This window comes from Hemisphaericaspora subhashii, assembly GCF_019202705.1.
Source record: "Hemisphaericaspora subhashii strain CBS 10753 chromosome Unknown scaffold39, whole genome shotgun sequence".
Taxonomy (NCBI): Eukaryota; Fungi; Ascomycota; class Pichiomycetes; order Serinales; family Debaryomycetaceae; genus Hemisphaericaspora; species Hemisphaericaspora subhashii.
In genome coordinates, this window is record NW_026057385.1 from 1 (window position 1) to 113,423 (window position 113,423).

At 34.1% G+C, this 113,423-nt stretch overlaps 52 protein-coding genes across 52 annotated transcripts; 25 read left to right on the top strand and 27 right to left on the bottom strand. All coding sequences in view use genetic code 12, as the record gives it.

Annotated features, from left to right (window-relative positions):
* Positions 1-791: 791 nt before the first annotated feature.
* SSA2 (Hsp70 family chaperone) lies at positions 792-2,726 on the bottom strand (the record flags this gene model as incomplete). Its single annotated transcript, XM_049409200.1, has 1 exon — positions 792-2,726. The coding sequence occupies one exon, from the start codon at positions 2,724-2,726 to the stop codon at positions 792-794; it is 1,935 nt and encodes a 644-aa protein (XP_049261505.1).
* Positions 2,727-3,243: 517 nt separating this feature from the next.
* J8A68_005165 (nucleoporin) lies at positions 3,244-4,919 on the bottom strand (the record flags this gene model as incomplete). Its single annotated transcript, XM_049409201.1, has 3 exons — positions 3,244-4,040; positions 4,212-4,773; positions 4,854-4,919. 3 exons carry the CDS (start codon positions 4,917-4,919, stop codon positions 3,244-3,246), a joined length of 1,425 nt encoding a protein of 474 aa, XP_049261506.1.
* A 722-nt stretch (positions 4,920-5,641) lies between these two features.
* Positions 5,642-6,955, bottom strand: CDC3 (septin; the record flags this gene model as incomplete). Its single annotated transcript, XM_049409202.1, has 1 exon — positions 5,642-6,955. One exon carries the CDS (start codon positions 6,953-6,955, stop codon positions 5,642-5,644), a length of 1,314 nt encoding a protein of 437 aa, XP_049261507.1.
* Positions 6,956-7,830: 875 nt separating this feature from the next.
* On the bottom strand, positions 7,831-8,409 carry J8A68_005167 (uncharacterized protein; the record flags this gene model as incomplete). The annotated part of the gene is made up of 1 exon (XM_049409203.1): positions 7,831-8,409. The coding sequence occupies one exon, from the start codon at positions 8,407-8,409 to the stop codon at positions 7,831-7,833; it is 579 nt and encodes a 192-aa protein (XP_049261508.1).
* Positions 8,410-8,741: 332 nt separating this feature from the next.
* Positions 8,742-9,787, top strand: J8A68_005168 (proteasome regulatory particle lid subunit; the record flags this gene model as incomplete). Its single annotated transcript, XM_049409204.1, has 2 exons — positions 8,742-9,220; positions 9,376-9,787. 2 exons carry the CDS (start codon positions 8,742-8,744, stop codon positions 9,785-9,787), a joined length of 891 nt encoding a protein of 296 aa, XP_049261509.1.
* Positions 9,788-9,947: 160 nt separating this feature from the next.
* On the top strand, positions 9,948-10,412 carry J8A68_005169 (uncharacterized protein; the record flags this gene model as incomplete). Its single annotated transcript, XM_049409205.1, has 1 exon — positions 9,948-10,412. The coding sequence occupies one exon, from the start codon at positions 9,948-9,950 to the stop codon at positions 10,410-10,412; it is 465 nt and encodes a 154-aa protein (XP_049261510.1).
* A 905-nt stretch (positions 10,413-11,317) lies between these two features.
* On the top strand, positions 11,318-14,422 carry J8A68_005170 (uncharacterized protein; the record flags this gene model as incomplete). Its single annotated transcript, XM_049409206.1, has 1 exon — positions 11,318-14,422. One exon carries the CDS (start codon positions 11,318-11,320, stop codon positions 14,420-14,422), a length of 3,105 nt encoding a protein of 1,034 aa, XP_049261511.1.
* A 264-nt stretch (positions 14,423-14,686) lies between these two features.
* On the bottom strand, positions 14,687-15,082 carry J8A68_005171 (uncharacterized protein; the record flags this gene model as incomplete). Its single annotated transcript, XM_049409207.1, has 1 exon — positions 14,687-15,082. One exon carries the CDS (start codon positions 15,080-15,082, stop codon positions 14,687-14,689), a length of 396 nt encoding a protein of 131 aa, XP_049261512.1.
* Positions 15,083-16,062: 980 nt separating this feature from the next.
* HTA2 (histone H2A) lies at positions 16,063-16,458 on the top strand (the record flags this gene model as incomplete). The annotated part of the gene is made up of 1 exon (XM_049409209.1): positions 16,063-16,458. One exon carries the CDS (start codon positions 16,063-16,065, stop codon positions 16,456-16,458), a length of 396 nt encoding a protein of 131 aa, XP_049261513.1.
* A 365-nt stretch (positions 16,459-16,823) lies between these two features.
* Positions 16,824-17,720, top strand: J8A68_005173 (lysophosphatidic acid acyltransferase; the record flags this gene model as incomplete). The annotated part of the gene is made up of 1 exon (XM_049409210.1): positions 16,824-17,720. The coding sequence occupies one exon, from the start codon at positions 16,824-16,826 to the stop codon at positions 17,718-17,720; it is 897 nt and encodes a 298-aa protein (XP_049261514.1).
* Positions 17,721-18,194: 474 nt separating this feature from the next.
* On the bottom strand, positions 18,195-19,013 carry J8A68_005174 (U2 snRNP complex subunit; the record flags this gene model as incomplete). Its single annotated transcript, XM_049409211.1, has 1 exon — positions 18,195-19,013. The coding sequence occupies one exon, from the start codon at positions 19,011-19,013 to the stop codon at positions 18,195-18,197; it is 819 nt and encodes a 272-aa protein (XP_049261515.1).
* A 201-nt stretch (positions 19,014-19,214) lies between these two features.
* On the top strand, positions 19,215-21,647 carry ERB1 (Erb1p; the record flags this gene model as incomplete). Its single annotated transcript, XM_049409212.1, has 1 exon — positions 19,215-21,647. The coding sequence occupies one exon, from the start codon at positions 19,215-19,217 to the stop codon at positions 21,645-21,647; it is 2,433 nt and encodes an 810-aa protein (XP_049261516.1).
* Positions 21,648-21,789: 142 nt separating this feature from the next.
* Positions 21,790-23,219, bottom strand: J8A68_005176 (uncharacterized protein; the record flags this gene model as incomplete). The annotated part of the gene is made up of 2 exons (XM_049409213.1): positions 21,790-22,331; positions 22,436-23,219. 2 exons carry the CDS (start codon positions 23,217-23,219, stop codon positions 21,790-21,792), a joined length of 1,326 nt encoding a protein of 441 aa, XP_049261517.1.
* A 1,697-nt stretch (positions 23,220-24,916) lies between these two features.
* POR1 (porin) lies at positions 24,917-25,765 on the top strand (the record flags this gene model as incomplete). The annotated part of the gene is made up of 1 exon (XM_049409214.1): positions 24,917-25,765. One exon carries the CDS (start codon positions 24,917-24,919, stop codon positions 25,763-25,765), a length of 849 nt encoding a protein of 282 aa, XP_049261518.1.
* Positions 25,766-26,320: 555 nt separating this feature from the next.
* Positions 26,321-27,544, top strand: J8A68_005178 (uncharacterized protein; the record flags this gene model as incomplete). The annotated part of the gene is made up of 1 exon (XM_049409215.1): positions 26,321-27,544. One exon carries the CDS (start codon positions 26,321-26,323, stop codon positions 27,542-27,544), a length of 1,224 nt encoding a protein of 407 aa, XP_049261519.1.
* A 37-nt stretch (positions 27,545-27,581) lies between these two features.
* MAD2 (spindle checkpoint protein) lies at positions 27,582-28,214 on the bottom strand (the record flags this gene model as incomplete). Its single annotated transcript, XM_049409216.1, has 1 exon — positions 27,582-28,214. One exon carries the CDS (start codon positions 28,212-28,214, stop codon positions 27,582-27,584), a length of 633 nt encoding a protein of 210 aa, XP_049261520.1.
* A 171-nt stretch (positions 28,215-28,385) lies between these two features.
* BET4 (Rab geranylgeranyltransferase) lies at positions 28,386-29,564 on the top strand (the record flags this gene model as incomplete). The annotated part of the gene is made up of 2 exons (XM_049409217.1): positions 28,386-28,388; positions 28,449-29,564. 2 exons carry the CDS (start codon positions 28,386-28,388, stop codon positions 29,562-29,564), a joined length of 1,119 nt encoding a protein of 372 aa, XP_049261521.1.
* A 1,854-nt stretch (positions 29,565-31,418) lies between these two features.
* On the top strand, positions 31,419-32,063 carry MFALPHA (mating pheromone alpha; the record flags this gene model as incomplete). The annotated part of the gene is made up of 1 exon (XM_049409218.1): positions 31,419-32,063. The coding sequence occupies one exon, from the start codon at positions 31,419-31,421 to the stop codon at positions 32,061-32,063; it is 645 nt and encodes a 214-aa protein (XP_049261522.1).
* A 332-nt stretch (positions 32,064-32,395) lies between these two features.
* J8A68_005182 (RNA-binding RNA processing protein) lies at positions 32,396-34,525 on the top strand (the record flags this gene model as incomplete). The annotated part of the gene is made up of 1 exon (XM_049409220.1): positions 32,396-34,525. One exon carries the CDS (start codon positions 32,396-32,398, stop codon positions 34,523-34,525), a length of 2,130 nt encoding a protein of 709 aa, XP_049261523.1.
* An 81-nt stretch (positions 34,526-34,606) lies between these two features.
* Positions 34,607-36,652, bottom strand: J8A68_005183 (aspartate--tRNA ligase; the record flags this gene model as incomplete). The annotated part of the gene is made up of 1 exon (XM_049409221.1): positions 34,607-36,652. One exon carries the CDS (start codon positions 36,650-36,652, stop codon positions 34,607-34,609), a length of 2,046 nt encoding a protein of 681 aa, XP_049261524.1.
* Positions 36,653-37,575: 923 nt separating this feature from the next.
* Positions 37,576-38,709, top strand: J8A68_005184 (uncharacterized protein; the record flags this gene model as incomplete). Its single annotated transcript, XM_049409222.1, has 1 exon — positions 37,576-38,709. The coding sequence occupies one exon, from the start codon at positions 37,576-37,578 to the stop codon at positions 38,707-38,709; it is 1,134 nt and encodes a 377-aa protein (XP_049261525.1).
* Positions 38,710-39,825: 1,116 nt separating this feature from the next.
* On the top strand, positions 39,826-41,172 carry KTR4 (putative mannosyltransferase; the record flags this gene model as incomplete). The annotated part of the gene is made up of 1 exon (XM_049409223.1): positions 39,826-41,172. One exon carries the CDS (start codon positions 39,826-39,828, stop codon positions 41,170-41,172), a length of 1,347 nt encoding a protein of 448 aa, XP_049261526.1.
* A 15-nt stretch (positions 41,173-41,187) lies between these two features.
* Positions 41,188-42,060, bottom strand: J8A68_005186 (uncharacterized protein; the record flags this gene model as incomplete). Its single annotated transcript, XM_049409224.1, has 1 exon — positions 41,188-42,060. The coding sequence occupies one exon, from the start codon at positions 42,058-42,060 to the stop codon at positions 41,188-41,190; it is 873 nt and encodes a 290-aa protein (XP_049261527.1).
* Positions 42,061-42,403: 343 nt separating this feature from the next.
* On the top strand, positions 42,404-43,339 carry RPP1 (RNA-binding RNA processing protein; the record flags this gene model as incomplete). Its single annotated transcript, XM_049409225.1, has 1 exon — positions 42,404-43,339. The coding sequence occupies one exon, from the start codon at positions 42,404-42,406 to the stop codon at positions 43,337-43,339; it is 936 nt and encodes a 311-aa protein (XP_049261528.1).
* Positions 43,340-43,407: 68 nt separating this feature from the next.
* ELA1 (elongin A) lies at positions 43,408-44,388 on the bottom strand (the record flags this gene model as incomplete). The annotated part of the gene is made up of 1 exon (XM_049409226.1): positions 43,408-44,388. The coding sequence occupies one exon, from the start codon at positions 44,386-44,388 to the stop codon at positions 43,408-43,410; it is 981 nt and encodes a 326-aa protein (XP_049261529.1).
* Positions 44,389-44,578: 190 nt separating this feature from the next.
* On the top strand, positions 44,579-46,759 carry J8A68_005189 (uncharacterized protein; the record flags this gene model as incomplete). Its single annotated transcript, XM_049409227.1, has 1 exon — positions 44,579-46,759. One exon carries the CDS (start codon positions 44,579-44,581, stop codon positions 46,757-46,759), a length of 2,181 nt encoding a protein of 726 aa, XP_049261530.1.
* Positions 46,760-47,029: 270 nt separating this feature from the next.
* On the top strand, positions 47,030-49,288 carry J8A68_005190 (uncharacterized protein; the record flags this gene model as incomplete). The annotated part of the gene is made up of 4 exons (XM_049409228.1): positions 47,030-47,385; positions 47,455-48,404; positions 48,498-48,662; positions 48,777-49,288. 4 exons carry the CDS (start codon positions 47,030-47,032, stop codon positions 49,286-49,288), a joined length of 1,983 nt encoding a protein of 660 aa, XP_049261531.1.
* Positions 49,289-50,359: 1,071 nt separating this feature from the next.
* On the top strand, positions 50,360-52,567 carry J8A68_005191 (uncharacterized protein; the record flags this gene model as incomplete). Its single annotated transcript, XM_049409229.1, has 1 exon — positions 50,360-52,567. The coding sequence occupies one exon, from the start codon at positions 50,360-50,362 to the stop codon at positions 52,565-52,567; it is 2,208 nt and encodes a 735-aa protein (XP_049261532.1).
* A 1,683-nt stretch (positions 52,568-54,250) lies between these two features.
* PDR16 (phosphatidylinositol transporter) lies at positions 54,251-55,378 on the top strand (the record flags this gene model as incomplete). Its single annotated transcript, XM_049409232.1, has 1 exon — positions 54,251-55,378. The coding sequence occupies one exon, from the start codon at positions 54,251-54,253 to the stop codon at positions 55,376-55,378; it is 1,128 nt and encodes a 375-aa protein (XP_049261533.1).
* A 124-nt stretch (positions 55,379-55,502) lies between these two features.
* Positions 55,503-56,372, bottom strand: J8A68_005193 (exosome non-catalytic core subunit; the record flags this gene model as incomplete). Its single annotated transcript, XM_049409233.1, has 1 exon — positions 55,503-56,372. One exon carries the CDS (start codon positions 56,370-56,372, stop codon positions 55,503-55,505), a length of 870 nt encoding a protein of 289 aa, XP_049261534.1.
* Positions 56,373-56,859: 487 nt separating this feature from the next.
* On the bottom strand, positions 56,860-60,900 carry BNI4 (Bni4p; the record flags this gene model as incomplete). Its single annotated transcript, XM_049409234.1, has 1 exon — positions 56,860-60,900. The coding sequence occupies one exon, from the start codon at positions 60,898-60,900 to the stop codon at positions 56,860-56,862; it is 4,041 nt and encodes a 1,346-aa protein (XP_049261535.1).
* Positions 60,901-63,117: 2,217 nt separating this feature from the next.
* Positions 63,118-64,299, bottom strand: J8A68_005195 (uncharacterized protein; the record flags this gene model as incomplete). The annotated part of the gene is made up of 1 exon (XM_049409235.1): positions 63,118-64,299. The coding sequence occupies one exon, from the start codon at positions 64,297-64,299 to the stop codon at positions 63,118-63,120; it is 1,182 nt and encodes a 393-aa protein (XP_049261536.1).
* A 2,639-nt stretch (positions 64,300-66,938) lies between these two features.
* Positions 66,939-68,537, bottom strand: J8A68_005196 (uncharacterized protein; the record flags this gene model as incomplete). The annotated part of the gene is made up of 1 exon (XM_049409236.1): positions 66,939-68,537. The coding sequence occupies one exon, from the start codon at positions 68,535-68,537 to the stop codon at positions 66,939-66,941; it is 1,599 nt and encodes a 532-aa protein (XP_049261537.1).
* Positions 68,538-68,876: 339 nt separating this feature from the next.
* On the bottom strand, positions 68,877-70,103 carry J8A68_005197 (palmitoyltransferase; the record flags this gene model as incomplete). The annotated part of the gene is made up of 1 exon (XM_049409237.1): positions 68,877-70,103. One exon carries the CDS (start codon positions 70,101-70,103, stop codon positions 68,877-68,879), a length of 1,227 nt encoding a protein of 408 aa, XP_049261538.1.
* Positions 70,104-70,257: 154 nt separating this feature from the next.
* On the top strand, positions 70,258-71,661 carry J8A68_005198 (uncharacterized protein; the record flags this gene model as incomplete). Its single annotated transcript, XM_049409238.1, has 1 exon — positions 70,258-71,661. The coding sequence occupies one exon, from the start codon at positions 70,258-70,260 to the stop codon at positions 71,659-71,661; it is 1,404 nt and encodes a 467-aa protein (XP_049261539.1).
* Positions 71,662-72,393: 732 nt separating this feature from the next.
* On the top strand, positions 72,394-72,867 carry J8A68_005199 (succinate dehydrogenase membrane anchor subunit; the record flags this gene model as incomplete). Its single annotated transcript, XM_049409239.1, has 1 exon — positions 72,394-72,867. One exon carries the CDS (start codon positions 72,394-72,396, stop codon positions 72,865-72,867), a length of 474 nt encoding a protein of 157 aa, XP_049261540.1.
* Positions 72,868-73,085: 218 nt separating this feature from the next.
* Positions 73,086-73,799, bottom strand: J8A68_005200 (uncharacterized protein; the record flags this gene model as incomplete). The annotated part of the gene is made up of 1 exon (XM_049409240.1): positions 73,086-73,799. The coding sequence occupies one exon, from the start codon at positions 73,797-73,799 to the stop codon at positions 73,086-73,088; it is 714 nt and encodes a 237-aa protein (XP_049261541.1).
* A 290-nt stretch (positions 73,800-74,089) lies between these two features.
* On the bottom strand, positions 74,090-76,303 carry J8A68_005201 (uncharacterized protein; the record flags this gene model as incomplete). Its single annotated transcript, XM_049409241.1, has 1 exon — positions 74,090-76,303. One exon carries the CDS (start codon positions 76,301-76,303, stop codon positions 74,090-74,092), a length of 2,214 nt encoding a protein of 737 aa, XP_049261542.1.
* Positions 76,304-76,856: 553 nt separating this feature from the next.
* Positions 76,857-77,306, top strand: SPC19 (Spc19p; the record flags this gene model as incomplete). Its single annotated transcript, XM_049409243.1, has 1 exon — positions 76,857-77,306. One exon carries the CDS (start codon positions 76,857-76,859, stop codon positions 77,304-77,306), a length of 450 nt encoding a protein of 149 aa, XP_049261543.1.
* Positions 77,307-78,096: 790 nt separating this feature from the next.
* Positions 78,097-79,152, top strand: J8A68_005203 (uncharacterized protein; the record flags this gene model as incomplete). The annotated part of the gene is made up of 1 exon (XM_049409244.1): positions 78,097-79,152. One exon carries the CDS (start codon positions 78,097-78,099, stop codon positions 79,150-79,152), a length of 1,056 nt encoding a protein of 351 aa, XP_049261544.1.
* A 501-nt stretch (positions 79,153-79,653) lies between these two features.
* On the bottom strand, positions 79,654-81,408 carry GGA2 (phosphatidylinositol 4-phosphate-binding protein; the record flags this gene model as incomplete). The annotated part of the gene is made up of 1 exon (XM_049409245.1): positions 79,654-81,408. One exon carries the CDS (start codon positions 81,406-81,408, stop codon positions 79,654-79,656), a length of 1,755 nt encoding a protein of 584 aa, XP_049261545.1.
* Positions 81,409-81,785: 377 nt separating this feature from the next.
* J8A68_005205 (uncharacterized protein) lies at positions 81,786-82,259 on the top strand (the record flags this gene model as incomplete). The annotated part of the gene is made up of 1 exon (XM_049409246.1): positions 81,786-82,259. The coding sequence occupies one exon, from the start codon at positions 81,786-81,788 to the stop codon at positions 82,257-82,259; it is 474 nt and encodes a 157-aa protein (XP_049261546.1).
* A 79-nt stretch (positions 82,260-82,338) lies between these two features.
* J8A68_005206 (uncharacterized protein) lies at positions 82,339-83,164 on the bottom strand (the record flags this gene model as incomplete). The annotated part of the gene is made up of 2 exons (XM_049409247.1): positions 82,339-83,061; positions 83,129-83,164. 2 exons carry the CDS (start codon positions 83,162-83,164, stop codon positions 82,339-82,341), a joined length of 759 nt encoding a protein of 252 aa, XP_049261547.1.
* Positions 83,165-83,467: 303 nt separating this feature from the next.
* Positions 83,468-86,501, bottom strand: J8A68_005207 (COQ4; the record flags this gene model as incomplete). Its single annotated transcript, XM_049409248.1, has 2 exons — positions 83,468-84,472; positions 84,606-86,501. 2 exons carry the CDS (start codon positions 86,499-86,501, stop codon positions 83,468-83,470), a joined length of 2,901 nt encoding a protein of 966 aa, XP_049261548.1.
* A 330-nt stretch (positions 86,502-86,831) lies between these two features.
* J8A68_005208 (lipoyl(octanoyl) transferase) lies at positions 86,832-87,545 on the top strand (the record flags this gene model as incomplete). Its single annotated transcript, XM_049409249.1, has 1 exon — positions 86,832-87,545. The coding sequence occupies one exon, from the start codon at positions 86,832-86,834 to the stop codon at positions 87,543-87,545; it is 714 nt and encodes a 237-aa protein (XP_049261549.1).
* A 302-nt stretch (positions 87,546-87,847) lies between these two features.
* On the bottom strand, positions 87,848-89,804 carry ECM33 (Ecm33p; the record flags this gene model as incomplete). The annotated part of the gene is made up of 2 exons (XM_049409250.1): positions 87,848-89,037; positions 89,735-89,804. The coding sequence occupies 2 exons, from the start codon at positions 89,802-89,804 to the stop codon at positions 87,848-87,850; spliced, it is 1,260 nt and encodes a 419-aa protein (XP_049261550.1).
* Positions 89,805-96,512: 6,708 nt separating this feature from the next.
* On the top strand, positions 96,513-98,576 carry J8A68_005210 (Zn(II)2Cys6 transcription factor; the record flags this gene model as incomplete). Its single annotated transcript, XM_049409251.1, has 1 exon — positions 96,513-98,576. One exon carries the CDS (start codon positions 96,513-96,515, stop codon positions 98,574-98,576), a length of 2,064 nt encoding a protein of 687 aa, XP_049261551.1.
* Positions 98,577-98,662: 86 nt separating this feature from the next.
* On the bottom strand, positions 98,663-102,058 carry ARO80 (Aro80p; the record flags this gene model as incomplete). Its single annotated transcript, XM_049409252.1, has 1 exon — positions 98,663-102,058. The coding sequence occupies one exon, from the start codon at positions 102,056-102,058 to the stop codon at positions 98,663-98,665; it is 3,396 nt and encodes a 1,131-aa protein (XP_049261552.1).
* Positions 102,059-102,776: 718 nt separating this feature from the next.
* Positions 102,777-104,155, bottom strand: CDC12 (septin; the record flags this gene model as incomplete). The annotated part of the gene is made up of 2 exons (XM_049409254.1): positions 102,777-103,929; positions 104,115-104,155. 2 exons carry the CDS (start codon positions 104,153-104,155, stop codon positions 102,777-102,779), a joined length of 1,194 nt encoding a protein of 397 aa, XP_049261553.1.
* Positions 104,156-104,951: 796 nt separating this feature from the next.
* BMH1 (14-3-3 family protein) lies at positions 104,952-105,725 on the bottom strand (the record flags this gene model as incomplete). The annotated part of the gene is made up of 1 exon (XM_049409255.1): positions 104,952-105,725. The coding sequence occupies one exon, from the start codon at positions 105,723-105,725 to the stop codon at positions 104,952-104,954; it is 774 nt and encodes a 257-aa protein (XP_049261554.1).
* A 2,227-nt stretch (positions 105,726-107,952) lies between these two features.
* ARX1 (putative hydrolase) lies at positions 107,953-109,644 on the bottom strand (the record flags this gene model as incomplete). The annotated part of the gene is made up of 1 exon (XM_049409256.1): positions 107,953-109,644. One exon carries the CDS (start codon positions 109,642-109,644, stop codon positions 107,953-107,955), a length of 1,692 nt encoding a protein of 563 aa, XP_049261555.1.
* A 1,452-nt stretch (positions 109,645-111,096) lies between these two features.
* Positions 111,097-112,083, bottom strand: J8A68_005215 (uncharacterized protein; the record flags this gene model as incomplete). Its single annotated transcript, XM_049409257.1, has 1 exon — positions 111,097-112,083. One exon carries the CDS (start codon positions 112,081-112,083, stop codon positions 111,097-111,099), a length of 987 nt encoding a protein of 328 aa, XP_049261556.1.
* Between the last annotated feature and the right edge of the window lie 1,340 nt (positions 112,084-113,423).

Here is a 113,423-nt window from a genome sequence, read left to right on the forward strand (position 1 = left end):
AAACAATATCGTCGTATAGCCCTAATCTACCCTTTTGAAGTTTACAGCTTTAGCTAATGTGTTATCGGAAGGTTAGATGTAAAGTTGCTATCTTCTTAGTTAAGTGGGTTTGTCCCGGAATGTTTAGAAAGTGTCTTTACCCTGTTCCAGGTATCCATGTCTTTGATTCAATTGCATTTTTAAACTATATTGTTCCCTGTCGATTGGCGTTTCTAAATTCGGCTATGCACTAAGATTAGTAAAAAGAGTCATTCAAATCGATACTTTAGCCAAGAACTTATGTGATGACTTTTGTGAAACTCTGAAACGAACTTTTAGTAGTTAAAGTTTTAGAATATTTAGAAGAAATCCTAGCTCGTGCCTTCCTGTAGTAGAAACCAAATTTTTTCTTGCAGAGGCTTTTGGTTTTACCATAATCGAGACCTTATCCATTAGATTCGAAATCATGCAGTACATACCTAAGCTTGTGCTCAATTAGGCGAAAGAAATCTCTTTCTGTCCTATGTATTATAATGTAGGGGAAAAAACAGTATTCTTTGGCTCATAACGATCTGCTCACCTGAAATGTACCGCTACGAGATCCCTATGAGAATTGTTAAATATGAAAACGAACTCTTCCGTATTCAACTACAAATGAATAATTTTTTCGATAATAATAATTGTTTCTATTTCTAAAGTCTATACAATATACAATCGAATTCTAATAAACATAAAAAAGCCCAAAAAATTAACAAACATTAAATTTCATTAATACAAAATAATATAACCCTTATAACAAAGAAAATCTAGATTTAATCAACTTCTTCAACAGTTGGACCATCGTTAGATGGTTCTGGAGCACCACCAGCAGCACCTGGGAAACCACCTGGGGCAGCACCACCTGGAGCAGCACCAGCTTGGTAAGCCTTAGCCATGATTGGGTTAGCCTTACCTTCTAATTCCTTTTGCTTGTCAGCAAATTCTTCTTGGGTGGCAGTTTGGTTGGCATCTAACCATTCAATAGTTTCATCAGCAGCCTTGGTAACTTCTTCAACTTCAGAAGCTTCCAATTTAGACTTGAATTCTTCATCACCTAAAGAGGTCTTTAAGGAGTAAGCATAAGATTCTAAACCGTTCTTGGCTTGGATTCTAGCAGCTTCCTTTTCATCTTCTTCCTTATACTTTTCAGCTTCAGAAACCATCTTTTCGATTTCTTCCTTAGATAATCTACCCTTATCGTTGGTAATAGTAATCTTTTGAGACTTACCAGTACCCTTTTCTAAAGCAGAAACGTTTAAGATACCATTAGCATCAATATCGAAGGTAACTTCAATTTGAGGAACACCTCTTGGAGCTGGTGGAATACCAGATAATTCGAACTTACCTAATAAGTTGTTATCCTTAGTCTTGGCACGTTCACCTTCGTAAACTTGAATCAAGACACCTGGTTGGTTATCAGCATAAGTGGAGAAGGTTTCGGACTTCTTGGTTGGGATAGTAGAGTTTCTTGGAATTAACTTGGTCATGATACCACCAGCAGTTTCAATACCTAAAGATAATGGAGCAACATCTAATAATAATAAATCTTGGGTCTTAGAAGAAGTGTCACCAGATAAGATAGCAGCTTGGACAGCAGCACCGTAAGCAACAGCTTCATCTGGGTTAATAGATCTGTTTGGTTCCTTACCGTTGAAGAAGTCAGAGACTAATTTTTGAACCTTTGGAATTCTGGTAGAACCACCAACTAAGACGATTTCATCAACTTGAGACTTGTCAACCTTAGCATCTCTTAAGACCTTTTCAACTGGGTCTAAAGTGGATCTGAATAAATCTTGACATAATTCTTCGAATCTAGCTCTGGTGATAGAAGTGTAGAAGTCAATACCTTCGAATAAGGAATCAATTTCAATAGAAGTTTGAGCAGAAGATGATAAAGTTCTCTTGGCACGTTCACAAGCAGTTCTTAATCTTCTTAAAGCTCTTTGGTTGGTGGATAAGTCCTTCTTGTGCTTTCTCTTGAATTCAGCAACAAAGTGGTTGACTAATCTGTGATCGAAATCTTCACCACCCAAGTGAGTGTCACCAGCAGTAGACTTGACTTCGAAAATACCATCTTCAATAGATAATAAGGAAACATCGAAAGTACCACCACCTAAATCGAAGATCAAGACATTCTTTTCTTCTTCAGACTTCTTGTCTAAACCGTAAGCAATGGCAGCAGCAGTTGGTTCGTTAATAATTCTCATAACGTTTAAACCAGCAATTAAACCAGCATCCTTGGTAGCTTGTCTTTGGGAATCGTTGAAGTAAGCTGGGACAGTAACAACAGCATCAGTGACCTTGGAACCTAAGTAACCTTCAGCAGTTTCCTTCATCTTGGTTAAGATCATAGAAGAGATTTCTTCTGGAGTGAAGACTTTGGTTTCACCCTTGAATTCAACTTGAATTTGTGGCTTGCTAGCCTTGTCAACAACCTTGAATGGGAAGTGCTTGATATCACCTTGAACTTCAGCATCTTCGAACTTTCTACCGATTAAACGCTTAGCATCGAAAACGGTGTTAATTGGGTTCATAGCGGCTTGGTTCTTAGCAGCATCACCAATTAATCTTTCAGTGTCAGTGAAGGCAACGAAAGATGGAGTGGTTCTGTTACCTTGATCGTTAGCAATAATTTCAACACGATCGTTAGCGAAGTGGGCAACACAGGAGTAGGTAGTACCTAAATCAATACCAACGGCTTTAGACATTTTTCTATAGTAATAATATAAGGATTATTAAAGACAAGAGAAAGAGAAAGAGAAAGAAAAGAAGAAGAAGAATAAGTTTTCAAATTTTTCAACAAAGTGGAATTTTATATTCAATTTAAATCGTTTGAAAATTTTCCAATGAGAAGATTCGTTGACTTATTTTTTTTTTCTTTCTTTTTTGGGTGCGAAATTTGATTAGAAGCTGATGGAAGTTTTTAGAATCTTTAGAATCAAACAGAAAAAGAAATCGTGAAATTTTTTGATCCAGAAATGTCGCCATAGAAATTAAAATTTTTTGATCGTAAAAATGTCGTGATTTGGTTGCAAAAAAAAAGGGGACCATTTAATAATTTGAGCCCACTTATCCCAAATGGGAAGTGTAATTAAAATTATTTCATTCCATGCATTAATACAATACTCTAGCAATATACTATCTAAAAATAAGCATTAAAAAAATTACACGAACATGTACATTTATACACAACAAAAGAGATATAAAGAGAAGGAGCTTGTCGGATTAGTCGAATTCATTTAGGCCCTCGATAACTGCTTCTTTTAACAGTCGATATTGATTCTTAATTACAGGTGGGAGACTAAACTTTTTCTTCTTAGGAGGTGGTGGCTGCTTCTTTTTCTTTTCCTTCGTTTCCTCTTTTGATTCATTCGATTTCTCTGACTTCTTTTCTTTCTTTGGTTCGCTCTTAGTTTTTTCATTCAGCTTAGTTTCCAGCCCGTCCTCCTTTTTCTCTTTCTTCTTTTCTTCCTTCTTTTCTTCGGGGTTGGCTTCTTTCTTTTCTTCCTTTTTCTCTTCTGACCTTTCTTCTTTCTTTTCTTCTTTTTTCTCTTCTGACCTTTCTTCTTTGTTTTCTTCCTTTTTCTCTGCGGGTTTGTCTGCTTTCTTCTCTTCGGGTTTCGCCTCTTTCTTTTCTTCTTTCTTCTCTTCAGGTTTATCTTGTTTGGGATTTGCTTCTTTCTTATTCTCCTTATCGTCAGCTTTATTATCTTCCTTCTTGTCTCCTTTTTCTTCCATTTTATCGTGAGACTTTTCTCCTTTCTTCAGTTTTTTCTTTTCTAGATGATTCTCTGCAATAATAAGGGCTTCTATAAACTCTATACTCTTCCTTACATCCTTTAACAACTTGGTTTGCTTCTTCTTTTTCTTCTTACCTTTCCCTTCTGGTTTTTCCTCCTTTTTTTCTGCTTTCTTTTCATCCTTCTTTTCTTCTTTCTTTTCCTCTTTCTTTTCTTCCTTTTTCTCTTCTTTTGGGCCCTCTTTGTTGTCTTCCTTCTTCTCCTTCACCTCCTCTTTACTTTCTTTTGTTGTGTCTCCTTGTTATTCGGTCTTGATAGCCTCCTTTGTATAGTCATTAACTAGTTTCACCATGCCAATTACTTTAAACGCATGTTTGGTGTGACTCCACACTTTGTTGAGTATTGGATTTTCGATTAGCTTAACCAAAGATTCGACTGAGTTAGCCACTTGACTAACATATCCTCTTGTGAATGGAGAAACCTCATATCTTATCTTTAAGAATATGGTGTATACAATCACGGGGAAAATTGATCTTGGTCTAGCAGTAATCAATCTTAGAATCATCCAGAAATATGTTATCAATTCAATTCCACTGGCTAATTGAATTGATTTTGTATTGTTTTGATTTATGAATGCATTTATAAGTTTAGATACTACTGATTTATTGAACCCAAATAATGGCAACAAATATCCATTTATGTATGCTAATACATGAAAACTTGAAAATAAAATATATGGAATAATTGTTAGTAAAACATTTGGTCTAATTGACAACAATGATGCACCTAATACTAGATAATGAATATTATCATCTTTAATGAATGCTTTGAAATTAAAGCCATTTCTTTGTATTGTTTGAAACATCAAAATACCAAATGATTCAAGTACACTTATAAATAGAACCATATACCATATGAAATTCGTATATTCCATGACATTGAAATAAGTAAGGGTGAACAATAGTCCACTTAATAAAACTAGTAGGTTTCCTACAAACCAGGCAAATTGCAAACTCTATTCATCTTACAAGTTAGTAACTATCTTTGTGTTATCTTCCAACAATGAAAAAAAAAATTAGACGAGAGGTTGCATACCTTTAGAGTCTTGATCAACTCCTGTTGTAAATGCTTCTTGGGTGGATCTTTAGTATTGGAAGTCATTGTCTCAAGAAAGAGATCAAACTTACTTAGAGAATAAATGAAATTTATAAATCCCAAACTTAAGAAATTTAGGTTGCTTTAAATAACTTCGTAAATGGACTACTTTTTTCGATCTTTATTACACGAACTGGTGAAATGGGATGAGATAATAATAAATAATAATAAGCAACCAAGAAAATAATACTAATTGGACATGTGACTTTCGCTTGGCAAGTTGAACTAGGAGATTTGTTGAAATAAGCTTTCTGAGCGAACCCCCTACTTGTTGCCATCGCAATGTATACTTGATGAGGCTTTGACTAGAGAACTCTTAGAGTAGATATGATTATATTAGACATACGCAATCTTAAAGAAAACCCAGTAGTGGGCTATCTTTGACAAGCATAGACCATGTAAACTGTAGAAATAGACATGTTTGGCCCCATCAGATTAGGTTTCGTCAGTTTTAGAAGAGAATTTGCAACAAACATGCAACTAGCCGCAGGTTCTTTTTTTTTTGCAGCACTGCCTGATTTGTAAGGAACTTGGCAAAAGACTTTGTTTCAAAGAATGCTGTAACAGAAGAAATCTATAAAGCAATAAGGAGTTCAAGATAACTTACTTTCGATTTGTATCTAATTAATTATAATTAAAAAACTATTTGAAAAAGCTAACAATTTTGGGAATATATAAAAAACGAACTAAATATTAAACTAAAAAGAAGCATAGAATATTACTTACTCTTAACGTAAGAAACCTTTACGAGTCTTAGCTGGAACTGGAGTAGCTGCAGCAGGAGGATCTTGAGGTAAAGACTTTTGTTTTTCTAATTGAGCCTTTTTCTCTTCTAATAATTTAATTTGTTTAGTTAATTTATCTTTCATTTCTTTATGTCTGGCAAATAAATCAGCTTCAGATCTTTGCAATTTCTTCTCCTTTTCACTAACTTTTTGTTGGAAAACCATCTTCATTTCAGCTTCCATCTTGGCTAATTTAGCTTCATGTAAAGCTCTTTCTTCTTCTTGTCTAGCTGCTGGATCAAACTCTCTAAATACAGAATTATCTTGTTCAATTCCCATTCTTGATAATTTTTCAGTTCTATAATTTTCATAAAGTATATTTGCTGTAGTTTCTTTTAATTCTTCTAAAAAGTTTCTAATTAATAATTCACGTAATTTGACAAAATCATTATGATCTTCATTATCAACTTCAATAACACCCCATGGATATTGTCTACCTCTTACAGTTCTACCATCAATAGTTTGAACTTCCTTAGTGGATCCAACAACAGCAAATGGGAAACTATCTATGATTCTCCTGGTATTTTCAACTGATTCTTCATCTTCATCATCATATTCTCTTGGTTTGAAAATTTTAATCCCTTGATGTTCAATATCGGCTAATATTCTTTGTTTAAATTCATTAATTTCTTCATCGGTTAAAGTATCAGCTTTAGCAATCACAGGAATCAAATTAACTTTTTCATGAATCAATTTCATAAGAGCAATATCTAAAGCTCTTAATGAATGACCAGTTGGTTCGATGAAATAAAGGAAAGCATGAATTCTTTCATCAACAATTTGTAATCTATTGATTTTACATTCAGCTTCCAAATATGAATCAAATCTATTATTAATTTCATCCACAATTGGTTTCCAATAATCAGTATTATTAATAGACTCACCAAATCCAGGAGCAGTAATGACACTAACTTTCAATCTAACTCCATCTTCTTCAATATCAGCTTGAGTTGATTTGATTTTAACTGGAACTGCACCTTTTTCTAAATCTTGTTCTGATTCTTCAAGGTCAAGTTCATCATTCTTATGATTAAGTATTTCACGACTGAAAAGAGTGTTGATTAAGGTTGTTTTACCTAATCCACTTTCTCCAATGGCCATTATATTAAAAGTGAAACCTCTTCTAACTGATTTTCTATGCCATTGTTTTGGTAAATTGGCAAATCCAACAAATCCATTCAATGCTTTCTTGACAATCTTGATTTCTGGATTTGCGAGTGAGATTGGAGATTGTGCTGGTTGTTCAAAGGAAGTCATCGTTTGCTATTTTCTCTTTCTTCTTGTTAATTTATAAGCGGCTGGCGATAATTTGAAACGTTAAACTTTTAAGGCAATTTCAGTTTTTTTGAAAATGGTATAATAAAATGAATCAATTAATTATTAAGACAAACTGTAAAAATTGGATTGATTCTATTTCCGTTATTTTTGAATAATTGTCAATTAAAAATTAACTTAACTTAATACTTCTGACTGACAAAAAAAGGTCTGATGATTCTTTTATTAAAAAAATTGATTTGTTGTTTTTTGTTGTTGAATTTTAATCTCTCTACTTTTTTTTTTTTGGTCCTTACTTTCTGTCTGTCTGTGCTGTCTGACTTTATTATTGAAAAATTCAAATTGATTTCGTCTCGGAATGTTTGAATGAAGAAAAAATAAATTTATTTTTAATGTTTTACAAGCCATTATAAAATTAAAACAAAGGAAATTTAAATCAATTGTACCGCGACACGAATTTTTATCACGTGAATGTCACATTCAAATCATGTGATTGGTAAGTACACGCAACTTGGAAATACTCTAGAATATGCTATGAAGTGGTAATATGAGAAATGAAATATCAAATGAAAGTATTTAACTAGTTAATTTTGTATCACTCTATGGTCTATAGTGCATTTTACACTTTTTAAAAGGTACAACCTTTGTAATTATTGTATTTTTCATTTTTAAGAAAATCCCATTAAATTTTGGTATTTTTTTTGGCAAAATAATTGCAGCCAAGGGGGTTGATGCAAATGGACAGAGAGAAATAACTGATGCTGAGTTTGTTACTATTATATCTACATTATATACATATATGGGGTGATCGCATTAAGTAAAGAAACTTGTTTATTAAAATTACATAAAAAGTACTGTTATTTTACTTCCTTGTCTTCAACTTTTCTTAATTGTTCCAATAAAAACTCTAAACCCAACTTTGCAAATTCAGTCATATTCTTAGATCTATCAACAGATCCAGTATTCTTCCAAGTTGAGACTTCTCCATCTGGACCTGATAATCCAATATATACAGTTCCTACTGACTGACTCTTATCATCAGATTCTGTCTTTCCCTTAGTATCTTCCTTATCATCATCACCATTCAGTATATGTAAATCATTGGAAGGTCCAGCATATCCAGTTTCTGATAACACATACGTAGAACCCAATTCATATTTCGCCGTTCTTGCCAATTTTAATGCGACCTGTTGTGAAGGTCCCATATAATTTGAAATTTCTTCTTCTGACCATCCTGATAATTTCAATCGTTGCTTCAAGGAATAGACCAATTTCCCACCAATATAGAAATTACTTGCACCTGGAACTGACACTATATATGCTGAGATTAAACCTCCACATGCTGCTTCTGATATTGCTAATGTTTGATTTCTTGATCTTAATATTTCTGCAATTTCTTGTACTATTTTTGAAACATCTTCAGGTGGAAATGACATCGTTTAAGTTTATTTATTACTTTCTATTAGTCTTACAGTCTAAGATATTCAACGTAGTCTTCAATTGAAGAAAAAGGTGATGTCTAGGTTTTCTCTCATACCCGTTTTTTCGGTTTTAATAAATTTGACAATGGAGAAAAAGAGTGGTCGTGTACTACTACAAAAAAAAGAGATTTCCAGATTGTCAATTTTTTTTCAAGCTCTTTGGTGGAGGTGGTGGCAATCTTCTTCAGAACAGTGTCAATCAACAAATCTAACACATCAACCTTCCCTATCTAATATCCATCCCAATTGACATCTGACAAACATTATATAAAACATAAATATTTACAATGGCTGCATCCAAATCAATAAAATTTCATGCTGGAAAAGTCCAATATGATGAAGAAACTAATCGTTGTTTGCCATTAGCACATAGAGGAGTAATTTCAATTAAACCAAGTGCAGATGAACCAGATTTCTTAGACTTCACGTGGACTGCTAAACAAGATTCAACTCAAGCTACTCCTGGAAATATAGAAAGAGACGAATTGTTATTTATACCTGGTGATGTAACTGTAAAACATATAGAATCATGTAAAACTGGTAGAGTCATTGCATTTACATTTTCAAGTTCTGGTGCTAAATATTTATATTGGATTCAAGATGTAGGTGATATTGATCAATTGGATAAATTAACTGAAAAAGATAAAAAGATAATTCAGGATATTAAAGAAATCATAACTCCAAATGAAGAGGAAGAAGATGAGGAAGAAGAAGAAGAAACTCCAACTGATGATACAGATGTTAGAATTGAAGATGCTTCTCAAGCGTAAGTAATTATATAATAGAAAGAGAACGCTTTTTTTGTACTTTTAATTCTTAAAAAAATTTAATGCATCGGCTTTGCAATGGAATATAGACATATCAGAATAATTGTAGAAGAAAAGCGATCAGGGTATACGGGATAATACTAACTTTGTTAAGTGTAGCTCCCACTAATGTACCAAAACCCGAAATAAAATTACCAATTAGTACAATTTCTTCAGTTTTAGATTTACTGCTTATTGATTCTCATCTTGATAAATTGTCTCTTGATGAATTGAAGAGTTTATATAGTGAATATCTTCCTTCATCTATATCATCAAATCCAACCAAGGCTCAAATCATGGATATTATTCGTAGTGGATTCTATGCTCAATCAGAACAAAAATTAAGTGAACTGTTATCTGAGGGAAGTGGAGCTGGTTATTTGCTTGCACAAAGTTTGAAGTACGAATATAAAGGAGAAGGAATTGATGGATTTTTGAATGGTATTAGAGAATTGGCCAAAAAGGAAAAGAAAGAGGAAGAAGAACAACAACAAAAAGAAGATCATGATGAGGTAATGAAAGATTAAGCGCAATTATTGCGCAACATGCAAGCGAATAGCAACCAAAGAAAATTTCAACCTTTTTCAATTCTATATATATATTTCATCTATGTATAAATTCGAATTTTACAGAACTGCATGTTTATATCTTTCTAATAGTTATTCTTATTTGTTAAACTACACAACCATGGATGAAAATAAAGTAGAAATAATGACGCAACCAAGGACCGATGTCCTAGAACCAAATGTTACCGGAGCTGCAAAACAAAAATTGCGAAATTTAGTAGAGCACGACTTGAACGAAAATGAACCAACTCCCACACCTCCAACTAACAAACAGAAAGATATCTTAGCAAGGTATGAAAATGCCAAAAAAGCAGACTCATCTGAGAATGCAACATCACCAAGGGAGAGTCAGACCGAAGTTGAAGAAGTAACGCATGGTAAAATCCCATTAGATAGTCAATTCTCCACCAAGGAGATAAAGAAACTTATTGATGTAGCCAAAAACTCAGGAATGTTGGAAGAGGAACTAGAAGTAAAAATAGTTGATAGTACTCCAATTGCAGAAAGAGTTGTCATTGAAAGTAAACCGAAAAGTGATGATGATGACTCTTCCGAGGACCACGAAGAAAAAGAAGAACGCAAGTAAATAGATTTCTGAATAATGGGTCACCAAGGGCTAGAGACCCCTCTACCTACATTTATGTAAATAGGGAACCTTTAATCACAGCCATTATTTTCATTTTAGGTTTTTTTTTCCCTTTTAAACGGTATCGATTTATAGACTAAAATATATAAATTGATACTGACCCTCTGATACATATAGGGCATAACGTTATCTAGAAATGGCAATAACTTTTAATAGGCAGTTTAGTGCATGACAGAAACATCGTAAGTAGTGTGAGAGTCCAGACCAGCAGAGCTGGGTTGTAAATTCACTAAAAACCATTGGTACGAGGTGGCTGCTTTGGGGGTGGGGGATGAGGCATTTTTTTTACTCATATCAATTAGGAAAGCTATACAATTATAAAAACTATACAGAAAAACCTGCTCCCATTGAGTAAACTCAAAGGAGGTTGTTATTGGTTGATTATTTAGTGTGTTAGGGTGAGTTTACGCCTTGGATAGAGCTGGCTGGAGATGAATTTGGAAGCTTGTTGTTGTTTAACGGTGTGTGGGGGTCGGTTGAAAAATTTCACCCTTATAATTGCAAATTTTAGTGTTAAGCCATGCGCAGATAAAATGAGACAATTGGTAGACAACGTTTTTTTTTCCCTCATAAAAACAAGGCTGCCTTTAAATTTACAGAACAATAGCTAAAGATTCCCATAATAATTATTTATTCAAAAGGTATAAAAAATAAGAGATTTATCACGTTGAATGACCACTGCCACCCCCTTAACCTTTACTTAACTTTAGTACCCTAATAGATAGACAAGCAATAATCAACAGTACATCCCGCTTTCTTCAAACTTTCTTTTAAGAAACTTATATAGAGAGTTTTTTTTTTACAACCAACTTGTCAATTGAATAGAAAGAGAGAATAACAAAAAAATGGATCTACCTCAACGTAATAATATACGACCAAATAAATATACTGGTCTTACATTGTATATTCTATTAGTACTAGGATTCTTAATATTTAGTCTAACAGGTTACTTATACACGCTTCCACCAACAGGTCCAGATGCACCTGGATGTAGGCAAGCATGGATGTCTCCATCATATGCACGAATAAAAGGATTTGATGAATCACATACTAAATTTGCATCGAAATATTCCTTATATTTATATCGTGAACAATGGAAAGATAAAATCCCAGATGAAAAGAATGGATTTGATTTATTGGATGGAATTCCGGTATTATTTATCCCTGGGAATGCTGGTAGTTATAGACAAGTTAGATCAATTGCTTCAGAATGTACAAATTTATATCATGGAGAATTTGAAAAATATCATGATATAAATCCAAAATTTAGAAATTTGGATGTTTTCACCGCTGATTTTAATGAAGATTTCACGGCTTTTCATGGTAGAACCATATTGGATCAAGCTGAATATCTTAATGAAGCTGTTAGGTTTATAATTGATTTATATTCCCAGAATGAACATCCAGCAAAATCAGTCATAATTATTGGTCATTCTATGGGTGGAATTGTATCTAGAGTAATGGTTACCTTACCCAATTATCTTGAAGGTTCTATAAATACCATTCTTACATTATCATCACCTCATGCCGCTGCGCCATTGACTTTTGATGGTGATATACTAAAGATTTATTCAGCAATTGATAGATTCTGGTTTGATGGATTTGACCCTCATTCAACTAGTGATTATGCTAAATTAGCTCATGACAGATTGAAAAATATTTCTTTGATTTCGATAACTGGTGGTGAATTGGATTCAACATTGCCTGCAGATTATACTACGCTTAGTTTTTTGGTTCCACCTACTAATGGATTTACGACATTTACAACTGGGATTCCATTAGTTTGGTCTCCAATTGATCATTTGGCTATTGTATGGTGTGCTCAATTAAGAAGAAGAATTGCTGAAAGTTTACTTGAAGTTGTGGATTATGACCTGCCATATAAGACAATTCCATTGCAGCAGAGAATGAAAGTATTTCGGAAACAATTCTTAACTGGGTTTGAAGATTATTCAAGTCAAGATTTTGTGGGATTAACTGGTGGAGATAATAATGTTATTAATCTTAAAATTGATTCACAGCAGTTGAATTATATCGGAAAAGAAAATTCAATTGTCATTGGTAAAGAAAATCAGTCTATACGGAAATTCAATTTATTCTCCTTAGAAAAAGAAGAAAATCAAACATTTTCCCTTATTTCATCACAAAAATTATCAAAAAAAGTTGACTTCAATTCCGAGAAAGGTCCATTAGTATTACTTTGTTCCAAATTTGGTGGCGAGGAATACGTGGATGCAATTGCAATGGATGATTTGACCGACCAACAAACAACTGAATTCAATGCTATGAAATGTGTCGATATATCAGTCGACTCCACGGTAGTTCCTTGCTCAACTAGAGATACTGATTCACTTGCAGATTCCTCATTAGGTGGAAATAAATCTCCGTTTTATAGTCTAGAATTGAATTCGACAATTTTGAACAAGTATGACCACTTGTTAATTGTCCAAAAACCAATCTCCACCGACAGAGATTTCTTAATGGCACAATTAAATGAAGAATCAACCACAAAGTTCAACATTAAAGGTAATCTATTCACCCTATTTACTTCCAGTGGTTCAGAATCTTTACCTTCCGATAGACCATTATCAGTGACAATAGATATTCCAGGAGCTTGGAATAGTATCTTTGTATATAAACTAAAACTCAACGGACTCAGTATTGAAGGAGATCATTTCACTAGTTTTATCCGTCAATATAGTGATGAACCATATGAAACCAAATGGTATATAAATTTAGATAAATCCCAAGAATTATCACTTAGCATGCATGGAATTGCACCATTTATTCCATATAGATTGAAAACAAATTATGGAATGAAGATTCAATTATGGACAGATATAAGTAGTCTTACTCATGAGACTACTACCGATATTGAAATTTCTATTGATTGGATAAGAAGTTTGAGATTATTGGTTTTGAGATATAGAATATCGATCATTTCGATGATTGTCCTGATTGTGGCACTTGTTTTATTGATACAATTTAGACTTTATGTGAATGGGAAATTTCCATCGTTTATTAATATATTATGTTTGGTTAATCAGAAGGCATGGTGGTTGATTGGGTTGGCTTTGATTATACTTAATCCGGTGGTTAAGATACACGGAGTACAAATGATTTTGAATTTACTTGATCCGGTTGTGGTTCAAGATTCTAATGAGATAAATTTGAGTATACATTCGAATTATAAATTGAACGGGTTTTACTTGGGATTAGATGAAGAATTTTCAATCGTGGGGATAGTCTTGTATTTAGTTGCTAATTTCATTATCATTATGACTTATTTTATGATATTGACGATATGCACTATTGTTAGATCAGTTACTGATAGGTTTTTCATACGACATGCAAGTAAAGCTAGAAAATCATCAGTTGATAATAATAGTACTGATTCATTGTCAGAGAAATCAAAAGCGGAACCAATTGCCACCCCCAATTATCGTAGAATAATTGCTACAATTCTTTTAATTGGGGCAATACCAATCTACATTCCATATCAGTTTGTATTTACAGTTTGTTGTTTTGTACAAATCATAAATGTGATTAAATGTTGGCATTTGCAACAAGTTTTCAATTTACAAGTATCATTGTTAATATTAATGTTATGGATTCTTCCTATAAATGTCCCTATAATCATTGTATTTATCCATAATCAGGCAGTTAATTGGAAGACTCCATTTAGTTCTCATCATAATTTACTATCAATTATTCCAATTTTTGTATTTGTCTTGAGAAATAATTTTAAGAAAATACCAAAAATCAAACTAAAATATATCAATGTTTTACAATGGTATTTAATATATGTTATTGGTTATTCATTGATATATGGTGGTCGTCATACTTATTGGTTACATCATTTGTTTAATTTGCTTTGTTGTATTTTGATAATCATGTTTTATGATACTAAAGAAGAAGAAGAATCCGGGGAGAAAAGTAGCCGTTCATGATTGCAAAAAAAAATGCGTTTCCCCATAAGCTGTATTTAGCATGTAATTTTATAGAATGTAATTGTTAGCAAGAGATATATAGAGAGATAGCCAATATTCTACAAAGTAAACCTTCATCAAATTAATAATTTTTTTTAATTTATTAATGAAAACTAATGTACACACTTTTCAACCAACATTATATAATATAAAACAAATGAAGAAAATAATAATAATAATAATAATATTTAAGAAATGAATTATTTAAGGTTTGCCTTATCCCATTTAGTTTGAAGCAGAAGAGTATTTGGTAACAGCTCTAGTACCTTCAGAAACAGCATGTTTAGCTAATTCACCTGGTAAGATTAATCTAACAGCAGTTTGGATTTCTCTAGCAGAAATAGTAGATTTCTTATTATAAGCAGCTAATTTAGAAGCTTCAGAAGCAATTCTTTCAAAGATATCATTAACAAAGGAGTTCATAATGGACATAGCCTTTTGTGAAATACCAGTATCTGGATGGGTTTGTTTTAAAACCTTGTAGATGTATGAAGAATAAGTTTCCTTTCTAGCTTTAGTTCTCTTTTTAGCACCTTCAGTAGAAGCAGTCTTTTTAGCAGCTGGTTTCTTTTCAGCAGGAGCTTTGGAAGCAGGTTTCTTTTCAGCTTTAGGTGGGGCCATTGTTAATTATTAAAATAGTAAAATATATATAGATATTTGTATAAGGAAAGTAAAAAGAAGAAAGAAAGAAGAACAGAAAAAATTTGTTTGACTTAATCGTAAGTGGATTCTTTGATTTATTTATATTTCTCTCAAATGCGAAAAAAGGGGGAAGCATACTTTTCTGTTGTGGTTTGGTAAGAGAGAGAGATTCGCGCTCACCGTTTTGATATGATCTAATTTTTTCTTTCTCCCTCTCTCCAGTTCTAGTTCTCGCAGTACGTTTGTTTTGTTTTTTTCTCTTCCCTCTCTTGCAGGAGAGTGGCGATTTTTTTTTGTTATGATTTTTCTTCTCTCTGTCTCTCTCCCGTTCCACTCGCCGAGCACTTCTCTCTCTAACCTCAGGCTCATCTTCATTCAAAACTTAAATATTCAAATAGCAATCTTAATCTGAATCAGATTACGATACTCAATTGAATTCCTACACTAGGCTACATCTCTCTCCTGTTACTTTGAAAGGCACCCAATTGATGATAGAAGTCTTTTATTAACCCAGCTTCACATAGATTAGAGATTCTAGTTGCCAGTATGGTTGCAAATATCTCTATTGTTTTGATCAAGGAACACGTCAGACTATAAATTACACCCGGAAGTGAGTAAAACTTGGAATGATCTCCTCTCGAAGTTAATTTGAGAATGACGCAGTAAATTTCAGTACAGAAGATCTTCGCACAAAATCAAGGGATATTATTTTTTTTTCGCGCGTGACTGCGAAATCAAAACAAATCCTCGCTTTTGCCTCTCTCTCTGTGAATTCTTTCCTTACAGATTATTGTGTGGAGTGAGGGAGAGAGATTGTATTTTTTACCCGCAATCAATTTTATAAATACATCAAGGAATTCCATAAAAACATAAACTTAAAAAATTTCTTTCTTTCTTTCTTTCTTCTTCTTCTTGCTTATCAATAAATCTATATTTTATAAAATTATATTAAATTAACAATGTCTGGTGGTAAAGGTAAAGCCGGTTCTTCCGAAAAAGCTTCAACTTCAAGATCTGCTAAAGCAGGTTTAACTTTCCCAGTTGGTAGAGTTCATAGATTATTAAGAAAAGGTAACTACGCTCAAAGAATTGGTTCTGGTGCTCCAGTCTACTTAACTTCTGTTTTAGAATATTTAGCTGCTGAAATCTTAGAATTAGCCGGTAATGCTGCTAGAGATAACAAGAAATCCAGAATTATTCCAAGACATTTACAATTAGCCATTAGAAATGATGAAGAATTAAACAAATTATTAGGTCATGTTACCATTGCTCAAGGTGGTGTCTTACCAAACATTCACCAATCCTTATTACCAGCTAAGAAACCAAAGGCAGGTAAGGCTTCTCAAGAATTATAAATTCAATAATTTTGCTTTATTTGTATTTTTAAAACATTTTGGGAGGATCAAAAACTGTATTTTATTTGAATGTCTTTTATTTCTTTAATTATTAAATGATTCTACTTTTAGGGTCAGAGTGTATATTATATTATTATTATAGTTCTTTTTTTGTTATATATAAATGGTAGTTTAATGGAATTAACATTTTCTATTGGAAAAATATTGTGTAGACTGGGTGCGGTTCCGTAGTAAAATATATTCCCAAATGGAATTTTCTCCCACCGTCGTGCGAGTGCCTGGTACGGACGAGATACTGAAAAAAAATCCAACCATAAACTCAACTCACCTCATCAATACCATTAGCAAGATCAATACAAATAAACATGGAAAAGTTCTCATCTTGGAGAGATAAAGCAACTGGGATATCCCCATTCATGCCAAATCAATTCCCATTAGTACAAGAAAAATCTCCAATCAAAAAATGGACAAAAATAATTCTTAAATCACCAATATTTGTCCTCAAATTCCCATTCTTTTTACTTATATCCTTATTATATTCAATCTTAGGACTTCCAATATTATTGAAATTCATCATTAGATTCTTATTTGGATTTAATCGAATTGATTTTTCCGTGGATGGAGTTAAGAAATCTCAAACGGATAAATTGAACAGTTTTAAACCTCATCCAAATGATATAATTGTTGCTAATTATATAAGTCCACTTGATGGTTATTTCTTTGCTATGTTGAGCAATTACTCTAAGATTGTTATATTGGTGCCGGATAAGAAGGGGGACTTGTATCAACATACTCCAAGATCATTATTTAATCATTGTTTTACTTATGACATTGGGAAACAACCATTAGTTGAAGATTTATCAACCCTAAAGGATAAAATTGTGTTTTTATTATTAGAAGGTACTCCATCTAATAATAAATCAGTATTACCATTTATAAAATTGAATTCAAGATATAAATTTGATGAAAATTTTAAAATTAAATCATTAATTTTGAAAATTATACCAAATTATTTTACATTACCAATTGGCTATATTGGAAAATTTCAATATTTATTTCAATTATTAACAAATTTATCAAAAAATAGCTTAATTAGATTCAAAATTTATAAATATTATAATTTTGATTTAACTGAAATTAGATGTTCTTATGAATTGAATTCACTTAGTTTAATTAATCAAGATTTGAATTTAGATTCCAAAGAAAAGTTTATAAATTACTATTTTGATCATTCTGTTAATAAGACGAAGAAGAATGTTTAAAAGGATTATTAATTATGACATTTTAATGCATTAATATATACGGTATAAGTATGGTTAGGAATATATGACCTTGGGAGAGTATGTGTATATCGACGAAGTATGTATATCTAAACAATAAATATAAGTTAATGACGGAAAGCTATTTGACGGGGTTGATATGACAAGAGTTCGTAGTACAAGGCAGTGCACACTGAGATTACTATCCATCTTTGCAACACACCTAGGTTAGTGTAATTTAACCCAAAAATGGTTAATTTTTTGCAACCAGTGTTTTCACTTGTTTCAGTTCTGAGTCTATTAGACAGGGAGACTAGTCAAGATAGTCTATAGTTCTCAATTACCTGATGCGAAGGGTGAAGTCTCTGAATGTGCCTGTAGATAGATAAGGATTCCCGAATGTTATCATACGTGGTTGTTGTATACTGACAGGCTCTATTAGTTGCTGAACCAGACCTGTGATATACTTGTAACATTCTATCTACGAGGACTTCTTTCTCTGTCTTCCCTACCTGATTTATGCCTATCAGAAGATCCTTCCTTATCGTACCTGTGCGATCGGGACGACCTTTCTTTATCTGATCCATGCCTGTGTGAAGAGGAGCGATGTTCTTTATCTGACCTATGCCTATGTGAAGAAGATCGGTGTCTCTCCGATCTATGACTTCTATGTGTATGTTCATCCTTACGACTATCTTTTGACCTTTCCTTGGATAGGAAATCTTCCATTGGATCCCTAAACTCATCATCATCATCTTTTGGCTTATCTTTCTTACTCAAGAATTCTTCCATTGGATCTTTAAATTCATCATCGTCATTCACACTACCACCTGCCTCAATCAATTTTATTTCCCCTTCCTTTTCGTTGTCCTCATTTTCAATTCTCTTATCTTCTCCAATTTGTTTCTTTATTTCTTCATAATCAATCAAATAATCATCTTCATTCTCCCCTTGATGTAATTTATAATAATTATGATCAACTCTTAAAAATCTATCACCTAATTTAATACCATTAAAATTATCAATTGCCAAAATACAACTTTTAAAATTTGAATATTTTAAAAATCCAAATCCTCGATGATTACCAGTTTCTTTATCTTTAATTAAATTAATATGTGTTGGTATTCCATACTGACTAAATATGATAATTAAATCTTTTGATGTTAAATTAAATGGTATATTTCCTATGTATAAATAATTTGTATCTCGATAATCATAATGCCAAGATGATTTGTATGAAGTGTTTGAATTTAATTCTTTTTGGTTGATTTGATTAATCTTTTGTATTGAATTCATTTGCTTCTGTCTTTCTTTCTTACTTCCTGTTTTGACTTGATACTGATAAAGTGAGTGAGTGAGTGAGTAAAAAAATAATTGTGCGCAAGAAGGTTCCAGAGAAGAGATGAGATGGAGATTTTTTTTTCCTCTCTATAATTTTTTTTTTCAATATTATGCTTGATTTCTTTCTCTTAGCAAGGAATACAACTATACACAACGATGGCTAAGACAAATAAGAAAGCTCCTGTTGTTGTAGAGAAGAACAACAAGGTAGATAAAACTGCTGGTTCCAAAAAGAGAAAACCAGTTGAAGAAGAGGTAGACGAAGATGACGAATCAGATGAAGAATTCCAAGTCGATGGATTATTAGATGCCAGTGAAGAAGACGAGGAAGAAGAAGTAGAAGGCGATTCTGAAGATAACGAAGATGAGGAAGCCGACTCTGAAGACGAATTAAACAAACTTTTAGGAGAAGAAGAAGATCCAAGCGATTACGATTCCGATGACTTTTCCGATGAACCAAAAGATGATGAAGTATCAGGAATAAATATCAAATCATTATCTGTCCAAGATCCAGAAAAACAAGATATTCATACTCTTTATTCAGATGGGAAACCAAGAATTATAAAACCGGAAATTAATCCTGTTTATGATAGTGATGATAGTGATGCTGAAAATTTCAATACCATTGGAAATGTTCCACTTTCAGCCTATGATGAAATGCCTCATATCGGTTATGACATCAATGGTAAAAGAATCATGAGACCTGCTAAGGGATCAGCATTAGATCAATTGTTAGAATCTATTGATTTGCCTGAAGGTTGGACTGGTTTATTGGATCAAAATACTGGTACTTCTTTGAAATTAACTGATGAAGAATTAGAATTAATTAGAAAGATTCAACAACAAGAAAATACTGATGAGAATATTAATCCATATGAACCACTATTGGAATGGTTTACTAAGGATGTTGAAGTTATGCCATTAACTGCCGTACCTGAACCAAAGAGAAGATTCGTACCTTCTAAACATGAAGCTAAGAGAGTTATGAAGATTGTTAGGGCAATTAGAGAAGGTAGAATTATTCCACCTGATCAAGTTAAACAAAAAATTGAAGAAGATCAAAAGAATTTCGATTTATGGAATGATGAAGTTGAAGTGCCAGATCATGTTATGACTTTAAGAGCACCAAAATTACCTCCACCTACCAATGAAGAAAGTTATAATCCTCCAGAAGAATATTTATTAACTGAAGAAGAAAAGAAAAGATGGCTAAATGAAGATCCACAAGATAGAGAAAGAAATTTCTTACCTCAGAAATATTCTTCATTAAGGCAAGTTCCAGGATATCAAGAATCAGTTCGTGAAAGATTTGAAAGATCTTTGGATTTATATCTTGCCCCAAGAGTTCGTCATAATAAATTAAACATTGATCCTGATAGTTTGATTCCTGAATTACCTTCTCCTAAGGATTTAAGACCATTCCCTATCCGTTGTTCTACTATTTATCAAGGACATACCGATAAGATCAGAACTATTTCTATTGATCCACAAGGGTTATGGTTAGCCACTGGGTCTGATGACGGTAGTGTAAGAGTATGGGAAATTTTAACTGGTAGACAAGTTTTCAAGGCACAATTAATAAATAAAGAAATTAATACTGATGATCATATTGAAAGTTTAGAATGGCATCCCGATTCAAATACTGGTATTTTGGCAGTTTGTGTTGGTGAACATATTTATTTGATTGTTCCACCAGTATTTGGATTTGATATCGAAAATATAGGTAAATTAAGAATTGAATCTGGTTGGGGTTATGATACTTTTGGAAACAAGAGGAAAGATCTTAAAGTCACAAATGAGGACGATGAAGATGCCGAAGAAGAAGATGATGAAGAAGAAGAAGAAAAGGCAACAAGCAATGAAAAGAAGAAAGAAGTTTCCAAATGGTTCCCACCAAATGCTGAACAAGCAGCCATGGGAATTTCAGCCATTATTCAATGTCGTAAAACCATCAAAAAGATCTCATGGCATAGAAAGGGTGATTACTTTGTTACTGTATCTCCCGATAGTAAGAATACTGCTGTTTTAATTCATCAATTATCTAAACATTTATCACAATCTCCATTCAAGAAGTCAAAGGGTATTATAATGGATGCAAAATTCCATCCATTTAAACCACAATTATTTGTTGCTTCTCAACGTCAAATTAGAATCTATGATTTAGCTGCACAAGTATTAATCAAGAAATTGATGCCAGGGGTTAGATTATTATCTACTATTGATATTCATCCTCGTGGTGATAATTTATTAGCTTCTTCATATGATAAGAGAGTCTTATGGCATGATTTAGATTTAAGTGCAACTCCATATAAAACATTAAGATATCATGAAAAAGCAGTCAGATCCATCAAATTCCATAAGGGTACATTACCATTATTTGCATCTGCTTCTGATGATGGTAATATTCATATTTTCCATGGAACTGTATATGATGATTTAATGACTAATCCATTATTGGTTCCATTAAAGAAATTGACTGGACATAAGATTATTAATCAAATTGGTATATTGGATTTAGTTTGGCATCCAAAAGAAGCTTGGTTGTTTAGTGCTGGTGCTGATGGTACTGCACGTCTTTGGACTACATAAGTTTATAGAATAAAATCAAACATGTATATTATTAAATAAGACGTATTCTTGTTCTTGATAACCGAAGCTCTAAAAGTAATTATCGACCTCTATAAAAGAGTAATTTCTATGTGGGTGGAGAAGACGCGTTTGTCACCCACTTCTATATCCTAGGGAAAGCAATAAAGCTTATTAATTGGTGATTGTGATAAGTCACCTCATATTTATCATCTTCATTTCCTTGAAATAAATACTTAAATAGTAATTTGATATTATCAACCATTCCAAGATTATCTTCATGAATTATCCATTCCCAATCTTTCCAATCTAAAATTCCTTCTTTATCAAATACCAAAGGAGTTCTATAATTTTCATATTGTTCTAATGATATATCAACAGTATATAAATATAATCCACCATAATCTATCAAATCTCCATCTTTATCATTTGATACTTTCCAAGTTAAAATTCCTCTAGATTGGAAATTGTTTAAGAATAATCCTGTTTCTTCATTTGTTTCACGAATTATACAATCTAATGGAGATTCCCCGGGGATTAATTTACCACCTACTCCATTCCATTTTCCCATCCAAGGAGCCTTATTTCTATTTAATAAAAGAACCTTATTGTTTTCTTTACATCGAATAAATCCAAGAGTATATCCTAATTTGGTTGATGATGTCATACTTAACTTATTGCTAAGATCTAATGTATAAAAAAAGGGATGCGGTTGCGCAAAAACGCGTCTGGTTATACTCTTTTTTCTCTTTTCTTGATTCTCTTATGAAACTAATTGAATATATTTACACATTTAAATAATTCATCAAATTCCATAATTGAATTTGGTTTTAAATTCAGATTTTTTTGTTTACCATAATTTGTTATAATTTGATTATTTTCTAATTCATTTATATCACTTTGATTTTTAAATAATTTATAATCTTTATTAAAAAAGAATAGGATCAAAGCAGATTTCTTTAACTGATTTAATCTATCATTTTTTGTTAATTGTAAATTATATATGAAAAATGTAAATATCATTAATTTAGTCAGTTCATATTCATCTAAATGTCCAAATCCAGTTCCAATACCAGGTATAATTAAATTGGTAAGTCGGTCATGTGACTTATCGATTTCATGTAATAAATTCCAAAGTGAATCAAATACATTTGTTACTTGATGAATTGGTTCAGGTACTACCATTGTTGGTAATTGAATGATTTCTACCAAATTCCAATTCTTATATGCCAAAGTATCTTGATATTTATATTCTTTATCATTTTCAAATAATGATTCTAACTCAATCTTATGAATTGAATTGGGTGTCAAATATCCATGATGTTTACGTAATTGTTGATCCTGAATAATATTCTCAAGATACTTATAATTTGTAATATTCGTACCTAATAATAATCCTTGTAATAAATATCTGTCGAATCCTCCTCCCATATAACATAATGAATTGGTAGGGGTAACTATTGATGTCCTTCCCTTAAATTGAACATCAGCAAACATTGTTTCAATTGAGCGATTAAAGAAAAGATATTGATATGCATTATGTGTTTTCAAATTGTGAGTATTTATTATTTGCATAAGATGTTGATAGTGTCGTTGCCAACATTTAACTATCAAGGGATTACTATCTACAAAAATCAATGCGTGCATTCCGAGCGAGTGTAATGGTGTCTTTTGCTGGTCGAGGGGAAAAGGATTAATGAATATGATTCGAGGCTTTATATGTGAATATGCCGGAGGAGATTTATCAGGTGATAATTTCAAATCTCTTGATAAAATGAAAATGTTGGTGAATCAATTTCTCGGTGGGAAGTGATGAGGAACGACGGACGGGGGGTAAAAATGTTACACAAGCGGAAAAATTGATTTGTCACAAAATCAAAAACTTGAAGGATAAGGGTTCTTCCTAGAGCTCTCCATTTACAGCAAGTAGATTAATGAAATGAGGGAAGCAATATGTAGTCGAAAGTTTTGGAGGTTTTCCACCCCAGTTTGAACCGGGCAGGGGTAGCAGCACCAGTGTATTGAATGTCAAGGTTAAAAAAAACTGAAAACAAGACATTACTTCATAGTTTACGACAATTGGCACAATTCTCGTGTTAAAACCCAACCACGAAGTAACAATAGAGGAATACAGATAGCTACAAGCAATTCATACCTTTATCCTTCTAGAAAATCACCAGCTACCCCGGAGATTTCAGATAATTGCTAAGAGAAAATATCTCGGACTAAATACAATTGCATCCTTTTTTAGCAACCGCATCATTGTGCAGGAACGAAATATGGGGTAATAGTCAGAAGAACAAGATTTGAAGCTCTTGGTAAAATATACTACCAAAGTTGAATGAGATGGCTCTGGCCAAGTTGACACCATGATTGACTTATCGGTGTAACATCGTCCGAAGTCAATTATTTTGCATGTGCTAAATAAAAAAAATTTGACCTTCCTTCACGCTGTCAGATCAGATAAATTTTCAGTCAACTTTGAAGTCCGATGTCTGAACCAAATCACAGACATATAGCAGTTTATAAAATTGTTCTTTAGTTTCCATAAGATTGTATTTGTTGCAATTTAAGAAAGACTAAAAGTTAATAGTCAAATTCGACTAAAACCTTAGATGTTTATGACCAATTAAAATAGAGCTGAACCCGTGGTAGGTATTAAAATAGAACCAAAAAACAACAAACGATATTTTTGGATTACCCCACGACCACCATTTCTTTTCGCTGTGGATTCTGGTTGTGAATGACACTTTTTTTGGGCAATAAAGCATCTCGGAAAAGAGAACCCCACAGACATATAACGATATGCACATAGCCAGCCGGTACAAACCCTAACCCAATTCAATTAATCATTCAAGAAACCAAAAATAAGACACCAAAAACAAGAGAATCAATTGAGTGAACTGTGTTTAATCGTAGAGATCTAATGCATGGACAGACACTTTTATGTTTCGTGGTGTCGATTGTGTACAAAATAACGGTGTCACCAAAAAAGGTTCGACAGACAGACATTTTTTTTAAGCTTTAAAATTTACCCAACGAAATTTATTTTAGTGTCTGACAAATGAAATAAAATCAAAACAATTTTTTATTTTATTTCCCAATTAAACCGCATTTTCCAATTTACATCATTCTTTGTAAACCCACGATTGCCTTCCAACAATTTTTTTGCTATAAATTTTAAATTCTGTCTTTCTCTCTCTCTGTTTCTCTTTCTGCTACTTCCCCCAACTTAAGTTTGAAACTCAATTCCCTCATATAATAAATTCACAATGGCTCCAGCTGCTTACTCCGATCTCTCCAAATCTTCCAATGACTTAGTCAACAAGGATTTCTACCATTTATCCACTGCTGCTGTTGAAGTTAAATCAGTTGCTCCAAATGGTGTTACTTTCACCGTTAAGGGTAAGACCACCAAGGAAGACACCATTGCTGCTTCTGTTGAAGGTAAATACGCTGACAAGGCTACTGGTTTAACCTTGACTCAAGGTTGGAACAATGCCAATGCTTTAAACACCAAGATTGAATTATCTGAATTATTAACTCCAGGTTTAAAGGGTGAATTAGACACTTCTGTTGTTCCAAACGGTGCCAGAGCTGCCAAGTTAAACTTCTTCTACCAACAATCAGCTGTCAATGCCAGATTATTCTTTGACTTATTAAAGGGTCCTGTTGCTACTGCTGATTTAGTTGTTGCTCATGATGGTTTCACTGCCGGTGCTGAATTAGGTTATGACATCTCTTCAGCTAAGGTTAACAAGTACTCCGTTGGTGTTGGTTACGCTAACGCTAACTACTCTTTAGCTGCTACTGCCACTTCCAACTTGTCTGTTTTCTCTGCAGCTTACTACCACAAGGTTTCACCATTAGTTGAAGTTGGTGCTAAGACTACTTGGGATTCCGTTAAGTCTTCTAACGTTAATGTTGAATTTGCCACCAAGTACGCTTTAGACAAGTCTTCTTACATCAAGGCTAAGATTGCTGATTCTGGTTTAACTGCTTTATCTTACACTCAAGATTTAAGACCAGGTGTTAAGTTAGGTTTAGGTGCTTCTTTCGATGCTCTTAAATTAGCTGAACCAGTCCACAAGTTAGGTTTCTCCTTATCTTTCGCTGCTTAAGTTTACGAATATCATGTATTACCAATAAATTATTAAGAAGTGTTGTTAAATAAAAACTATTATAAGTATAATTTAAATTTTGTTTCATTTTCATATTAGTTTTACTATTTGTAGAGATATTATGCCCTAGTGTTTTCTTTCCAATTGACTACGCTATGCTTCTACCATATCCTCTTGAACAATTCAACAAATTTTCAGATCAATTGGAATTCAATTGCAGCCACAATTGAGTGGCAAAAACTGTGGTGGTTCGTTTATACGATCGTCTGGGATTGTATTGAGATGACTCGCATCCCCCATCCGGCATATAACACCATCGATTTTTTCGCTACCAAATCCAGATGGTCGTGTAAAGAAGATCAAATATATTTCTCTTCACACTTCCAACCAATCCATCCATCAACTGTGAGCAGACACAACAAGCACTTGTTTGTTTAATAGAGATTGTATTTGAGAGAATAGAGGAACCAGGCAAGTATCCTTTTTGTCCTTATTAGTCTTCTTCATTTGTATTACAAGTCTAAGTTTTATTCACATCAAAAATAATTCACCGAGATGGATTCCAAAGAACAAACTCCCAGTGTTATAGAAAATGGAGGCAAACCAATGCCAACCATCACTCAAATCGCCCGTCCATTCTTTACCAATTCCGAAATATCATATATGCATAGTCTAACTATTGATGAATCCAAAAAACTTCAATATAATCAAACAAAGCATCAGATTTTCCAATTATTATTTCAAGTTATTAAACAATTGAAATTCCCCTTAAGAGTATTGGCTACTGCTATGAGTTATTATCAACGATATTATCTTTTTAATAAATTTGAAATGCCTAATAATGGAGAAGATTTTGAAAGAGATCCTTATATTGTTGCTATTACTAGTTTATTTTTGGCTAGTAAGAATGAAGATTGTATTAAGAAATTAAAAGATATTCAGAATGTTGTTAATAAGATACGAGATATTGATGAGGGTAAACTTATAATGAATGGAAGTGGTAGTAGTAATAGTACCAGTAGTAGTGGTGGTGGTGGAGGGGGAGGAGGTAGTAGTGGGAATAATGAACCAGTACCCTTATTTGAAGTACAGAGGAAGTTTATACTATCCACTGAATTTAAATTATTACAATTGATTAAATTTGATTTTAGTAATGGATCTAATCATTTATCAATAAAGACAAGTGTTGATAATTTATTAACTCAATTTTGTAAACAGTTGGATATAAATTATAGAATGTCAATATTAGCTTGGTTTATTAGTTTTGACATTATGTCAACCCCATTATGCTTGGTGATTCCACCACATTGTATTTCACTTGCGATTATTATAATTACATTGAATTTAAAACCACAAGAAATCAAATTATCCCATCATGAATTAGGTGAAGAAGATGATGATACAAGATTATCAGAGATTTTAGATTCAATAGATAGTGAGAAAGATTTTAAATGTCCTGAAGTATTAGTTAATGAAGGAATTATTTATATTCTTGATTATTATATTCATCAATACAGTCATTCTATTTTAAATAATTATTTACCACCGATTGATAAACAGATTGGAAAGGAGCAAATATTCAAATTTATGGAATTAAAGGAGAAATTTAATGATTTAAAGATTTTAAATGAAACAAGTTGTACAGGAACATTAAACCGTACAGATGATTACTTGTTGAGATGGGATTTTAGTATTTCTTCAAAGGGGGCAGCAAGATTCATGTTGAGTAATAAAAGAAGAAGATTCAACAAAGAATTAGAAATCCATCAAGATGCTTAGTTAGATTGTATAATCTATTTGTCAACTGTATAGACTTCTAAATATCAACTTTATAACTTACCGCAGTTCCCACTTGATGTATATTTGTACTAAATGATGAAAAGTTTACATTATCAACATTCTCTCCTTGTAATATTTTACCATCACCTTCAGCATCACACCATTCTATTGGTATACTTGTTGTTGGATCTGTATATACCAATACATTAAACGTATAGTCATCATCTTTTAAAACAGGTAAATATGAAACCAGAGATGTGATTTGTCTAATGATTACTCTAATCTCCTTTTGAATTTCATCACGAGGTTTACCTTTACCTTCACTACCACCTTCTTGTTCTTCTTCATCATTTGATAAGATATCAATATTAAATTCCCAACGTTCAACCAATTCAAGAGTTGATTTCGAAACAATAACCAATACCAATTTTAATATCTTTTTACCATAAATCCATTTCTTTATTTGGAGCATAATATTGTTTATATATTGTTTAACATCATCATCATTACTCATTAACATTGGTATATCATATTTTCGTACGGTAATAAAATCTTCAGCAGGATATATCCCTCTTTGAAATAAAATACTATTTATAGCAAATTCAAAATAATCACTTACAATTTTGGATGAACCTTTTAATGCCAATTTGGAAGAACTTTCATTAGTCATGTTTACTTCTATCTCTATCGCTATTTCTTAATAAACTGAAGAGAAAGAAGTGCAAGTAAAAAAGGTAAACAATCTTTGATCTGATTCGTACCAAATTACTACGAGGCCGAAAAAACATTCGCTTGATCTGACAATTGCCATCATTATCTCTTTCTATAGGTAAAGCCAACAATGGTAAGTAATGAGCTTAAGAGCCACAATAGTAGAAGAATAGACAGACTAACCAATTAATAGCAACACGGTATTAAAAGACAACATTTAACTGAAAATGCAAAACAATTAAAACTTCAAAAAGATGAAAAGAAAATCATCAATTATCAACAATTAACAAACTATATATTACAACTACGTGATAACGATACTTATACTCAAGATGCATTCAATGATACTACCAATTTGTTAATCCTCAATCCTGAATTCTATACCATCTGGAACTATCGTCGAGAAATTTTACTTCATTTATATAAATCAGACCAGGGGAAAGTTAACGATATTGACACCTATGCCCAAGTATTGACAGATGATTTACAATTTGTTCTAAGTCAATTAAAGAAATATCCTAAATGCTATTGGATATGGAATCATAGAAGCTGGTGTCTCTTTGAATTAGTAGAGATAGATCGAGTGAGCTGGGCTTATGAATTTGGCGTGGTTTCGAAATTACTTGAAATGGATCAACGAAATTTTCATGGTTGGCAGTATAGACGATTTGTAGTTGAGAATATCGAAAGAGAAGCCATTAAGAAAACAGAACCAGGGAAAGGAAACATCGCATTACTTAAGATCAACCTAGATGAATTTGCTTATACTACTTCCAAAGTTCAGAAAGATTTTTCCAATTTTTCAGCATGGCATAATAGAGCAAAATTAATACCTAAAGTATATGACCTAGTTCATAGTTTGACAGATGGAATTCCTGAAGAATACCAAGAACAATGTCAACTCTTTCAAGATTCATTTTCGATTTTGCAACATGATTTGGATATGATTAAGACGGGAATATATATGAGTCCAGAAGATACTTCAGTTTGGTCTTATTTATATTGGTTATTAACCGATGAATTCTTCATGAAAGGATATAAAGAAGTTGGATCATATTTAAAGGTATTAGAACAGCAAGTCGAAGAGATCAGCGAACTTAATGAATTGGAAAAAGAGGATCATAATGGAATAGATAATATATGGTGCTTGAAGAGTATCATATTCATCAAGGCATTAATACAAAGAGAAAAAAATGAACCGATTTTAACTGACTATATCAAAGAGTCATTGAAAACATTGACAGAGATAGACCCATTAAGAAAGGGAAGATATTTAGACCAACTTCTGGGAAAAGCTGCCATTCTCTAATACATGCTGCCTTTACCACGTATCGTATGATCTTTTGTGTAGACAAATGTTACACAATAGGACACTCTGTATTTAAAATAGGCAAATAAATTACCATTCTGGGCGTTGTAAGCTATTTTTGCAAACATTGAAACTAAGTGTCTCCACGTTGCAAAACGAAAACTCTATCACATGTTTCAAACTCTGCTTGAGACGAAAGGTACCTCAGCTCAAGTTTTAACATCATAATAGTTAGGTTTCAGACGTTTCATAAGTTTTGAGTTAAGTCAAAGGTATAGGATCCGGGACAAGTGCGAAAAAAATCAGGATCCGGGACAAACAAAATTTTGTATGAGAAATCAATATTACATAGTAAAATAACAAATGTCAAATACACCACTTTTATAGTTTTTTCAGGTCTTTGAACATTATGCTCTTAATATATGGCATCATTCATAAATGTAGACTCATTTTCCTATCCAAGAGGGGTTTTTTTTTTTACGTTAATAGTGATTTTTGCAAAAATTTTGCAATAATAGAGATCAAAAAATAATTTTGATTAGTACTCAACCCTTAAACTTCCCATTGACAAGAGAATCCGTCTACGTATATTACGGACGCAACATATAAAGAATATGGCGTTTAAAGACCTGAAATCTGTATAAAAGTGGTGTATTCGACATACGTTATTTATCTACGTAAAATCGAGCTTTTTTACAAATAACAGGGCAAATTTTTTTGTCCCGGATCCCAATCTGAAAAATTATTTTGTTTGGTACTCAACCCTTAAATTTGCTATTGACAGAAAAACGAGTCTACGCATATTAGGATTGTTACTTATAAAGAATATGACGTTTAGAGGCCTGAAAATGGTATAAAAGTGGTGTATTTGACATTTATTATCTAGTGATGTAATATCGATTTCTCATACAAAATTTTTTTTGTCCCGGATCCTGATTTTTTTCGCACTTGTCCCGGATCCTATACCTTTGACTTATTTTTTAACATGATTGTTTTTGCCAAGTTCTGATCGAACGTATCAAATTTTCCAAAGCCGCAGGGATGTATGTTTTAGTTTCTGGTGGTTATTCCAAGAAGAGAAACGAGACTTTCGGGAATGATCCTTCCTTGGTACTGCAACCCTGATATTCAAACTCTGACACATTTTCCCTCTCTCTCTATTGCCATATAACGTATTTACTTTTTTTGCGACAATAGTTACAGACATTTCCATGAACAATAGATACAGACGTTTTGTATGGTGCAAGTATGTACACTACTAAACAAGTTAATTCTTAACCCTAATTAGACAGACACCTATATTGAATACCAGAATCAATTTCATGTGGTATTGTTTCAGAAGCTGTAAACAGTGTTCTGAGGTACACAATCACCTATGAGTTTATACGCACCCTCAACAGATATAATTTCCTAAATAGTCAAACAAAGGCACAGATTTATTACAAATTACTTTAAAATACCTCACAGGACTGAACTAGTTTATGCAATGCAACATCAAGACATTACCTATTACTCTTACTTCCGGAAATGTCCCCTTGAAATGGGTTAAAAATTAACTCAAAAACATTTCCTCATTTGGCTGCAAAAGGAATCAATTCTGTGCGCAACCAAAACACAAAACTTTTAATTACTGCAAAAAAACGAAAGTCCACAACTTGTGATGTATGAAACAACACGTACTTCATACCCATGACAACTACTCTGAAATGGATTCAAAACAACTATAAAAGACAGGCAAATCTCCCATGTCTTAAAATTACATTTCTTTTCTTTTCTTTTCTTTTTCTCTACACTAATTCCTACATTCGCTAGAAACATTAAACACACTCATTACTATTAAACAAGCGTTCAACAATGAAGTTATCATTAGCCTTAGTAACAGCCACACTTGCTGCCAGTGCTATTTGTGCCCCAGTTCCAACCCAAGAAGAAACAGATATCCAAATCCCAGAAGAAGCCATTGACAAAATTATCCCACTCGGTGCTGATGAATACCCAATCATTGCCAAACATGGAGATGAACTGGCTATTATTATCGTAAATGGAACCACTTTGGACGTAGCCTCTGAAACTGCCAATGAAATTGCCAAGAGAGATGCTGATGCTGATGCTAGAAAATTCGGATTCCGTTGGACCAGATATGGTTGGTTTGAACCTTTAGCTAAGAAAGATCAAGGTTCTGAAGATTCTGGTTTAGCTAAGAGAGATGCCGAAGCTGATGCTAGAGCTTTTGGTTTCCGTTGGACTAGATACGGATGGTTTGAACCATTAGCTAAAAGAGATGAAGGTGTTGAAGAAGAACCACAAGGACTCGCAAAGAGAGAAGCTGATGCTAGAAAGTTTGGTTTCCGTTGGACTAGATATGGTTGGTTTGAACCTTTAGCAAAGAGAGCTCAAGGTTCTGAAGATGCCGTTTTAGCTAAGAGAGATGCTGTAGCTGACGCTAGAAAGTTTGGTTTCCGTTGGACTAGGTATGGATGGTTCGAACCGTTAGCATAGTTCACCAACTAAAACCATATTTTCGTTATTAGATTTTTGCTTTCTTCGTTATATTTTTTGTAATTATTTCTATGAGTTTTATTAATCAATATAAAAGTTTTTAAAATCAACTCATTACAGTACACTTTGTAGTAGTCACCAGTTCCCTTGTGGTCATACTCTCGGTAGGAGTCTTCTGTATGCACTTGGAAAAGCCAAACTTCCAGACAAAACAATTGTCGCGACACTCATCGTAAAAATAAACCCAATACAAATAATTTTTTTCTTAGTGAAGATCATCTCATCCCTAATTTCCAAACTTTCTTCTTTAAGTAAAGATTCAAACTATAGAAATGGCAAAGACTAAACCAAGAGGAAGAAGGGCAGAGAAGAAAGCCAAAGAAGATGAATTCAATCCTGAACAAGACAAAATACTTTTGAATCATATAGAAGAAGAAACACCTACATCATCAAATATCCCCAATACATTTTTTGGATTAGTTGATTCTAATGAATTAGATTATTTCAAACAAGCAGAATCTACATTGAACATAAATGCCTTTGACAGCGATGAAGAACGTCAGGGATTCATAACTTCAGTTTTAGAAGAAGCTCGTGGGAAAGAATTGAAATTGGTCACTAATCAGATTTGTTCAAAATTGATGGAAAGATTAGTCTTGTTTGCAACTGATCAACAATTAAAGAATATATTTAAACAATTCTCAAACCATTTTACTTCCTTGGCGTATCACAAATACTCGTCGCACGTTTTGGAGACCTTATTAGTTAGAGCAGCTGCTTTGATTGAGAAAGAATTAGGTTTAACTGATGAAGAAAAAGCAGAAATCGCTCATGAACTGGAGGAACAAGGAGAAGATAATATTAGTATGGAGGAATTATTTGTGAGTATGCTTAAAGAATTTGAACCTCAGTTACAGACAATGGTAGATCACCAATATGCTTCCCATGTTTTAAGACTTTTAATTTTGATTCTTGCCGGAAAAGAATTACCTTCCAGTACGGTATCCAATTCCACATTAAGATCCAAGAAATCAAAGATTGCAAGAAAAATGATTGAAATTAAAGATAATGAAGATTTCAACCGTGCTTTCCAAACTCCATCTTCATTCAAAAATGAATTGAGAAATTGTTGTCAATCTATTTCAAAATCATTGGAAACTCAAAGAGCAAGAGAATTGGCAATTCATAAAGTTGCGTCTCCAGTCTTACAATTGATAATTCAAGTTGAAGGATTGGTCGATCGTGAACGTACTTTCTGGCATCTTGTATTCTGCAAGGATTCAGAAGATAGGAATCCAAAGGAAGAAGCATTCGTTGAATACTTATTATCCGATCCAGTTGGATCTCATTTCTTAGAATCCATAATTAAGAATGATGGTGCTCGTCCGAAATATATCGAAAGATTATATAAATTATACATGAAGGATCGTATTTTCAAATTGGCTAAAAGATCAACTACTGGTGTATACATCATTCAAGCATTGTTATTTAAATTAAAACCAGTTGAAGTTGAATTTATTCTTGATAATATCATTCCTGAATTATCTAGTTTGATCTCTATTTCAGAGAACCAAAATTTAGATTTGGCTCAGAAATTAATTGATGCTTCAATCATTCGTGGGAATTATAGACGTGATGAAATCATTAGTCAATTATTTATCAAATTTGCACCAAATTACAACATCGAAGAACCTCAACTCAACACTTCTGCTGAATTTATTGAGAATGTCTTACAATTGACAGGGTCTACATTAGGTAATACTAGAGGTGACTGGCCTACCGCAGAAGAAAGAAAGAGATCGTTATTCTTGGAGAAATTAATGGAATATGATTATAAGTTTGTTATATGTTCTTGGTTAAATTTTATGGCGTTACCAGTTGAACGATTTATACAAATGTGTTTCCATGGTGTATTTTCTCATGTAGTTGAAAAGGCATTAATTGTAATTCCTGCTTCTGAAGGTGAACCAAAACCAGTAATGATTCTCAGAAAGAGATTATTAAATATTTTCCAAGGACAAATTGTTGGATTGTCATGTAATTCTTATGGATCACATATTGTTGATCATTTATGGAATTTTACAGTTTTGCTTCCAATGTACAAGGATAGAATTGCTTCCGAGTTGGCTAGCGATTCTCATAAGGTTAAAGAAAGTACATATGGTAGATTAGTTTGGAAGAATTGGGGAATGGAATTATTTATGAGAAAGAAATATGATTGGAAAGCATTAGTGAAACAACAAGAACAAGAATACTTTGGTGAGACTGGTGAAGAAGGTGGTGATACTAAGAGAGCCAAGAAACCTATTGAATTAAAGATGGAAAGATTGGCAGAAGAAAAGAGAAGAAAGGAAGAACAAGCATTAAAGGCTGAAAGTGGATATCTCAAACGTAAATTGGAAGAAAGTGAAGATGGACCAGCCCATGAAAAGAAACAAAAACTTAGAGGACGTAGACGTTAAAGCGTTAATTTTTAGTGTACATTAGATTATCTATATTTATAAATATACAAGATAAAAGGTATTAAAGTAGTATTTACAAGTTTATTCTTTTGTTGCTATGTAGTACTCCAGTAGTGTCTTGGGGTCGACATCTGTAGGACTTTCCACGACAGGATCACCTCCAGACATGTTCTTTGGGAATGCTATCACATCTCTGATACTCGAAGAACCAATCAACATAGCACATAATCTATCGAATCCCAATGCCAAACCAGCATGTGGTGGACATCCCATACTCAAAGCTTTCAACAAATGACCAAACAAATGTTGGAAGTTTTTAATCTTCAAAATTTCTTCAAATATGTATTGTTGTAACGCAGAATCATGAATTCTTCTAGACCCGCCTCCAACTTCAACTCCATTAATGACTAGGTCATAATGTTCACCTCTGACCTTTAATGGATCAGTAGCTAACAAATCATAGTCTTCAATTTTTGCCATTGTGAATGGGTGATGTGTGGATTCATATTTCGTATAGTCATATTTTGGATATTTGTCCTCTTGCAGTTCTGTTATGTCAACTGGATTAAATAATGGGAAATTGACTACCCATGATCCGACCACAACATCATCAAAATTGTAATTTTCGATTAAGCTCCCGTCTTGTGAGATGATTGGACGGTGCCATTTATTAGGGAATTCTTGAATTGCTAATTGTCTGAATTTTCCTAATGGAGTAGGATTCTCGTAGGGAAATACGGACCTAGTTGAAATAGCCAAGATATCACCTGGTTGTAAATTCAATAACTCGTTTAAGTTTTGTTCATTGAAATTTTCAGTGGGAGTTAATGTTCCAGTTTCCATTAATTTTTTAAACCATGTGGTAGTCTCAAAATTATTCTTAATGGTCCATATATAAGGCTTCCTTCTAGAATAACTGTTTTCATCTTTGAATGCTTGTGGAAGGGCATATTTCTTCAGAGTTTTTGGGTCAAATGCTTGTTTCAACACACAGGCTTCAACTACAGGAAAGTCCGAGTTTTCACGGGACATGAAATGTTCACTAAGGTCAACAAGTGATAGGTTGGATCTTAAATCTGGTTTATCAATACCGTATTTAGTTAACGCTGTGATATAATCCAATTTAGCAAACTGTAATTCAGTTGGAGCACTTCCACTAAATTCAACCTTTTCCAAATAATTATCCGAATTCATTCTATAAGTCGGTTTTTTCCCAATTTTATTCCAGATATTATGAATAAGATCTTCAACCACAATTCCGACCTGGTCAGAATTATTAATATAGCTCATCTCCAAATCTATCTGTGTGAATTCAAGTTGTCTATCTGCTTTTAAATTTTCATCTCTAAAACATTTAGCAATTTGGAAATATCTAGTAAAACCAGAACTCATTAAGATTTGCTTGTATTGTTGAGGTGATTGAGGCAATGCAAAAAACATCTTAGGAGATCTTGTAGGCACCAAGAATTCACGAGCACCTTCCGGAGTAGATTTGAATAGGAGTGGCGTTTCAATTTCCACAAAATCGTGATTGTCTATAAAGATATTACGTATCAATTGAGCAACCTTACTTCTTGTTCTCAAGGCGTTTTGATAATATGGTGTTCTAAGTTGTAAATATCTAAATTGAGGAGGCAATCCAGCAGGGTCATATTGTTTCAATTTTTCCAACCTTGCGGCATCCAAATTGGATCTATTCAAGATTTGGAAATCTTCAATTACCAATTCCCATTGTTGGGTAGTATCCCCTGGCTTTGCATGCTTTAATTGTACGAATCCTGTAACACTGACTGAATCTTCAACAATAAGTTTGTTCATTAATTCAAAGATATGTTCACTGGTTGTTTCTGGATTGGCTAATATTTGGATTACATCTCCATTGGAATCACGAATGAATCCAAAGCCTAAAGTTGGCCGCATTCTTGGTTTTCTATGTATGTGTCCATTTAAAGTGACTTTCTTTTGGGTCTTGTTTAAGTATTGTTCAAGATTGGCACTGATTGAACGAATGGTATTTGTGGCCAATGGGAAATCAAATTTAGCTAATGTTGACACTTTGTCAGGTAGTTGCGAATAATACCTCAATTGGTTTCTCCCATTGGTAGCCACAAACCGTTTCAAGAACATTTGGGAGGTTATAATCAAAGGAGCGGAAGATCAGTAATAAGTTTTAGAGTCTCAATGAGGTGATTTTAATCTATTGAAAAATTTGAGAATTCTGATTTTTTTTTCCTGGTTCGATCGGCTTTTTGGTGGTTGCGAATTTGGAATTATTGTTTGTAGATACTTTCAGCAATCAATTCAAATGATAAAGAACCTTAAGTACAATTAAAAGAAAATGACTCCAAATCTCCAACTGATGGGTTCCTATCAATAAAGTGACATAAATCTCTCCCCCCCCTCCCCAGGTGACCAAAATAAGCTATGTGAATTTACTATTGTTTTACAAATCATGTTCATAACACACACAGAACAGATATGGATCAATGAGAGTACTATAATACAATTGCAGAAACCTATTCGAGACAAGAAACCTTTTGCCCAATTTGTATTGCTACCCAATGTGAATCCAAGGTATATGGAAGATTTTCAGGAACAATGCCAGGCAACTTGACCAGCAAAATTCCCTACCTAACAATATGAGAAGTTTCTAGAAAAGGTTAAAACACCAACAGATAGTCTGAGGTTCATATAGGTAACTCTTGGAGACCTTCCTGATGAATTTGATTTGGCTCTGTCGTAGGGAAATATCTTCCCAAGTCTGTTTATGCTTCCTTTTCTCTTTCAAATATTTGCTCAGTAAGATAACAGTGCAACTCCTATTAAGTCAGTTCCAGGGGCTACTAAAGTCCAGGAAATTCCATCTTGACTAGGAAGAGAGATTACTCCTATGATCTTTTGCAACCCGGAATTAATGCCAGCTGACAATCTCCGGATGGCATAATTCCTTTTCTTTTGTTGGATTTATAATTTTTCGGACAGCCGAAATTTCCTATTTAGGATTTCCGAAAAATATTAATAAAGCGGTTGCAATTCCTAAGATTACAAATATGGCTGCAGATACGACAAGTTCCAAGTATAAATATCCTTCAATTCGAAGTTCAATTCAAGAGCCGTTGTTTGATATCACAATTACAACTCAAATTAATTCAATCTCATCAAACATCAATAAAAAAATGTCTTCTACTACTGTTTTCGTTTCCGGTGCTAACGGTTTCATTGCTCAACATGTTGTCAAACAACTACTCAACAAAGGTTATTCTGTTGTTGGTACTGTCAGATCAGCTGCTAAAGGTGATTCATTAAAGCAATTAACCAACTCCAATAAGTTTTCTTATGAAGTTGTTCCAGATATCAGCGCAGATGGAGCATTCTATCATGCATTAAAGAGACATCCAGAAGCTACTGTTTTCATTCACACTGCCTCTCCTGTTTCCTTTTCCGTTAATGATGTTGAGAATGAATTATTACAACCGGCAATCAGGGGAACTAAGAATGCTCTCAAGGCAATTCACGAATATGCTCCTCAAATCAAACGTGTGGTTGTTACATCTTCAGTAGTGGCTGTTTTCCATTGGGGTAAGACTACTGATTTTGAGAAGGTTCATACTGAAACTGACTGGAACCCAATTACTTATGAAGAAAGCTTGGAAAACTCATTATTTGGATATGTTGGATCTAAGAAGTTTGCCGAATTAGCAGCTTGGGAATTCATGAAAGAAAATAAAACCAATTTTGACATTTCTTTTGTTAACCCTTCTTACCTGTTTGGTCCTCAAGCTTTTGATATTAAAGATAAATCTCAATTAAATTTATCTGCTGAAGTTGTGAATTCTGTTGTTAAATTGCGTCCACAAGATAAGATCCCAGAATTGGTTGGTACATTTATTGATGTGAGGGATGTAGCAAGAGCACATATTTTTGCATTTGAAAGTGATAAGGCAATTAATCAGAGATTTTTATTAGCTAATGAGAAATTCTCAAATGAAAGCATTGCTAATTTGATCAATGTGAAGTTCCCAAATTCTGGTGTTCCAAAGGGAGATTTGGTAAGACATGTTGAACAAATCAAGAATGAATTTAATATTGATACTACCAAGACTAGAGAAATTCTTGGATTTGATTTCTTGGGAATTGAGCAATCAGTTTTTGACACTGTTCAACAAATCTATGCAGCTAACTAGATAAATTTGATTTCTGATTGTTCTTTTATAGGTTTATTTTAGATTATCAAAGTAAAGAACTATTCCGGTTTTTGAACTCCTCCTATTGTAAGCTTTCTAAATTATATATATAGTACTAAGATATGTGTAATTGTCACTATGAAAACTTCGGAATCACTGAAATAAAAGACTGCTACTCTACTCCCCCACATTACTTCCCTTATCCAAAAAAAAATTGAGCTTCAATTGTGATTTTAAAACACTAGAATCTGCAACATATAAAGGACTCTTGCATTAGAACCCAACAAGAAAGTCGAGATGTAAGAATACATCTTTACGTTGTGTGCACAAGTTGACAATTAATAACTTTGTTTGCAACCAAATGACACAAAATGATGAACTTAATTTTCAAACAAGTTAGCTTCAATCTATGAAGATGCTCAACACTTAATCAATACCCATATGAATAAAAGCCCACCTATTGAAGCTATATTTCAAACCTCCAGAGAGGTATTTATTTGACTCCATAGCAAGGCCTCAATTGGTAGCACCACAACCAAAATAAGAATGGACATGCTTTGTTTCTTGCAATGTCCTCTATTTTGAAAGTAGCTATTGATATCCATGATTGGATAAGACTCCATTACACATAGGTATTATAATAGAAGTGTTCAACTTTGTGTTTTAAACTAATTCTCCTATATCAACGTGGCAGTGGACTGTACACAAACATAGCATGGCTTTGATTCACACAGCAATTAAAAGGAAAAAAAAGCTCAAAAAATAAAATGCTAAATCAACTTTGTAAATTTTCCGTAGTTACAATAAAAAAAAAAAATCAATGTCGTCAGATGTCGCATTGTTTAAAATAGAATGAAATTTATAAAAATAATACATGAAACATTTCACTCTGCCCCTCTAGCATTGATCATAACACTTCCATGTACGTTTTTCAATATTTAGAATAATTGATTTCCTACGTAACCAATAAAGCTAAAAGTCTTTCAAAAAATTAAAAAGCTAGGTGGAATTTATATCTTAGTTTTTTATGCTTCATTTACATCTTTCTTTGAAGACATTCATCATTTGAAGGGGATCGAAGGGCTAATAGTTGCAACTCAATTAAAATTTTATGATATGATGATTAGAAGAACAAGAACAATATACATATTAGCAATTGTTATAGCGACAGTTATAATACTACATTTACTAAATCCAGCTGATAGTGTTCAATATCATTCTCAAATAATAAGATCATTTAAACAACAGATTTCTTCAATTAACCCCTTTCTGTCGCATGAATTATCTGAACTGGGAGGGTATATTATCAAACCCAATAATGTACAATTTAAATTCACCAATCCCAAACAACGATCTACCGAACCTAAACATATAATATTAGAAAATGCAAAGCGCTATAAAGAATTATTATCTCAACCAATAAATGAACCAAAAGATGCAACATTAATGCGACCGCCAAGTAATTTTGCAACCTACAAACGGGCTAATGCCACCCTCTTGGCGTTAGTCAAGAATCAAGAAGCAGCCGCAATTGGAGCAAGTCTTAGACAAATTCATAATCGATTCAATTCAAAGTTTAAATATCCAATCACCTTATTAAATGATAAACCATTCACTGACAATTTTATTAGAAAAATGAGTAGATATATCCCGGAAGAGATAGAGGTGGAATATGTGACCATTCCAAAGCAACTTTGGGATAAACCAGACAATATCGATTTAAAACGTGAAACTCATGAAATGGATCTAATGGAAAAACATGATATTGCTTATGCTAAAAAACAGTCATATCACAATATGTGTAGGTTTTATCTGGGGAATATTTATAATGTTCCAGAACTTCAAAAATATAAATATTATTGGAGAATTGAACCAGGTATCAATTATTTCACTGATATAAATTATGATGTGTTTAGGTATTTAGAAGACACTGGAAAGATCTACGGATTTACAATAAGTCTATATGACATCGAAGAATCAATCAAGACATTATGGCCCGAAACATTAAATTATCTAAACAAAGACAATAACTATAAATACATAGATACAAATGGATCATTTCAATGGTTGGTTGAAGACCTACAAAATCCCCAAAAGAATAAAGTAGCTGGAGGTTACTCAACTTGTCACTTTTGGTCAAATTTCGAAATTGCAGATATGGATTTCTTTAGAGGTGATGCATATAATAATTGGTTCAAATATTTAGATTCTACAGGGAAATTTTATTACGAAAGATGGGGAGATGCCCCAGTCCATTCAATAGGTGTAAGTTTATTTGCAGACAAAAAGAAAATTCATTGGTTTAGAGATATTGGATACTTTCATGATCCATATTTTAATTGTCCAAATACTCCAACTAGTCAAAATTGTGAAATTGGGAAGTTTAGTCTTTGGGAGCATTTGAATAAAGAAAACTGTTTAATGAATTGGGTTGATTACGAAATGACACCCAATGTTTATTGAACTAAAAAAGTGTTTCTAAATGGTACCTCTAACTAAATATAATGTATCTCCATTAGCAAATGCAGCGGAAGATTTAATTGAAGTTGGTATAAGTTTAGGTTCATCTTTATCATCCAATTTAAAAATATTCAATTTCTCGTTAGCTTCAGATGTTGAATTATTTATATTTTGAATATGTAAATTATCAGCAATTGAATCTAAAGATCTTCCAACTACCCAATTCTTGGATATGTACAATGGTTTACGATCCTTTTCAATATTTATAGACTTATCTTCGGGATTCTTAATATATAGACACCAAATATATAACTTATCAGCAACTCCAATCTTACTATCACCCCTTGCCAGTTTCTTAAGTAATGCCAAATCAGCATATTTACTCTTTGCAATCGCCGTAGCTGTATTGCTAGAGCTACTAGAACTGCTTTTACCGAATAACTTAGATATCGTTCTACCTGATTTATCTTTTGATTTATGCAATGATAAAAACTTTTGAAACTTCTTAAATGCATTATTACCAGCTACATCACCTACTCTAAACAGCTTTTCCACAATATTAGTGGGCCTTATCTGACTTTTGGCCAACTTCTCATCAATCTTCTTCTTATCCGCCTCACGATCAGGAAATAAGGTTTTGGATGAAACTGGAGGATATGGACTGGCAGATCTTGAACTTGAGGGTGGTTGATCGAATTTATGTTTGTTTATGCAGTCATGTTGATCTATTTTTCTATGTTGAGAACAGAAAGTTTCTTTACAGAATTCACATACAAAGGGAAGGAAATCTAGTTGGTTACAATAGGAACAGTTTTTCCCTATGTCTATTATACCTTGATCTTTTGTTGGTGCTTTTGATTTATCAATAAAGAGATTAGTTACTGACGACATGGTTTGTAGGTTGGCTAATTATTTATTTATATCTATGAAGTAGTGTTTGGAACTGGAAAAGGAATCAGTATGGATTGAAATGAAACAAGAAAGTGTATTTCCAATGGGTATTTATATTTATGGTAGTTGGTTGGGTGTAAATCTGGAGTGTCAGTGGCGGTGGCGATAGTTGCAAGTTTAATCTTTTTTTCCCCCTTACTGTCGACCTAAATTCCTTCCAGTAGCATCCATCTCCACTGGGTCCCGTACTGTACAGTCCAAAAAAATATTACACAGTTCGGCAATGCGATGACCTACAAGAGTTGATTAATAAGCAAGTTTTGCCCCCAACTCCCCAAATATCATGCTGTACGACTTGAACATACCATGGCCTGTAGATAACTACAACCAGAAACCCACACCACAACAACTAACCAACCTAAAAAATACAATTATCACCAGTTATTCACTCGGTATAACTCATCAAGTCATAAATTTTTCAATTCTCGAAACAGTGAAAATCCCTCTCAACCAGCCTCAAGATATAAACCCAATAGATATAACCTACCTTACAGCAGAACTCAGTCCACAATTCAAAAACCTCAAATTATTCACTCGATTAACTTTAATAATCAATGATTCTTCAAAATTAACCGGTTTAACCAAATTACAAAATCATTTCGATTTGATCGCTATTCAACCATTGAATGAAAAAGCCCTACAATTAACAATCACGAATTTGGATATTGATTTAATTAGTTTGAATTTAGCTAGTCGATTACCATTCTTTTTAAAACATAAAATCATTGGCAGTGGGATTGAAAAGGGTATAAAATTTGAAATTTGTTATAGTTCATTAGTGTCAGGTTCAATTGGATATGCAAATGTTGGTAATGAGACAAATGTAAATCTTATCAAGAAGAATTTTTTCAGTAATGTATTACAATTGGTAAGGGCGACTAGATCTAGAGGGATTGTGGTCTCTAGTGGTGCGACCCAACCTTTACAAATCCGGAATTCGAATGATATTTTGGTGTTGTTGAAAACATTGGGTTTGGATAGAAGTAGAGCAAAGAGTTGTATAAGTGTGAATCCAGAGAGAGTGTTGGTTAATGGTAGATTGAGGGTAAAGTCTTATAAACAGACTATAAGTGTTGGTAATGAAGAAAGTAGTTTGTTGGATAATGTACACGAGAATCCAAACAAAAAACAAGATGGAAGTGGTTATAAGAAGAAGTTGAGTGATAGCTCCAGTGGAAGACTATTGAAGAAGAGAAAAATAGATACTAATGAAAAGTAAATGGGGTTGTCGTTATGTCATTAAGTCGTTAATAAATACACTGTATACTACAGATCGGTTTATCCAAGTCAACTGAATATGGATGACTTTGTAGGTTTTATCGTTGTGGTTTGATCTTCGTGAGATTCATTCTTTTGAGTATTGTCTGCTTTCTTCCTCGGAATATGCTGTTTTAGCACCGGTCGTTTACTTTGCAAGAAAATGGATGGCACATTCTTTCTCTTTTTTATGTCAACCTCTGGAGGTGGAGAAGAAATACGTGGCGGAGACGAGGGCTTGCGTACTGTAGGCGGGTCCTTCTCTTTTCGTGCCAACACATTCGGTCCCCTCTCATGGGCAGAGTCGAAGAAGGTTGTCCTTCTTACAGAGGCAACAGGTTGACGAATTGGTAGCTGCTGCTTCGGTTTCTGTTCCTTAAATGCAGCAAATGGATCATATGCCTTCATAACTGGTTTTGAGAATATAATCGACCTATTCTGCATATCTTTCCTCACTTTATTCAAAATAGAACCCCCTTTACTTCCATTCAGCAGCAGCAGCAGTCTATTTATACCAAATCCCATCCCATGGGATCTTCTTCGTATAGTTGGATCTTTTAATACTTCATTCACAGCCACGACTTTATTCTCTGACTTTTTTAATCTTAATCTCTCATTTATGTATCGTAATCGATTTGTTGAATCTTGTCTAAACATTTCTCGATCCTTCAAATATTTATAATATAATTCTTTATATGGCATCTTAACCAACCCTCCATCCTTCAATGGATTTAATTTTCTACTCCGATCAGGGAAATCATGCTCAATTAACAATAGCCATAATCTATCAGAGTGCGGCACGATTTGTGGTGAGACTGTTTCGATTTGATTTAATTGTTTAGCAGACATTTGTGATAGGATTGGTTGGACTAGATGATACGGTGTGTCTCCGATATCTTCGACTTTATTGACATGTTTTTGAATAGCACATGTTGCTAGATATACCAATGTTGGGAATTTTCGTTTAGGGGATAGAAGTATATCATCGTCGAGATGTATATCCTCTTTCATTGCTGAAGGTTGGTGGTTTGTCGAGATGAGTTGTTTATCCCAAGTGAGAACAAGATCGCAAACTCAGAAAAATTGTGCGTAATTAAAAAGCTTAATTTCTCAGTTGTTGTTTTTCACAACAGAGTTACTTCAGTCTTCTTGGTTTTAAATAGAGTATTATATAGCACTAATGAACACATAGATAACACCAATGAATCAACAACCACCACCGAAGAAACAAAAAACGGGTAAACAAATCATCTATCTCCCAGATGAAATAGGGGAACTCATTGTTTCTTATATCCCTGACCACTATTTAGAAGCAAACCTTTTCACTCCACTCATTGGAGAGTTTATCGCAATGAAATTATATCGATATATCCATGTTGGGTCTTTATTTTCAAAATTGGGTGGGCAACTACAATTTAAATTTGTTGACAGTCAAAGGGGCCTACAAGGAATAGTGTCCCAGAGCTTTTTTAATGACGAGAATTTCGTTAGTGCTAAGGATTCTTACACGGAATTATCAGTGAATCAGTTTGTTCAATTGAGCAAAAAGTACCCCAGATTCAAACCCCATATCATTCATTTCCATCTGCTTAACAGACTTTTCTGGATGCATCACAGGTATCCTGAGATATTAAGAAAATTGCCAAGAGTAGATGTTTCATTGAGAGATGATTCAAATCGAGCATCATCCTTGGTTGCATTGCCTTATAATATTTACCTGATTTCAGATATTCCAAAAGTATTCACCGAAGTGAACTTGTTATCCAACATCTCTGGGCTTTGCGCCGATTATCTTCCACAGATTGCGGATAAAAGTTGGGGTAAAGATCTTCAAGAGCTTGAATTGAGGTGGGAAAAAGGATTGGGTGAACTACCGCATTTATTTCCTAACTTGAAAAAGTTAAGAATCGATAGCCTCGACTCACTTGGGATCGGGACCCTCCGTTTCCCTTCAAAACTACAATGCTTAAATATACGGGTAGAACACATCGAAAGATTGGATGTCTCGTACTTGGACGGCTTGACAGAATTTGTAGCAGAGATTGGCTACGGCTCAAACATATTGGATAAGATCAAGTTTCCTCTTGGAATTGAGCGGGTGATCTTGTTTTGTGATTATTATGGACCGGTCACAGAAGCACCTGCTAATTTAGAAATATACCCCAATTTAAGAGATTTTCGCATTTACTATTCTTATATACATTCACCTTGGGAGGTTTCCGTAACAATAGGAGAACTTTTGAAAATTCCAGATACTTTGAAGATACTTTCAGTCGATCTTGAACCAGGGCTGTTGCTTCCTGCCAACTTAATCCTACCACATTCGCTAACAGTTTTATCACTCAGCAATATCCCTTTGGATTTTGTTGACAGACGAGGTAATGCCTGGTCTTCAGTTATATTTCCAGAAACTCTCGTTGAGCTAATACTTCAGATAGCATATTTGGAAGGTATTACATTACCCAAATCGTTGCAACGTTTGTACCTCACAACAACCCTTCCAATCGAATCTGTGAAATTCCTTGATTTGAAGAATTTAACCAACCTAAAACTTGATGGTAACTGTGTTGGCGCCAAGCTTATTTGCAAATTTCCTTCCAGTTTAGAATCTTTGGAAGTATTATTCGAGGACATCCCTCTCGAAAAAGTAGTCATTGAAGCATCAAATTTAAAACAGATAGAATTCAAGGATCTACCGTTTAAATGCATTGGAACTTCCAACTTTCAGTTGCCTGATTGCGTGGAACTGCTTTCGTTCCTCACCATCAAGAAACATGAAGTTTCTGAAATGGAAGAAAACCTTAGATCTAGGCATGGCGAGATCAAAAGAAACGTTTTTCCATCCCGGTTGAGGGAATTGTACTTAAAAGGATGCTTTATAACATCAGATATATTGGAAGGAATAGGCTTACAAAGCAATTCGAATCTAGAGAAATTGGATTTACTGTATAATAGCATTTCTCGATTAGAGAAGCTTCCATCATCACTAAAATCACTACGTCTCGACGGCAACCCGATTTCTAAGTTTTTGACTCCAACAATCTTCTCGGATCTAACAAAATTACGCGAGCTTAGAATGGCAGACACTAAAATCAATGAATATTTTGAATCCGACCAATCAACGGTATTAAATTTCCCGTCATCGTTGGTCATCTTGAATCTATCGAACAATAAGTTGCAACCCGGTGTTGCACCACGGTTACTACTTCTGGGTTGTGCTCAATTACAGGAGTTATGGTTATCTGGAAATCGTGCCATGACCGATGTTCAGGTAATTATAGACACGGTCAAATCGGCGAGCCCTGAAATAGTCGAGTTAAGGTTAGACGAAGAGGTTCGCAAATATGTCAAGGTAGAAGGGGATAATTTTTTATCGTTTTAGACTTATTCTACTTAAATAATTGATTTAAAAGACTCTATCAAAGAACTATCAAATATGGGAATTTGGTATTCAAATCCTCTAAAGTAGAATATTAAGGTATGATTTCTTCACAATATTATCTACTGTAATTGATGTACCAACCGGTTTGTTCCGAGTCTAAAATCGACTTCGTATGTTGACATTCATTTTTCTCCACATATTATTAAACAATTTGATTTTCTCTGTTGCTGTTTTTGACATAACTACTTCAGTCTTCTTGATTTTAAATCCATGATGAGCACATCGTACTACATAAGACCAATGAATCAGCAACCACCACAGAAGAAACAAAAAACGAGTAAGCAACTCATCTATCTCCCTGATGACATAGGGGAACTCATTGTTCTGTATGTCCCTGACCATTATTTAGAGACAACCATTTTCCTTCCAGTCATTGGAGAGTTTATCGCAATGAAATTATATCGATATATCGAAATTGACTCTCCATCTTCAAATTTTACCGAGCAACTGCAATTTCAATTTATTGTCAATCGAGTAAAAGTATCACAAGGCGTATTTGATAAGGGAAGTTCTAGGACTTGTTACAAGAAATTGTCAGTAAATCAATTTGTTCAAGCGAGCAAAACGTATCCCAGATTCAAACCGCACATCGTTCGTTTCCATCTGCTTAACAGGCTTTTTTGGATGCATCACAGGTATCCTGAGATATTAAGAAAATTGCCAAGAATAAATGTTTCATTGAGAGATGATCCAAATAGAGCGTCATCCTTGCTTGAATTGCCTTATAATATTCACCTGATTTCTGATATTCCAAAAGAATCCGCCGTAGTGAAATTGTTATCCAGTATCTCTGGGCTTTGCACTGGTCAACTTCCACAGATTGCTGATAAGAGTTGGGGTAAAGATCTTCAAGAGCTTGAATTGAGGGGGGAAAATGGATTGGATGAACTACCACATTTGTTTCCTAACTTGAAAAAGTTAAGATTGGGTAAGCTCGACTTAGTGGGGATCAGAACCCCGCGATTGCCCTCAAAACTACAATGTTTAAGTATAGAAGGTTACGCCGAAGAATTGGATGTCACTTACTTAGATAACTTGACAGAATTTATAGTAGATATTGACGACGACTTGAACATATTGGATATTATCAAACTTCCTCTTGGAATTGAGCGAGTGACCGTGTTTCGTAATTACTTTGGACCGGCAAAAGAAGAGCCTGCCAATTTAGAAATATACCCCAATTTAAAAGATATTCGTCTTGACTATACCTATGAGCCTTCGCGAAGAGATGAGCCTTGGGTAGTTTCAGTAACATTAGAAGAACTTTTGAAAATTCCAGATACTTTGAAGACACTTACAATCAATCTTTTTAACGGGGTTTTGCTTCCTGATAACTTAATACTACCACCTTCGCTAAGGGTTTTATCAACCAGTAGTATCCCTGTGATTTTTAGTCGCGAGCCAGGTATGGACTGGTCTTCAGCTATATTTCCAGAAACTCTCACGGAGCTAACACTTGAGATAAATTATTTGGAAGGAATTGAATTACCCATATCATTGCAAAGCTTGTACCTCAGAACAACTTTTCCAATCGAATCAGTGAATTTCCTATATTTGAAGCATTTAGTTAACTTAAAACTTAGTGGTGACTGGGTTGGAAAAAAGTTTATTTGCAAATTTCCTTCTAGCTTAGAAACTTTGGAAGTATTATTCGATTGTCTGCTTCTCAAAAAACTAGTCATTGAAGCATCAAATTTAAAACAGGTAGAATTCACGGATCTACCGTTTGGATGCATTAGAACTTCCAACTTTCAGCTACCTGATTGCGTGGAACTGCTCTCGTTCCTCGGCTGCTTGGAGCCTAAAGTGTCTGAAATGGCGCAATACTTTGGATCTAGGCATGGTAAGATCGAAAGAAATATTTTTCCATCGCTGTTGAGGGAATTGTACTTAAAAAGATGCTTCATAACATCAGATATATTGAACGGAATGGGCTTGCAACGCTATTCGAATCTAGAGAAATTGGATTTACTGGGAAACAGTATTGATCAATTAGATAAGCTTCCATCATCACTAACATGGCTATGTCTCAACGGAAACCCGATTTGCAACTTTTCGACTCCGACATTCTTCTCGGATTTAACACAGTTACGCGAGCTTAGGATGGCAAGCACTAAAATCAACGAATATTTTGAATCAGACCAATCAATGGTATTAAATTTCCCTTCATCGTTGGTTATCTTGAATTTATTCAACAATATGTTACGACCCGGTGTTGCACCACGGTTAATCCTTCTGGGTTGTACTCAATTGCAAGAGTTATGGTTATCTGCAAATCCTAATATGAGAGATGTTCAGGTAATTATAGACACCATCAAATCGTCTAGTCCTGAAATAGTCGAGTTAAGGTTGGACGAAGAGGTTCGAAAATATGTAAAGGAAGAAGGCACTAACTTTTTATGGTTTTTGGAATGCCCACGTTGCCCATACTGGAGTTACGAGAACGAATGGTTTCTTTCTACTTGCTGACAATTGAACCAATAAATGCATAGGAACCTCCAGCTTCCAGCTACCTGATTGCGGAGACTTGCTTTCGTTTGTTCCCGTGAAATGCTATGAACTATTCGTCGGACAGAAATTCATTAGAAGTACTCCTGAGAGAGATATCCTCGCAAACCGGTTGAACGAATCACACTTAAAAGAATGTTTTATAACATCAGGCATTTTGGAAGGAAGGGGATTGCAAAACGATAGGAATCTAGCAAAATTGGATTTAGAGAAAAAGCAAGATTTCTCGATTAGATATGCTTCCGTCATCACTAAAATCACTACGTCTCGAAGGCAACCCGATTTGTAAGTTTTTGACTCCGACAATCTTCTCGGATCTAACAAGCTTACACGATCTTAGAATGACAGACACTAAAATCAATGAATATTTTGAATCAGACCAATCAATGGTATTAAATTTCCCGTCATCGTTGGTTATCTTGAATCTATCGAACAATAAGCTACAACCCGGTGTCGCGCCTCGGTTAATACTTCTGGGATGTAGTCAATTACAGGAATTGTGGTTACTTGGCAATCCAGACATGGCTGATATGCAAGTAATTATAGACACAGTCAAATCTTCGAGCCTTGAGATTGTTGAGCTAAGTTTGGACGACCTGGTTCGCAAATACGTCAAGATAGAACGGGTTAATTTTTTGTCGTTTTTTTATTAATTTGGATATTTTTTTTACCATACTAATCAAGATTGGCGCCTACTTTTTCAAATTTGTAAATATATTATAGATTGAAAGGGGTTTGCTGTAGACGAAGCACTAGGATGCAAAGTTAATCAGCGCCATTACTTCGCGAAGAAAAATATTCTTTACCAAAATGTTCCAGGAAGGAGCACACACCTTTGGAAATAAGGTTTGAGTTTTCAAACTCTCTTCCCCACAAAGGTTCACAAATGAATAGTTACTCCTTAAAATATAAGCACAATATATATTCAGCAAATCTACCTGAAAGCATGCTTCAACTTCTTCTTCTAACATCTGAATACTTCCATCTTTCTGTCCATTACACTATTATACAGATCAAAAGTCTATTGACAGTATGAGCCAACCACCACAGAAGAAACAAAAGACGGGTAAACAAATCATCTATCTCCCAGACGAAATAGGGGAACTCATTGTTTCTTATATCCCTGACCACTATTTAGAAGCAAACCTTTTCACTCCACTCATTGGAGAGTTTATCGCAATGAAATTATATCGATATATCCATGTTGGGTCTTTATTTTCAAAATTGGGTGGGCAACTACAATTTAAATTTGTTGACAGTCAAAGGGGCCTACAAGGAATAGTGTCCCAGAGCTTTTTTAATGACGAGAATTTCGTTAGTGCTAAGGATTCTTACACGGAATTATCAGTGAATCAGTTTGTTCAATTGAGCAAAAAGTACCCCAGATTCAAACCCCATATCATTCATTTCCATCTGCTTAACAGACTTTTCTGGATGCATCACAGGTATCCTGAGATATTAAGAAAATTGCCAAGAGTAGATGTTTCATTGAGAGATGATTCAAATAGAGCATCATCCTTGCTTGAATTGCCTTATAATATTTACCTGATTTCAGATATTCCAAAAGTATTCACCGAAGTGAACTTGTTATCCAACATCTCTGGGCTTTGCGCCGATTATCTTCCACAGATCGCGGATAAAAGTTGGGGTAAAGATCTTCAAGAGCTTGAATTGGGGCGGGAAAAAGGATTGCATGAACTACCACATTTGTTTCCTAACTTGAAAAAGTTAAGAATCGATAACCTCGAGTCACTTGGGGTCGGGACCCTCCGTTTCCCTTCAAAACTACAATGCTTAAATATACGGGTAGGACACATCGAAAGATTGGATGTCTCGTACTTGGACAACTTGACAGAATTTGTAGCAGAGATTGGCTACGACTCAAACAAATTGGATAAGATGAGGTTTCCTCTTGGAATTGAGCGGGTGATCTTGTTTTGTGCTTATTATGGACCAGTCACAGAAGCACCTGCTAATTTAGAAATATACCCCAATTTAAGAGATTTTCGCATTTTCTATTCCTACGTACCTTTGGGAATAGATGAGCCCAATGAGGTTTCAGTAACAGTTGGAGAACTTTTGAAAATCCCAGATACTTTGAGGATACTTACAATCGATCTTCTAGAGGGGCAATTGCTTCCTGATAACTTAAAACTCCCACCTTCGCTAAGGGTTTTATCAATCAGCAATACCCGCATGTCAGGGAATGGCTGGTCTTCAGTTACATTTCCAGAAACTCTCACCGAGTTGACACTTCAGGTAGATTGTTTGGAAGGAATTGAATTACCCAAATCGTTGCAACGCTTGTACCTCACAACAACCTTTCCAATTGAATCTGTGAATTTCCTTGATTTGAAGCATTTAGTAAACTTAAAGCTTGATGGTGAATGGGTTGGCGAAAACTTTATTTGCAGTTTTCCTTCTAGTTTAGAAACTTTGCAAGTATTATTCGAATATTCCCCTCTTGAAGAAGTTGTCATTGAAGCATCAAATCTAAAACAGGTGGCATTCAAGGAAGCACCATTTAAATGCATTGGAACTTCCAACTTTGAGCTACCTGATTGCGTGGAACTGCTTTCGTTCGACACCTCCATGGAGAATTGCTTGTCTGAAATGGAAGAATACCTTAAATCAAGGCATGGTAAGATCGAAAGAAATATTTTTCCATCCCTGTTGAGGGAATTGTACTTAGCATCAAATTTCTTGGAAGGAGTGGGCTTACAAAGCTATTCGAATCTAGAGAAATTGGAGTTATTGGGAAATAACATTTCTCGATTAGATAAGCTTCCATCATCACTAAAATCACTACGACTTGACGGAAGCCCGATTTGTAAGTGTTTGACTCCGACAATCTTCTCGGATCTAACAAACTTACGCGAGCTTAGAATGGCAGACACTAAAATCAATGAATATTTTGAATCAGACCAATCAAGGGTATTAAATTTCCCGTCATCGTTGGTTATCTTGAATCTATCGAACAATAAGTTACAACTTGGTGTTGCACCACGGTTACTACTTCTGGGTTGTACTCAATTACAGGAGTTATGGTTATCTGGAAATTCAGACATGACCGATGTTCAAGTAATTATAGACACGGTCAAATCGGCAAGTCCTGAAATAGTCGAGTTAAGGTTGGACGAAGAGGTTCGGAATCGTGTTAAGGAAGGAGGCGTTAACTTTTTATCGTTCGTGAAATACACACCTGGCATTTGGCAGAATTCACCGGACTTCATGCCTTGATACTTACTGATAATTGAACCGATGTATGATTTAATGTAGTTTTGTTTTCGTCTGTAGTGAAGATTTGGAATCAAAAAGTCTCTAGTTGATCTGACTTGTTCCATAAATAGGATAGCTCTATGCCTAATACTATTACCTTATCATTATAACCATTTCAAATATAATAAACCTCCAAGCAGGCGGATTAAACTAGTACATACGCCAGTAGGTTACTGACAATGTTACAAGACCAGACAAAAAATTATTCAATCAATTGAATAACTAAGTCAACAGCGTAGAAAACAATGACATATTTTGCAACAATGAAATCCGGGTAAGAAAAAATGGTTTCCGAATCCGACTGTGAATTACAAAAACTCAGACAATAGACAACAATAGATCGTTATTATTGAAATGTAGATACACAGACGCGAGAGTTGCATTTTGCTGTCTTTTGAATATCCATACACATGGGGAAGTAGGAAGATCAAATCAAAATCTTAGTAGTCGGAGATATATCAGACGCGTGTAACACCATCTCAGATAGGGATATATCTAAAATATTTTTTTTTAGGTTAAACTTACTTCTTTTTCTTTAGGAAGATTTGAATCCTGGGGCGGCTTTGTGGGGTGGAGTTGAGATTTTATTCTTTTGATTAGTCTTTGTTGTGTGGTGTGTACACATTTGTTAAGTATCCTTTTCTTGGTTTAGCTGTAGAACAATAGTCGTATAAAACTTTTCTTAAGGTAAAAAATTATTTCATATTATTTTATTTCTAAGCAATTAATAAAAATAATATTGCTGGTTACGATTTATAGACGCGCGTGTTTAAAACGGATTTAAAAATTACTAATTTCAATAGAGTCATACAGTTCTTAATAGAAGATGATATATATAGTAAAGATAGATTGGTGGAAATATATCGAAGAAGTTCTTTTATTCACTACCCCATACTATACAACATTTGATGCCAAGGTTAATAGAAAGAAAATATTTAATTTGACTCTTGAGTCTCAACCTTTTTTTTTTCTTCTTCTACATGTATTTTATCTCGCGTGAAAGAAGGAGAAGGAGGGGACAGGAGATATTAGGGATGTTTAGATGAAATTTAGAGTTAAGCTATAATTTTAGAATGTAAATATACATGAAGAGAGATAGCAAAATATCCTTTAGATAAACTCTTTTCATATTCTGAATATGTATCAAATAAAAAGCCACCATTCGTTGATTAATTTCTTTTTTTAATTGTTCAATTTAGTTATTGGATCTCGGAACGGCTGAAAATTATTTACTTATTTACTGAGAGAATTTCCGGTATTAAAAAAATTAAAAATTAATTATACCCGAACGGTGCTTAAATTGTTAAATAATATCCGATCGGAAATAAAAAAAAAATTTTAATTTGTTTTTTGCCATACATACGTTCTTAATTAGGAAGTCATCCACCATTATTTTAATTTGTAATACATCCCGAATAATCCCTTACTAATTTAATTATATAAGAATCTAAATAATCCCTTTAATTACTTTCATCTTATTACTTTCTTAGATCTTTTCATCTTTATTTACAAGTTTGTTATTTATAAAAATTTTACATTTTATATTAAATATAAAGATCAGCCGCTACCATATACATTTTATTACCTGCTAATACACTGCAAAATACATATACATAGACGCCCATAGACAAGAACAACTGGATTATGCTTTCTAAACTTAAATTTAAACATTCTTCTACTTCAAATGAAGCGACAGTACAATCACCTTCATCATCTATAGATTCAACCCAAGAATCTTTAGCAACAACATTAGTAGAAGAAAAGGTATTACTTACTACTACTGCTGAGAAAATATATATACCATTTTCACAACCATCTTCAACTCATTCTCATATTCCTAAGGAACAAGAATTAACTGAGGAACAACAAATAAAATATAAAACAGTATTAACTCATTTTCAACAACAATCTTTAGCAATTGCAATTACAGAAGAATCTCAAAAACATAAACATAATTTACAAGATTTTAAACCGTTAACAGAAGCGGAAAAATCATGGCTTACAAGAGAATGTTTTTTAAGATATTTACGCGCTACTAAATGGCATGAACAAGAAGCTATCGAAAGAATTGAATTAACTTTAGCTTGGAGAAGAGAATTTGGTATTGATAAGGCATTTGAAATTGATAATATTGTCAATTCTAATTTATGTTCTCCTGAAAATGAAACTGGTAAAGAAGTTATATTAGGTTATGATAATGATTCAAGACCTTGTCTTTATTTAAAACCAGGTAGACAAAATACAAAGACATCGCAAAGACAAGTACAACATTTAGTTTATATGTTAGAAAGGGTGATCGATTATATGCCATCTGGTCAAGATTCATTAGCTTTATTGATTGATTTTAAAGCACATCCAATTGGAACTCAAGGTGGTAAAATACCACCAATTGGTATTGGTAGACAAGTTTTACATATTTTACAAACTCATTATCCAGAAAGATTAGGTAAAGCTTTATTAACTAATATTCCTTGGTTAGGTTGGACTTTTTTAAAATTAATCCATCCATTTATTGATCCTTTAACAAGAGAAAAATTGGTATTTGATCAACCATTTGTAGATTATGTCCCTAGAGAACAATTAGATATGGATTTTAAGGGGGATGTTAATTTTGAATATGATCATGATAAATATTGGAATAAAATGGTCCAAATTGCTGATGAAAAGAAACATAAATATTATGAAAGATTTGAATTGTTTGGTAAAAAGATTGGTCTTTCTGAAGTTGATTTAAGAGGTGAACATGATGAGTTGAAATATCCTGTAGATTAGAATAATAACTATTTATAAATGTATACCTTATACACACATGCATATACTACACTACCCATCTCATTGCAGCAAATTCTCTACTCTCTATTATACACCTATAATACACGCGGCTCTAGCGGGCAGCCTATACAAACGGATTAGCATTCTTTCTCATCTCAACCAACCCCGTCTTCACATCAATCATATGCATCCAATCAACAGGATACATCAACCCCCCAGCCCCTCCACAACTCTTCGCAAAAACAACCCCTAAATCATTCCTTGCAGTACTCAAATAATAATTATTCCCATCACCAAGAGAAATAATCATCGCACGGACAATATCCCCCGGCTTAAAACATTCAACTACCTTAACTTTATCCCTTTCTGTCGCTCTTATATCCTGACTCCTAATAACCCCCCTAAAATTCTCCCCCAAGTCGCCGATTTGGGCATTGGGACCACTATTGGCAGAAGCGATCGTGGAAAGGTTGAATAAATGTTGTGAATTCCCTCCGGGTGGGATTGACTGATGCGCAAGGGTTCCCGTGGATCCAATTCCTGAGTCGGCGAGAATGGGGCCCTTGGATTCAACGGCGATGATTTCGCAATAGACTTGTTTGGAGGATATACGGAGGACTTTCACCAATACGATGTCGTTTTCCTTGGGGAGATTGATAGAGATTGATTGGGGGTTGGAGAGGTCTTCGGTGATGGTGGCATTGGGACTGATTACTGAGATGCATTTTGTTTGGATTTCTTCTTCTTCTTTGATTGGGGGTTTCTCGGGTGTGGCTTCGCCATCTTGGGGTTCTGGATGGGGGAGTTTCTTGAGATCACTGATGTGGACAGTCCCGATGATTGTGGCAACTATGACTGGAATAGATTTCCCTTGTGTTTCGATATTGGATATGGTCGTACCTTTTCCTGGGATATATTTAATTGGTTTATTAGTGGATTCATCTAGCTTGTAGACAAGTGATATATATTGTCCCGGTATGACCTTTTGCGACATCTTCTACCTTTCCGTTGTATTGATACTGCTTTTATACTAATATTGCTGCTGGGTTGTAAATTTTCAAAATCTCAGTTTTTAAGATGCGCAAAAAAATTAATTTTTCAAACTTACCAACCCTCCATCGTCCCCCCATCATCCCATCAATATGTCAGACTATCCACAATTCATTAATGGAAATCCCCCAATTATAACCCTCCAAGAATACGATATAGCCCCCTGGGCATCCACAACCTGTCTCGACCACAGAAATGGCCAATACGTAGTCGTAATCATGGAAACCCCTGAAAAGATCGTCGCAACAATCCATGAAAAAGATTATCCCGTCCTAGATAAAATCTTCAAAAGTGCTCATGAAACCCATGCCCGTCAACAAACACAATCCTAAACAATCCTACAATTCTTATATAAAAACAACAAAATCTACACTTCTATTCTATTTAGATAACAATACTAAATCTTATATAAAATATATATAAATAAACCATCAGAAGAAATGGGTATAATGCCTACTTTCAATATGTATCTCCATCTCACTCTTAAAACTATTCAATTCCTCTTTAATCTGCTGAGCCAAAGCCGGCGTTAATTGATTACAAGTGGCCGTATCTGGATGTCGATCATATTCATCTCCATTATAAGTATCATACAATATAATCCTTGAACTAAACCTAACCCCACTTGATTTCTCAATTGGTTGTTGTTTGGTGGGTGATGCGGTAGATGACGAGACTCTCCACCTGACCATTGATGATAATGATCTGGGTGATGATGTCACTGATGATTGGTCCGAGATGGAGGGGATCTTATTATGACTGAATTTGAAATGTGGAGGTGGTCGTGCTAATGGAGGCTGTTGTGGAGGAGGTGGTGGCGGTGGGATGACTAGACTGTTTGGTCTGGTTTGTCTCACGATATGGGGTGGGATTGGAGCCGAGGCTGATCGAGGTAGTATTGGTGGTGGAGGAGCAACACCAATCTTTCTCACGGAGAAATTGTTCTCATTTCCATAATTCATATCTTGATCATCTGATAAATAATCCTCATCGTCATCATAATCTTCTTCACTACTGGATCCAAATCCTCCACCGACAGAAGAGTCATCATTCATGGAGATGGTGAATGATTGATGTGATCCACTGATTCTTAATCCAGGTTGAGTATTCAATTTTCCTGAAAATGATGGAGCATGCATTCCTTTGAACGACATAGATATTGGTCGATTTCTATGTATACCACCATTGCTTCTATATGCCGAATCCAAAATCGGAGAATTTTCAAGCACGCTTCCGTTAATTATTGGTGAACAATCAGGTTCTGAAATATCATGTTGCTCTTCATGTTCATTTTGTTTTTCAATTTCCACATGTTCCACTTGTTGTTTCTTATCATCATTATCTGAATAATCATGAACTTCTTCTTCCATACTTGATTTCGGCACCGCTTCTTCTTGATCATCACCCATCAACGGCGATGGAGTTCTCGATTTTCCAATAGGAGATTCCGTTTCTTGTCTCGCTTCAGGCACTAATGCAGTAGCAGTAGTAGGGCCACCCATCAAAATCGTCGATTCAGATTCCTTACTAGTAGGTGGCGCCGATATTTCAATCTTCGGTGGTTCTTCAACAACAGGAGAAGAAGCATGTTCCAGTTCAAATTGGAAAAATTCAGCAGCTAATGGAGATTGAATTGGAGTTGGTGAAGTTGGAGTACTACTTCTTGCTATTACCCCCTTTGGTGAATTTGAAAAACTCAAATTGTCAACATCTATAAATGCACTAAATTCCATCAAATCATCTATCCGATCATCACCCAGAGAACTACCAGCAACACCACCTGTACCAGCACCAGTACCACCACCATTCATAAGTTCTGCAGGCAAGATATTTCCATCAATACTATTATTACTATTATTCTTCAATTCCTGATTCAAATTTGATCTCCGACTTGTCGAATTCTTCAATATCGAATTCGATCTCGTCATTCCATTAGGATTCGGTTCTGCCCCCGGTCCATTATATTGAATAATATTATCATCGGTCCCATCATAATTCACAAATGAACTTCGTTTAATCGAGATCGACCTGACTGATTTCATCGATCTTGATCGTTCTAAAGAAACGATACTTTCTACTTCATGAGCATTCAAGGATTTTGGAAATAATGCTTCTCCTAATAATTGTGGCGAGATTGCGCGTTGGATCAGTTGGGTACGACTAACTTCTGCACTTACAACTGGACGAGGACTGGTTGTTTTGGTAGATGATGATGCTGGGGATGAATAGGTGACTTGGAATGGAGAACCGAATTCACCGGAATCTAATAATGGGGGAATGATTTCCATTTCTTGAGTTTGGATTATTCCATGAGTGGTGATTTTCTTGGGTGGGTGAAACATAAGGTTTTCTTCATCATATATTTCTTCTTGTTTTTCATTTAGGGTGTCATCTTCATCTTCATCTAGTTGTCCAGGTTGGCTATCTTTTGACCCTCTTCTATTATATGAAGCAGGACGTAACATGCTTGGAGGACTACGAAGATTTTCTTCTGGAGAAACTGGTTGTCTATATGTGGGAAGCAAAGTTGGAGGGGGTAATAACTTGTCAGCATCATTATCATCATCATCATTAACTTCTCTAATCAAATTTCCCATAGATGCATACTTTGTAGGTGTCCTATGAGTTGTTGTTCCTGTCCCTGTCGCTCTTGAATTTTCCAATACTGAAGTTGAAGGTAAACTAGCACTCAGGGGTGGAGTTGGACTCAAACCTGATCCAACTATATGTTCTTTCTTTTTAACATCCTCAAATCCATGTTTAGTTACATTGTCTGGAGATTTATTCTTTCTAAATGCGGTGAATAATGTACTGCGTCTATTATTACTACTTGGTTGTGGTTTTGACTCTAATTCATTCAACATTGAAGTGGAAAATGATTTTGATCGAAGTTTTTTAGGGAGTGAATAATCCACTTCATCCTTGGAAGGTTTATTAAGTGAATGCCCTCTTGATTTTGATTTAAATAATGATTTAATACTAAATTTCTTCTTCTCTTGTGTAACCACAGGTGGTGCAGATGCAGGTAATGAAGGAGGAACTTGGCTCTTAAATTGTGATGGAAGAACTGCCGGTTTTGGGGGTGGAGGCGGAGCTTGACGACCTGGTATACTACTAATATCACTTATTGTTCTACTTCTAGGAGTACCATGAAATTGTGAACCGAATGTCTTTGAAGAAAATGAACTTGTTGAATTAGTATTTACCTTTCTTAATGTTCTTGTAGTTTGAGTGGAATTTCTTGGACTGGAAGCGGGAGGTTCCGGAACAGGTGAACTTGGCTTTCTATCCAGAGGACTTGATAACATACTCTTTGGTTTTGTAATATATTTAGGCAGTTGTGGAGAATCCAGAAGGGATTCAATTTTTTTAATGTTGGGTGAAGAAGTGGAAAATACTGATTGTGACCCCGTGGATAATGTTGATTGATGTTTAGAAAATGTTGGTTTTGATAATGGTGATGTTACGTTAAATGAAGTAGGACCACTATGAATACTGATAGTATCAGAACCACAATAATTAGTATAAATAGGACTATGAGCGAGTGGTAGCTTTTGTTGTTGATTTAATGGTGAAGATTGTTTAGGACTATGAGTGGATTGATTCGACAATATTTTTTTCGGTTGTGGTTGCTGCGGTTGCTTTTGTTGGTGGTCTGTCGTATAATTTGGTAATTTAATAAATCTTGGTGGACTTGTTTTCAGCGGCAGTTGCAGTTGTTCTTGCTGTTTATTGTTAACCATTTGATCAAATGCATTTTCAAGATCTTGTACATTAGTTTGTATAAATAAACCTGATCTTTGTGGATTAATATTTGTTGTTGTATCAATCATTTTTAATTGTGGTGAATTATTACTATGCGGCGTAAAATTCTCTACTGTTGGTGGTTTTTCTAATACTGGAGTTGTATCATATCCTAATTCTGCTATTGAAGATTCTGACATTCTATAAGATTTTGTAGTTGTCAGTTGTTTATCATCGTCATCATTATGTTGTTGTTGTTGTTGTTGATCTTCTTCAGCTGTTGCAAATGTTTGAAAAGAATCAGCATTCGCTGGACTATAAGAGAATGAAGGTTCTAAATGTGGTAGTTGTTTATTATCATTATTATTAATTTCTTCATCATCCTCTTCTGATATTATATTTGGTTGCCAATGTTCTTGCTTTTTATTTAATAAACTTTCAAGTGCTTTAATCGATGGAGAAGCCTTCATAAATGATGTTCGAATACTTCCATTGTTATTACTCTTGGTATTAGTAGTATTAGTTGTATTAGTTTTAGTAGATGGATATTTGTTGTTGTCTATTAAACTATCTTTTAAAGATCTTGAAGATATTGAAGATTTAATTTGTATTGAATTTCTAACATTTTTGATATGATTAGTTGGATTTGAATAAGTTGAATGAGCTGAATAAAAACTATTATCAGAAAAGAATTCATCTATTGAATCCTTTGATACTGAATTTGACATAATAGTGATAATGATAGCAGTAGAATGGTTATGAAAGAGTCTGTCTCTCTTTTCTTTGTAATATAAATCCAAATAAAGTAAATTAAAATTCTAAGTCTCAAAGGAAGGAAAGAAAGAATTGTACCACCAGATAACTAACTAACTAACAACTAACTAAACTAAAAGTGAATGAAAAGGAAGTAAAGAAAAAAAACTCTTCAAATTAATACTGACGCGTTTTTTTTTTTAATTTTAATTTTAACTTTAAATAGTTAATAATTAATAAAATCAACTAAGAAAAAAATTAAGCAATTCGAGTAAGTAAAAAGATTTCTTAGAAAAATGTCTTATCAAGTCATGTCATAAGTTATAAATATCTCCTGTTATATCCAATTTGATTCAATATATACACTCATAAGAGATTTAGTATGGGCTTTAAGTGGGGACTTTTAAAATAATAATGTTTACGTTGAAGTGTTCGAGACCAAACAATATGAGATCAATGCATTTTGGCCTTTTCTTTTTTTTTTAATTTTTTTTATCAATTGAAGTTGCAAACTCGTATTTAATAAAATAATATTGCAACAATAAGTGTCCCTCCCCCTTTCACAAGTTGCAAACAAAAAAAATGTATGTTCTTTGATCAAATTTTCTTTCTTCTTGATCATCCAGAACCATCTAATAAGATTCCATAGATATGATTGAGACAATGTATGTAAGTCATGGAAATGTATACAGACACTACTAATACTTGAGATTCCCTAGCAACCATAATGGCAAGGCTCGACTAGGCAAATTTTAGTTCCCCTACCCACAATCAATCACTTGTCAAAATGTTCATTCTATCTTACAGACTAACTTATCAATAATGCTTTATATTTTCCCAGACATAAACCAGTGACCAGCTTCGTGTTTCCCATATGAACTACATTAATTTCCCACTTGATTCATTCATTGTGTTTTAGGGGTCCATTTATAAGCCTTAAAAATTGTAACAATAAACGAATTGTTTTTTCTCATATTAAATTTCTCGATTGGGAAAGCTACTACCTTGTTCTACATTTTGCTCAGAAACCAATCACATCAATAGACCACAACGACTAGATTTGGCAATGTCTCCATTTCCTAAAATGTCAGCATCTTCAAATTCAACTATTTCTTTTCAAGTTTTCACGAAAACAAGAAAAGATGAAATTTGAATTGAAGTCGGTTATTTTCATATATTACTGCAAATCAATGTATTATGGAATAACATTTGAAAATTTTGACATTCTTCACATGTATCATCTGAAAATTGACATTAGATTTTATCATTTTGAAAGTTTGTAGAATGTAGATCTGAACAAATTAAGTTGTTGGATACGATAAAGTGGTCCGACTTTTAAGTTTGCGTGTTGCAATCAAGTTCTACAAGAATTCTAACTCACCACCACTACACACGGTTGTCCCAAACACGTTTATAATCCCTCGTTTACAGAAGACGACAATCATAACATTCAAGCAAGAAATATATCACAAACTGCAGTTTGATGTGATTTTAGCTTTTGGATTCCAATCTTGAATCTTTTTTTTTGCCAGCACTTTCAAAAGACAGAGATATGAATAGTATTACCCATAAATAGACTGTAAATAGATCCGGGGTAACCAAAAAAAATACAACCTACTACTTGGCAGCTATTATTAACCAACAACATAAATGCACACCAATGCCGCATTGACGTGCATCATCCCCGGACTTTTTTGTTGTTTCCTGTAAACATAGTATCTATTCCATGCATCGTAAAACTTTCTTGTTTTATGTTTGTATTGACGACCAGCACGATCATTTGATTGATCCAAACTCCGTGGGGTCAACCACAAAGCTTATATTCCTGAGATGCGCTCCTTGGCTACAGCGAAGGCCATTCTAGGGTGGAACATGAATGTATGCGGTATAAAGTCTCGTGACGTTTGTCATTTTAGTTAGATACGGACGCGGGAACTTTATCTGAAATGTTTGCAACGAGCTACAACTACTACTACAGAATGTTACAGACTTTTTTGTCAAAAAACATAATATGCATTAGGGTCTATACAAAAATTTGGGTCGTCATAGTTTATTAAATAATGTCCATTTCTAAAAATCGTCATAACAATTATTAAAACCAATTGTCAATTTATATACTAATAATAATACAGAAATAAAGTCTCTCGTAGCTTCAGTAGTTTGTGTGGTCCTTCACCTTCGTGCACCAGCCTCTACATAATAACACAATCCTTTCCCTTTCTTCTAATCCTACCAAACTTCTTCTTATTACGAGCGTCATCGACAGCAATAGCTGCAGCAGGTGCATTAATTGGTGGAGGTGGTTTCAAAGTAGAATTTGATTGCAGGGTTGACATTGAAGTTATGGTTTGACCACCTGTAGATTTTGAATTATGATTATTATTCAAACTCATAACTGACGACAGTTGAGTACTGATCGATCTTCTATCATCGGCATCATCCATCATCATACTATTTCTTGTAGATGTTGAGGTTGACATTGCTCTGGATTCAGCTTGTGGGTGTACTTTCAATATTGGATCAATACCAAATTGAATCAAACTATTTGATAAATAAAGATATAATTTAATCCATAAAGTTTCTAATTCTTGAGTAAATCTAATACCAAATCTTTGATGGAAAGTTAAAATTAATGCTTCTCCCATTAATTCATAATTTGCTGGATCAATATCCAAAATTCTTGAATGTCTTTTTCCTAAATTAATCAAATAATTTTCAATCACATTCAAATTTTCCAATTGTGATACTGCTAATGACATAACTCCAGCAAAATTAACTGCTTGATGTCTAATTGATGGGAATAATTTTTCTAATTCTGGTGCCATAGCTAATAAATTAGCATAAAATTGACGACAAAATAATGAACTAGCAATTGCTGAACTACTATATCTAACCATTTTGGAAATCCCAGAATTAGAACTCCTATCATCATCAAGACGTGGCTGTCTGGATTCTTCTCCTGGGAATGTACCTGGAATTGCAGGTGGTTTCTTATTACTATTGGGTAAGGTTTCTTCATCTAATAACATTTGATACCAGGTATATCTGATTAATTCTATATCTTCTTTAGGAAATTGTAACACAATTTTATATTGTTGTGCATTGATTGCATGATATGAATCTATTGATGTTCTTGTATCCATTTTGACTAATTTATAATGACTATGAATATTTTCTCGATTAAATTGATCTACTGGAGGTGGGTCGTCTGGTACTACTTGTTTTGATTTTTCAGAGGAGGTTGTTGCCTGGGTAAGTTTTCTACTTAGGATACGACTTTTTGTCTCTTGTGTATGTTTATTGGACGGCTTGTATCGTGGAGAACTTATAGTATTGACATAAGCACTGTGAGCAGAGAAATTTGAAACCATCATTTCTTTGAAGACTATTTATATATTAAGGTTTAATGCTAGGATATGTGTGTAGGGTAGGGTCGGGTTGGTTGCGAAATCGTTCGATTATAGTTTTTCTTTTTCGATTCGGAAGCAGAGCTATTATTTTCTCGAGAAAACTTTATTTAGGTTGCAATTAAAAAAAATAGTTGTGTGATCGTATGTTTTTTTTTTCTTGGGTTTTCAGTAAAACGGGTATTTACGGCGATATTTAAATGACGAATGGACATGTAGGTTCGGTGTAATTAAACAGGGCGTTGTGCTTCCTAAATTAGTTGATCGCAGGAACAATGAGAAAAGATGAATTCCTAGGTTTTAAACAATAAGAGAATCTAATTAGTTTAACAAAAATTAGTAACAAGACATTAGTGTAAATTGAAAATTATTTTTTAGGGTAACTCGCATTAAAAAATATTAATTTTATGCATTTTTGGGTTTCGTGTAATTTAAAATTGCACTATAGAAAATAAAATATTATTCTTGAAGAAAAACTTTCACTCCAAGAATTCCAAAAGATCTAAGAAGAACCTTCGGTCACCAGGAAGTTGCTATTGAAGTTAGACTTTGTTACCATTCCTACGTAAATTTCCGGGGAAGTTCTCGTATGAGTTTTGGCTGACACGGGGAGAGAAGGTCGATTTGGATCATCACCCTTTCAGATTCGAAAATTTTCTAGAACTCAGGTCTTAGGTTTTTAGATTTAGGGGCAAAAAGAAACGAATTCGAAATTGAAGTACGAATCAGGGCTTTGTGTAATTTTCTTGTTGGGTTTAGTGTGTGTGTATGAACCACATTCTTTTTCATTCATTAACCCCCTTTTGTAGTAACCCAAAGTCCCTTATCTTGATGATCAGTGGTACATTTATTAGGATAATCTGTTTCAAAGGATAAAGGACATCACCTGCAGGTAATTGAGGTATGTAGAGCCTTGCCAAACTTCAATGATGAAGTTTTCCACAAAACCAACTAGGGTGGAAGAAATTTCCCGATGGAATTCTCAAAGTTTTCGGAAATTTTTCTTCTAACAATACACAATGGTGCAAAATTAGAAACTTGATTTTTAAGCTACTGACTTGGCAACGGCTGATGTTCTTTCAAGCGATTAGAACTTCAGTTTTGATCCAGAATGTTTTGAATAAAGTTTTGAATAAAGTTTTGAATAAAGTTTCGAATGATGCCTTTTAAATTTAATAGATTAACTCGCTTGAAAATAATGCTTTGTTTAATTATACAGCTTGTTTCACAAACAATCGTATTGTGGTTTGGACAAGGAAGAACAGCTTTGAACAAAAACCTGAAACTGGATATTGGAGATTGGGCCCTTATTGCCAATTCAACACATTAGAATTATTTTCTAAACGAATTTGCGACAGGCAATATTTTACTAAATCCGGAAAGGTACCCATTTAGAAAATATTAATTTATCAAAAAATAATTTGAGAGTCATAAAAAATAATGCCTCGGCTTAATTAAACAGTTAGAATTATGGCCTCTTGGGTTGGAGAAATTACAAACCCTTGGAGTAGTATGCGACACACAAGAAAATCTAAGCCAGCTGGTCCCTTTTTTCAAGGCTCAAACCATTTCATTGTAAAATTACGAATCTTTTATCAAGGTTCAGATCATTTGATTGTTAATGAATTAAAGTGGCACAATAGTCTTGACACGATACTATCTCCACTCCACTGGTGAAAAAAAAAACCTGGTGAGTGAAGAAATGTGTCAAAGCATCGAAAGGGTTGGGCATTTGGGGAAACAGAAGTGCCAACCCATAGCCAAGGGTTTATAAATGCGGAGAAACATACACGAACAGGGCGATGCCAATGTATTGATGCAGTTTCCGAGTATTGGAAAGGGGAAGGCAATTAATTTTTCCGGGCGTGAATTTTGCGAGGTAATTGCGAAAAAAACAGGCGACCCAAGCCGACAGACTAGGCAGAAGTTTCTTGATTCTTGAACTAATAGTACGAGATGCATGAACTTGCGAATTTGTTGCCCATTTGGTAAACTATTAGATCATATAGGGGGAAGTAATTAGAGAACTTGATCATTTGAAATTGTTTTGTGCGAGTCGCACGACCCCATCTCCTAAAGTAGCTATAATCTCTTACCAAAAAAAATCAACTCAAACATTTATGATTTCATAATTATACAATTCGACATGTCACCAGATACTCTCGTCTCCCAAGTTCGATTGAATCTTATACATTATAATCTATGGACTGACGTTGTATCACATGAAATAATACAGGATGATCAGATCCCAATCAAGATATTATCTGGAATCCCCCCACAAAAACTAGATTCTCTGGATCCCGAAAAACTACGGGAATGGGTGATTCCCCGGTTATTATCGCATCCAAAATTATCTGCAGTGACCATAAGAAGTTGGTTTGCAGGAATTCAAGAAATTACAGAGATGCCGCCCAAGAGAGTCACCGCGGGGATCTTACACGATGATGGAACGGTGGTTTATTACTTTGTACATGATGGTATTGTTAAGCCGCGGCAGAATTGAAGGAGATGTCTCTCCAAGGTTATGTAGGTCTTAATGTATTACGTTTATTGAATATATTGTAATCTTCTATACAATGCATTGGCTATGTTTTTTAGCCTGTATTTTAATCTGGACGTCGCTTTCTCATTTTCGGCTGTTGAAGTGGAGATGATTCCACATCAATAGGGTCAAATGCACCCGACGACTGTCTTCTTCGTCTAAACCGGTAAAAGTCTTCCGCCGTTGTCCCCTCTTCATTCTCTTCCTCAAAGTTAATTTCACTCTCGGTGTCACTGACATAACCACTCGCATCCCGCTTGAGAGATAATGCTTCATCGTTATATCTGAGCTTTGGGATAGAATTATTTCCCGCATTCAAAGCCAATTTACTTCTCACTATAGATTGAGAACTATTGAAACTTGCAGTTCTCTTGATTGAATCTTGATCTTGACTTGTTCTATTTTCCTGATAAGGATTCAAAACTGATTGATCGCTTGACGATGTTTGATCACCATATAAATCCAAAAAGTATTCGTTTAGCACCGCTTTGTGTTGAAATCCTGGATCTTCTTTTTCTTCGTCCTCGGTTTCTATATTAGTATTACTATAGTATCTAGTATCATCATTTGTATAATAATCCACATTACTTGCGGAATCAAACATACTCATCAGGCGACTGGCTCTTGAAAGACGTCTAGACATTTGCTTAGGTAAGTTATTTTGATAATCATTCTGACACATTAAACCAAATTTATCAAACTCAACCATGAAATCAAACAAATCCTTTTCTTGGATTAAATCAGGACCAAATCTACATTTCTCGTACAACTTTGTTAACTTAATTAAGTCGGGCGCCCTTGCTGAAGGGGTTGAATCTTCCACATACAGTTCATATAAGTATAACATAATCTCACGTAATGATAAATGATTAGGAATCTCATCCTCGGTCAAAATCTTCCCCACATAGAATCGATCACCTAAACTTCTAATCACATCCTCATAATGACAATTAGGAGGTAGCAAAGTTCCTTCACCATTCGGACCCTTGTTTCTTTTTTGTATATATTCTGGAGGTGCCACTCCAGGATGATTGATAATTAAGTTCTTGTCTTCTAAAGGACCCGCCTTAACGCTGATTTCAGAGACACACTTTCTTAATGTCTCGTCTATGTACGCAAATACAGACTGAGGCAAATCGGCTTCAAACGGTACATACAATGACTTGGCAGGTATGTCATTTAGCAGGACTTTGAATTGATATATTCTCAGGAAATAAAATAAGAATGACAAGACAAGAAATACCACGCAAACAATGATTACAATAAATGTTTTCATAGCACTATAAGAAGTTGCATCCAAGGTTTGGGCAATAACATCTAATGGAGTAACACTAACAAATGCCAATAATAGAATTACAAATAATACCAAGGAAATGGAATAAAGCCATCGAAATATTCTTTGTGGCCATTTTAGGATATTATCGGGATGTGAAGTGACTATGGTGTATGTAGTCTGTGCTCGCCCTAACAATGACGGAGGAGATTCAAGATTGGGTTCAGATACGAGTGAAGTGGCTTCAAGTGGCAGTATTGGATAGAGTTCTGTGTTTATCAGACTTTCATCTGTCGGTATACGTAAATGATCTAATTCAAATGTTTCAGGTGTATAACGAATGTGTGGAGGTCGATTTCGTCGTATGTCTTGAGTACTGTGCGTTTCCATAATATGCTAATAATGTATTTCTATAAATGTCAAAGGATCATACAACAGTCTCTATAAAATTCTATCTGGTTGCTGTGCCTCTTGTAGTGAGATGATCGTAACTGAAAACTCACAAAAGCAACCAACTTGAATTTGAGGCTGAAAAACAGAAACTGCCGACCATAAAAAATGTTACCCGCTACCAATTGATAATTATAGATTTACGAGATAAACCTGTTACGAAGGAATGATGTGATTCGAATTAGAATGACTATAGAGGAACGATCGATTCTATTCTAACTAGAAGCGCTAAGTTGACCCTTCAATATCCAAAAGTATAAAATAGTTTCTATTAATTACCTATAAATCTTCAAGTGATATTTCCAGCAGATAAATATCCAATGGAGCAATTGCTTCAAACCTAATATCACCAGGTGTATACTTATCTCTTGGTCTTACAAGAGCTACTCCACTTGATTTCCCCAACCAATTTATATATAAATTCTTCAATATTGAATGGCTAGTGAACACATTCACAAATGGATTTGTCTTTTTGTTCTTTTTATAAACGTAATTCAAATATTCTCTTGTTGTAATATTCTTCCCAGTAAGAAATGTATGAAACCCTAATAATCCCATAGGATATATCCAAGCAATGAAGGAATAAATGAAAAGAAACAAGCTGGCTGGATATCTGACAACGGAAGTAGCAAAATCATGAATTTCGGAATTTGCAACCAATCTATAATGACATAAATGAATCATTGTAAGGATCATCATATAAACACATGAGGATGTTGAGAACAACAAAAACCAAAGAAAGTATTTGTAATTCCTTTCTCCAATACAGTTGTTTAAATAGATACAATGATGATCGTGATTTAAGATACAAACTTCACATACACCACAATGACTGGTTTTAGGTGGTCTCCAAATATGACAAGTGGAACAATACTTAACTTGTACTTTCTCTCCTTTTACTTTATAAGGAAGTGATACGGTATTAAAATATTCATCTGGCGGATTCTTTATTTTACCATCTTGAATTGTTTTTGGTAAATGTAAATTTCTGGGTACGATACCAGGATCAGATGTACATGACTTTATATAAAACATTGCCGTTAGGAGCCATAGATACGTGAATGTTATTACAAGACTTGGCAGGATATGGTGCCATAACCAACTCGCCTCAAATACCCAAAATAATATACCACCTGCAAATATGACTAATCCAGTTAGTAAACTAATTGGTTTAGCTTTGATAGTTCTAAATCTCCCGCCAAATAAGTAAATGTAGATAAGATCTTCCAGCTTCTGTACTTGATAATTTCTTCGAGGTGTTTTGGTATGCTGATACTTCTCTAACAACACTGGATCCATTATTAACCAGTTTGTTATAAATCGTTGAAGTATGGTTAGATTTGGTGGTCTTGTATCTTGTTCTTGTTCCGGTTCATCGGATATCGGTTGGGATAGCTTTGTACGGTCATTTTGTTGTTGTTGATCAATTGAATGTAGTCTGGATATATCCAGCAAGGAGTCTAGATCCATATGGTCATTCATAGAATTACCTCTTCTCTTTGACATATCATATTGTTTTTATTCAGGAGGAGATGAATCTGAAGTTATGATTAATTGATCTCTCCCAAAGGCAAACAGAGAAAAAAAATATTCAGAAAATATTTCAATCATCACCAACTTTGATTTCTATCTCTCTTATCCTACCAAACAACTACAGAACATGTTCAGAACTCGGGTTACTACTGGATTGAGGATCCTGTCTCCTATGTCCCACCAGTTTGTTGGAATACCTAAAAGATTACCATATCAGGTTCCAAATTTACAACAAACTCGAGGTCTTCGATTAACAGAAAGTGCTTTCAATGGGGCTAAGAGAGTCCAGTTTGGTTTACAAATCTTTGCTGGTTTCTACTTTGGTTGCATGATTGTTTTCACAGGGCTGATGGCGTTCTTATATTTCGATGCTAATTCAAGGCAGAATATTCCATTTCAATTAAGTTTCAAAGATCAGATTACTGCAGTTAAAGCAATTAATAAAGATGACGTCTTAAAGAGTCCTCGATATGCAGTTAAACATTATAGGAGATTATTAATTGAATTAGCCAAAAAGGAAAACCCTGATTTTGATGAGTCAGAACTTGCACCTTATGAAGTTCCTATTATTGATTCAGAAGTATTGGTCTATGATAAATCACCAACATTTTCGAATTTTTACATTGATATTGTTTTGAGGTATGCAAAGGCTTTATTAGCGAAAGGACAATTGGAAGCATCTCACGATGTCTTGGCTAAGATTATTAATGACGATTTGATTTTTCAAAAGCTAGGTGATGCAGAAAGATTAGCAGCATCGAGTAGATTACTTGCAAAAATTGTTCAAGATCCAGCTGAAAAGATGCACTATTTAAAGAGAACTGTTGATATGTTGGTTGATTTCTATCCTTCAGTGAATATGAATGAACAATATGTCTTAGCTGAAGATAGTAAGTTTTCTGATGAATTAATTAAATCATTAAATGATCTTGCATTCCTTTTTGTTTCCACGTATAAATCAGAAGACCTTAAACGTAAACAACGAGAAGAATTATTATCCCAATCATTACAAATTTATTTGGCAAATCTTCGTGCTTTAAGTCATATTCGTGAAACATTAGAAACTGATTCAGGATCCCCAACCCAATTTCCATTATTTGATTGTGATCGTGAAAATTTAGTTGTATCAATTTGTGAATTAAGAGCTAGTATAGGTCAAATCATGTGGGTTAAAGGATATAAGAAGAATGCTATTAGTTGGAGTGAAGAAATTATCCTGGATATATATTATGACCATAAGACCTCCTCGAGAGCTGCATATGTCGTAGCAGATACATTGGATAACTTGATTGCAATGTATGATAGTCTTAAAGACCCAACCAATAGAAGTAGATGTGAAAAATTAAGGGAATCTATTAATTTGTATGAATATGAAATAGTTGGTTATTATGACAAGTTGATCAAACAATGGAGTAATATTCTTTATCACCAAGGACCTGTGGGTCTTATAGAAAAACCACTTAGAGAAAGATTTGGGGCTCCAGAAAGAATCCCTGAATTAGAAGAAATTGAAGATGAGGATGTAGAATAAAACTGTATAAAGTAAGGATGGGAAGTTAAGAGTTTGCCATTCTATGTAGATATTAACAATGAATACTGTAATTTTGTTTACAGTCATCTGTAACTTTTCTTGCTTCCGGCTTAGAAGCTATTTGATTCTTTTTTTATTGCGATTATCAAGTGAAGATTATTCCACGAATTTAATCTCATTTATTGAATTTTGGTTGAGTTAGAGTTGTCTACTGTATTTCAAGATCACAGACAAAGAGTGTTGCAACTATTTTTTTGCCTTTAAAGGGCATGATATCATAAGCTGATACTGACCCTCAAATGGAATCTTTGTAAACCCTTAAGTTGGTCAGGTATGCATTTGAGAATGCGTGGTCAAACCGGCTCTTAATATATCTAAACAATACATTACTTCAAGTATGTTTATTCGAAATCATTTTAAATCTATTTCTAGAATTAGAAACTTTTGCAACCACCTGATTCTCGGCGGTTGTTGAAAACAGAATTTTGTAAATACACTACCTTTTTCCGTTAAATTCAGCCAATCAAAACAAAACTGAAAATAATCCCTTAATAAATTTCATCTCTCATTCATCAGAACAAAACTCACTCCCAATTTCCGGGGCATAATAAGGGAGAGAGTTTTTTCATTCAACCTTTACACCAAAACTTATTTTTAACAATAAACAATTTTTTCTTTCCAGTTTATTCCAAGTAACTGTGTACATTACGAATCAATCTCATTTATAATATCATGTTGTCAGTATATTCCCGTATTGGATTAAACGCATCCAAACCATTATTATTCAGACCAGCTTTAATTCGTGGTTTTAAAACCATCCCACAACCTCCGGGATTTATCGTTGGTACTGTCAATGATGCTTATGTTCCACCACCTCCACATAAATTAGAAGGTTCTTTACATTGGACCTCTGAAAGAATTGTTACTATTGGTATGCTTCCATTAGTCTTATCTCCATTGATCACTGGTGGTTCTACTATGATTGATTCTTCTATGTCTGCTTTATTATTATATCATTGTTTTGCTGGTTTCCAATCATGTATTATAGATTATATTCCAAAGAGAGTTTACGGTGTTTATCATACCTATGCTATGTACCTCTTGACTCTTGGTACTGGTCTTGCTGGTTATGGTGTTTATCAAATTGAAACTAAGGAAGGTGGTGTTTCTCAAATTATTAGTAAATTGTGGAAGGAAAAGGTTTAGAGAAATAACTTGTCTTTGATCCCCCATATACACCTTCCCAATTTGCATTTTTCCATTCAGTTTCGAATGGTTTAAGAGACACAAGAAGACAGCCCTTTGAACTATTGTACAAATTCTTTGGTTAATCAGTTTTTTTAGTTATTTTGAGAGTAAAATTTTATTTATTTATAGTTATTTATTTTTAATGAATCTTGTTTATTATTATATATTAGTAGTAATCATACTTCTATCGTGTAGTTATCGGGAGATTTCCTCTTTTTGGTATTCTGTGCAACTTGAATAGCCTTTTCTTTCGCTTGTTGTTCTTTTTCAAGAACATTTGCCTGATTTTCTGTTTCTTTCTGTAATGGAACTAATCTATCATTAAACCATTGATTCAAGTTCTTATGAGCAACACTCAATGACCTATTGGGAATATCAGCCAGTTCTTCCAATACTAGTAATTGATAATATTTTGAATCATAGGAATCAAGTAATAATTTAACCTCTCCGATTATTATTGATTGTGAATACTCATCAATAGTCATATTAACCAATCCTTGGAATACTAATTCTATAACCAACTTATAAAGGGCTGACTCGATATCATCGTTAGATCCATTAAGTTCATTTAAAAGTCGTAATCCAGTGGTTAAGCCATATTTCTCATCCTGTAAGATCTCTTCAATGGGTAGTGTTTCATTCTCATAATCATTAGATAATCTAATTATACTTATCTTAGCTAACTTCTCAGCTGACTCAAGATTTAATTTGTACTTCTGTTCATATTTGAAATATTGTTTAAATGTGCCAAAAGTGAACAATTCACAGGTGTTCAAATCTTGTTGCTGTTGTTCTGATTCTTCTGTGGAGACATTGATTGAAAGTAAATCAACGAAATGCGAATAATTATTCCTGTCGTATAATACGTTTGCTATTTTGTCTACATCCATTGGTTATTCAATTGTTCTTTTGTAGTTCTATTTATTGTCCGTATTGGAATGAATATTGAACTTAAATATCTCCCTCTCATATTTAAACTTCTGCCTTTTTTCCCATATAGAGAGTGAGTTGCAAAATAGTAGAGAATTATAATACATACAAATTGGAAGATAAAGCAATAAATAAATAAACAACTGAATTAAGATCTTCTAAATAAAAGTAATAGAGCCTCCTCAGCAACGTATTAGGTATATATGATGTATATAAATATATAAAATTAGTTATTAATTATTATTATGTATTACCCGGTTGCTCGTTGTAGAAAATATCCAACCAAGAAACCAGACATAGCAAAAGCAATAGCATGAACATTCTGAAAATCACGTCCTTGAAGAAATTTAGCTTTGATTGAATTCCTATGTTTATTTAAATTTGAATTATCCTTACTACTTTCACTCACTGTTGGGAATGGTTCAATATCTATTGGAGGTTGAAACTTTTCAATATCCATATGATCTTTAAGTGAAGCAGATTGTAGTCGTTTACGAAGGATTGATTCCAGTTGTTCTTGGGAAAAGCCAGCTTCTTCGTCTTCTTCTCCTTCTTCTTCGGGTGTAAGTGGATCAGGAATTTCCGGTTTATCGTTATTCCTGGTAATTTCTTTTTCTCTAGCTTCATATTCTTCCTCTTCTTCCTCTGAGTCAGACACCGGAGGCGTTAATTCTATTGAACTTTTACGTGATCCGCCATGAGTAGAATCATATTCTCGAACAGATGGGGTTCTTGAAAGATCCATTATGAAACCATTAATCGCATTGGACACATCTTCAATTTCGGCAAGATTTCCTACCGATCCCCCAATTTCTTCAGTTATTTCATTCATATGTTCTTCTTCATGGGCTTGATTTTCTACCTTTATCTCTTCAACTTCGGCTAAATTCTCCTTTGAATTATCCTCTTCTTCTTCTTCTTCACCTTCTAACTCAATTGTATCTTCCTTACTTTCATACCCCTTAGATCCATTCAATCGTTCTTGTTCTTGATCTTGTTCCCTCCGCTCTTGATTCTTCTTTAATTCTGTAATTGTAGCCTGTAAAGAATCTCTTTCGTTTTCCAACACTTTGATTTTAAGTAATGAATCTTGATAATTAGCCCTATATTCAATTTCCTGTTGTTTATATTCACTAACAATTCGAGTCATTACATCTAGTTCAGCTTCACAACTCTGCCGTTCTTTTCTTACCATAGTTAGCTTTTCTTCTGATTCTATTTCTTGGATCCGGGCCTTTTCAGCCATGGATTCATAGGCTGATGTTTGACGTTTTAATTCGTCCAGCACGGAAGTTAAATGGGTTTTAAATTCGTCATCTAAGAATTTCCGATTCATTTCATTCAATTGCGTCCGATAATTAGTAAAGAATTTATCAAGGGTGTTTAATGATGAATTTTGTTGTTTGACACGAGATAAATTAAGCACAAGTACACTGATTACATTTTCTAATGCTGTGGAATTTGTTATTTGAGAATTATTATAAATCCCGGAATTCGTTTGTGAATAAAGACCCAATAAATTATCTTCCAAATTAGGATTTATGTCTCCAAATAAAGCAGAATCAAGACTGCAATTGGGTATTATTGCCTGATCAACAATCTCAGGTTTATTATTATTGGTGGTTGCCGACGATTCACTCTCGATAATTTGACGATATATATCTTCCACAAAGGAAAGATGTTTATACTTCGAAGCATCCAATTCCTCTATTGAACCAAACAATGCGGATTCTACACCTGTGTTTGAAATGACATTGATATTTTCAATCTTTAGACTAATTTGTTTATGAGTAGATTCTGCTTGAACATTAAAACCAAGACATACAATATCTCCAATCTGAATCTCTACTGGATCAGTACCCAATCGAACATCATTTAAATAAGTACCATTGGATGAACCTAAATCTTGTAACATTAATTTCCCACTTGAAGGTTCTATATATATTTGTGCATGATTACGACTCAACACACGAGAATCAAAATATCCATTAGTTACATCTGGCTTATGTTTAGTTCCTGTAGGTCTACCCAATTTAGTAGTTTCGGGATATGTTGCTACTGGAAGATGTTTCTTAATAAATGTATCATTCAATGGTAATAATGATACATAATATTGAGCTTGATTTCTTTTTCTTGTTAAAATTTGAGGTGTTCGCGTATGTTGTGATTGATGATTAGAACGACCATAATGATGTTTTGAAGCAGCGCTTGAAGCTGATGATAATGGTGGTTTAGGGGGTGCCGGCACTACTTGAGATTGTGAATTGGATCGTTTTCTCCCCTTGGATACTCCATTGTCTCCGCTACTGTGTCTTGTATGATTGCTGCTTTTGCTGGTACTATTTCTAGACTGTGAGTTCTTCGTATAGTTTGTTGTGGATGCAGCATTCTTTTTAATGTCGATATTCGGGAATGGTTCTTGAGTTGGTGGAGTCATTTCTAATGATATAGAAATATCTGTCATTAGTAATGGGGAGTTGATGTATTAAAATATTAAGGTTTTATTAACTGTGTTGATTATTATTATTATTAGATAAAAGGTCAGTACTTAAACTGCAAATGGGAGAAGTCTTAATTGATAAGTTATTCGTGTGGTTTTCTTATGGGTGAATAATTGGTTAAGATTTATGAGTTGTACATTTGATTTTTTGGTGTAAGAAAATGATTGGATTTCTTTGTCGTGTCTTCTTTTTCGTCTATTTTCGTTTCCTTTTTCCTTTGAATGATGAGCTTATTGTGATGATAAGAGTCTTCTGTTGTATTAAGGAATTAGTTAGTAGTAACTAAATTGTTATACTTAGAAGTCGTCTGTCATAAACTTATGATTAAATGATTAAATGCGTTTTTTAACTTTTTATTTAAATCGGGTGAGCATTTAGCATTTCCTGTATATAACTTCCTAACCAACCCTTTTTGAATGATTTTTACATTCAAACATAAACAAAGGGATACAACCAACTACTACTGCTGTTGCTTCGAAACCAGACAATACATAATTATACGACAACACATAGAAAATGTCAGAGGTGTACGATAATCTTTCCATATGTACAAACTCATTAAAGGAAATTGTATCTTCATTGAATAATACCGTACAGCTAATGAATGAAGGTAATAAGGATACAAATAGACTCAATCAAGTATTGGCAACAAAAAGAGTATTTGGATTGGTTCCAGATATTGATATAACGGATGCTACAAATGTATACAAACAAGAAATGAGTCAGGAAATAGAACAAGCACTTGGTAAATTAGATCGAATGTTGGCTGAATCCAAAGATAAAAAAGCAACACAACAAAGAAGGAGAGATAGATTGGTAAATAAATTAAATTCAATGCCTTTACAAGGAAGTCGATTATCTAAACGAAAGACCTTAGATCTTTTGAAGCAGAAGAAACGAAGGTTACAGTATAGTATGGCTAATAAAGAAAAAGAAAGAGAAAGGGAAAGATCAAGAAAATCTTAAGGGTGGCATGACCCAATCTAGCCTTTGCGAGTCATATAATAAAACTTGAGTGGTTTAGTTTACGGTGCTGGCAATGCAATGTGTTTCTCTAGATTTGCATTTCGATTGTTAGAACAGAGATCATGAGGGAGGCTCGCCGGCTGAAAGTCTGTAGTAGTAGTAGTTTTTACAATATAATTTATAGAATAATTGGAGATCTAGATATTAGACAGAGAATTTCTTACAAACAAAAAGCATATAGATCTGTATTCTCTTTTATACTTACATTGGTATTATTTCTTATAATAGGAGAACTCATCTTCATCAGCATTGGCTAACAATTCAGTTTTTTGAAGCAAAGGAATTAAGTAAACTAATATTTGTTACAAAATGGTTGCAAATTTATGAATAATATACTTTACGAAGCAAACCAAAGAACAATTTCACGTTGAAAGCTCGTCTCATTGAATAAAGATATAACAGTTATTTATTCTCTTCCGTAGTTGTCAACTAAGTTAGAATATGAAGGTATAGTAGCCCAAGTTGTAGAGATGTACTATTCTTATTGGCTAGATCGTTCCCATGTAACAAAAATTTACCTAAAAGTCACGTGAGCATAAGTTACTTATTTTTTTTCCGTTGCATGAAACCACACCACACTCAAACATTACTCCCCTTACAGAGTAATTATAGAACAGACAGTGAAACACAGCAGTCATCCAAAAAAAAACTTTGATACAATTACAATTTCTCTCTCTTTTACACATATACTTATTACTTAAACAAAAACTGATTATAAAGAAAAATCAATATGAAATTAAATTATATTGTAGCAATAGCAATTTTAACATCATTAGTCTCGGCTAAGAACGTAGTTAATTTACAAGGATTTAAAGATAATTTGGATAAAGAGGCTGAGGGTGTTAATAAACGTCAAGATATTAATGGTGAACCAGTTGAACTTAACAAGAGGAAAAATATTGTTGATTTACAAGGATTAAAAGATAAACTTAATAATCATGAAAAAAGAGAACCAAAGTATCGTGTTGATTTAAATAGTTTTAAAATTGCTCTTGAAGATGAATCATCACCAGATTTACAAAAGAGAAAGAATGTCGTTAATTTAAATGATTTCAATAAGGAACAACCACCAACTTTAAAAAAGAGAAAGAATATTGTTAACTTGAATGACTTTAAAGTTAATCTTGAAGATGAAGCTGTATCAAACAAAAAGAGAGATGCAAAGAATGTATTTGATATCACTAAACTTAAAGTTGATTCTCAACCAATTACTAAAAGAGATCAACAACAACAAATTCTTCAAGATAAACATGTTTTATTTTCAATAAATTCAATTGATTGTTATAATAATCTTCTACAATCTATTCTTCCACAAATGAGACTGATTTCAATCTTTGCTGGTTATATTAGAGATAATGAATTAATTAATTCCAAAACTGAATTAGCAAATGAAACAATGGTTATTATTGCACCTACAAACTATGCTATTGAAAATAAATTAGGTGGATTAAAACCTTGGGAATTCCCTCATTCTGTTGATAATATAAAAGATGAACTTGAACAAGATAAAATTCTTCAACAAAATTTAAATGAATATTTAAATGGTCATATAATTACTAATTTTGAATCTAAATTGATTGTTGGTAGAGATGAAGAAAAAAATCCTCATAAAATTATAATTGTCCCTTTAAATAATGGTAAATTGGTTAGAATTAGACAAGATCAAATAACTGATGAATTTAAGATCAGAGTAGAAGGTAGAGATGAGTGGATTAAAGTTGATGTGGTCAAGCAAGTTGAGAATGGGTTTGTTTTTGTCATTAATGATTCATTGGTTAAACCATGAGTTTGTTTCAGGTTTTTAGGTTGGTTTTTTATTGTTTTTATTATTAGGGTGATTGGTTTTGCTTTTGTTTCAGGTATTTTTGTTTTGGTAATTACATCTTTGCGCAGTTCAATAGTTATACATTCCTTATCTTGGAACTGTTGTACAAGTGTCTGACTTTTTTATATAATATATAAATTTTATATCCTCGATTAGTAATAAATTTTAAGGTTCTTTGTTACGTCACTCTCGGGGAGACTCAAGGCTAAGATAGACTCTCAGCTCCAGCCGTAATCTTTGCAAACGATGCACAATGTAGACAATAAAATAGCCGCAAATAATTCCACAAAATTGATCACATTTGTGTGCTACTAAAGAGACTAGCAGTGAATCGAGCGTAATTATTTACTACTAATTTCCAACTGATTCCTGGAAAATATTATTCAATTATAGACTGGTAGAAACTAAAGAAAAAAACTAAACATCTGTGTATATCAGACCACATGTGGTTAATATAATCTTCTATTCTAAAACACTAACCCCGGTATCTTCCTTTGAATTTCCATCCACTTTATATTCAGCTTTCCATTTAATCTTCAATTGTTTCAGATTTGGATTATCAATCACAAAATCCTGAGTAGCTCCATGATTATTGAAACCTAATATCATATCACTAGATTGTGGTTTTAAATCTAATTTACAAGTCTTTGGTACTGCAATTAAAAATTTCAATTGAGAAATTGTAGGTGCTGATAAATTACTGAATAAAATTCTTCCTCTGAATGAATTAGCATCAGATTGATTTGCGCCAACTTCAATTTTCAAATTTTCAGATTGAGTAATTGGAATAATCTTGGTGTAACCTAATGGAGTTTGAACTGGGTTCGGAGTAGTTTGTGGGAAATTTAATCCAAATGGATCTAAAGCGTTTGATTGTTGGACTGTGTTAGACTGTAACTTTGGTGAAGGAGTACCAAAATCTCCCAAAAGATCAATTGTATTTCCTTGAGAAGTAGATGGTGTAACTTTTGGTAAATTCGAACTTGGGACTGGTTGCGACAATGGAGTATGTGAACTTGAAGGGATTGCACTAGAAGTGTTCCCTAAAGAAATAGATCCTCCAGCACCATACAAATTAAGTGGATTGATGTTTGATGAACTGTTGGTATTATCAGTGAATGCCAAGTTCGATAAATCGCTCAATAAGTCGGTGAAACCTTGTTCATTGTTGGTAGCGTTTACAACATCTTCAGGTTCATCATCAAAGTCTATTAAATTCATCTCTTGTTCTGGAAGAGCTCCAACCTTGATTTGGCTTGCTTCACTAACTTTACCACCCTTTAACAATTGATATTTATTAACCAAGTTATTCACATCATCATTTAATTGTAACAAGTTATGTACTTGTTCTTCATTATCACCTTCTTCTTCAATGATTTTGTTAATAATAGGTTGGGCACTCTTGATGGAAGAGTATAACTCAACTACGGCCTCACTAGAATCACTATCAATCTTACCACCTTGGGCTTCAATTGAAGCTAACATTTCGGCCAAAATTTCAGCCTTTCTGGTCAATCTTACAATATCGTCATGAAGCTGTTTCTTATTTTCTTTCAAATTGTCGTCCTTGAAACCAGCCATAATTTTCATCAATTTATTAGCTTCTTGTAAATCTTGTGGTCTGCCTCGACGGATTAATTCTTGTAATTTTGCCGATTGAACAATAGCTTCTTCTTCTTGAATCTCTTCTAATGATTTCAAATTATCAGAAGGATTCAAAACAGCTACATCTTCCACCTTAACTTCTGGGAAAACATATCCTTTACGAGTTAATAATCTATGCATATCCTTAATATATTGGAAATCTTCCTTATATTTGGAAGTACGACAAATAGTTTGATACCATTCTTCAATTTGAGCCAAAATCAATCTTTGAACACGAGTATATCTCATTGGAGGTCTTTCCGGGAATCTTTTAACTAACTCATTAAGAAATTCTTTACGAGAAATTTGTAAATGGAAAGGATATCCACAATTCTTAACTAAATTATCTAATAATGAAATTGCCAATTCTGAAGTTTGTGGATCACGTTGAGCAATCAATTTCACTACTGTAATTGCTGCTTCACGGGGTGCTGATCCTTTTTTGGCATTGACATAGTCACAGATTTCAAGATTTAAGGCAAGGTTAGGTTCGTCATTGGTTGGTCTACATGCACGGTAGATCCTTCTTAATAATTTCGGATTGATCTTATCAAGTGAGAACGAGGATGACATTTTGCTGGATTGTATTGATGATTCGGAGGGGGTTGTCGGCTTTTCTAGGATGTGGCAAACCGTATATACTTGTATTAATTGCAATTGAATTTGAATAGCAATCGATCGATAAAAAAAACACCAATTGGATTCCAGTCTAATCTCACAAGCGGGAAGGATCGTTTGATTGAAATGAAAGGATTGATAGAATTCCCTTTTTGATGATTTGAAGATTTCAATTTTGTGGGAAAATTGACTGAAAAACATTTGGGATGTCGAAATCTCGTGGACAAGGGGAGGGCGTGGAATCTTGCACAATTTTTTTTACAACCGACCCCCCATTCACAATTGAATCAATTATCCATCCAAAACGAGTACCATCCCCATTGAGAGTCAATATGGAAGAGGAACTGAGCAATTTGCTTCCGAATGGAAATGAAACCACCAATGAAGAAGAAGAACCGGTTGTGGCATATCGTCCTACCGAAGATCCAATTGAAAATGAAGTGGATCAAGCTGGCACCAAATCACCAACCCCCTCGGAGACCGATCCTGATCCACTCGAACTAAGACAGCTTGCAGTGAGTTATGATTACCTTATTTACAAAATAGGAGACCATATGCAAACATTAATGGAAACTACTTACGCATCTATTCTCAACAAACAGGATTTAATTAATAGTGAATACTTTGATAAACAACTACAATTATCAAAGCAATTTGAACAAATTGATCGAATGCTAGAGCCATGCAATAAATTAGAGTTGGAGTTTTTAAAATTAGATCAATTAGGGATGTTCATTGCGGACTTCAAACAAAGATTAAATGTTTTAGAAAGTGAATTTAGTGAATTGGATCATAATATTGAATAATACATAAAAACGTTATACTTTTGATGCTGCATGTACCTGGTAGGGCAACATCGAGATACTTGGCATACAAATATCATGCCTAAACCTTCTGCGCAACATCCGGTGGTTTGGCATACACGTCTGGTGGTGGTGCCAGAATATGATGTGTTTCACTTTCCCTTGTTGGCAATGGTGGTTTATGGGTAGGAGGAGGGACAGCAACAGCTGCTGCTTCCTCTTTCTTAGATTTTTCTGGTAGTGGCTCAGTCTTAGCTTTATGTTTGTTGGTGGCACTACTGCTGCCTTCAGTAGTAACCTTTGTCGGTTCCGCAGCATGATTGGTTCCCTCGTACTTCTTTATCAAGTGCTTTTCAAGCAAGATAAAGTTTCTCGAGTTACACTTATACATAATATTAATCAAATCGCCAACAATTGGAATCAAACCAATTCCAAAATCTAGCAACACGTTAGACATCATTTCAGCTTCTAAAACTTTAGATATTCCCCCGTCTACAGTTTTTGCTTTTTGAACTAAGCTATAGGCAAAGTAGAATGCAATAGCATCCCCAATCCATGGAATTAACCCAATGATACCTGCCCAACCTAAGCGAATACCACACATACTCAATTGTAAATCCAATCTATAGGCAGAAGTTTTAATAGAATTGAGAATTTTTAAGTCGTGTTTTGGAATAAATCCAGGCAATTTCTTCTTTCTCTTGGCTCCCTTTCTTTGATAGAAATGTAATTCATTATCAGGAATGGTTTCGAAATATGGATCATTTTCACTCTCACCAACATCTGCTATATGGTCTAAAGACAGCTATGTAATTTTATTGTTAGTAATTTCTGTTTAGACCTTAATTGGATTGATTTCAGTATATACAAACCTTCTTTAAGAAGTAACTGTAGAGTAATTGTGACATTATTACTCAATTGAATTGACTTTTCGATTACTCTGTAAATAAGGAAAGAGTTGAAATATAATTTCAAGCAAACAAGAAAATAGGCGATGCCAGGGGTGCCAGGGGCAGAATGCGATAAGGAAAAACTGCATACAGTATGGGGCTGAAAAATGTGGCTGGACCAAATTACAATGCTACCATATTTACCAACTTTTTAACAATAGATTCGTTTCTTATTCAAACCATTACATTCATCAATCTAATACCTATCTACTTAGAGTAAATTCTAGCTATATACATCTTCCATGCATTTACATGATCCTCTTATTTTCCAGCCTTTTTAGCTTTCAATTTTTCACGATATTCCTTTCTCATTTGTCTTAAATCCGGAGGTTGTTCAATTCCCATCTCTTTTCTAAATTCATCGACATCACGATCCAAAATATTCTCCCAGTAAACATTCATTAATGGCTTTGAATTAAGACCAGATTTGAAGGCCCATGGATAGTAAACACTATACAATCTTTGCTTTTGATTAGGTTTCAATCTCAAAGGAGCAAACAACGCTCCCATCCCACTCATTGGCATACCAATGTTCATAAACTCAAACACTTTCACTGCGATTTCACCTTCAATAATAATAGGCAAACCAGTCACCGCATGATAGAAATCATGACATTCCCGATATCTTTGATAAATATAAGCCAATTCTTCATTATCAATATATCTTACAGGGACCCTGGTATCTGGACTCACTCCTTCACGATCCAACCATTCGACATATGTTCTACCAATACTGTTTTCAGGCAATGAACGTAAATGATCTAAATCCAATGATGTGGATGTCATTCTTGGTTTCTCGCGTAAAATTTGCCTTCCCACAGGATCACTCAACATTTGAGTTTGTATACTTCTCAACACGGGTGTTATAGCAGTGGATTCACCTAAAGCAACTATGAATTCATTTCTTTCCGGATGATAATAGGATCCAATCGAGGATCCTAAAAACATCAATAATTTTTCATAATTGTACAAGGGAACATGTCCAGGATATTCAGGCTCACGTCTTGTGAATAACGGTTTGGGTTCTACTCCTTTGTTGAACTTAGCATTTGGATCTTCATAATGTAATTCACCATTTTCCATCTTGGATGCCAACTCATTATTTTTTGAAAATAGGAAGGATCCGAGAATTGCACTAGCAGCAGTTCCCAAGAATTGACGCTTTGGAATCAATTGCTGCGATGCTTGACAGGATGCTTTTACTAATGAGGATCTAATAGGGAGCATTACTGGTTGTTCATTAAAGAGGAAATAAAAGGGGGGTTTCTATACGATCAAAAATAAATGAAAAAAAAATCAACTCATACTGGGAACGAATCCCACTTCCAAATCAGGAAACTCGTTCACGTGACCTAAATTACTGCAAAAAATTGTCCGAATTTGATAATTCGGGGTATACATGGGCAATGATGCAGTCAAGTAATTTGATTATTAATAATTTGTTTAATCTGCTTGGAGCTTGCATTGGTTCCTTGACATTCTCCGAGGCAAATATGCTTAAAAATCGCTTAATCGATTCTCGTTGTTGGTTTTCGGTTTCGTCTTGGTATTTCAACGAAAGCAGCGCTAAATATCCCGGTAGCCTTGTAGAAAGGGCCAAACCAATAGGTATGGAGATGTTATCAGCTATTTCGTCAATGGAGGGATGTTCCTTCTCGGCTTCGGTTTCATTTTTGTTGTCATTGGAATAAAATACATCCATTCTCAAATCTCCAATCACTTTGCAAATCCTTTCTTCTGATAATATACTAATTATCTTACTTGATAAGTATCTCGAAGATAAATTGTTAATTTGAGTGTGAAACTTCTCATGCAGCAGTACTAAAGTTCGAATTCCCGTAAGCATGCTAGAGAATAATGGCTTTCTGGATGCGAATTTGGTAATTGTGTTAAACACATCTATGATCGAGTTATCAAATACATCAAACAGAGTCAACTTCTCCTCACTTGAAGTATCTTGCATTAACGTCCTTCCACCATTTGAAATATTTATAATGAGATCACTTACTCTTTGATAAGTCCCATACAAAATTGATTTAGCTCTATTTATTAACGACACCTTTTCTTTTACCCCTGACTTTCTTTCCTTGATTGATCTGTCTAAGTTTGAAAATAGCAATTCATTTATGAACTTTTGAAGAATGAATTCGGGTGAGGAAAGCTTCTCGAAAACTTTTATAAGAACAATATCACTCATAATGAGGGTAACAAGTTCTGTTGCAATTTTAGAAGACGAAACAGGATCTTGGGAATATCTTTCGGACGAAAAGGTTTCTTGGAGGATTTTACCGAAAAGAACCCTGAAATACTGTCGTGAAGGTTCCATGCCCTTGTCGTCTGATGTTGAAGTATCGTCACTATCGCAATTCATATCTCCGAAGATTATATGCTTGGATTGTATGTACTCTTTGATTACATCTTCGTGCGGTTTGGATGGATCAAATGCTAAACAATTGGTTATATTGCTTTGAGAATAATAGTCTTGGAGGAATTTATAAGGATATTCACATCTCTCGTCACATTTTAATTCAATCACATGTTCATTCAATATTGAAGCTAAATCATCTAATAATATTAGACTGTTGAAGTCTTCTGCCACAATCTTATTAACTCTCTCAGCCAAATCTTTTACAAAATCGCACATTAATTGATACACCAACAGTACAAACTCAAAATTATCAGTATTTAGTTTCCCCAAATACCATGAATTCACATACTTGATCATGATCGTACTTAAAAATAAATGAATTTGAAGGTTAAGATCATTCCCTGGGTCTTTCCTTGCACCAATATCCTTCTTAGGTGGAATGGGGACTACTGCAGGAAGATGGTTTAATAGATGTTGCAAAGATTTCTTATTATTCTTGATAAGATACTTATTCGGAACATATAGTTTATACAAGAAGTTCAATTCATCTGAGTTTATTTCATGTTGAACTTGATTCTTATCCCCAATGGCAACAGTACCAACAATCTTGTTTGATTTCCTTATACGAAACTCGTTAGCTTTGATATCTTTCTTGGTCACGTTGTTAAATGGACTTGGTGACGGCGACGCTGATGCTGATGATGATGAATTCATTAATACGCTAGCTGACAGGCTGGGGATTATTTGACTCAAGCCATGTCGATGTGTCACATTAGCCGTTGTGGTGGCAGTAATCGCCGAAACAGGTCTAACTGACAGCGGTTGCCCAATCGGAGTCTTACCTGTTAACGATAGTGATGAGTCATTGGTGGCTTCTGTCCCGAATTTCCTTCTCTTGGATGTCTTGTTTGTCTGTGTAAGATCCATTATATTTTGGATGCCTTTAACACAACAAATATTTGACTCTGTTACCAAAATGATCTCATAAACTGGTCTGGAAAGGGTGCAAGCAAGCGAACAAAAAAAATATTTCAAGATCTTTCGATTCATTTGACATTTTTCATCACTTTGCCTAGACCACCCACTAAGGAAATGATACCGAAAGTCGTTATAAGAAAGCTAGTTACCTTTCACGCAGTAAACCTAAGTCATTCTTCACGATACCATACTGTTAGGGAGAGTTATCGCACCCTCAGACATATCCACTTCCCCGGTATCACTTCATTCAAGCATGGTCTCGAGATCCAAAATGCTATAATGGATGCAAACTTAGATTTCAAAACTGCTGAGTTTAAACTTCGTCAGATGGAACTTAGATCCAAAAAGAACAATACTGAATTAAATGAAGAAACTAAGGCAGTCATTTCGAAAATACGAGACTTACAACCATTACCCACAATCTTAACTTTCGAATTCAATAATGTATATGCTGGTGGATTAAAACTGAAACAAGAAATTGGACCAGAGTTAGTTAAGAGATTTGAAACACTTGGATGTGAATACCATCAATTAGATCGTGGTGGACAAGTTACTTGGCATGGACAAGGACAGCTTGTAGCCTATTCTCTTGTGGATTTGAAGGCGTTTGAGAAATTAAGTGCGAAATGTTTCGTTAGTAGAGTTTTACTCGATAGTATTACTAAATTACTTGACAAGAACTTTGGTATACAAAGCAGTGTTACTGAGAATCCTGGAGTTTGGGTAACTCCAAATGATAAGATAGCCAGTGTGGGGATTAGAGTGAAGAGAGGTGTCACTGAGTATGGAATCTCCTTGAATGTAGATCCGAACTTGAAGTTTTTGAACACATTTGAGATGTGTGGGTTGAAGCAAAAGAGGGCTACCTCTATCAGAGAACAAAAACCAGAATCTGAAGTTGCTGTTAAAGACGTTGCGCATATGTTTGTAAGAGAAGTAGCAGAAGTCTTAAGCATGGATAGAATTGAATATGTCTCTGGTGACAAGTTATAGACTTAGGATTTGTAGAAAAATTATAAAATATTTATTAAATTAATATAGAGAAGATAACAAAAAAGGTTACGAATAAGAAAGTGTATAAAGATACTATAAAGTTACCAGTCAAATCTATTTCTCTCCCTTGACTGGTTAAAATTTAAAAAAGAAAAATCCTAATAAACCCCCCAGAATGATTAACATCTCCATTTCGTTTATTTACTCTTTTGAATGTGAATAATCATCATATATTGTCGATTAGCTAAAACATAAACACGAATAAAAAACGAACAAAGAAATGTCATCTAATTATTTCAAACTTAGAATAAAGCAACACCGAAAGCGGCGAAAGCAGCAACTACGGAAGCTAATTTACCAGCGTTGGATGAAGCATCGTTCTTCTTGGAAGTAGTAGATGAACCAGATTCGGAAGAGTCACCGGAAGAGCCAGTGGCTTGGGAGTTACCCTTGTTGGAGGATGAAGAAGTGGTGGTGACTTTGTCTTCACATTGGAATTTGTCACCCTTGACTTCACCGTTACTGTTCAATTTGTTGAAAGCTTGACAAGATAAGTCACCATCAGTCTTTAAGACGAAACCACCAGCAACTCTCTTTAAAGACTCGAAAGTACCGTTGTTGAAAGTACCAGACATGTTAACGGAACCACCAATGGTTTCTAATTCAGGGAAACCATCGAAGGAGCTTAAGTCGTCATTGTCGGTGATTTGTAAAGCACCACCAATAGAAGTTAATTGAGGGAAGTCAATTTCTTCTAAGTCAGCGTTGTCATTGATGACTAAAGACTTACCAATGGTTTGTAAGTTCTTGAATTGAATCTTGTCAACGGAAGAAGATGAAATAGCAAGGGTACCGTTAGTAGCAGTCAAGTTTGGAGCTTGAACAGAGTTAACGGATTGTAAGATGAAGTTGTTGGCTCCCTTTAATTGGTTCAAGATAACATCGACCTTCTCAGCATTATAGGAAATATCAAGAGTGTCAGTAACTTCAATTAAGCCAGAATCAATAGTTTCAATTTGATCATTGTTGTTAACGTTGAAAGTTTGTAATTTGAAAACATTGATACCAGTTAATGAGTTTAAACCAGTATCGGAGATAATAACGGAATCAGCCGAAGTGATACCAGCGGTTAAACCAGCAGTTTGTAAAGCTGGTAAAGCGTTGAAGTTTAAAGTACCAACAGTGGTTAATTGTGCTAAGTTCAAGTTGGATAAGATGGTGTTGGCGTTAAGTTCTAACTTACCAGAAACTAATTGTAAGGTTGGGGCGTTAACAGTTCCAGCTTGGGTAGCGTTAATGACAGATAAATCACCGAAAACTTGTTCTAAACCGGTTAAGTCAATAGCACCGAAGGCATTACCGTAAATGGTAATGTCACCAACAGCGGTGGCACAGGCAGCAACTTGAGCAACATCGCTTGAAGCAGTGGCAGTGAAGTCGGAGAAAGAACAAGCCTTGGTAACGTGTGGGGTAGCAGTAGTTAAAGTGGAGTCTAAATTAAAAGTGTTAGTATTGTTAGTTATAGTTTTCCAATAAAGTTTGTTGAAATAATTCTCCTTGGATTAGGACACATCGTATTTTCAGGGATTTACGGAATAAAATTTTTTTCTTGACTCAGACAACGGTTTTTCGTCAAAAAATAAAATCGAGAAAATTCTTAAAAATTTAATCGAAGCACACACTTGCCACATTTGAGATCTTTTTCGAATTCAAGCCTCTCATACACTTTTCAAGGTCACTGAAACGTTAGAAGTTGTGGGTAATCCGCTGTCAATAATTCTCGAGTTTGAAAAATAGTGATGTTGACACGATTTTTTTTCTTTCTAAAAATAGACGAAAACCCGAGGTGCCGGTGACTCGAGTCCTAGAAAGCTTAAATTCTCCTTTTTTCACAACCACTTTCGTGATTATTTCAATCAGCAAAATACCTCGAGTAAATATTCTCGAGGATTTTGGTTGTAAAGTTTCAGGTGTATATATTTGAGCTTTCTTCTCAAGACCGGGAACCCTGGCTATGACCAAGCAAGAGTTATCCGAGTGATGAAAAGTGGGACAGGACCCTCTATTGCATTTGCAGTATTTGACAAATGATAATCTGATCTTGGAGTGATCGACCAAATTGTTTTGACCCGCCTGAGGGAGAAATTCTCATTTCAGCAAAACCATCAAATCTATTCAAAAATACATACTGTTATTGGAATTAGCAGCTAAAGCTACAGCAGCGACAGCTGAAATGGCGAAGACCTTCTTGAATTGCATTTCTGTTAACGATCGAATAAGAAAGAAAGGAATGAACGAAGAAAAGTAGAAAAACTTTTTAAAGGAAAAGAAGGAGATTTTTAAAAAAAAATTTCAGTAAATTAACACAAGAGTTTAGAAAGGGAGAATTCTAGAGAGGCTTGAATCTAAAACTGTGCCAGTTGAGAGAAATTTTTTTCAACCGGAATAGTAAAATTTCACTAGAATTTGTGATTTATAGACAATGGGAAAATCTAAAATTGAAAACAAAAAAATATTCTATTTTGTTGCATCAAAATTTATCTTTGTATGAGAAAGAATTCTAAAGGGGGTGCCCCTGAAAAGTGTATCGAGTATTTATATAAAGAATACGTTTCCCCTCAGATTTATGATAAAGAAGTGCTATACTAGTTAGACTATTCGATTCTTGTGAGCCTGTGCAAGCAAAATGTGAAGTGAAATGTTGGAAGCGACTAATTAGAAACCATGGCAAATTCCAAGGCGAAAGAAAATGTTCTCGGCAATTTCCATTATAGTTGAGCAGGAGCGCTTGCTCCCAGATACAAGCCAACTTTTGTTTGTTGTTGTAGTTACTTTTATAGGTAGAAATTTCCTAGAGAGCAACCCAGACCTACCAAGCCTGATTTCCAGTCGTCTAGCTACAGATATTCCAATAGCTGGGGGTCTTTCCGCATTTCCTTGTATTGGTCTAGCTTCTTTCTGTCACATACCTCAATGTACACCCGTGCATGGAAACTTAAAAAATGTATAAATTGCTACTCTTTTTATAAACGATGCTATTCTATTTTTAAATCGCCACATCTGATAAAAAATATTTTATTTTTAATTGATCTGCGCTATTAATTTCCTCCCTACATGACAACCGAGTTTCACACACCGGATAAACTTACGGTTACATTAATCTTTGGTTATAACGGAGATAAAAATTGCTAGTGTCAAAAACTTTACACCTACATGTATAGCAATGACCTTGATATATACCAAATAAATCCTAGTAAGTGCGCTTTACCAGATCGGGAGAGAGTAGAGGAATAAAATACGCGCAAAATCACATTCGCGTGGAGCTATTGTCAGTTTGCCGAGACAACGCGTTGTTGACAAAACATGAAGCTCGTTAGCTTTCTATCAAGGGCTGAAGCATGGGCGGAAAATTTAGAAGGTCCTGAACAATGGCCATGTCTTTATCTTGGAATGAATTGCACTTCGGTTCAATACACAAACTTATTGTTATCTATCAAAATCAAAATAAATTCTGTCAACTAAATTGTTTGGCGACGAAAAAAACAGAAATTAACGTGCGATTCTAAATTTTCATTGAATATGCTACCAATTAAATTGAGCTGTATTTCAATCGCCAGCAATAGTCTATGACTGTGGAATAGACGAACAAGTATAGGAACGAGGTGTTATTATTAAGATTACTTTGAAGACGATCTTTCGAGCGGATCGTCACCTTGCAAGCCAGTCGTACATTCGGAACAGAGGTTTCAAAATCAAATGTACAGGTTGGTTTTGTGGCCATCCTTAGTCTTATTGCTGGAATTTGTTCGCTTTTAATTTCTTGTGGGAAAGGTGGTCTTTGGAGTCTTTGGATATACCTCACCTAAGTTCAAGACAGGATTTGAAATATTACTAACTATTATTATTGAGATTATATGTTTCTGGTCGTGATTAGTGGAGATTGAGAATTGGCAGAGATATCGACAGAAATTCCCATCACTGTAAGAAGGAACGTGTCCATGATCAATTCCGATGTAACTACAGTGTCGGGGTCATTTTTGAATTACAAAACACGTCAACAATTGGCATTTGGATGGTGATGCCAAACATCGCTTAGTGTTGCACATTGGAAACGATTACGGAAGTGAACAATCGAGTTTTCTGCACTCCTCGACACTTTTTGAAGCACTCACAGAATTGTAAGATTGCTAATTGTTTGGGCGGTTCACCACAATATACCTGACTTCCCTTCAAAGAGTATTTGGCCCATTATTGAATCAGTGCTACACTTGATCTACCATACATCGTGAAGTGAACATACTTTTCTCATACTGGAGAGTCTCTGAACAAATCGCTCAACTCCTATGTTTGGGTTTCCTATACTCTTTCATGGTCCAACTCCTCATTTTCTCTTTACATCCCTGTTTCATGTTCTTGAAGTCAAAATTACGTGGAAACAGAAATCCAAACATGAAACCATGCTTTGGACGAATTTGGAGTTCAAGAAAACCAAAGGTTTGCTCGTAGTTGTCGTGTAATCCACTTTCTAAAGCACTAATCAATTCCACTGTATGGCATAATTTAGGATGTGATATTATATCAGAGGCTGCCCCTAACCATAGAGCTGAAAGCGCCCGAATCTTTAAAATTTATGATGGTTGTAAATCATGCGTCAGCGATGTAACCCCAAATTGAAAACAAGTAGTTTACTATCCACATTGTATTTCTCATGAACAAACCAGCATATTTGTCCTTTTTAAATATCTGCTTTGCTACAAGGTTTCTAATAAGCCGTCGATATTGAGAACTGTATTGTTGATCGAAACCGTTTTGTGGCTAGCTAAAAGAATTGTAGAGGCGGATGCAAGGATTTCCGTTCATAATATTAAGTGAGCAAGAACGTGCGCTTACTCCAAAAGCTATTTGCTGGGAAATTCTGGTAAACCTGTGGGACATCTAACGGTTGGATGTCAGAATTGACGCAAAGAAATCGATATTTTAAATGTGGAATGGTTTAACATGGCGTTGCATTTCGGTGATATGGTAGCGGTATCCTCAATGGATTCATTGGAAATTTCTAGCTTCCCAGAACATTGATGCTTGCATTCGCGAGTACTTCTGGGAGTTGTCTGGAGTCAACCTATATTGGTAGCTAACCTTTGAATCAGCTTCAAATATGGTTCTCTCCCAGCAGGCACTTCTTAGGCAACGAATGGACACTCCGAGAGTCAATGGATTGTAGTTTACGTCACATAGCGATACAAACATGCTGCATCTAAATGCCAGTAAAACAATTTGGAGTACAATAGCTTGTGCCTCTGAATAAGCTTGTTCGCAACATGTAGATAGCATAGCTTTTTCGACTCTTGATGTTGAAACTAACCATACGTTATTCCCTTGTTCTTCATTCACTATCCTGCAGAATGATACTACGAAGAAATTGAAATAGTTTATGATCTAATAGCTTATTGTCAGTTTTCTCTTTTGATTCGTTCTAGCTTTTCTTTTTTGCAATTTTACTGGCAAGAAAACTTTGATATTAAAGTTCCAACATTTTCTTAGGAAAATATTTCAATTTCTGCATTAGGGGTTGCAATTACATCCCACGGTCAAGAGTGTCAAGTTATACTACCAAGTATGAGGGGCGGGGGACAAATCTTTTCTTAAACGAAATAAAATGTGTACCATCAAGATCCCCGGGTTTAAGGGTTCGTTGATAGATGGCATCGTCGTGGTGATGTGGAACAAATAACTATGTTCAATGACTCTTTCTGATCTGAATTGTTCTATTTGACGGTAGAAAGGGGCTTTTATTATTCTGCGGGAAACGATTCCGCGATCTCCATGATTTCTGGAAAGTTTAATAGAAACTACCTTTAAAGTTCCGACGGAAAAGCAAACAAGATGTGGTAAAGGCGGATGAGGGATGTCCCGGGTTAGTTCATAATGAAAATCATACGGTGGTAGGCGATAACGATAATGGAATGCGTGTGTAACAATCGAGTGTTTTCGTTTTGTGTGATTTGAATTATCTGTATTTCCGGACGGAAATGTGCGAAAAGCTGCAAAATAGAAAAAATTATCATGAAATCTTGCCACTCATTCAACGTATGTAATAGACTATTTTCAAGAAGCCAATAGTCTTCCTGTGTCTTAGCAGTGTTACAATTGTATAAAGAAAAATGACTCATTCACAAAACTTGGTTGCGTTATGTAGTTTGCAGCCTCTCTTGAAAAATATCATGTTTTGCATGTTTACAATTGCGCTTATGATGAATACACCGATTGCACATGAATTCTATTTATGCTAAAGGTGGATTATGTTCTCTGAACTCTAATGGCTTTGATCTTTGCGGATGTTCTGGGTTATGGGTGCACATGTATTTGCCTAAGTCGTTTAGGACATCTCTAAACGATGAAAAGGATAATATTTTTTGAGAAAGTCAAGAAATTAGACATGGGCAAATGTACACATCATATTCCATCTGAAACATTGCATAATTAGATAAGCAATTGAAGACCCCCTTTAGTTGGCAGTTCTATGCAGTTATAGAAATCGTACTTTTGATGGCTTTGTGTGCTAGTAAACCTGTTCAGCAAGTGTACGTGATAAGCGTCTAGCAAATATGTTAATAACGCGGAAGTAGATCCCGAAACATCTTGTAATAAAGAGTTCCAGATAAGACTAACATGTGGGGCTGGAATTCGAGGGGTAATTCGCCCCTGTTGATAGGAGGAATACCATGTCTAATAGGATGAGTCAAAACAACAACCTTCTCTGTAGTGTTAAGCATCTTGTTATTTCGTGACATTTTTTAATAAAACCTTACTTTGATTGAGATAAATAAGCTTAAAATTCAAAAGCAAGATTGAGTTTGTAAATGCTTGACTATACGCCAAAATAGGTTAAAAATTCCGCGAGATAACGGCGGGGTACAAAATCTTTGCGAACCCCCACAACCTAACACAAAATTAATTTTTTAAACGAACTCCGTTGGCATGAGCCGCAGTTCCCTAGTTAGACCAATAACGCTAAGTGAATGGCTGTATCTACCTACCGCGGTGTATTCGGAAATCGCTTGTTAATTCCCGCAGAATAATATCTATTGTATCCCCTCAAGATAATTTTCTTGAATCTAGAAGAGAACTTTTCGTGGGCAATTGTAACTTTAGAAAATTTTTTGTCCCTCATCCTTTGTTTCCCAATCCCATCTCACAATCAATTCATTGTTTTATTACAAAATATTTTTACTATCAGGATTGAAAAGGATAATAATGAGATGCCGCCCTTGCATTAGACGAAGCCCTATACATATCATTATCTCAAAGCAATCATATTCTATTCCTCTGTTAGAATTGGCTTATATGGTGTTTCAGTTAAAGATCATTAGTAATAAATTATTTTAGTGACTGATCGTAATTTCAGTTTTAGTAGTTACATGTACATAAATATTTTAAAACTAAATTAAAATCAATCAATCACACTATACAACTTATCAAAAAAATATAATTTACGGATGAAAATTTTTTCATTGTTTGCGAGGGTTACGCGTGGGTGTTACATGCAACTAAATCCACACGTATTAAATCTATGATCTGTCACTTAGGTTGTACATTCCCGGAATTTGTCTCTAAAACAGTGAACTGATGTTTGTTTATTGAGGAGATTAGCTGTCAATCGTGTTATTAGTGTTCGGTTAATATTTTATTCAAGTTGTAAAGGTAAAAAATGTAACTGATGATTCATTTGAAACTTTCTCTCAAATTTTTTTTTCTTGACCATCAAGTAAACTTTCTTAAAGAGCATGTGTTTATTAATAATCAAGTCCCCTATTTTCCGAAAGAAAACGGATGTCGTATTACTTCGATGAGTTTAGTCTGTTTTGCATTTTGGCCAAGGTTATCGAAACAGATCCGAAAGAATCCCTTCCTGAGCTACTTGTCAANATTTTGGCCAAGGTTATCGAAACAGATCCGAAAGAATCCCTTCCTGAGCTACTTGTCAAGGGAGACAGAGTGTGTAGTTTGACAAGATGTTTTAGTAAAGATATGTCTGAAATATTTTAGGCAGATCCAAAAGGAAAAACCCACATATAAAGTACTTGCTTAAAAAATAATATTTTTCAGTCGGTTTTACACTCCAAATGTGGGTTTTGTGTTGTATTGTATTATGCATAAAAAATTTTTGTCGTTTTTTGTTTCTCTTTTCAAAAATTTATCATCAACACTTTTTTGTAAAGGACTTTTCAATCCCCTTTTTTTTAGTTTAAAAGAATCTAAAAAGAACGAAAACTAGCGAAAGTCAACTAAAGACAATTGCCATTGACGAGTCAAGTATGTATCAAAACTAATTTAGAATTATTTGGTATTGTTGCTAATTTTGCTTATTTCAGTTATCGCGGTAGGATGCATAAAAAATTTCCTACCAACTGCGAAAATTCAATAAGCCTCTTCCATTTGCATGGGCCTCAAAGGAATTTTTTTTTACTTTTTACAAACCTACACACCAACACCACCATCAGATAAAAGATTTGATATATATCTTCCAATTGGGGTATACGTAAGCGGGAATACATATATAAGAAATAGGAACCATTTTAGTATCCAAAATCTCTTGGATTTACGTTAACAAATTATTTTTACTTTTTTTTTTGGGGATTGATTGTTTTTTTTTCTTCCTAGTTTAATTATATAATTATTTACTTGAGAATTGCAAACATTTACCGACAAAATATACTGAAAATAGAGTTAGCATCATCAATCAAATTTTCTTTTTCAAAAGCAACCATTGAAAAACTTTCTAACCTCAATTTATAGATTGAGTTTCATAGATTATCAATTACCAAATCAACGTTAAGAATCTCCTTAACGTCTAAATATAATCACAATTATATTGATTTATAATTCAACGGTGTATTATTAACAATATATTTTTTTCAGGGTTTTTTCCTTGTGGATTCATACCAATTTTGCATTGTATATTAAACCATGGGAGGAAGGAATGTTCAGAAACCAAAGCCATTGAAGGTCTATGGAAGATCTCATTATGCTTGTACAAGATGTAAAATATCAAAAATAAAGTGTTCTGGTGAAAAACCAGCTTGCGCAAATTGCAAAGGTGTTAATAAACAAGACCAATGCGTCTATCCAACAAAAGATCGAAAAATCGTCATTATGGAATCTGATTTAAACAAATTACATGAAAGAGTGGAATATTTGGAATCGTTATTAAACGCCTCGGGAACAGGAACGTCGTCATCGATACAGGGTCTACCACTTACAATGGCAAATCCAATTACGGGATCGGTAGCAACTACTTCTACAAGCTCAACAACCACAATGGCTGCGCCAATTGAAATTAATATTTCCAATAATGTTATGAATGGTGTTAAACTAGTTGATTTCTATTCTCCAGAATTTGATAATTATAGCTTACAATACAATTTATTACTTGCATGTCAAAGCAAACTTCCAGAAAAGACATATGCATTGAACCTCCTTAATAAGGTATTTTCTACTTATAATCAAGAATTCTATTTGCTAGATGTGAAAGAATTCTTACAATTAGCAAATGATATATATGATTTATTTGATGGATTGCAAAGTCAACAACAAGGTCGTCCACAATCCCTCCAATCACAATTCGATGTTCAACAATCACCTCGATCTATTACTCAAACCCAGATTTGCTACTTCTTTGTTCTACTTGCCTTTGGTGAACAGTTGCTTAATGTGAAAACCGATGAGAATAAGTATCCTGGAATGGAATATTACTTATTAGCAGAACATTTGTTTCGGTTAACTAGTTCCGAGGTTGATCTCACATTTATCCAATGCGCTTTGCTATTGGGTCTATATTCGGCAAACTTATCCAGATATAATACGGTCTATATCTATCTAGGTGTTGCTGCACGTGCTGCTGTTGCCCAAGGTTACCATCGTCAAAAAGATATTCCATTAAATAAGACTCCTGAAGAAAAACATATGCTTGGAGTACATGGTGAACGCGCAAAACGCTTATGGTGGACTGTATTCGTAATTGATACAATATGGGCTACAAAAACTGTTCATTTTCAATTTACTGATACAGATGTTGATTTACCCACAGAAAATGTTTATGATTTAGGTGATGCCTTTGATTCTAATATTTTAGAAATCAATGTACATTTAACCAAATATGTTGCAAAATTTGTTCGATTGATTTATGGACCTAATATTAGAACATTTCTGATTAATTATATCAATACTGATCAATTCAATCAAAAGTTATTATTGAAAAATATTTCATCATCTTCAGAGGATTTAACTAAAAACTTTGAATATCCACTTTTGACTCAATTTAAAAATATAGATTATCTTCGAAGTGGATCAAGAAGTATTGCCAATTTATTTCTTAGATATCATTATTTGATAACTTTAATCACAAAACCATTATTGTCATTAATTTTAGAACCAACCGCTTCTCAATTTATTGAGAATTTTCAAGATGTCGAAGCTACAATATCAAAAGGAATATTCACATCTTGCGCTACAATAGATATTGTATGTCGGTTATATACTAGTCAAAAGATATTTATATTAGGATATTGGGATAGTCAACATTTATTTACTGCCATTTTAATGGTTTTAATTGCTGGAATAAACGGAAAACGTTATCCGCAATTAAATAGAGGGGTTGCATTACTTAAATATATGGCAGAAATGGGGAATATAGGGGCAAGAACATGTTTTCAGAAATTGTATGATATTAATTCTATGTTACAATCATCACAATTACAATTTGTGTTGGATTTATCAGTGACCATAAATGCTATTGTTATTGATGAAAAAATTGATTATTATTCCCCCCCTGTAGGTATTGTACCTGCCTCTAGCGAAAAGAAACAACACCAATTCGAAGCTAGAGATGCAATCCCATATCTTCCTGAACGTTACACTAATACTATTGAAGGGATTGATACGTTCTTTGATGACACTAAAAATCATTTAAATCAAGAATCAAGAAATTTTTACTTATCCCTCATTAATCAAATACAAGGTTGGGATGATTAGTATACAACTTCAATATATACATACATATTTAATTTTTTATACAACTTATACAACTTAATACAACATGTACTATTATTATTTTCAAACTAAAGAGCATCTTCAAAATTAAATTGATCATTTGAATTTAATTGTTGTTCAATCATTTCTGTCCATGGACCAACAAAATCAAGACCAATAGTACGATTATTTATAAACCAATCCATCACCTCACTATCACCAATCAAACTTTGCAATGGAGTATTGGAATCATTAGGTGTCATACTTTCACTCTGTGACATCGAAGCAGCAGCAGTAGCTCCACTGCCGCCACCCAAATAATTACTAGGACCATATGCAAAGGCATCCATTGGCTGTTGAGGTGATTGTTCCATAGGATAAGTCAACTCTGTGTTTGTTAAGATAGATTCATTAGTAGCCATGGATCTCGTTGATACTGGGGCCCGTTGTCCAGAGCCAGTACCTAATGGGTCTAATGGAGACTGTGGAAATGGCAAAGTATTCGCAGTTGGTTGTAAAACTGGTTTTGGTGCATGTGTAAGAAGAGATGTGCTAGGAGCAGCAGCAGCAATCTTTTGTCGCTTGTACTGTTGATTCTCACCACCATCACCAACGGCACCACCACCCACTGCATCGTCTTCAACCTCGGCATCTTCATCGTATTGATTATTCTTTTTTGTCTTCATTTCTGAACACAAATACATCAACACATTTGAATATCTTGTACACAAATGTAATTCATCAGGTGAACAATCCCTCAAAGTAATAGCAGCACGTTGAATAGATTGTGTTATATCATCAATTGTGATTAATGAAAGTGACAAGATTGTAGAATCATAATTATCAATCTGTGCTGAAGTTCCTCCTGATTTTGATAAATTTTTATGAGCAGTAATAGTTAAATAACACTTCACAATAAATGCCACAGCTCTAACCATTCTAGTCAACCATCTCACGGGCATGAATCTAAGCATCTTGAGTCTATGAACTCTATGAGCGGCATTCAACATCTCATTAGCGGAATTAAATGCTTGTTCGATATATTTCGCTGATCGGGACATTTCATCCAATTTCAAGGTAATATTTCCATGTTTACGTTTACGTTGTTCTCTAAGTGCCTTTGGGGATGGACTTAATGCAAGGGAATAAATATATAACTTAACATAATTGAATTCGAAGATAAACGATTCTCTTTCGATACATTCTGCGACTTCTTTGCTGACTTTGGAATCTGGTTTTAACCAATGACTTTGGAGATTGGAAACTTGTTTAACTAATCTTGAATTCGAAGGAATGAGAAAGTATTTATACTTATGTCCCCAGTTGTTAATTAAAGGACTGATAATATTTAAGACGGATAAGTTTTGTCTTTGAGATAACAGTCCTAATTGTGCCTTATAACCATACAATGATTCATGACCTAATGACATGATTTGTAATAGTTCAATTTGTGCCTTTTGTTTCTTGGTAAACTTTAGAATATGTTGAGCAGAGATTCGTTTCAATTCCTCCTCGGTCATTTTCATAATCTTTGCATCCTCATCCATTTCTTCAAACTCTTGCACATCTTCTTCAGTAAGTTCATCCTCATCCAAATCCACCTCGGCCAAAGAATGAGCCAACATCGATCTTCTTGAAATATCCATCACCGAATTAATCTCGGCAATATGAGTAGCCAAAAAAGTCTTTGAACTAATCTCCATAAAACCCATATCTTGAGCCAACCTAACCGCCGATCCAATCAACATCCACGCCATTCTATAACTTCTCCTCATCGCCCCTAAACCAGCAAGATTCGGTTCACTATCACTCCCAGCTGAACTATTTCCACTTCCATTCGCGCCAAATGCAAACCCCGCCGAACTTGACCCTCCACCGACACCTGCTCCTCCTTCAATTTCATTGCCTTCTTCTGCTTTATTAGCATAATCTGACCATCTCCAATGTATAGCACGCGGATTCCATTCCGTAAACAACAAAAACGCAAATATGGTCCCAATTGATCTCGTACTAGCCTCCGCCCAGACAGTTTGTGAAATTAATCGCTGAACATAAAGCCATAACCTATCATGAACTTCAATATTTCGAGGAACACTCCCATTTCCAGACGTACTCACATTATTTTCAAATGGATGATATCGGGATGAAATTGTTAAGATTGCACATAATAATATGGGATATCCTGCTAATACTTTTGAAGAATGGAGAAATTTAGGAAGATGAGGGAAAAAAGGATGCATGGTTGTGAAGAAGAGGTTTATTAATCTTTCGGCTTCTTGATCGGTTAAGATCCCATGTGGGGCGGGACCTATGTATTCGATATTGGAGAGTTTGTTTGATGCTTTTGGTCGAACTGCTGCTCCTTCGGCAGCTGGGATCGTCATTCTTTTGGTAGTTGTGGGGCTTACATACGGTGGGATCGAACTCTCTCCATGTCGATTATGATGATGATGGTGACGATGATGACTGTGGTGCTGATGATGTTGGCCCTCATCAGTTTGGTCTTGTTCGTGGCTCTGGCTAACTGATGTTGCCTGGCTAGTTACTGAACCTACCCTGGATCTAATACTTGGAGGGCGTGTCGCTGTAGTTGGCTCAGTGTTCATTTCCGGTGAAACTGATTCGTCTTGTTGTTGGTGTTGTTGATTTAAACTGTTCGCACTAGACATAGCACTGCTTGATGCACTTCTAATAGCTTCTATTTGTTCATGCTTCTTTCTCGCATCGATATGGTCCCGCTCATCAGCCTTGGCGATGGTTCCTGCAGCCTTTGCTAAAAATACTAATGCCCCTTCCATGGTAGAGAAATGGTTACTAGGAAGCTTGTTAGGAGTGTCTCCTTGTAGATTCGTTGGAATTGGTAACTTTGGTGGAGGTGGGGTGGCATATGATGTTAAGCTAACCAGAGGTGATAATGCACTTTGTTGTTGTTGATGATGTGATTGTAAAGGAGCAATAGGTGAAGTCAAGTTTGACTCATGTATGAGGATACTATTGACACTAGGAAGTTTCTGTTGTTGTTTTTGTTGTCCCAGAATCGGAGTGGCATTATTTATATTTGGGATTGTAGGTTTAGTATCAAACAGCAGCAGCCCCGTGGTGGAAGTTATGAACGGAATTGATGCTTCCGGAGATTCCAGTTCTTGATGGTCCTCTATATCACCTTTCATCTTCTTACGTTTCCCATTTATGACATTCCCAGCACCACCTCGTTTACTTTCTACAAATACACAATCTTTCCTTTCTCTAAGACATCTTGCACATTTTCCTTCTCGTGGATTATCTACTGGACCTAAATCACATTTCACTTTTCTAACACGACAATTCAAACAGGCACGATAATTACGTTTGAATTTTGCTTGTTGCAATGATTTGTTTGGCGACAGCTGTTCTTCCGGTGAACCATATTCTGGGTATGTGTTCAGATGATGTTGTTGTTGTTGTTGGTTGTTGTTATATCCGAACCCGGGAGGATTTATACTCATTTTCACAAAACACGAATATTTTGAAATACGAAATCAGGTATGAATATTCTATAGTATAGCAGACGATAATACTAAGGTGTCTAATCTCAGTTAGTATTAACTCAATGACTTGTAATCAGTTCTTCTTGTTGGTTAGGGGTTCTTCTTAAGAGGCGTTTGGAGGTTTTTTTTTTTTGGTGATGCTGCCGTCCATAACCGTGGCTAATATTTTATTTTTGACTGACTGACTAAAGGGATGAGGATTACGATTCAAAAAATAACTCAAACAGCAATTTAAAAATAATTTGTAATTTTTAAGATCGAATTACTGGTTAGACATATTGTCTTAAAAAGTAGTACAGGATGTTTTATTTGTTAGTTTTGAATTGGCACCTCTCTAATTGTGGAAGATAATTGCCAGTTGTAGAAACACCGCGGTAGTTATCTCTCCTGCGGCCTTTTGTTCCGGTTGAATCTATAATAAGACATGAGCAAACTACGTACTCCAGGTTGCTCTTTCAGCAACTTGTAGTAGCGGTACCATCTAGAAAAAGTACGGACATTAACTTGCGTCATACTGTAAATATTCCTGTCATTTGATAGTATGACATAAGAAAGTGAGAATGAACTTAATTTATATAATTTCGCGTATAAGGTAAATATCAAAATATTTGATAGTTATATATAGAGAGAAAAAGAAGTAAAATGTAAATATAAAGGATATAGGGTAGGCACCACCTTAACGCTTACTTAATTGTAATTTCTTAACTTGTTCTTCTAATGCCTTTAATTTTGCTTGCATTTCTTCTAAATCTTGATTCAATCTATTTCTTTCATTAATAATATTAGTTTCCCATTGTTTAAATCTTTGATCTTCTGATTTAACTTGTTCAGTAAAGAATTTCTTAAGAGCATCTTCTTCTTCTTTAAATTTAGGATTATGTAATCTTCTAGGTTTTTTGGAAAGAGAAGGTCTTTTTATAATTTCTCCCTTTTCATTAGTTAATTCTTCTTTATTTTCTGTAGTTGTATCTTCATCTTCATTAGAACCTAATTTAAGAGCTCTAAAAGTTTCATAATGAATTTCATTAGTTGATAAAATTAAATCCAACATATTTGTTCTTAATAATAAGCTTCTTAATTTTTTAAAATCACAGTGTTGTTCATTTTCAACTTCAACTATACCCCAAGGATATTTTCTTCCTCTTGTTAACTTACCAGGAGCAACTTCAACTTCTTCCTCTGAACCAATGATTGCAAATGGCATAGATTCAATCAATTGTTTAGCGTGATCAGCACTAGCAGCGTCATCTAATTCTAAAGGTGGAGTATAAATATCAATATCTTGAGCTTCAATGATTTCTCTAATTCTAGATTTAAAAGTATCTAATTCTTTTGGAGATAAAGTATCTGATTTTGCAATAACTGGAATAAGATTAACTCTTGTTGAAAGTTTTTTCATGATTTCAATATCTAAAGGTTTTAAAGAATGACCAGTTGGTCTAATGAAATAAAGACAAGCGTGAACTCTTAAATCCTTTTTGTTTTCTCTTATTGGTTGTCGTTCTTGTTTCATATAAGATTCATGTTGATCATCAATAAAATCAATAATTGGAGTCCATGAATCAACATTATTTACATTATTACCAAAGCCTGGAGTATCAATTATATTTAATCTGATCTTGAAGTTTTTCTCTTCTAATAAAGCTCTTACAATTCCAATTTCAACTGTTTGATGAGCTGATGTAAATTTGTTATGTCTTTCATTTGGATCTTGGTATGGTTTTAATGAAGAATGGAAAAGAGTATTGATAAATGTGGTTTTCCCCAATCCACTTTCACCAGCTACCATAATTGTGAAAGTTGAACCTTCATTGGAAACAATCTTATATCTATAGTATTATATTGCAGTTAGTATTTACAATTTGTTGGTTAATTAATCAATAATAACAAAAAAAATAAGCATAAAAATTTGACAACAAATTTACCTTTGATCTCTAAGGTTATAGTATGGATTGATTCAAAGTCAATTTAATTATTCTTATTTAGCTTATTGAAAAAAGTAGTGGTTACATACCTTTGATCTGGTAAACTTGATACACCAACTGGTTCAGGCATTTTCTATTGAATTGTTGTTGTTGTTGGTTGTTGTTTGTTGTTGAAGTAAATTGAGTTGTGTTGTAATTTAAGTTTTTTTTCGGTTTGTTCAATTTGATTGCCTTTTTTTTAGAGGTAATATTTTTTGGGTTGTTGTTTTTTTACACGAGTGTGGTAAATTGAAAAAAAAGGTCGTGTATAACTTAACAAACCACCTAAACGCGTATTTGCAATACTGCTGTTTAATAAGATAAGTTTATGAATTGATGTATGTAGGTAACTATGTAAAAATATAGAGGGAGAGAGATATGTAAAGGGAAGAGATGAAAACAACAATAAAAAAACAAAACACCAAAACAAGTCAAATTGAGAATCAATTAGATGATTCCCTTGTAATTATATTTCTATAATTTGACTCACCGACACCACCACCAACAAAAGACCGATAAAAATGGAAAAACTTTAAACCTTCAATCTGATAGTGTGCTTCTTTCTTTATGGATGGATGGATTGATGTGATAATACCAGACAGTATAAACAGCAGCTCTCACATTTTTATTTTTCTAATAATATTAACATTCTCTTTAAATTGATAATCAACAATAATTATAATTATAATAATAAAAAAAAGGACTGGGAAATGAAACAAACAACTAATATGTAATATAAGACAATAATAATAATAGTAAATAATAAAAAAAAGGGGAGTAATTAACAAACTTGTCAAAACAAAAAACGAATTATAATAACAAAATACTTAAGATTAAATTCCCAACAAAGAAATTATAACTAAAGCTTTATTTTTTAATACATACATCTATTCCTCATCTTTAGCTTCTGCTGATTGTTGAGCTGGTTGCTGTTCTTCAGCAGCAGCTGGAGCTTCAGATAAATCAGTCCATAAAGTTAAGTTATCTCTCAACAATTGCATGATTAAAGTGGAATCCTTGTATGAATCTTCGGATAAGGTTTCTAAGTCAGCAACAGCATCATCAAATGCTTGTTTAGCTAAATGACAAGCTCTATCTGGGGAATTCAAAATTTCATAATAGAAAACGGAGAAGTTTAATGCTAAACCTAATCTAATTGGATGAGTTGGTGGTAACTCAGTAACAGCAACATCGGAAGCTGATTTATAAGCTTCTAATGATAAATCAGCAGCTTCTTTACGTTTTTCTGAAACAGCAAATTCAGCTAAATATCTATGGTAATCACCCTTCATTTTATAATAAAAGACCTTGGATTCACCAGTTTGAGCAGATGAAATTAAATGATCAGATAAAACAGATAAAATATCTTCACAAATTTTTGATAATTCAGCTTCAATCTTGGAACGATATTCTCTAATTAAAGCAACTTGAGTATCATTACCTTTAGATTCTTCTTTTTGTTCAATAGATGATACAATTCTCCAAGAAGCACGACGAGCACCAATGACATTCTTGTAAGCAACAGATAATAAATTACGTTCTTCAACAGATAATTCTTGACCAGATGAAGCAACAGCTTTCATGTTTTCAACCATTTCTTCATAACGTTCAGCTTGTTCAGCCAATTTGGCAAGGTAGACGGAATCTTCACGAGAAGGCATTGTTAATTATTCAATATTTGTGGGATTTGTTAATTTGGATGAACAAAGAGACTTTAAAAAACTAATTTAAACGGATACAAAATAAACTTAGTATTGGAATGATTGGTTTACTTTGATGAATCAAAAAAAAATAGCTAGAATTAAATGTTAGTATATGGGATCGATTGAATGGCATTGAATGATTTTACTGGATCTTGTTATCTTTTGTTTTTGAAATATATCGTGTTTTGTTTGACTTGAATGGCAAAAATAAACATGTGGCTGAAATTTTCAGTAAATCATATGTTGATGATTTCTTCTCTTATTGAAAACAAACATACTGATGTATTTCAATTGACGCTTCCTTGGAAATTTGGATAATGGATGTGTATATTCTAAAAAGAACTCAAATAGTTAGAAAAGAATTGGAATGAAATTGGAAAATTCCTTTGTTGTCGTCAAAATCCCCTTTGAGAAAAAAAAAATCTCCTGTAAAAATTCAAAGTGAGCAGCAAAAGTCATTTTTTTCTTTCTCGTTCTCTTTCACTGTCTCACAGTCTCCCACTTTTTTGTGTGTGTGAATGGGCAAAGTAAAACACAGGGGGAAGAAAATCCGAACCAAAAAAAAAACTTTTGTCTTTTGACAACACAAAATATAAACAACAATCAAAAATTACCCACACTTTAAGTATAGTGAGTTTCACTTAATCAACATTTTTAATTCTTGTAGATAGTAGTAGTAGTAGATAGTAGTAGTAATTGATATCAATTCATCCATCACTTCATTCAATTGATATCTGTAGTAACAATTCCTTCTATTCAACAAATTGTTTTTTTGACAACATCCTGATAAATCAACCCATAAAAAAAATGTCTACTTATTCAATTACAAACAATTAAATTATATAACAAGAATCCAATTCATCATTATAATCAATTGATAAACATTAAGTATATCATTGTTAATAAATTGTTTACATACGTTTAATTCTTCTTTTTGTTTAGTTGGAGGGGGGATCTAAAAGAGAGAAAGAAAGAGAAAGAGAGAGAGAGACAGATTGGAATTAAAAAAGTTTTCCCTTTTTTTTTTTTGGAGTCTGAAATTTTAGTTTTGTTCGCCCTTGTTTTTTTCGACTGTGAGTGAAATAGAGTATTTTTAATTATAGAAGCTTCTCTCAAATGTCTCTCTTTTCTTTCTGTCTCTGTATCTCTTACCAAAACTCAAGGTAGTGTATTTACCACAAGAAAAAATATTTACGCTAATCTGTAAATTCATGGTTCACCCTCGGTGAGATTTTACAGTTTACATGGCTGTCATGGAAAGTTAATCAATCAAAATATTGTCTCAAGAACAATCCCGAAATCACCTGAGAATTATATAGGCTTATAATTAGGAACGTTCAATTTCTCTGTAAATATCACTTCCCGATTAGCATTCATTTGTTAGTTTTACGAAGGAATATATGTAGGCTTCAATTGGACGCGGTTTTACATTTTCGGTTATAAGAATATTTTTTTCAGCTAACCTGTAACAAAGCTGGTTGAAAAACAAAATTCACAATTACGTAATGATGATCTCAACCTTGCATGATTTGTTAGGCAACGGGCATTTCACACAAATACTTGTGTATAAACAATCCGCCTTAGTTGAAAAAAACGTTAGCTTTTATGATATTACGATTCTGATTTACGTCAGATGTTTTGTAGTTACATCGTTACGCGTCAATTTACATGTTGTTTTGTCTCAGTGTACAAGGTTAGATCGAATCTGACTGGTTTGTAAGTTCTACAACAGTAAAAACCCATAGATACAGTTGACTCCTATGTTTTGTTACGATTAATTAATTGATTCGGACGCCCTAATTATGCACGGTGGTAGCGCTCCGGTTCTTAAATTTTAGACAATTTACCGTATTTTAACACAGTCAACATCCAATTCTAAATATAGAACTCGTCCCTTGAATTCGAAATTAGTAAACTCAATCTATGGCTTCTAATATGGCGACCACATCTCAACATGAACTGCTAGATTCATATTGAGAAAGGGTGTATGAGTAGTTATCTGAACGCGTCGGCTGAGTTACGGTTGCGTCTCTTTGCCCGGATTTTTCTTATCTGGTTGCCAAGGGACTACTTCCGCCTTCAGATTGTATGTACTTGCTGTTTTATCTTCTTCTATTATAAGAACATACATAAACTAAATATTATACAAACTATGAAAAAACTACTAAACAATCCAAATGCTGATCTAATCTAATTGCATAGATTCAACTGCCATATTATTTTGCTTAGTTTTATAAGGACTAATTTCTTTAACTTTAATACCAAATCTTTTATCTTTAGTTAATTGAACCAAATATTCAATAGTATCTTTCAATTCACCTTGTAATTTATATTGAGAATGAGTCCAACTTGGTCTACCTGTCTTTTCACCACCAGTTAATCTAATAACTTCTTGATTACCTTCATTTATTATAACAGTAGTTGATTCTCTAACATTACTTATATTCTTACCATGTTTTAATAATGATTTCAATTTTAATGATGAAATACCTAATTTTGGTAATGGAATTTCCATACCTGGTAAAACTGGTTTAGCAGCATCAATACCATGTTTACCTGTTGGATTTGCAGTTAATAATATTTGTTCCAACGGAATGAATTTAGTAATTTGAACTGGTTTAGCTTTAATTAAATGACGATTTGATAATTCTGCAGCACCTAATCTATGAGATTTCATATCCTTAGTAATGGCATCTATTTGTTGACGAATTTCTTCATCATTAGATTCTAAATTAATTGGGAAATTCTTACCAACATAATCTAATTTAAATGGATAAACTGAAAATTCATGATCAATATCAGATAATAATTTTCTAGCAGTTTTTAATTTTAATTGATGAGTGATAGCAAAATCACGAATGAAAATTGAACTCTTACAATTAAATTCTTGTTTATGGTTCTTACCAGTAAAATGATCAATTTCTTCAGTAGTAACAATCCCAACTTCATTAAGAGATTGTAATCCAACCATACGAATATCAATTTGATAAACTTCTCCAGGCAATACCACGAATTCATCAGTTGGAACAGCACTAGAATTATTAGTTTGTGATGCTTTCTTATTACCATCTTGTAAAACCAATTCAGTAGAAGTAGTAGCTTGTTTCAATAAACGAGTTTCTTGATGAGATTCATCCCAAACAACACCCTTAAAGTCACGCTCAGCAACAATCCCTTCAGCTTGACCCGCAAGGAATCTTCTAACTCTTCTTATCTTAGATCCAGGAATAACAATACAATTGAATGATTCAGCAATAGCATCAACTAAGGTACGGATTTGTTGACCAGTAATAGTACCTGATTGATTCTTTAAATTAGCAGGTAATTTTTCTGGAGAGAGGGAAGTACCCAATAATGCAACCATAGTTTCAACAGCAATATGACATGCAACGATGGCATCGGCATTTGAACCTAATAATGGACCAGTTGGTTTTAATTCTGGGGATGGTGGGTATATAACCATGGTATGACTGACTTGAGAAGTGTATCCATCAATATGGACACCTAAACTGATAGTTACAACGTCACCTTCATTAAAAGTAAATGATCTTTCATCATCTACTTCTGGAGCAAATCCATTAATTAATTCATTTACATTAATGGTAGTTGGATGAGCAATACCTTTCTCATTAACGAGATTAGCATATTGACGAGATAATAATTTGGTTAAAAATGAATCGGTTAAAAGACATAAGTGTTGAATGGTTAATTTGGTGGAAGATAAATGATATGAATTATTAATTAATGATGTTATGTATGTAAGACCAGTTTGAGTGATTTGACCAGCTACTCTATATTTCTCGATTATTGCTTCATCTAAAACGTTCTTTTGTTTAAGTAAGATGTCAGCATCTTCTTGACGGACTGCGAGTTGCATTATTTCTAAGTATATACTAATGATAGATATGTCTGGCAGTAGTAGCTGTAGATGAGATTAAAATTGAATTTTTTTTTTTCACTCATCGCACATCGCACATCGCAGGGTGGGAGACGAAAAAATTTCTGTTGCAACAAAAAAATAAAACAGTTGCAAAATTTAAGAATCGATCGGACAGCAAACAATAAAGCATCCAAATATCAAACTTCCCTTTCCGAGCTTATATTTATTGACTGAGATTAATCGACAAAAATCTTTATACTTGGGTGTCGTGGGAGTCTTTATAGAAACTTTGGTTTATTCGATTTGGTTTTTCTTCTTTTTTTACATATGGAATTCTTTTTTATAACCAAACCAAAATGTTCAATACTAAGCTTTTCAAATATTTGCAAAGTGTAACACTAATCGAATGTTTGTTCTAATCAATTTCAAATATATTTTGAATGTGTTCATGGAGGAAATTGAAGGTGATGCTCCGTGTTTCGAAAGCGATTCCTCCGCAATTGGTTGAAGACAAACTTGCCAATCGCTAAGATGATTACCCATGAAGACAAGGCTGTAATATTGTCATGTTGTGCTTCCTCGAAGTTAAAAAGGAAGAAAAGATGTTATCGCGAATCATTACCTTCATAAAAACTTGTATCTTATTCTTCCTGCATAGTTTTATGGATTGAATTGTTGCGAAAATTTTTAAAGTTCAAATTATTCCTCAAAAATGATTATTTTTCCACCAAATCCATAATTAATAATCTCAATCACTCAAATATCAACATCATACTCTTATGTAAATGTTTTATTCAATGGAGAATGCATTATCACGATTAAGTTAATCAGAAATGTGAACAAAATTCCATTACTTAATAAAGTGGAATTTTCCAAAACTCGGAAATAGGCAACTTGTCCGAGTGGTTAAGGAGAAAGATTAGAAATCTTTTGGGCTTTGCCCGCGCAGGTTCGAGTCCTGCAGTTGTCGTTATTTTTTGCCAAATCCATCTTTGAGTTCTTATCTGAATATCTATCAATAGTTAAAGATTTAATCTTGTTTATTCGTTTCCTTTTTGTAAGATTAGGTTGTTGCCGCTTTAGAAGGAAGAAAGTTAAACTATAAATTATAATTTTTTTTTGTTTCGAATTTTTATATGTAGTTTCAAATGGACGGAATTTTTATTGGAAAGTCCAGGATTCTACCGTTTAATGCTTGAATCTACTGGCATATTTTGCAGGCACTTATTTAACTTTGATTAGCTTCTATAGACAACGCCTGATAAAGCAAATTTTTTACCAAAAAAGGCAAAACGGAAGAGACAATTTCTGAGAGTGAAACGCAGACGATCTTTTTTTTGCAGCCAATTTGGATATTCACAACTAAACCTACAATCTTTATAAAAATCAAATCGAACTATTGATATTATGTCTTAATATAAATAAAAAATTACCTTAACCTATATATGACTATAAAATTAAACCCCCAATAAGAATAACTAATCCAGTCATACCAATTAATTCCATCTTAGCAGCATTATTTACCAAGGTTGTAATCACAGCAGTTGTTGCCCCTCCTTGACCCGTTCCTGTGGGTTGCACTTGTCCATCTGGTCCTTCATCTGGATGTGTTTCTCCTGTTGCTATGAGAGTAGTAGGAGTAGTAGCTCCATCAGTATTTGTAGGTGGAGCAGTTCCAATGGTTTGACCATCAGGTTGGGTGTTTACTTGATCATTTTGTGGTGGAACATTATCATCTTCACCTGCTATTGGGGTTTCTCCCACAACTGGGACATCTCCAGCAGTATCACTTGGGTTATCAGGATCATCAATGTCGGTTGGTTCATCAGGTTCATCAATGGGTGTTGCATTCCCATCGACAACAGTGTCGCTTGATTTACCATCAACAGCGCTTGGATCATCATCAATAATAATGCTACTGGAGACACCAGAATCTACATCGCTTACACGTGAACTAATAATATCAGTACTTGATTTTGAGCTGCTAGAAGAATCTTGACCTGGATGAGTATCAGCATTATGAATTTCTAATTTTACTGGGAATGTAAATGCATACCTTGTTAGAGTAAAACTACGATACATTTGATAATGTTCATCAGTACCAAAATAAAATCTCGAAGTTCCATCATGGGTTAAAAGTTCATGATCTTCAACAGTTTCGAACCACCATCCTCTGTCCTCAACGGCTTCAGTTTCCAAGATGGCGAATGGACCTTGTTTTAAGAATTCTCCTGAAACATTTTCAATTTCCCCTGTGTCATGTAAATATAATACAACAGGAAGGGCATCCTTATCTCCAAATAACTTCTCGTTTAGTGAACCGACATAGTAAAAGCCAGTAATTCCCTCACCTGTGGCTCTTAAGGTGAATGTTTTAACTATTTCCGAGGCAGTGATTTGGGACCAAATCAACAAACAAAATAAGATAGTCTTCATTGCTTAGGTTGAGACTTCTAATTACACTACATGTTTTGGGCATAACTGAAAACTACTGACTATTTATAGAATAGTGTCCCTGTCCCATGTGTCACGAAAATGTAAGTCTGCTATAATAAGAGGATGGCGAATAAAAGAGGGTGGCAGATACGAAAGATGAAATTATACCGTTTTTTTCTTGGAAATAAAATATTCTACCAAATGAACAATAGGAATGGAATAGAAATGAATGTAAGGCGGGATGAATAGTTCTACAAACCCACATTAGAATGTTAGACCGGTTAATGTTTAGTACGGAGTCAAGTACTATCCCCTTCTCGAAGGTTTCTATTCAATATATCTTTATTAAAACCCATATGTACCAATGAAATTAAAGAAAACATAATTATTTTTAAGGGGTAATCGGGGGTGGGGTCAAGTTTCATTTGCCCCAAATAATTTTAACAAACTTTCCATTTTCTCTATCCACAACAGTTCGTTTACAGTAAAGAAACATGTGAAGATATCCAAAAACATAAGAATAAACTGGAAATGGCTATATAAATATACAATATTTATAAGAATATACAAAATCAGTTGAACCTTTTAGCGCAATTCTTTACCGTGTAAATTTGTGACATTTATTAATGTGTCAGTCCTTTCAAGTCAAAGATAAACAACACAGAGGGGTATCTATCGAGGATGCGAAAATATAGCCTTTCATTATACTTCATATGTTTTGGAGGGAAAGTCTCATTATTCCAATTGACAAATAATTGTTGGAAGGAATCCGAGATATCATTATTTCGCGGAAAGTCATTACCCAGGGGATTGTCTGGGTAAGGAGGTTTAGCCATAATAGCAATTTCTCTATATAAGTCTTATACTTCTTAAGTAAAACTCCATTAAACTCGAATCCTTTTGTAGAAGTTTACCCTTGAAAGAATTTACTTATCAATCAATCAGTCTTACAAACAACTTCGCATATCAATATAGCAATTGACGGAGCAATTGGATTATTCTTTCCCAGCAATAATAATTTATCTCGATATAGCATATAGACCTTGTCTATGGACTAAGAGATTCCTTTAGAGGATAATTATTTACAAATTGCTTGCTTCCCAAAAATCAAAAACCAAAAAAATGGTTGCAATTGATTGCTTTTGTAAATTGCTAGAAAATAAAAAATCTCAAAGAAAGTTTGCGACTGTTTCTGTTTAATTGTAAATCTAAGTGAAGCTCAAACCGAAATCAGCATTGAAAAAAAAAATGAGAGATAGTAGATACGGATTGAACACGGAGCTACTCTTAGTCTTGTTATTCATCGTCGGTTTTTACTTCACAGGTAGTATAGATAGAAC